Genomic DNA, 144,179 nt, shown 5'->3' on the forward strand with positions numbered 1-144,179 from the left:
GACAGGAACGACGGGTGGGAACGACACACGAGAAGAAACGACACTTATCGTCTCGGGAATGCCGATGAATCCCCACACCGCCCTGTGACCCGTCTCTTTATAGAACCCCTGTTGGCGGCAGGAGGACGCACCTGAAGCGATGTTTCGTCACCCGGATGGCCGGGCGCTCTGGTTGGGCCCCCAGCCAGCACACGGGCCCACCACCGTGACCGGGAAGCGGGTTCCACTTCACGTCCAGCTCGATGGTTCCATGCGGAATCGTCTCGGCTGCAGAGCACCGTGCCGTGCCCCCGGCGATCCGCGGACGGGCGCGTCAATGTGCCTGCTCCCGCGGTGCGCCACCAGGCCCGAGCGATCCGCCATCACACAGCACGCCTCCCGAGCAGCGTTGCTTGGCATCGAGGCGGAGGTGGGCAGGACCTCTGCTGCCACCGTGGGAGACATTTGTTGCAGCCGTGGTGAGCGAAGACCGACGGTAAAATGTTATTGTAACCCCACATGCGCAGACCGGACTTTTTATAGATGTGTCCATATTGTTTCCCCTGCTCTGGACGATGATAAAGTATCACGGCCATGCGGAGTCCGATCTGATATATTATAGCACCAACGCGGGTCCGCCATGAAGTAGGTGGCCATGCGCGGTAGCCACCATTAATCACGCCCAGTGCGCGGGTCCGCCATGAAGTAGGAAGGCCATGCAGGGTTGTCCGCCATTAATGCACGTCACCAGCGCTGGGATGTCCGCCCCGCCATCGACCAGTGTCGTGGTTCCTTTCGATTATCAAAGGCGGTTGGCTGCCCGGTCCAGGTCTGGGTGTTCGAGTCAGGGAATTGAGGGAAAAGTTTGGATATAATTATGTATGTCGGGTTGTGTGTTGAAGAAGATAGATATAATTATTAAATGGAGCAAACGGGTGGAAAAGTGTGCATCGAGTGCGAACTGAAAGTTGACAGCATTTCGGGTTGCCATTTGTTCCATCTCTCCGTACGTGTTGGGTGCTTTCTGTGCAGTGGGTGGAAAATGAACCGCTGCATGTGAGTTTAGCTGTGATTTCTGCAGTATATGGGCGTATATATAGCTATATTCGCTGAGGACCCATCTCACAGCGAAGGGCGCACGTGCCTGGGCATTTACCCTCAGGAATAAGAGCAGAAAAATAGAATAGAAATGAGTGCAGAAATTTATATATATATATATATATGTATATGTATATGTATATGTATATATGTATATGTATATATGTATATCTATATATCTATATGTATATGTATATGTATATATATATATATATATATATATATATATATATATATATATATATATATATATATATATATATATATATATATATATATATATATATATATATATATATATATATATATATACTGTATACGAGGTGTGTTCAAAAAGTATCCAACCTTAATTTTTCGTGCGTAAACAAATGAAGCTTGGGAGGCATGGTTTGGTGCATGTATGTAGGCGATCCTAATCCGTATGCGTGAATATTCTCCTGCCTACAGAAGCTGTCAGTCGCCGACAGACCGCCGATGAGTGAGGAAGTGTAAGTGAGCGCCATCGGATTTTCGTTTTTGACAAAATGACGGAAAAATTTGAACAACGCTACTGCATCAAATTTTGTGTAAAGCTTGGCGATTCCCAAGTGGAAACGATCCGCAAGATTCAACAGGCCTTCGGGAACGAAGCAATGGGCACCACACAGATAAAAGAGTGGTACAACCGCTTCAAAGATGGTCGCACATCAGTGGAAAGTGAAGCACGTTCTGGTAGGCCCTGAACATCCCGAAATGAGATTGTCATTGACCAAGTGAGGACCCTGCTGATGCAGGATTGTCCAATTACGATCAGAGAACTTGCAGACGAGGCGGGCGTCAGCATTGGATCCGTTCATTCCATTGTGACTGAGGATTTGGGCTTAAGGAGAATCTCAGCGAAGTTCGTACCAAAGCTGCTAACGATCGAGCAGAAGCAACTCCGTTTGGAGATCGCACAGGACATGCTGGAGACTGTGAACAGTGATCCCAACTTCTTCAACACAGTGATCACTGGCGATGAGACCACAGTGATCCGTCATTTCGTCAAAAACGAAAATCCGACGGCGCTCACTTCCACTTCCTCACTCATCGGCGGTCTGTCGGTGACTGACAGCTTCTGCAGGCAGGAAAATATTCACGCATACGGATTAGGATCGCCTACATACGTGCTCCAAACCACACCTCCCTAGCTTCATTTGTTTACGTACGAAAAATTAAGGTTGGATACTTTTTGAAAACAGCTCGTATATATATGTATATATATATATATATATATATATATATATATATATATATATATATATATATATATATGTATATATATATATATATATACATACAATTTGGTGTGTGTGTGATGTTAAAACATTTTCATTGTCGGGACTCGGGGGGGGGGGGGTGTGGTGGGGCAGTTGTCGATGTAAATGTGTACCGTATAGTGCCACCCGGTCGTGGTGGGAGAGGATATCAAGTCAGTTGCAAAGAAGACTTGCAATCTTGCACTGGACGTGGCATAGTGCATGTGTTCTATTTACCCCCACCACTGGGAGGGGGTATTACATTTCTGTGGGGAGTGTGTGTTTCTCGTAATACTAATGTCTGCTTGCGATAACTCACCTTGGCAGCTCTGAGCAGGATCTCGCGTTCCTGCTCGTCTCGCCGTTGTTTTTCCAGCCTCTCAAGCTGCTCAAAGAACTTCAGTTGTCCCCTTACGTCGGTGAACCTCTCCATGCGCTCGTCTTCCTGCCGGGAAGAGCCAGCTCCATTTGTTTGGCGTCCTCATCATCCGAGTGCAAAATGCTTTGCAGCCATCAATATGTCCGCTCCTTCATTTGTATAAGAAAGTAAAACTGCATGCAAATTACTATTCAAAGATATAAAAGGAATCGTGTAGTTAGAGGCCACTTGGGTCATCATTGCTGTGCTTTATCCACAACCCAGTACTCCAACCTACTGCTTAATTATACATCTATACCAATAAATCCCAAGTGGGAAATTTGGGCAGCCACACTGGCTTATTCCATTTCAAAGGATATCCTGGGATCTTTAACACCCACAACTTAAATGCAGACAGGACAGCTGGCTTTTCATCCCCACATGATGTGCTGAAATACGTGCTCCAGGATGTAGCACCTCCTGCAAGCACTGCATCTGAACGATAGTTTTCCATCAAGCAACACACTATCAGGGATCGAACGCAGACTACACAGCTCAATGTCAAAAAAAAACAAACAGAACAACCAAATTATCCTGTATTTCCAAGACACCTCATATTTTTGGGGCCACGTGATGAGCAGGGGAGAGGTTTGAGCCGGTGTGCACTGGGTGGAGGGGATTGCGCATGTACGAATCACAACCGTCAATCTATGTATTCGGACATAATGTGTGGAATAGTATTATCCATCAATTGTTAAAATGGAGATTTCAAGGAAATTGCAATCCTTGTATTTACGAAACTGTCATGGTGGTGTCAAGGCCGAACCCATAAACCAGACCTATCGGTTTATCTATGTTCTACATACAAATTCCATTTTTTTTTTCTTATAATGAGCACAATCAAACATACATGACATGGCCAAATGTGGACACCTGCTCATGAAACATCTCATTCCAAAATCATGGGCATTAATAGAGTTGGTCCCCCCCCTTTATGCTACAACAGCCTCCACTCCTCTAAGCTTTCAATGAGATATTGAAACATTGCTGTGGGGATTTGCTTCCATTCTGCCACACAAGCATTAGTGAGGTCGGCCATTGATGTTGGGCGATGAGGTCTGGCTCACAGGCGGCGTTCCAATTCATCCCAAAGGTATTTGATGAGGTCGAGGTCAGGGCTCTGTGCAGGCCAGTCAAGTTCTGCCACACCGATCTGGACAAACCATTTCTGTAGGGACCTCACTTTGTGCATGGGGGCATTGTCATGCTGAAACAGGAAAGGGCCTTCCCCAAACTGTTTCCACAAAGTTGAAAGCACAGAATCATCTAGAATGTCATTGTATGCTACAGCATTAATATTTCAGGTCAGGTATGGGAACATGCACCGGAAGAGTGCGTCGCTGCGTCCACTTTCTGCCGGTACTCCAGGGGCCTCCGTCTGGCCATCCCCCAGGCAGATGCCTGGCCCATTCCCATCTCATTGAGATGCCGATCAACATGCTGCAATGAGGCACGTGTTTGGCCCATTGGCCTCCTCCACTCACGAGGCTCCTGAGCTGAGAGAATCTGGTGAGCAGAATCAGCGTCAGGAAAACGAGCCATATGTCCATACAATCGCAGCTGATGCTCACGGACTATGCAAGTAACCAATCTCATTTGAGTCTCTCTCAGCAACCGCTCATTGGACACAAAGTCCGACTCGCGATAGCCAAGAATTATCCGAAGAGACCTGGTACCAAAGGAATTAAGTCTCCCTCTCAAATCCCTGGTTAGCCAGCAGTGACGTGAATATGACTGCCAAGGAAAGTGAATCTCTCCGTGACCTCAACATCGTCACCACAAACTGATACTGACACGAGAGCAGCATCCAAGATGTCATTGAAAGCCTGGATCTCAATTTTGACCCAGGAAACCCGTAATCCCAGCGGCTCCGACTCCTCATACAACACCTTGAGGGCCCCCAGAAGGATATCTTGAGTCTCTGCAAAGATGACTGCATCACCTGTGAAATCAAGGTCAGAGATCTTGACATTCCCAAACGGTGCACCGCAACTTGATCTCTCCGACATCCTCCCCAGAATCCAGTCCAGACAAGTGCTGAGAAGTGTGGGAGACAGTACACACCCCTGGAGAACTCCAGCAACAACTGGAAATACGTCGGAGATGGTACCACCACATCTCACAGCACTCTCAGTACCAGAGTACAATTCAGAGATCAGATTGATCAGGTTTGGTGGCAACCCACAAAGACCAATAATCCCACAGAGGGTATCCTGATTCACCGAATCGAATGCTTTACAGAGATCAACATAGGCTGCAAGCAGCCCCTGCAGAAACTCTCATCTGCGCTCGGTGAGGACCCGAAGGGCAAGGATACGGTCAATCGTTCACCTCTTTGGTGTAGAGCCCGACTGCTCTGGGCGCTGGTGCTCACTCAAGCAAATGGTGGCGAACCCGATCAAGAATTATCCGAGGAAAGACCTTGCCCGACACTGAGAGCAGCGTCACCCCTCGGTTGTTGTTGCAGTCCAAGCAATCACCCTTCTCTTTCCAGAGAGGGACAACAAGGCCCCTCTTCCAGCCAGTTGGGATGATGCCTGTGTTCCAGGCAGAGCAGAGAACTGCATGCAATGACATGAGTGCAGTATTTCCACCAACCTTGAGAAGTTCAGCATGGATGCCACAGATCCCTGGAGCTTTACCCCATTTCAACTGGTTCACCGCAGCCTGTTTCTACAAACTAAGGTGGATCACAGTTGATTGGAAGGTCAGCAATAGGGATAGTAACACCCCTGACAATCAAACGCCACAGCTGGTGGATCAGCCTGGTACAACCGCTCAAAGTAACCGGCCCAGTGGGCCTTCACTTCAGACTCGTCTCTCAAGAGCCCACCACCCACTGCTCTAACTGCAGCACCCCTCGGGACGGGATTGGAGGAACACAATGCGTGAATTCCGCTTTAAGCAGGACAAGAATCAGTGGACCACAGGTGATGCTCTACCCCCCTCAGATTCCACATACATCGGCCTCCTTGTCCACCCTAGCGCAAGTACAGTTTTACGCCACAAATCCCTGAACATCTCAGCTCTGCCATTGAGCCTGGCCCTGCGACCCTGGTCAAATGGTATCCAGTGTCCCTTGAGAGACAAAATTCTTCTTCGCCATCCACCTGCAACATCAGGATGGTTGTCTCCACAGCTTTTCAGGATTCCCCAAATACCCAGACCCCCCCAAATCCCCACTCAGCCTGTTCACAAACTCCTCACCTCCCCTCTAATCCTTGAGCTTGCCAACATCCAGCCGAGGCTGGGATGGAACCATTCTCCAGGATTTGAGCTGCAACTTCAGAGTTACTACCACAAGCCTGTAGTCGGTATTGAGGAAATGAGCACTCCGGTAGACCCAGCAGTTCTGGATCATCCTCCAGCAACCATCAACGAGCACATGGTCAATCTCCTTTGCCACACCACGAGCATTGGAATACCAAGTCCAGCAACGAGCCTGTGGGCACTGAAACTATGAACCAGCCACCCTAAGTCCATGACTTCTGGCAAAGTCAAGGAACTTTGTGCTATTGTTATGTGTGTGGAGAACTTTGTGTGTGGAGATTGCATGGCTGTGTGCTTGATTTTATACACCTGTCAGCAATGGGTATGGCTGAAAGAACTGAATCCACTCATTAGAAGGGGTGTCCGCATACTTTTGGCCATGTCGTGCATCTCCCTTTGAAAGCAGCTCAAGTATTTTGCAGACAAGCAATGGCTGGCACACCTTTCCATCTCCCCTCCATCCACCGTTCACAACCACACATCAAAAGTGTCAATTCCTGATTGTTCTGCATGAGAATCACTCTTGGCAGGAGAAGATGGAGGATTCAAGGGTCAAGTCCACATCGACGAGGCGTGTGCCTGGATCAAGTGTGAAAGTTCAAAAATGAACTTTCAATAAAACGGGTGTTCTAAATGTGCACTTCAGTTTGAACCTTCACCTCATGAATACAAGTAATTGCTCGACGCACTCGAAGCACCTCCCTCAACGGTCGCCCAACACACTCGGAACCCCTCTCGCAACGTCCGACGCACTCGGAACCCCTCTCGCAACGTCCGACGCACTCGGAACCCCTCTCGCAACGTCCGACGCACTCGGAACCCCTCTCGCAACGTCCGACGCACTCGGAACCCCTCTCGCAACGTCCTACATGTTCAGACTGTTGATAACCACAATTTTTTTTTTTGCTTTGCCTGTTGTCCTCCTTTTACCCCCGACAGTCGTGGCCAAACATATTGTCACCCTTGCACTTTTTACAAATAAATCACAATTTTCTCCAAAAATAAGTTGACATTAACAAAAATATTTTGTCTCCACAATTCTTTATTTAACTGTTAATACCACAGAATGTTTGTTTTTGATTCAGAACTTAATATATCCTTTGAAATCATAAAATAAAAATAAATGGCATTGAAAAAAATTATTGACACCCTTGACTTAATATTTGGTATCACAGCCTTTGGACAAAATAACTACAGTCAAGCGCTTCCTATTGCCATGAATGAGCTTCCTCCACCTCTCTACTGGTGGTTTGGCCCACTCTTCTTGTGTAAACTGCTCCAGTTCTCCCAGATTTAAAGGGTGCCTTCTCCCAACTGCTGTTTTCAGATCTCCCCACAGGTGTTCAATGGGATTTAGATCTTGACTCATTGCTGGCCACTTCAGAACAGTCCAATGTTTCGTGTTGAACCATTCCTGGGTGCTGTTTGAAGTGTGTTTGGGGTCATTGTCCTGCTGCGAGACCCATGACTTTCAATGGAGACCCAGCTTTCTGATACTGGGTTGAACATTGCTTTCCTTAATACCTTGGAAATCTCCTCATTTCATGATGCCATGCACACATTCAAGGCACCCAGTGCCAGGGGCAGCACAGCAACCCCAAAACATCACTGAACCTCCTCCATGTTTGACTGTTGGGAAGGTGCTATTTTCGTTGAAGGCTTAATTTTGTTTTCTGTAAACATCGAGATGATGTGCTTTACCAAAAAGCTCTAATTTGGTCTCATCTGTCCACAGGACATTCTCCCAGAAGGATTTCGTCTTGTTAATGTGTGTTTTGGAAAACTCAAGTCGGGCTTTCATATATATCTGCAGTGGGGTCTTCCTGGGTCTCCAACCATAGAACTCCCTTTCATTGAGTTGGTGACGGATGGTGCGAGTTGAAACTGTCGTACCTTGTGTATGAAGGTCAGCTTGAATCTGTTTCGCAGTTGATCGAGGTGCTTTCTCCACCATTCAAACAATCCTTCGCTGCAATCTTCGATCAATTTTTCTCTTGTGGTCACTTCCAGGGAGGTTGGCTGGAGTTCCATGGGTCTTAAACTTCCTGACAACATTGCGTACGGTGGACACAGGGACATCAAGGTCTCTGGAGATGGATTTGTAGCCTTGAGATTGTCCATGCTTGGCTACAATCTTGTGTCTGAACTCCAGACAATGTATTTTTTTATTTTCTCCATGCTCATTGCAGTACACACAGTGACACAAAACAGCATAATGACTCCTTTTCTCTGTTCAAACTGGTTGAATGAGTGATTTCTATATTGCAGACACCTGAAACTCACCACGGGTGAGTTCAATTCCAAAGTAAAGGAGATTAATTGAAATTGATTAGGAAATTGATAGTTCTTGTCCCCGGCAGGATCTGCCAAGCTCTCCCGGAGGTCCGAATCGCGCCGCACCCAAATTCACCCTGTCTCCAGAGGGGGGGGACGCCTCCGCCATCCCTCACTAGACGGTTTTGACACGCAGAATCGCTCGTCGCCCTGTCATTGGCCAAAACGAGCGGCAAGTCCGTCGATTGGCCCGGGGGCGTGGTGACGTCACGCAGACCCCTTTCTCCCTGTCACGGGATCTGATTGGCTGAGCGGCGATCACCCCACCTGTAGCACGCTGATTGGTCGAGGGCCGCCGCGAGGCTCCTCCTTGAACTCCGCCCACCAAACAGCCAGAGGAACATTATTCTGTGTGGGCTCTGCCCACCAAACAGCCAGAGGAACATTATCCTGCGTGGGCTCCGCCCACATACGTGCTGAAACGCACGTAGGCAATGGCGTCGGTGTGAGGAAGCGAGGTGAAGGCGTGTTGTTGTAGTTGATGGTGGTGTAAAAAGAAAAGAAAACCCTATCAAAACAACGCACAGCGCATGTACATTTATTCAACCATTAAATGAGGGATGGGGACCCAAACTAAAAACGCATACTTACCGATATAACTGTTCTATAGGACCTGTATGTTGCGAATCTGGAAGCCTTGAGCACTCAAGAGTATTTCTTTGGTTTGCAGTGGAACAATACAAAACAAAAAAAAACTGAAAAAAATTACTAAATCTTAGCTTATTCCACCAGACATCCTAACATGGCCCGGACAATATTATTGGCACCTTTTAGAAGTTGTTAAAAATAATTCAATTTCAAGCAGGAGATTAATTGAAAGTTTCATACGGGAAACCGCGCAGTCTCGGTGCGCGGGTGACGTCATCGGCGGGGATCTCGTGGCACGAATGCCGGGGAAACAGCGCACGTCCCGTGTGGGGAATTCCCCGAAAGCGAGCGCTCGGTGCGATTGGCAGGGTGACGTCATGGCTGCATGGATCGGCCATCGGTGGGGACGTTGGTATCACCCAAAGGGACGAACGGGTAAGCCGTAAACCGCCACCGTGGCGGTGCAGAAAAAAAATCCTCGCTCCAAGTACACAGCCCTGATTTGGGCAGAGGAGCACTAGTTAGTGGGATGGGTTAGCGCTAGTTAGACCGGCTTCATGGAGGCATGAGCAATTCCTCCATGGAGCCCGTGGAATGGGTTAGTTAGAGGGATTTAGGTTAGATTTAGAATGGATGTTGAGATTTCCTTGGAAAATGGACAGACATGGAATGTGTAGTGGGGACGTAGCTTAGCTACGTAGATTAAATGGAACGTGCATTAGTTTAAGGGACGACGAGGGAGCACGAGTTAGTTAGGGGAATTTAGCCAGCAAAGTGTGAGTGTTGGAATGAATTGGAAGAGTGAAAAATCTACAATGAGTGAATATGGGTCAGCGGGCCCAAGTGTGTGAATGGAGTGAATGTGGAATGCATGGTGCGAATGAATGAGTGGGGGAAGGAGTGATTCCCACGCAAGTGATGCCAAAGTGACGCGCCAGTCTAGTAAGTAATAGTAACGGTCAGTTTAATGTTAGTTAGGGGGTTAGTCAAATTTACCAAAAGGAGGTCGTTTTGTTGTTGGTGTTGAGTGAAGGCATGATACCCATTTGGAGGGGTGCAGGAGTAAAATTGACCAGCTGGGAGCGTGGCTTGGGAAGGCAAGTACCGAGTTGTGGGCACCCCGGTCACCAGACTTGTCGGCCAGAGTCAGCCAAGGGTCCAAGGGACCAGGATAATGTACTGGGCACGGGCGACCTGCGGAATGGGACCCGGAGCACCAAAGATGCTACGTGGGCACTGGGCATGGAAGGGGGGGGGGCAATGCCAGGAAGGGCAACCCCCCGCGTTCATAGGGAGCAGGTAGGCTCGGAGGCAGCCTCAGGGCCTGGGGGTGCCATGGTTCGAGTTTGGCAGAGAGGGAATCCCTGCCAAGTGAGCCATGCTGCCCAGCCATGAAATTGTGCAAGGGCATGAATGAAAATTCGAGGGCTAGGCCCAAATTTATAAGGGACACCAACACAGGCGATGGGAATCATGCTTTCTAGAACCTATAGTTTAAAGAGACAGGTGTTTTGAAAAGCCCCAGGGTAGTTTAAAGTGAATAAAAAGTAGGATAGTTAGGAAATGTACCCATTCGCACCATCCATCGCTTCGCTCTCTGTAGGCCGCTGGATCCACCTTGGTAGATTGCTGAAATCTGAAGGAGGCCTTTCTGAGGCTTTGTTGGGCCTCGAGACAGGACGCTAGCCTCTCCCTTATTCCCCTCCAGAAAGGATTTTAGCGGTTGGGAGTAGGCTTGGTGGACAGGATAGGTTAGCCGGACAAGGACAATAGGAGGGTTAAGCCGCTGTCACACCTTGACGTTTTAGCCAGCATATGGCAACATATCAAAATGTATGTAAAACGCTGGCGTACGCTGAACTATTGATGTTTTTTTTTAATTTTTGGGCGTATAATAACGAGTTGGACGTATGCATAATGTATTAGTAACGTACACAGAATGTTTTAATCACATATAGAAAACTTATACCAATGAATGCTGAGCGTATTGTCGGCGTTCACAACCTATGCCTAACGATAGTGTAACTTATGCATAGCGCGGCAGTGTATCGCCGACGATCATGTGGCGTAGGCTATTAATAGGCTGCGGCTCGACGATTCAAATCATAACCGCACTAGACATCGAAGTGTGAAGCCGCTGTCACACCTTGACGTTTTAGCCAGCGTATGCCGACATATGAAAAATTTGCCCAACCAAGTTGGCACACGTCGAATACGTCATGGGTAAGTTTTGTATACGTTAAGAGCACGCTGGCATAAGTCATAGTACGCTGGCATACGTCATTGTATACCGAGTACGTCGAGAAATTTTTTAGCATGTTGAAAATTTCTCGACGTATGACACATTCCGCATACGCTGGCATAAGTTGTAGGCACGCTACGCGATCGTTGACACACGTCGACATACGTTACTTGTACGTTACTTTTAAGTCGAAACATGTCAAGGTAATGGTTAGCATCAGTGTTCCAGACTCCCTGGTTTTTTTTTTTTTTCTTCGGTATGAGCGTTCCGTACGAGCGCCGTCGAGGGTGTGAATACTCGGTAAACTCGGCACGTGGAGCTCTAGGTATTTTAAAGATGGGCAAATAATCCTGTACCACGTGGTGAAATTATTGACGATTCACGGTCCGGTAAGGGACCCGTACTTGTCGAAGTTTTCCGAAAGGTACGATATAAATTCCGGGTGTTCGGTGGAGTTGACTCTGCAGCTCCATCTTGCGGTCGTGCTCGCAGCCGATACCCGGCCCGCAACAATACATTTGTGGACACCAAAATCTTTTTTGTAATTTAAACAATTTTCTGGAACAAATGGTGCATTATTTGAAAAAAAAAGTGCAAGGGTGCCAATATTTTTAGCCACGACAGTCGTTGTCATGCAATCCGTTAAATCCCAGATTAGCATTTGTGCCAAATTTGTATCCACTTGGGCATCATTGATCCAACTAGCCGGAACTTCCGCCCTCCGGGCAGGAGTACCCTTCTCGGCCTGCCTTGTGTAGGCAATGTTCTGCGGCAGTCTTGGAAATGCACTTTTATAATTTGTCACTTTTGAAAGAAATTTTCATAATGATAACCTTTCATGACAGAGGATGATTTGTAATACCGGCTACCACTAAAGGTGGTGCTGTTTCCGCCACGTGACAATTTTGGAGTTTCAGTGACATCCACGTTTACTTCGTTTTAGTAAGATTTGTACTCGGACCTTTTAGACACGACTTCTCAACCTCATCCCTGCATCTTGAGCATGATAAATCTGCAACTAACACTCTCCCTGATGAAGCCACACTCGGCCTTCCGTCAGAATGGGAGAACAAATGCTCTTCGCCATCTTTGGGGAATTGGTGTCACATCATGTTGCTGCATCTTGCTGAAGCCAACAACACGCTTTGGTGCATTCAGCAATGTTTTCGAACCAGTTACTGCGTATCCAGCACGCACTCAGCTTTATGAAGAATTTCAATTATATCAAGCTACGCTTCATAAGTTTGAGAGAACATTTGTAACTATGTCGTTTTACGGATCCCTTTGGTCGTAGCTCACAAAAATACAAGTAAAATAAGTGCAGGAAAAGGCAGTTGTGCCTGTTCATTCCAGGCAGTAGCTCTAACTCAACCATCCCAACACAACGGTGTTACCAACAAAGGAGGCAAAATACGGTAAATGGAATGTAACAGTGAAAATGCACGAAGAAAGCCTGGCTGGCCAGTTGAACCTCACCCGAAAGCTCTCTGTGCGATGTTGTGCGATAAGGCCGAGCCGCTCCACGACCCCTCGAAGGCGCTCCTCGGCTGCGTGAGATACCAGACTCACCACCTCCGCTGGGATCTCCGTCACCCCAAACCGCCGTCCTGCAGATGGCAAATGTGAAAGGTAGTTTTTTTTTTTAATTGTTTTAACCAACATTGACAGTACTGAAGCTTGTGTGTACCACCTGACATCTCCATCCCTCCCCTTTCATGAACCTTGACCTGTATTTTAAATAAATTTAAGTTGAAGTACAATATCTTTCACCATTGGCAAATATTCATTTTGTTTAAGGGCTTTCCTCTGCCACTGCCAGTTGTACGTTTATATCGGGTATGACATCACCGACGACATGACACCTCGGGTTATGCAAATGAGGCATATGCTCAAAATACCCATCAGGTGAACAGGCCAAGCCATATTTATATAGGCTGTCCATCCTAGGCCGACGGTATAGGTACACCTGTACAAAGCAGTTCATGTACATGTCTCCACCTTTGAAGACAACTATTTTTGTCGACATATTAACCAAAAAACCAAACATATTACTGTCTCCTCTCCAGCCTCGTCCCCCCCACCCCCCGCTCTCTCTACGATTTGTCCCCACCACATTTCCACAGGGCGCTTAAGGTCCGCCAACAACCCCCTTCTGATAAAACTACCAAAATCACGAATCACTGCTCACCTTCACTCTTTCATTCCTCCTTTTTCCCGCCGTTGGAATAAACTCCCTCACTCTATTCAATCCCATTCTTCCCTCCAGGCCTTCAAAACAGCTGTTCACCACCACCTCTTATCGTCCCCCATCCAAATCCTCGATCTTTTTTACCCCCGATAATCCACCACCAACCCACCTCCTTCAAATTCCTTGCTTTCCTTCCAGAAAGTCCCTGTGGTGTCCATCATGTATGCCCCATGTTCCCCACCCCATCCCTCTCCCTTCCACAGATCTAATGTCTTTGTTCCCCACTGTTTTGTCCTTCCCACTCCCACCCGTCTTGTCTCATGCCGCCCTTGCTGTGTGTGCGTTGTGTGTTCGCTCTCACACAAGCCTCGACAAGGTATACAAAAAATAAAAATCCCGTTTTATCGTCGTGTAACCATAATTCAATGAAATACTACAAAGTAGCATGTTGTATCATTTCCCATGATTATTGTAATATCAGGTTGAATATTAATTATCCCGTTCCCCGGGGAAAGGGGATATGTTCTATTAGGAAGCAGCTTCCATACAGCTCGCCAAGTGGCTTGCTCGATTCGAAGTACTCCAAGGGATCACACTCAGGGCTTTGCAATCCATCCAGGGTGTGAGTTTTTTTTTGTTTTTTTTTGAACCATCAAATGTTCAGCAAAGCCTTATGATGAGAATATGGTTTATTATGAGAGGTGAAGGCCTCATGAGAATATAGTAATTAATAAATTTAACAAATCTTTTATTTGTTTGTTTGTTAACCTCCGCCATCGAAGATCGGAGGTTCCTGTTTTCACCCCTTTCTGTTTGTTTGTTTGTTTGTTTGTTTGTTTGTTTGTTTGTTTGTTAACCTCCGCCATCGAAGATCGGAGGTTCCTGTTTTCACCCCTTTCTGTTTGTTTGTTTGTGAACAGTATTACGGAAAAACTCCTCGACGGATTTCGACGAAACTTGGTGGGGGGGTAGGTATGGTCCAAGGATCATGCCATTAGATTTTGGACTTGGTCCCCCCCCAAAAAAAAACAATTGTTAGAGAAATTTTTTTTTTGCATTTCTACATGTTTAAGTGATTTCCAACCCCCCCCCCCAAAAAAAAATTAGAGAAAAAAAATTTTTGCAACTTTTTTCAACAAAATTTCGATTTCTTTTTTTTGCATTTCTACATGTTTTAAGTGATTTCCAACCCCCTCCCCCCAAAAAAAATTGTTAGAGAATTTTTTTTTGCATTTCTACATGTTTTAAGTGATTTCCACCCCCCCCAAAAAAAAAATTGTAAGAGAAAAATATATATTTTTTTGCATTTCTACATGTTTTAAGTGATTTCCAACCCTCCCCCCCCCCCCCAAAAAAAATGTTGGAGAAAAGAACTATAACTGTCAGCACTGTTGACATCATATTTAATGAATAAGATATAAGGTTCACTTGAGTGACCCAGCAGTATTGGCGGCTGAGGTTTTGCACTCTCCCGAGTGCTCCCCCTCTAGTTTTAGTTGTTTTCATCAAGTTTAGTTTGAGTACAAAGCAGACACAGAGGATTGGCATGAAGTTTGGTTTGAGTACTGTCGTGTCCATCTTACATTGGCAAACAAAATGAAATGTGCTGGAACAATGAGTTTAGCAGAAGATTGCCCCCGCCCCCCACCCCCAATGAGAAAGTCCACAACTGTGACCAAATGAAAATGAACACTTGACGACAACTAATGAACCTAAAGGTATGCCGATTACTGCACAGGCCTTAAATATAATCGGTCCCGTGGGGAGCGGGTGTTTCTAGTACTGTTGAATTATCATCAATTTACAATCACTTTTGTTAAAAATGTCATTATAGTATCATACAGACATATCACTCGGAACCGGGCGTAGTGGCGTGCGCCTGTAATCCGGCTACTCGGAGGCTTGGGTTGGAGGATCGCTTGAGGACAGGAGCTCTGCACTGGGCCACGCTATGAGAGGGTGTAGGGCAGCCCGGAATCATGGCGAAACCCAATCCATATCCCTGTGTCGTAAGAGGTGACCAGGGTTGCGTCAGGAAGGGCATCCGGCGTAAAACCTGTGCCAAATCAGTATGCGGATCATAACGGATGATCCGCTGTGGCGACCACTAACGGGAGCAGCCGAAAGACGAACAACAACACAACAGACATATCACTTAGGTGTGGTGTGTGGGTGTGCGCCGTGTGGGTTTGACGTGTATGCACCGCTGGACAGGAGTTGAAATTTGGTGGGTTGTACTCGGAGCGTGCCTGGGAGCATTTCAGGTGTTAAAAATCAGTTGTGCGGATTCGGGAGCGGTCGACACGCAAATTATTTGTGTGAACGTGTATGTATTGTGTGGCACCGCTCCCGGTGGGAGAGGGGATGACGATTCCGGGCGGTTTATGATATTACTCATGTAAAAGCCCGTCAAAAATTGATTGGTTGGAATTATTTTATTATTCGAAATATTCAAGGAGACGGGAAGAAGTGATGTTTCGTAACAAGAAGCATAATTTTAAAACACTACAATGGACAAATGTGATCATGCTTCCTTTGTCTTCTGGGACGTTTCATTTCGACGGCACAGCCTTGTGAGTGCGCCAAAGTCTGAATCCTCAGCCGAGCGTCAAGAGTGCTAATATCTTCTTTATTACACATCCTCCAGACCTAAATGAACACTTGTTTTACTCTGTGTGCATTGTACATCACGTGCATCGAATTTCACCTCCCTGCACCTTGTATTTATTTATTTATTTGTTTTAAGTTTTTGTACACCGCCCATGAGGCCCGGTTGCAAGTCACCACCTACATTTCCAATAGAAGAGATGTAATTATTATGAAAAATATTTTTCGAGTTTTTTTTTTAACCCCTCCCCCCCCCTTTAAAATACACCGTAGTGAACGCAGTCGTGCTCAAAGATTGGCCTTTAAAATGACCCGACTTAAATCGTCCTTATGAAGGGGGACAGACGAATACACAAAAAGCACTGTGTTTTATATAGATAGATAACAGTATCCCTGTATGAAAACCTTGTATGAGAGAATCAAAAACGACTTGGATAAGTTAAATACACACTCTATTTTATCCACTCCTAACTCACTGGCAAAGTAATTTGTAATGTGGCTGTACTCAGCGTGTGTATATATAGGAATGTTCTCAGCTGGGATGGTCACCTCCAACTTAATAAACAAACAAACCCTCCCACTGAACTGAAAAGCCTGGTGTTGGCTTAGTGGTTAGGGTGGCGGCTTGGGATCCTCGGGTCCTGAGTTCAAGCCCCGTTGGCCGCTGAATTAATATACACCAGGAGGTTGACTCAGCCTGTCATCCTTCCGAGGTCGGCAAAATGAGCACCAGTGTACTGGTAAGGGGGACACTGCATCAGCGGCATAGCCGCGTCCCAACCAATGATGCAACCAGCAGCCACAGGCTGCACTCGATAGAGGGACTGAACTGAAAATACTCCATCTTGCGGTCGTTCCCCACCCCTGAACCCAGCACTACAACAATAGAACTAACTTTATCATGTACAGTATGCCCAAATCATTGGCAGAATGAGTGGCCGAGAGATGTACATGTCTGCTGCAGGCATGGGGTGATTAATCAATGTGTGCGTCGTCCCTCGAATGGACGTTAAACTGGACATCCCGTCACACGACTCTTTGCTGTCTAGCCTGAGTTCGAATCCCGACCCAGCTATAAACTGTCCGCCCAGTGTTTCACACGCAGGGTGATTAATAAATGTGTGTGCCATCACTCGGATGGACGTTGAACTGGATGTTCTGTCGCACACTCATCTCTTAGCTGTTTAGCCATCACCGGCACCAGCCGGTTCGTGAAAGACTTGGGTCAAACTTCCCTTGGCCGACCCAATGAGAAGATGGGATTAATGGTGGCCGTTAACATAAACACAGACGTCTTTCCACAACCCTCCTACAACAATTGGAGCAGTTTATTGCCGCACAAAATGGTATTTTAACATTTATTTGGCTTTTTCAACTGGGATGCGTTCAAAACGAGCCGGATCTGCGACGAGGGGCAGCCAAGTAGAGCTAACCAAGATGGCGCCGGTCACGTGACCTCGAGCTCACGGCAGCTACACTTTTCACGGGTTATGAGCATTCTCTTTTCAGTTCAGTGACCCCTCCCCACAGATGTTTCTCGGCAGTTTAACTTTTGATCAAACTAGTACTTCTCCATTAAAGTGTCAATTACATCGTCACATGTAGTTGTACTCATCCAGCAGAAGTACTTGTATCACTTCAAAACAAACAAACAAACAAACAACAAAAAAAACTTTAATATCAACGCGTCTTTGTTGTACTGCCACCAGAGCCAATCTTTTTACTCGAATACATCAATTGTCACAGTAAAAATGTTAAGGTTTTTACAAATTTATTATCTCTGCCACAGAAAGTGTCCTTTTTCAACCATCAAGGTTAAGGTTATAGTTATAGTTAACCGTTTGCTATTATTTTCGTGCCCTCAGAAGCACAAAAACCGAACATGCATCAGAATTGTTCGACAATTTATGACCAGGGCCACCTGTTTATGATGTACAAAAATATGGCGGAATGTTTCACTTCAACCTCCCACCCCCACAACCCCCAATATTTTCCATACATGCCCCTGACTCAGATCTACTCCAAAAACACCTTTCTCTTCTCTCCCTACTCATCCCACGCTTCACACAGTCTTTCCTCTACCATCATCTTCCCTGATGTTGATTCTTTTTTTTTTTTCTTTCTTTCAAATTATTCTCTACACCCCCTGCTTCCTGGTGTATCTGCAACTACAACGGCACTTGGTAGAGCACATACATATCTCTTCCAGGCTGAACAGTTTATGTTTTGTATGCATCTGGACCTCAACCAAAATCGAATTGCCTTGTTCTCATCACCTGCGTAATCCGTCCACAACTTTTTGAGATATCGTACCATATATCGGGTTTATGGAATATCACTCGTGGTGAAGAATCTCCTTAGAAATGATACTATCCGGACCCTGATCCGGATCTGATCCTCACCAAAATCTAATCAATTCCTTCTTGTCACACCCAATCTGTCCACAAAATTTCGTACAAATCCGTCCATAACTTGAGATAGGGTCATTCCGTGCCAACTCACCTAAGGGTCCCCAGGTCACATCCTCAGATTTTGCTGGAAAAATTCTTAAATGTAGATCTCTATGGCTCTACCCACCATGCAAAAGATTAGCTTTCAATTCCTCATAGTTTAAAAAATATCTATCTCTTTTATCTATCTCGAGACTATCTATCTTTCTATTATCTATCTATCTATCTAAAAAATATCTTGAGACCTTTGAAATTTGGCCCTAAAAATGCCAAATGTGAAAAACGCTTTTTTTCCCCAACTTCAGTGGCTTACAATTTTATAACGGACTCCTCTAGAAAGCTAATATTGCAAATATTTACTAATTGGCATCCAAATTTTTCAATTATGGCATCAGACAGCTTCTGGGATGCATATTTCTCACTCTATAGGAAGCTAAAAATGGCTTTTTGGCCAAAATGAGCTAAAATAAGGTGAAACTATAGGAGCCCTCCTGAAAATATGGAACAACTTAGAATTTTTTCCTCATAACACAGTGATTATAGGGTCATTATCTATCCATAGATACATTTTTGCTGGGATAATACAGTTAGGTGATGAATTATAAAAGTTTAAACATAAGCCCTTTCCTCTGAGGGCTCAAAAATGGACCAATTTTGTCCCCTGGTTTGACCATGTGACTAGGGGTTTAGGATCTTTTTTTTTCTTCTAAAGATTGCCTCATATAAAATGTGTCTCCTGACCGAATAATTTTATCTTACGCCCATGGCTTCATAGTAAAATAAATTTTTATTTACATGCACGTTTTAAAATAATTATTCACTTTTTTCATATTCAGAAGTTTATAAATCTTAAATGGAACTATCCAGGAAAGAGTTACTGCAGAATTTTATAAACTGGTACACAAAATTTCTGATTGTGGCATCAGAATGTCTCTAGAAAGCACATACTCCTTGTTTTAGGAAGCCAAATATGGAAATTTGGCCCACTTGGTACAAAACAAGGTGAACTTGCAGGGGTGCGCATGAGGCTAAATTATGCTTCTTATCAGACATTAGTGATAAGGATGTTATTTATTCATAAATACATGCTCATGATTACTTTCGTAAGTGATTGCAAATTATAAATTAGAACAAATTTGATTAGTTGAGTGGCAGCTTTTTTATTTACAGATATACAGAGACAATGAATATTAGTAATTTTTATGTCTTAGAAAACTCTTTAATGACCTTTCATCTTTTATGACATTCATGATCATGATTATCTAGCACTCAGAGGCACAGAATTTTACATCTTAGAAAACAGGTCTTGAACATGCTAAAAGTCATGCTGTGACAGTTGGTACTGACATCCACCAGATTTTATGTCAGGGGCCTCAACCACACAAAGAATGTCGAGTAATGGCACCCAGCATTTATCTTTCTTTTTTTCTGGAGGCCATGATAATGTGTTACCCCTTCCTTGCTTCATGAAGTTCACAAACACATCATTTTCATCATCAATTATTGTGACTTCTTCTCCAAAGCCGCAACTTCTTTTAGCCCAACCTTCCTTTTACAATAGGTCTTGTGACACTCCTGGTCTAATTTGGTTCCAACAGTGCATCTACTTGTCAAACTTGTGCCACTGGGCCCAGGTTTTTCTGCATCCCTTTCCTTTGTTTCCTCCTCTCCTTTGTTCTCCAAACAGACAAACAGACAGACAGGTTGACTGTGCTGCCCCTGGTGTTGGGACAGACCATTACTCCATCCAGTGGTGTATGTCATAACCAATGACTTCAAATAGAGAACTGCAGGACATGTTTTTTAAATTAAAACCAAAGCATATGTTTGGATTATCATTACAAGAATTTATTTTTGAATAAAAAATGTACTTATAATTATTAATTTATGAGAAGAATAATCTAAGTTGTTACATAACCTCAGTTAATGCCCCCTGCATATTCACCATTTTTGGTCAAAGTGGCATTTTCAACTTCCTACAGATAGAAACATATGCATTTATCAGGCATTCTGATAACAGATCCTTAAATTTCATATGCCAGTTTATAAATATCTGCAGTATCACTTTGCTAGATTGTTCAGTTTCAGATTTATAAGCTCATGAATATGAAAAAAAGTGAATAATTATAAAAAATGTGCATGTAAATAAAAATTTATTTTAATATGAAGCCATGGGCATTAGATAAAATTATTCGGTCAGTAGACATCTTATATGAGGCAATCTTTAGAAAAAAAATTAAGATCCTAAACCCCTAGCCACATGGTCAAACCAGGGGACAAAATTGGTCCATTTTAGAGCCCTCGGAGGCAAGGGCTTATGTTAAAACTTTTATAATTCATCACCTAACTGTATTATCCCAGCAAAAATGTATCTATGGATAGATAATGACCCTATAATCACTGTGTTATGAGGAAAAAATTACAAGTTCCAAATTTTCAGGAGGGCTCCTATAGTTTCACCTTATTTTAGCTCGTTTTGGCCCAAAAGCCATTTTTAGCTTCCAAGAGTGAGAAATATGCATCCCAGAGGTGATCTGATGCCATAATTGAAAAATTTGGATGCCAATTAGTAAATATTTGCAATATTAACTTTCTCGAGGAGTCCATTATAAAATTACAAGCCCCTGAAGTTGAAAAAAAATGCGTATTTCACATTTGGCATTTTTAGTGCCAAATTTCAAAAGTCTCTAGAGATAGATATTTTTTAAACTCTGAGGAATTGAAAGCTAATCTTTTGCATGGTGGGTAGAGCCATATAGATCTACATTTAATAATTTTTCCAGCAAAATCTGAGGAGGTGACCTGGGGAGGTTTTTGAAATTTAGGTGAGTTGGCACGGGATGACCCGATATCCTGCTCACAGACAGACAGACAGACAGACAGAAAGACGAACAGGGGTGAAAACATAAACTCCGTACACCTTCAGTGGTGGAGGTAATGAACAGATGGTCCTCTCAGATATTCGTGACAAATAGGCCTCGGAATGTGCACAATGACTGTTTTCACGCCGATTTAAGGGAAATACTGCCCGAGGTTTGGTTATGCCAACCCAGATTGACTGAATGCCGTCCGACACGACAAGGACAACTGTCATGATCGAAAATTAAATAAAACCACTTCCTCTACAGAACCCTTTTCATCGTTCACATCCCATTTCAGTCAATCATTAAGTCACCTGCTGGACAAAATTACTGTGATGTGTACGAGGTGTTGGTTAATGCATGATGGGAACAGCAAGCGGTTTTCCTACCGATATCCAACATGTGCCTGTGCAAAGTAGCGGCCGGGATAAACGCCTCATCCTTGCACGAGCGTATCTGCGTGCCAACGAGGCCAGACGTACTGGCCAGGATTCTCGCACTTTCTTCACTGATGCTCACCCCCGCCATAGAGGCCACATCGTTAATATCGTCATCATCCCTGGGGATTGGGTTCATTGGGTAAGATAATTAAACCTTCCAGGATCTTCCAGTGACAAAAGCAACAGAAGGGCTATCCCGATAATATGTAGACAAAAAAGTATAAAAGACCCGCAATGTAGATTTACTCCTCCATCTTCCCCAAAAGTATATCCCTTCCCTCCTATATTTTTGCTTATATCCTGTCCTACCTCATATACAAGCAACCCCCTCCCCCCCAACCCCCAAACCCACTGTTGTGCACATATCGACATCACAACATAATGTAAACTAAATCGGAAATAAAAACACCACAAGAGATGGAATTTAAACCAAATGTGTCAAAAAGAAATGATGTGCGTATCATTTGTTCACCACGGCCAAAGTTAAACATCAACCCTTCCTTGATCATTCGTGAATAAACAGCTGGGATGCCCTGTTTGAGGTCCAGTAATTCACAGGGCTCTTTCTTTTTTTATTTTCCATTCACAAACCCTTCTGCCTGTTTGAAAGTGAGAAATGCATTTGTTGACAAACAAAAAAGTATGTCCTGAAAACCTGCTCTTGCACATCTTTGTTCTGCCCTGTTCACCATAGCATTTTCCCCCTCGGCCATCTTCCATCTTACTGGAAATCCGCCAACATCACCGCATTGCATAAACAAGGTGTAAAAACTGATCCCCTCAACTACAGACCGATCAGCAAGGTCATAAAACCCTTCCTTTTCTCTCACAGCCACATCTCAGACCACCAATTTGGTTTCAGACCAGGTCAATCCACCTTGGACATGCTGCTTTTACTCACTCAACAATGGATGGAGGCCCATAATGTCAGACGTGAGATCAGGGCCATCTCTCTGGACATATTGCATGGTTTTGATGCAGTCTGGCATCCTACCTGACTCTCCAAACTCTCTTCCTTTGGCATCCAAGGTCAACTCTACACATGCCTTACTGACTTCCTCTCCTCTCGTAGCCAACGTGTGGCTCTCGACGGAATCCTATCATCTCTCCCTGTCAAGGCTGCAGTGCCCCAAGGCAGTGTTCTAGGCAACATGCAATTCTTAATCTTCATTAACGATCTTTCTGACTCTGGAAAATTCTCTATTTACTGATGACTCTACCCTCTGCCATAACATTCCTCATCCTAAGCAGACAGGCTGCAGCCTCTTCCCTCCCTTCAGACTTTTATAAAATTACAAGACGGTCAAACACTTGGACTATGTCTTTCAATTCTGACAAATCTCACACTCTCATTGTCTCTCTCTGGAAATGATTGTCTGGCAACCCCCCCCCCCCCCACCTCCATCTACTTCCTCTTGAAGTTTGTTACTCATACTCCTGGGTCTCACCATCAGACATGATCTTTCTTGGGCAAACTACATTCCAAAGTTAGCCTCCAAAGCCAGTCACTGATTGGGCATCCTTCAGCATACCAATGTCCTTTCTTGGCACACCTGAACTTCTGTCTACATGACATGTCTACATGTCTGTCTACACCTGACAAAGCTTTCACCCACACCTTGATGGAGCACTGCTCTCTCCTCTGGGCTCGTGCCCCTGCCTTGTACGGTACTCAGCTTGATGCCATGGAAACGAAAGCCTTCAAGGTCATTGGAATCTCCCATAATGAAGCCGAGTCTATGGGCCTATCACTTTCAGATTCCAGACAGGTCAGAGGTCACCATGTTTTCTACAGCCTTCTTTCTGGTTTTTCACCCTCTGCTCTTTTTGTGCATTGCTCTTTGTTGGTTGGTTTGTTCCTCTTCTGTTCAATTTCCACTTTCCTCCTCTTCTTGCTACGTTTCATTCAGCTTGTATACAGCTTGTTCACCCCCACGTGTCCTCCCCCCCCCCCCCGTTGATCTTGCTCTCACTGTTACTCTGCTGTTGGTTTTTCTCCCTTTCCATTCCGTTCCCTTTCATTCTGCTCGAGCTCTTCCATGAGCCTCGATCATGTGGAAAACCTTTCTGTTTTCACCAACAGACGATGTCCGCCCGATTTACTAAAACCTGAGGTCGGCAGAGCAACTTGTGGACATTTTCATGAACCTCCAAATAAGACCTTGTCAACTGAGGATGGCTATTGCTCTTAGGTCTGGTGCTTTACCCACCTGAAGGAGCCACCAGCTCCGTCACTGACTTTGTTTTTCTGCCCTGGGACGTGATGTACAGGCCCAGCCACCCGCACCGAGCAAGGCAGCACCCCCGGCTTACTGAATGCACCTGATATCAAAGAAAAATTGATGAAAGGGTAAAGGTGGGGGAAGCAGAACTTAAAACAGAGGATATAGCAAAGGTGAAGAACGGCAATCAAACTTAATCCCATCCCACCCCTCCCCAACAGAGTAGGTGACGTTAAATAAATGACAAACAGGGTTGATGTAATGGTTGAAATGAGGGTCTATATTCGATCGTGATGTTGATTGGAAAGTAAGATTACACATTAATGTAAGTTTCATGAGAAACACACTGCATTTACCTGCTTCCTGATCAACCTTCATACACTCTTTGAGTGAATCACAACACAGAAGCTAAGTGAAGGAAGGATAAGCTTTGAGTGTATAAAATGGTAAATCAGAACAACTACATTGATGAATGGTGTGAAATCTCAGTTTGCCGATCGATCATCGCCATAAACTCAAAATGGTGAACGTTTGAGCTTCCACGAAGAAACGTGATCATAAAAACAAACACCACATCCGATCGTTGTCATGAAAACCAAGAAGTTCCATCAATGGCATCACGGTTTCATTCTACCTGCATCTGATCACACACTCGTATCGAATCATTGTTCTCCATACCTGGCTGGGGAGGGCGGGTGATCATTGGGGTGGTGGTGGGCCGGGGTTGCCCAGGTGATTGCAATACAATTTGCTTAACTCCACCGGGATGCATTAGAGTTTGGGCAGATAACACCTGGAGGAGAGGTGGATGGAACAAGAAGAACCAATTTTAAATCCAACATGGCACAGGATTCATCAACAGAATTGTGGTTTGTTTTGCGAGGAACAAATAAAAGAAAAAAAATACACAGAGCAATAGTGGTTGTGAGAAGTTACCGAGTGTAACGTGAACTGGGAGTTTGTGGTTGTCAGGAAGGGTGGACTGAGCGATGGTGCTCGAGACGAGTGACCGAGCGGTGGTGGTGCTCGTGAGGAGTGTGATGTAACCAAGTTTGAATGTAAAATGAATGTTCATGGATATTTATTCTCCACCCATGTGTGGCATCATCTCCACTGCAGAGGGAGAGCAGACTCTTCCCTGGTCTGGTGGAAGATAATTATGGCGAGCATGGCTGCAGGAGGAAAAACCTCCGTCATAGAGTTTTTGCCCTTTTCTAGCAGCTTGTTAGCTTTGTTGTGTTTGTTCTGCACGCTTTATTTCCCTCCCGCCCAAATCTCTTCTGTTTGTTTACCTTACACTTTTTGTCCTGTTAGTCTTGTGTTTTCGTTTGGCTTTCCTTTCCTGCTTTTCCCCGACCTTCCTCCTGTCTGTTAAGCCTCATCCACCAGGCAGGAAGGTAGCCTCATGCGAAACGCCACAACCTCCCTCCCTCTCCCCTCTTTCCTAGTGTTGTCCCTGCCCTCCCCAGGACTCCGGCATGGTGAGCAGGCACCATAACTCATTCCGGTTCAAGTTTGAGATGGCGGGACCCATTTCACCAAGTGAGGTATTTGGGTGGATGGTATTTTTGGGCATGCTGGAGTTGAAAGCTGAGAATTTTTTATTGCCTCATCTCCTTGGCCCAGGGAGTTGATGTGTCCTTTCAGTCTGCTGGAAGGCTTGCCGAGTTTTGGGTGAGGTGGACTACTGCTCGATCAGCTGGGTCGCTGGTTGACTGGGCGGTCGAGGTCCTCTGACCACAAGAGGGCTATGATGGTGTGCCTCTACAAGTGTTACTGATTATGATGTGCAGTGTTGGTTGTCTGGATATGTTGATGTAAAGACCCCACTAGGGTATATCCGTGAGTGAAGAAGAGGGTTCCCCCAGCTATCCCTCCCCTCTTCCTTCAGGAGAAGCTCCCCATCACTCACCGTTTTCCCCCCTCCGAGTGTTATGGAAGCAATGGGGATAGAGGGTGTGGCAATAATTTAGCTTATTATTATTTGGCCTTGATTTTTGCTTATTTGGTTTTCTTGCTTTTGATTTCTTCTTTTTTGATTCCTTCCGATTTGATTTCTTCTTATTCTTCCATTTATTCCCCGTCTTCTTTTTCTTTGATTTCTTTTCGTTTGGTTTATTTGATTTCTTGCTTGATTTTTATGTTTTGGGTACTTGTTGAGTTATTTATTATTTTTTTTGGCAGTAAAAAAGGCATGGCCTTAAACCGGTGTGGTTTTGTGGAAAAGGAACTTTTTTTTTCAGATGCTGTTGGAGTGATTTAAATAAAGAAAAAGCGATTTGAAACTCTGCAAGTGTTGGTTAAACTGCTTGGAGCATACTTTATCAAGAAACTGGACAGGTAGGCCGTTCCAGAATAAGGACTGACCGAGCGGTGGTACTCGTGAGGAATTACCGACCGGAGATGGTCGTGAAGAGTGACCGGGCGATGGTGTTCGTGAAGAGTGACCGGGCGGTGGTGTTCGTGAAGAGTGACCGAGCGGTGGTGTTCGTGAAGAGTGACCGAGCGGTGGTGTTCGTGAAGTGACCGGGCGGTGGAGTTCGTGAAGAGTGACCGGGCGGTGGAGTTCGTGAAGAGTGACCGGGCGGTGGTGTTCGTGAAGAGTGACCGGGCGGTGGTGTTCGTGAAGAGTGACCGGGCGGTGGTGTTCGTGAAGAGTGACCGAGCAGTGGTGTTCGTGAAGAGTGACTGAGCCGTGGTGGTCGTGAAGAGCGACTGAGTGGTGATGGTCGTGAAGAGCGACCGAGCGGTGGTGGTCGTGAAGAGTGACTGAGCGGTGGTGGTCATGAAGAGTGACCGAGTGGTGGTGGTTGTGAAGAGTGACCGAGTGGTGGTGGTTGTGAAGAGTGACTGTGCCATGGTGGGCGTGAAGAGTGACTGAGCGGTGGTGGTCGTGAAGAGTGACCGAGCGGTGGTGGTCGTGAAGAGTGACCGAGCGGTGGTGGTCGTGAAGAGTGACCGAGCGGTGGTGGTCGTGAAGAGTTACCGAATATATTTGTTCCCTTTGCTCTCCCACATCCTGCATGCAGCTTTCTTCTATTGTTGTATTAGAATAATTAGATCTTCTATTGTTGATTCCGTTTCTGAATTTGTTAATAACATGTAAAAAGTTTAGGTTATCTACAAGTGATTTTAGTACATGGTATGGTAGTGGAAATTTTGGACATCAGGATTAAGTTTTTGGTCGTTGAGGCTTGTTTTCCCAGGATAGGTCAAGACCATTGTTGAGTAAGCTGAAAGTTCGTAAGGATATTTAAGATATGCATGAGAAGCATGTTACAGCTCCGGCAGATAAAGCAGCGAATAATTTTGTGGTAGTTTGTAAAAAGTTTCACATTGAGGTTTTATAAAGGGAGTCAGGTATAATGATGGTTACTTTCACAAGTATCGGAAATAGCACATACAGTTGTTGTTGTTGTTCGTCCTTCGGGTTCGAAGAGGACCATGACTTCACTTTCAGTTGGAAGATCGGTGACTGTGGGTCCGGAAGTGACTGGTGAGGCCAATCCGGGCCCAGAAGGCACGCCCACACATAGGACATAAATGGATGGGTGCTGCAGTGGAAGTGAAGGTGGCCCGGGCCTTGCGCGCGGTGCGTTTCTTCTGGGCCTCTGCAGTACATGTGATCTCTGCTGCACGGGCTCCTGCGGTGAGCTTACAACGCCAGGTTGGAAGGTCCAGAGCAAGAGTTTCCCAAGTGCTGAGGTTGATGTCCAAGTCTTTGAGGGACACTTTGAGACAGTCCTGAAACCGTTTCTTCTGTCCCCCTACTGAGCACTTACCCTGACACAGTTCTCCATAAAGAAGCTGTTTTGGCAGTCGATTGTTGGGCATTCGAACGACATGACCCTCCCATCTGGCTTGAGCTTTCCGTAGAAGGGTGTGGACGCTGGGGATTCCGGCCCGCTCCAAGACCTCTGTGTCGAGAATTTTGTCCTGCCACCTGATGAAAAGGAGTCTGCATAAGCAGCTCAGGTGAAAGTGGTTGAGCTATTTGGCATGTCTGCTGGAGACAGTCCATGTCTCACTGGCATAGAGAAGAGTGGTGAGTACCAATGCACGATAGACCTTCAACTTGGTGGTAAGGCTGAGTCCTCTCCGCTCCCAAACATTCTCACGGAGTCGCCCAAAGGAAACGCTGGCCTTGGCAATCCTGTTATTGACCTCAGCGTCAATGTTCACCACTCGCGAGAGTGCACTGCCCAGATAGGTAAAGCTGTCGACAGCCTGTAGATTCTGCCCCTTCATCGTGATGTGTGGTTCCTGGTCGGGCTTTCCAGGCACGGGCGAGTACATAACTTCAGTCTTTTTGGTGCTAATGGAGAGACCAAAGTTGTCACAGGCCTGTAAGAAGCAGTCCATTTCATCCTGCATCTTCTGCTCTGTGCAGGCGTTGAGGTGCAGTCATCAGCAAACAAGAGAACTCCGATGATGGTCTCCTTCACTTTTGTAACAGCTTGCAAGCGCCTGAGGTTGAATAGCCTGCTGTCAGTCCTGTACCTGATGTGTATTCCATCCTGGCAGTCATGGAAGGCATCAGTCAGCATGGCAGAGAAGACCATGCTAAAGAGTGTGGCGGCAAGAACACAACCTTGCTTCACGCCGTTTGTCACTGGAAAGGCTTCCGACTCGTTTCCATCATCTAGCACTTTCACCATCATGCCGTCATGGAACTGACGGACAATCGTGAGGAACTTGCTTGGGGTCTCTGCTGGCTGTGAGTCAGAGGTCAATAGACATCTGAGTCGGGCCTGGGGAGTCATGAATTCACTGGATAATGGGGTGTGGCGCTGCCGGTACCTGTGCGGGAGGATGAAAGTCCGAGTCTTCAGGTCCTTGGTGCTTCCAGTCTTGCTCTATGAATGTGAGACTTGGACTCTGATCAGGGATCTGAGACGGAGACTTAATTCATTTGGTACCAGGTCTCTTCGGAGAATCCTTGGCTATCGCTGGTCTGACTTTGTGTCCAACGAGCGGTTGCTGAGAGAGACTCAAAGGAGATTTGTTACCTGCATAGTCCGTGAGCATCAGCTGCAGCTGTATAGCCATGTGGCTCATTTTCCTGACGCTGATCCTGCTCACCAGATTCTCTCAGTGAGGGAGTCTCGTGAGTGGAGGAGGCCAATGGGCCGACCGCGTGCCTCGTGGTTGCAGCAGGTTGATCGGCATCTCAAGGAGATGAGGATGGGTCAAGCATCTGCCTGGCGGATGGCCAGACGGAGGCCCCTGGAGTACCAGCGGAAAGTGGACGCAGTGACATGCTGCTCGGGTGCATGCTCCCATACCTGACCTGACCTGTATTTGGTCAGTTATTTGATTGCATCCTGTGTTCTCAGATCTCTGTATTAATGACAGATTCAAGAGCCTTGGACACTGAGCGCTATACGCACGCCCTTCTTTAGTCCAAGTACTCATCTCACAGTGCGGGAGCGTTATTGTACCGGCTACCCCATCATAGGTAGTTGACTGCATGGAATTGGTTCATAGCAACCTCTGCCCAGCATGTTGTTCGATCTATCCCACTAAATCTTCCCCCATTACAACACCACTCAGATTAGTTTGGTTGTTTGATTTCCACAATTCTTACCTCAGTACAACGATAAATGGACGAGGAATGCAAACTGTGGCATATGTGAGCCACAATTATCATTAAGCTACCGTGTATTCCAAGCCTCGGACAAAGACAATTTTTGGTTTGATGTGTGTTCAGCGCGCGCGCGCACACACACACACACACACACACACACACACACACACACACACACACACACACACACACACACACACACACACACACACACACACACAATTCGGAGAATAGCTCTTCTCAAATGCGTACTTCACAATCCCAGACTGCAAGGAGTCCTCTCGGCACAAGACATCCCCATGTTCCTTGAACCATAACTGGAGTGTTCTGCCCATTTCCTCCACATATTTCTTTGGAAAATGGTTTCATAGAATGGCATACACAACTCCGCTGCACCACAAACGTAGCACAATTCCCGTGACTTTACTTGGCAGGCTTCAGAGCATTCCCATGGGATGGAACACCATTTGCATCACTGACGGTCTGCGAGATCCTCCCCGACTCACTCGACCAGGCCGTTCTCCAGTTGACTGAAGATGACTCCTTACACTGTGGACCTTTGTCTCCAGGTAACCATGAGCATAGAGTGTCCTTACTCATTTAGTGTGTCCTTTTGACAGGTTGGTATTCTCCATACCCTCTGCAAGAGACTGTGCACCACAGATGGATTTTGAGCAAGTGGATTCCAGGATGTAAGACATAAAAGCCGGCTTTTTACAACAGGTGTTGGTGAGTTTTGTGTGTTCCGGTGATCCTCAGTGTACCCTCCAGTGCACTCATTACCAAAGTGTTGGTAATGGGGATTACCAACACTGTCTTTTGTCTTCTCCATTGTGAATAATAAAGTGGGAACACTCAATTGATGGCGTTTTATGGTGTTGCCACCTCACTTCATTACAAAAGGTATCGTCGACATCGACCTACCAACATTGTTGTGGCTGTTCAAGGAAACTCAACCAAATCACAACGTCTTCCTTATCGAGATTTGCCACAACAGCAGAAAATGGAGATCCCATTGCTGTTCCCAAAACCTGTCGATAATGCCCTCCTCTGAAAAGGAAGTGTGGATTCCAGGAAGAACCAAAATAAATTTGAGGAAGCATCCAAACAAGGTGCATGCACAGTGCCTGGAATGTTTGGAATGTCTGGCCAGCCGGTTGAACCTCACCCGAATATTCAGTTGCCAATATAGAGCTCCGAAGATGGAGGGTGATGGAACAGGATTCAATTCCAATCGCCAATCTCTTTGGTCCAGAGGAGTTAGCAACTGTAAAGTAGACCGAGCAATGCGCTTGAAGGAGTTGCTGTGTGATCAGGGGTTGAGCGATTGTTGCTGATAGAAGTTACCAATTGTAAAGGGGAATGAGTGACGGTGTGTTTTTTGTTTGTTTTTTGCTCTACAAGAGTGAGGGTCATGGAAGAGTGAGGTTGAATTGACATTGGGGTAGCGGGCCAAACAATTTGGCACAGACCGGAGAAGTGATGAATAAAGGAATCGAGGTGTGCAGTCAGCATGGATTTTTGAATTTTAACTAGGAGGGGGTTACTGGAAGAATGCATGCATCCTGGATGACCGGAGGACAGAGAACAGAGGGAGCAATGTTGGAGAATCGAGAGTAGGAAAAAAAAAAAAAGAGACCAAAGACATGCCTGTGGTGTGCAGCAACAGACCTTGTGGTTCACCCTCATCACGGGAGATTTCAATCTCGAGAGCTTTTGATTCCAGAGAATACAACAGAGACGGAAGTAATGCTGGAGCGCCAGCCCATAGGGGAGGAGAACAGTACTCCATTGACTTACGGACAAAAGCCTTGTAGACTGTGAAGAGCTGATTCTGTAAGGAAAAAACTTGGATCATCGGAGAATGCCCAGACTCCGGCTGGCTTTGGAGGTCAACTTTGTTATGTGGTTGGGCCTGGTGAGGCCGAGAGGTTCATGAGACCGAACCTCTTCCAGTGGATGACCAAGGAAATAAATATGTGGGTATATTTGACAATTCATCACTGGAGCACTAGGATGAGTGTGAGATTTTTCAGGATTGAAGGATATGTTACATTTACCAGATCAGCATCTAATCAATTTCAAATCAGCAGTCACGCAGCTGCTCTCGACCTGTGGAGGGACGGAGGTATTGCACGAGTTACTAATTATAAAGGGGACAGAGCGATCGCAGATGAGAGAAATTACCTTGTGTATTGAGGACTGAGCGATGGTGGTGGCGGCAATGAGTTTCCAGTCGACTGAGCAATGGTAGTTGAGAAATATTACTGTGTGTATCGGGGATTCAACGATTGCAGTCGATAAGCATTACTGTGTGTACAGCGGACTGAGTGAAGGTAGTGGTGACGAGTTACCATGTGTATCAGACATTTGAGTGATGGTAGTGGAGAGACATTACCGTGTGTATGGGCGACTGAGCGATGGTTCCACTGGCTGGCGTTGCTGTGATGGAGCCTGCTTGCGATATTCCAGTGGAGGGCACTGCATTTCCAGACACCTAAAACAATGTAAACATGAGAATTATAAAGCAAATAGCCACATTGCTATTAACAGAAAGCATCAATCAACACATGCTGGTGATGTTAGTCACAGCAAATCTGAGTCTCTGAGTTTGTGGGATACAGTAAACCCTCCAATAATCACGGATTGTACGATTGCAGGTTAATACCAATTGCAGGCAACCTATTGTGTTCCGATTCTGTTCTTGCGGGATTTCATTACCTCCCATTACGAGCCTGGTGGTGTTTCTCACATGCCATTTTTTTATGAGCCCAAATGTAAAGCGATGGACAACGGTAGTTGTACCAAAAGGTGGAGGAAGGTTATGACGTTGGGTGAAAATAGAGTTGTTACATCGGTTGGCTCGAGCAAAAAAATGAGGCATTTGTACGGTCCGCCATTACGGGGTCAATGATTGCAGGTAGAATCTTCCCCACTGTACTCTTCCTCATTCGTAAACCTTCATTTTCATTCAAGCCGCTATCCTTCAAACCTAATTCCCAAACGTTCATTTTCCAACTCCGTATTCGAACCTTATTGCCAAAACACTTAAATTTCCAATATCCGGATTCGAAGCCCCATTTTCAAACACAAATTCTCACGCGCAGCTCATGAAACAAATCGAGGCGAAGGGATTTATTACAGAACAGGTTTTTAACACTGACGAGACAGGATTATACTGGAAGACGATGTCAGCTGGTACCTTGGTACCCAAGCACGGAAGACCGTAGTTCAAGGTCAGGTGATTTAAGGATCGTGTTACTCCTTCTCCATTGTGGGTTGTGAAAATGTTTCACACATTTTTTGTGAAAATGTTCGATGAATCACTTTCCCGCTCACCCTTCCCCTGCTCCGCTCCACTCTACCCTCCCCCCTCTAACAGCATCATGCCGAGCTAATTGTTGTGTTTTCTATTTATGGCGGCAGAGTACAGTGTGAGTACATAATATGTTTACCATCACCCACCTCGCTGTTTTGTAATAGATTTAAAAGATAAAAGTTGTGTGTCATGGTTAAATTTACACCGTATTTCTTGTATTTGCATGTTTATTTCAATGTCATCATGATATACATATATATATATATATATATATATATATATATATATATATATATATATATATATATATATATATATGATTTTTTATATTTTTTTACATGTTTATTTCTGGCTACCTTCGATCTTCCTCGATATATTCTCGAAGCCCAGGAACCAAACCCCCCTCTTCCCATTGGCCCTTGGTTTCCACGATCGCGGTTTCAACTATCATGGCATTTTCTAGGAACCTAACCCCTACGATATTGGAGGGTTTCCTGTATTTAATGGCCATAACCTTATCTGAAATGGAAGATGTCGTGTTATCAAAGACACAAGCAGATGTAAATACAGCAGTTCATTGAGAAAGTGAATCGTCAAGAAAGGTTTTTGTTGATCATTTGTTTGTTTCATGGTGCAACTTCAAGGGATAACAAGCAAGCATGACTATTCCTCCTCCTTCCCCATGTCCCAATAAAAATAGGATAGTTAGCAATGGAGGGAGCTCTGGATTGTATTTCCCTGTGAGGCAAATCAGTGCAGGGGTTCAGAGTGTATAATGTCATGAGAGCGTCGATGAGCGTACCTGGATGGTTTGACTGGACGCGTGGGGATGCTGTGCAAGGTACCGCACAGCAGGTAGGCTCTTCTGCAGGAGTAGGTGTCAAAATGTGGAGAACGGAGTGAGCAAAGCATGACTCAAGGTCGAACAAGCTTGCATAATCCAGGTTATTAACCCTTAAAAGAATAACAGACCTGTCCGAGGTTTTTGTTGCCCAGCGGCTCACCTGGTCCAGTACAGTAACCAGAAATATTGCGACGACATTGATTAGGCTACTCGTGCTCGACTGAACATGCATCTGGTACCCAGTGTTGAAAGTTCTGGGCAGTCTAGATGTTGAGCGAATGCCAGGGGCACGAAAAAGGTGTGGCTTTATAGTTTTACTCACCTCAAGCACATCTGTGTTGTTAATTTACCTCATTTTTTCTCGAATGTATTTTTACGTATTCTACCTACTCGACAATGCAATTAAAAACAAAGTTCTTTATCAATGATGGGGCTGCTGCTTGACAAAGGGCATGACAATGAGCCACTAATCGACTTGGCAAGTGACCACGAGGTATTGTTTGACCCTCATTGAGAGCGATAAAGATGCACAATTGACCAAGAGAAAACTTATGGACTTCAATCGATGGCAATCAGCTTAATGACGGTGCAATATTTTCACATTTTATAACCTAAATGAGAGGTCAGATTGTGAGTTCATTAACGTGTAAGCAGCAACTTTTATCGAACCAAGAAGAGGATCCAGAATTAAAAAAAAATAAAACAGAAAATGGTGTGTCGGCATCATATTAACCGTCCAAGAATGTGACCAGAATCATAATTGTGCAATGACAATTAAAACTCTCTGGTGTACCTGGGAGAAATATTTCTATGCCTCCGCCGGCGAAGTCGCCGGAAGCATTATGTTTTTGGGTTGTCCGTCCAGCTGTGCGTCCTTCCATCCGTCTGTCTGTCCGTGATAAGTTATTGCGGTAATGCAAACCTAAGAACGGCTGAAGGGATCAAAGTCATCAAACTTGGTACAAGTATGATGTACAGTTTGCATAAACTGATTAGATTATGGGTTCCAGAGGTCCCATTAGGTACAAATTATGTTCCCGTGGTAACTTGTAAACCAGTGATTTCGAATAGAAGCGATCTTATAAACGGTCCATTTATAGAAAAATGGCAACTGAGGACGAATCGAGTCTCGGAGTTGTAAACTCGAGCGTCAAATTTATCATTTTTCCACCTCTTACCGTGCTTCTGTTTTGGGACCTACCCTGAGATACCCGTCTTGAGACCTATAAAGACAACCACGCATTCGCTTTGAGACTATCCTGTGAAATAATCATGCTTGTTCGATGAAAGAACCAAGCAGAAAGGAGCCTCAAGCCCGAGCGGAACGCCCTCCTCTTCCAACGTTGAATTTGAACAGTTCGTCTGTCGAGCACTCGCTGAGATCCATGCTGGGCAGGATGGACTTACATCATCGGATTGCTAAGTTGAAAACCAACATTAACGAATCGATTGAATTTCAGGGTAAACCGATTGCTGCACTTGAGTCAAATGTGGAAGAACTGGCTGGGGTTACAACATGGATGACCAAGATGGAGAAAATTATGGCTGATCATGCTGAGCTACTTAATAAACTTGATTGCGATTGTCACAGTAATCCCCGCATTATCGGTCTCCCCCAGCAGAAAGGTGAATATTGCTTGGCTCTGGCGAATAATCGCTTAGCTGAAAATTCAATATGGGGGACGTTAAGCTGGAATGTGTTCATCGTGATTGACCAAAACTGGATGGCAAGCCAAAAACACCTCCTTATAAAGCTTAATTACTACCAGTATGAAATCAAGATCTTTCAACAGCAGCATCAGGCTCTCTCTCATGACCACTACTTTTGTGTCGAGGACCCGACCAAAAATCGATCTCCAAGAGAAAAGGAAGTGATTCTCTCAAGTATCCACAGCAGACAAGGAGGGAAGGAAGTAACGATTTGTTGGTGGCAAATGGAGGGGTTCTGTTGGCACATTGGCTCATTTCTACCATCAAGCTCAACTTACTCACTTTCATTTATTTGCTTTTCCTGCTGCATTGCACTCAATCAATTCTCCTTCTGGGACTCCTCCCACAAGGTGGTGAATGAAGATGACAAATACAGTACTGGAGCAGGAAACTCATCATTTTTCCAGCTCTTACAGCGTTTCTGCTTTGGGACCGACTCAGAGAGACCCGCGTTTTGAGACGTATAAAGACAACTGTGCATTTGCTTTGAGACTATCCTGCGAAGTAATCATGCCTGTTGGACAATAGAGCCAAGTACAACCTCAAGCCTCAAACCCATGTGCAACGCCCTCCTCTTCCAACATTGAATTTGAATGGTTTGTCCGTTGGGAGTCGCTACGACTTGTGCTGGGCAGATGGACTTACAGGTCGGATTGACGGGTTGGAGACTAATATCGGTGATTCTGTCGAGTATGGGGAAAGTGAAGTAAATACAATGTATTTACTTAATCTATCAGAGTGAACACTGCATTTTATCATTTTTGCAGAGCCTATTAGTTTACATATTGCTTAACTTTTGAGCAGTTTTTTTAAACTTTTTTTTTATTGCTTTTTTGTTTATCTTGCAATTATTTGATATGTATGTATGTATGTATGTATGTATGTATGTACAGTGCCTTCAGAAAGTATTCACACCCCTTGACATTTGTAACATTTTGTTGTGTTACAGCCTTAATTTAAAATGGATGAAATTAACGTTTTTGTCATTGATCTACACAAATACCCCGCAGTAACAAAGTGAAAACATGTTTTTAGATTTTTTTTTTTTTTTTTTACAAAGTAATTGAAAATGAAAAGCTAAAATGTCTTGCATCAATAAGTATTCAACCCCTTTCCTATGACGCTCCAAATTAAGCTCAGGTGCATCCGATTTCCTTTGATCATCCTTGAAATGCCTCTATAACTTCTGGTGAAACTGCCAAAATCAAGAATCACTGTTCACCTTCACTCTTTCATTCCTCGTTTTTCCTGCCTCTGGAACAAACTCCCACACTCTCTTCAATCCCACTCCTCCCTCCACATCTTCAAAACAGCTGTTCTCCACCATCTCACATCCTCCCCCATCAAAAATCTTGATCTTTACTACCCCTGTTAATTCACCTCCAAATTCCCTGTTTTCCTTCCTGAAAGTCCTTGTACTACCATCTTATTTACCCCCATGTACCCTACCCCATCCCTCTCACTTCCAAAGATATATTATCTTTGTTCCCCACTATTTGTGCTTCCCTCTCCCATCCCTCTTGTCTTCTGCCTTGTTATATGTTTCTGTGTATTAGCTCTTTCACATACTTCGACTTGGTAGGCAAAAAAATAACGAAATGTATATCCTGTGTGTGTATATATATATATATATATATATATATATATATATATATATATATATATATATAAATATATGTATATATATGTATATATATATATATATATATATATATATATATATATATATATGTATATATATGTATATATATATATATATATATATATATATATATATATATATATATATATATATATATATATATATATATATATATATATATATATATATATATATATATATAAATATATATTGTTGTGGTTGACGAAATTCGCAAACCCCCATTCAGGTCCCTTAGGTGAGATATCTCTGTAAGTATATGTGTAGTTAGGCCCAAACCCGTTGTTTAGAGGGAATAAATGTCATTCATTCGGGCTGCGACCCCTCAGGATAGCCGTTTTTCTTTTACTATCTTTATTTTGGACCAGCCGCCATTACTACCACCACCAACCACGTCTCAACAGCCATCACACAACAACCACCAACCGCAACGCCGCTTCACAACAACAACAACGCCAACAGCCACGACCCTTACCGTCACAACTCGCCCTCGCAACCATCGCATCACCACCATTCCCGCGCCACTTGTGGGCACCGATACTGGACTCGTGCAGGGCGCGCACCGAGCAGCGTGTGCAGAAACATCACAGCCTTTCCGAAGAAAACGGATCAAAAACGACTCACGCCCACTTCTGTTCCGTCCTATCGGCGAGCGTGGGGCGATTTGGCCCCGCCTCCAGGGGCGTTGGAGTGTGGTCGCTATATGCAAATTCATGGATCAAAAAGCATTCACGCCCACTTTTCCTCGGTCCAATGGGGAGCCAGTTAGAGGTGAAGGGTCGGAGGTAAAGGGTCGAAGGTGAAGGAGCGAGGCCACGGGGCATATAAGGGGCCGCGCTCGCCAAACAGTTCAGTTCGGAGGGGAGAGAGTTAAGAGTTCGGAGGCAGTAAAAGAGTTCGGAGTCAGTGAAGAGTTGGGACGAGTCAAGAGAGGAGTCGGAGAAGGCGGTTGGACGGAGCTGTGGAGAGGTGGCGGCGGCGAAGGCGGTCGAGGGGGTGCTCGTATCGGAGTCGGGGAGCTGCGGAGGGAGAGGCCGGCGGCGCGACCGAGGTCGTGGTGGAGACGCTCGTCGCGGGACCCGAGACAGGGAGATATCCTCCTTCCCCCGAGCATCAACAACCCCCTCCTGTTTCCCCCCGCGCTGAGATAGTGCGAGAAGGGGGCCCCGTTCCCACCCCCTACCAGACACTGTCCGCGAGGCCCGCGGAGTCGGGGCGCCACCGCCATTTTGCGGCTCATCAGACGGGTAGGCCCGACGCGGTCTCGGCCCCAGGCCCGTCCGCCCCCATCATCCTTGAGGGTGGTCCTTTTCTTTTGCTTTGAGTATATGTGTTGTCGGCGCCGTCTGTGAAGTAAAACTGTATAAGTGTTGCCGTGTGCTCGGTAGTCGGTTAGCTCTGCATTGTCTTTTGCTTTTACATTTGCTTTTTGTGCATTATTGTGTGTTTCTTCTTCTTCTTTTACATTTGCTTTTGGTGTAATTGTATATGTGTGCTTTCCGTTCATCGCGAAATAAATGTGCTTTATGTTGAACTGTTTTCCCGTTTCGCTTCGTCTTTTCCTTTATTGAATCTCCATCTTACTTCACGTAAAGGGTTGGTCGTGGGCTAAAACGCCCGATAATTAATCGTACCGTCGAGGCCGACGATAACACCGCTCGGTTATCCCGATAGTACGGAACGGGTCGCTTAAAGTGGCCCGTGTCCGAAGTCGACCTGCGGCGAGGTGCGATCGCCCGGTCTACCCTCCGTGTGGGTACTTAGGTAGGTCGAATTTGGCGAGCAACCCTATCCCACGCGGGGGCCGATTGGCACGATCGTGGTGAGGCCGAAAGGTCCACCCGTGACTAGTTCCCGGCGTTAGTCCGAGAGGGTCACGAGGGGATTGTCCGTCCGGTGGGCGACGTGCCGCGATTCGAGTTACGTGGCCGTTCGCACGCCGGCGGGCGCGAATCCGCAACAATATATATATATATATATATATATATATATATATATATATATATATATATATATATATATATATATATATATATATATATATATATATATATATATATATATATATATATATATATATATATACACACGCGAGGTGTGTTCAAAAAGTATCCAACCTTAATTCTCCGTGCGTAAACAAATTAAGCTAGGGAGGTGTGGTTTGGTGCACGTATGGAGGCGATCCTAATTCGTATGCGTGAATATTTTCCCGCCTGCAGAAGCTGTCAGTCGCCGACAGACCGCCGATGAGTGAGGAAGTGTAAGTGAGCGCCGTCGGATTTTCGTTTTTGACGAAATGACGGATCACTGTGGTCTCATCGCCAGTGATCACTGTGTTGAAGAAGTTGGGATCGCTGTTCACAGTCTCCAGCATGTCCTGTGCGATCTCCAAACGGAGTTGCTTCTGCTCGATCGTTAGCAGCTTTGGCACGAACTTTGCTGAGATTCTCCTTAAGCCCAAATCCTCAGTCACAATGGAATGAATGGATCCAATGCTGACGCCCGCTTCGTCTGCAAGTTCTCTGATCGTGATTCGACGATCCTGCATCAGCAGGGTCCTCACTTGGTCAATGACGATCTCATTTCGGGATGTTCAGGGCCTCCCAGAACGTGCTTCACTTTCCACTGATGTGCGACCATCTTTTTGAAGTGGTTGTTCCACTCTTTTATCTGTGTGGTGCCCATTGCTTCGTTCCCGAAGGCCTGTTGAATCTTGCGGATCGTTTCCACTTGGGAATCGCCAAGCTTTACACAATATTTGATGCAGTAGCGTTGTTCAAGTTTTTCCGTCATTTTGTCAAAAACGAAAATCCGACGGCGCTCACTTACACTTCCTCACTCATCGGCGGTCTGTCGGCAACTGACACCTTCTGCAGGCGGGAAAATATTCACGCATAAGGATTAGGATCACCTACATACGTGCACCAAACCACACCTCCCTGGCTTCATTTGTTTACGCACGAAAAATTAAGGTTGGATATTTTTTGAACACACCATATATATATATATATATATATATATATATATATATATATATATATATATATATATATATATATATATATTAATTGCAGTCCACCTGTGGCCAATTAAATTGATTGGACATGATTTAGAAAGAAACACACCTTTCCAGATAAGGTCCCACAGTTGGCAGTGCATGTCAGAGTAGAAACTACCATGTGGTCCAAGGAACTGTCCGTAGAATTCCGAAATAGAATTGCAAGGAGGCATAAACCAGGGGAAGGGTATAAAACGATGTATGGAGTATTGAAAGTTCCCAAGAACACAGTGAGCTCCATCATTAGGAAATGGAAAGAATGTGGAACTACCAGACTCTTCCTCGAGCTGGCCGTCTGACCAAACTGAGCAACCGGGCAAGAAGGACCTTGGTCAGGGAGGTAACCAAGAACCCAATGACCACTCTGACAGAAATACACAGTTCCTTGGCTGAGATGGGAGAACCTGCCGGAAGGACACCGATCTTTGCAGCACTTCACAAATCCAGGCTTTACAGGAGAGTGGCCAAACGGAAGCCACTCCTGTGAAAAAAAAACACATGATGGCATGCCTCGAGTTTGCAAAAAGTCATGTGAAAGAGTCTGAGAACATGAGGTAAAATATTCTGTGGTCTGAGGAGATGACAATTGAACACTTTGGCCTTAATGCAAAGCGCTACATCTGGCAGAAACCGAGCACAGCTAATCACCCATCTAACACCATCCTATCATGAAGCATAGTGGTGGCAGCATCATGCTATGGGGATGCTTTTCTGCGGCAGCAACTGGGAAACATGTAAGGACAGAGGGAACAATGAATGGAGCCAAATACAGGCAAACCTTGATGAGAACCTGCTTCAGAGTGCAAAGGACCTCGGACTGCGGCGAAGATTTATGTTCTCACAGGACAATGACTCCAAGCATCCAGCTAAAGAAACACTGGAATGGCTTCAGAAGAAGAATGCGAAAGTCCTTGAGTGGCCCAGCCAAAGCCCAGACCTGAATTCCATTGAGAATCTGTGGAAAGACTTGAAGATTGCTGTTCACCGACACTCTCCATCCAACTTGACAGAGTTTGAGCAAACCTGCAAAGAAGAATGGGAGAAAATCCCCAAATCCAGATGTGCAAAGCTGATACAGATGTACACAAGAAGACTTGAAGCTGTAATCGCTGCCAAAGGCTCTTCTACAAAGTATCGACTTCGGGGATTGAATACTTATTGATGCAAGACTTTTAAGCTTTTCATTTTTAATCATTTTGTAAAAAAAAATTCTAAAAAAACATGTTTTCACTTTGTCATTATGGGGTATTTTGTGTGGATCAGTGACAAAAAATTTAAATTTAGTTCATTTTAAATTTACTTTGTGACACAAGTTGAGGGGTGTGAATCCTTTCTGAAGGGTGTGTGTGTGTGTGTGTGTGTGTGTGTGTGTGTGTGTGTGTGTGTGTGTGTGTGTGTGTGTGTGTGTGTGTGTGTGTGTGTGTGTGTGTTCTCTATCTTTATGTATCATACTCATTCATATTAATTTTTCCCATTCCTATCATGAATTATGCCTGGCGTTGGCCTTATAGTTTGAGTGGTGGGCTTGTGATCCGAGGGTCATGATTTCAAGTCCCGCTAGGCTCTTGAATTAATACCAGGTGGGGCTGACTCAGCCTGTCATCCTTCTGAGGCCGGCAAAATTAGTACCACCTTGCTGGGATGATTGAGCCATTCGAGTTTCCTGCATCGGAGTGACGACCAATCAAGGATTGTGCCCAACAGCCCAGAACACTGCTTTGGCAGCACCGACGCTCTGTACAGAGTATGGTCCCACTGGATGGATGGATTAGCTTGTTCTTATCAAAATTCCAGGAGCCTTTGTCGATATTTCAATAATATTCAAGAGTTTTTGTCCACCTTCAATCATTCCTTTTCTGTTTAGGGATTTACTGAAACTTCATTCAGAGAATCTCCTCTTCCATATATGGCAATGCTTAATTACAACCTTGTTCACTCTTCACGCTCTGATAAAATTGGAGGTGGAGTTGTTATGTTTATTAGTTTGTTTGAAATTTCATATCCACGTGATGACCTTACGCCGTCTTCTGATAGCTACGAAAGCATTTACATTGAAATTGAACACGAGTTTTCCTGCAATTTGATTGTAGGTAACGTTTATGGGGCTCCTGGTTCTCATCCTGAAATTTTTCAACGATGTCTTGATGTTTTTGCTTGAGAAAGGAAACGGTATTATTCAATGGGAGATTTTAATTTCAACTTACTCAATTGTTCGAATCATCAACCCACTGATGACTTTGTTAATACATTTTACTCATATGGATTCCATCCTCTGATTGACCAGCCAACTCACATTATCCCTCAAAAGCACTTCCCTTCTTGATACTACACTGACCAATAACAATGATGATATCCACTCAGGTATCCTCAATACTGACATTTATGATCATTTACCTAGATTCCAGATTACTCCATACTTTCTCAATTACACTTCTGTTCAAAAGAGTTCGGCTGTATTATACTTGTCACTTGGGATATCAACTATAACACCTTGTGTTGTTCTCCTGCAGATATCAAATTCATGGATTGGGGTGGGGGGGGGGGAATGTATAAATCCCATCAAGCTAACTCTGCTTACCATACTTTTCTTTCTCTTCTCACTAACTCTTGCAATCACTATTTCCAACTTATTACGAAAAGGAGTGGAAGAGGAAAGACCAATTATCCATGGCTCACCAAATCTATCATCAACTCCTGTAATTACAAAATTAGGCTTTATCGACACTTCTCGCATAATCTAAGCTGTTAGAGCCAATAAATCCAATCATAGAGATATATTTCTAATTCCTTCAATTCTTATTTAACCAACATCACTAGCTAATAAAATCTCACCAACTAACAATCACTTCAGGGACTATTTGCACAACTCCAATATATCATCTCTTTTTTTTTTCCTTGTACCAACAAATAATTTTGAAATAACTGAGATCGGCAGGAAGCTCAATCGTGTCACGAGAAGTTGTGGCTTTGATGAAATTCGTTCTTCTGTTTTAAAGTCTGTCATGTCATTTATTTCTCACCCCTTAGCCCACATATTATATCGATCTTTCCTTACTGGTTCTGTTCCTCTGAATCTGAAGGTTACTAAAGTTACTCCCGTTTTCTAAAGTTGCGATCGTCAGTCCATTCACAATTACAGACCTATATCTGTTCTTCTGTGTTTTTCTAAAATTTTGGAGAGACTTGTTTATATTACTGGTGAACCAAATTTCTCTCGAAATTTAACATCATTTTCGATGAGCAGTTTGGCTTTCGTAGCAAGCACTCCACAGATATGTCTCTTATTCATATGACATATTTAATTTCAAATGTGCACGCACACTCTCTGACAGATTGTATATCGTTGGTGTTTTCATTCACTTATCCAAAGGCTTCGATATGATTGATCATCATATTCTTCTCTCCAAACTTGATTTTTTTATGGTGTTAGATGTTGTGCTCTTCAATGGTTTAAAGACTATCTTACTACTAGGCAGCAATTTAGTCGTTAAAAGCTCTAATTCTTAATGGAGAGCTATCAGCTAAGGAGTTCCCCAATGATCTATACTTGGGCCTCTTCTTTTCCTAATATATATATATATATATATATATATATATATATATATATATATATATATATATATATATATATATATATATATATATATATATCCTCTCTCTTCTTCTTTCTGCTGCTCCCGTTAGGGGTCGCCACAGCGGATCATCCGAATGATCCGCATAGTGATTTGGCACATGTTTTACGCCGGATGCCCTTCCTGACGCAACCCTGGTCTCCTCTTACAACACATGGATATGGTACACCTATTCTAACTGGGGTATACACCGGCCCAGTACACTGGTACTCACTTTGCCGACCTCGGAAGGATGACAGGCTGAGTCAAGCCCCTGGTGTATTAATTCAGTGGCCCAACGGGGCTTGAACTCGGGACCTTTTGGATCCCAAGACGCTGCCCTAACCACTGCGCCAACACCAGGCTCATATATATATATATATATATATATATATATATATATATATATATATATATATATATATATATATATATATATATATATATATATATATATATATATATATATATGTATGTATGTATGTATGTATGTTAAGCCACATACTTCTTCTTTATTATCTTTTTTTTCTTCTGCTGATGATATGACTGTCGTCTCTTCCAATCCCAGTTACAACTCTTTGATCAATACTCTGAACAGTGAGCTCATCAACGTTTCATCCTGGTTTAAAATCGAACAAACTTTCCATAAATCCCAATAAAACCAAGTGTATGTTCTTTAACAAATCCACCAACCTCTATCTGACATCATCTAGTCTATCTATATTGACACTGAACCTATTGTTTGTGTTCATTGGAGAAATTTTTAGGTGTTACCTTGGATGACAAACTTAGCTGGACAAATCATATTTCATCGACGGCTAAGATTGTTTCTCAAAACACGGGCGTACTGTCTAAACTTCATACGTACCTTCCTTCCTCCTTACATTTTCTTCTCCCTGTACAATACCTTAAATCTCCCTCACCTGAACTATTGTAACATTGTCTGGGCATGCTCCAGTCAACAATCAGCTACACTCAGTCTCAGTTATTCAAAATCACGCCATAAGGATCTGTACCCTTTCTCATCCACGGGACCACACCGCATCTCTTTTCACCAAACTCAACACATTGACACTTTTTTAAATTAATAAATTACATACAGGGATAGTTATATACAAGCATATCAACAATGTTCTTCCACAAATCTTTTTATTTTACTATCAGCAGTCCATGACATCCACACTCATTTCACGAGATCACAAGATAACTTATTTCTACCTTTTACTCGTACATCATATTCTATTGATGCACTACATTATTACTGGCCACGTCTTTGGGATAGTGTTAATGGAGTAGTGAAGGCCCAGTCGTCTGTGGGTCGGTTTAAGTCTTCTTCGAAAACCAAATTTGATCTCGTATTATTGAAAGTTTCCTTTCTTACACGTCGATTTGTTATTCACTCTTGCAAGTCTTCACCTCATTGTTTTTTTCATTTTTGTATCTGTTTATTCTTTGGATTGTTATTCACGGTATTCTTGACCATTTTTCCTTAATTATTTGCCATTCGGTAATTTTGGTTTAATTTACAGTTAGTCCATATGCATATCAACACAAGCCTTGTCTCCTGAAAATGCCTCCGTATGTGTTACTTTGATTGTATCCTCCTGAGTTCAAGTTCCAGAAATATTACCTTCATATATTTTTGTTTCACTGTAATTATAATGGCAATTAGAGAAAGAAATAAATGTTTTTTCATAAATACAGATTATGATGCAAAGATGAACCGGTTAGATTTTGGCATCAAGAGGTCAAAGGTCATAGGTCACGTCAGGTAAAAATGTGATACTTGAGAACGGCTGAAGGGATTTAAATGAAACTTGGTTCAAGTACGTGTAATGATGGAATAATGTGGGCAGAGGCACATCGGTCAACATCACGTCGTCGAAGAGTGCCGTTCTAGTTATTAGTATTTTTAATTATTGGAATTGTTAAATAAAAGGCAATGGTATAATAATGGACCGCCAAATCTGATGAGTCCACCAAATGAAGTTCATTAGCTTTTTTTTTGACGAAAAGGTTCATTTTTCTTCCGTCAGTGTCACTCCTCCAGTTGACAAGTTTCAGATGGCATTAGACTATTTCCATGAAGGTATTTCACTTCAAATCGAATAACAATGCAGGTACATAAAGTTTATTTCTTAATGGAAAAGGTTCCGGGCAAGCCGCTGGGCACTCAGGAACCAGACAAGTGTATTCTTCGCTTTATTCAGGAAAATCAAACATTACATCAATATTTGTACAATCCAATAAGGTCTCCCTGTTGAAACAAAATATTTACAAGGATTACGAGGAAATTTTTTGCACAGGAGGCCATTCGGCCCATAATGCCTGGACCACACCAATACCTGATTTTATGAATCCGTTGATACCCCTTCCCTTCGTGTGCAGCCTTTTGGCTGCTACACTGGCACTCATTTCGCCGACCTCAGAAGGATGACAGGCTGAGTCAACCCCCTGGTGTTAATTCAGCGGAAAACGGGGTTTGAACTCAGGACCCAAGGATCCCAAGCCACTACCCTAACCACTAAGCCAACACCAGGTTTTAACAAATAAATGATATTACATTTGAATGAATGCTCACGACAGACCTCTTCTACTCATGACTCTGCGTGTGTGTGTATATATATATATTGTTGCAGTATTCGCGCCCGCCGGCATGCTGACGGTCACGTAACTCGAATCGCGGCACGTCGCCCACCGGACGGACAATCCAGTCGTGACCCTCTCGGACTAACGCCGGGAACCAGTCACGGGTGGACCTTTCGGTCTCACCGCGATCGAGCCAATCAGCCCCCGCGTGGGATAGGGTTCCTCGCCAAATTCGACCTACCTAAGTACCCACGCGGAGGGTAGACCGGGCGATCGCACCTCGCCGCAGGTCGACTTCGGACACGGGCCACTTAAGCGACCCGTTCCGTACTATCGGGATAACCGAGCGGTGTTATCGTCGACCTCGACGGTTCGATTAATTATCGGGCGTATTCAGCCCACTACCAACCCTTTACGTGAAGCAAGATGAGGATTCAATGAAGGAAATGACGAAGCGAAGCGGGAAACAGTTCAACACAAAGCACATTTATTCGCGCCGAACGGAAAGCACACATATTCAATTCCACCAAAAGCACACAGAAAAGAAAAACACAATATTACACAAAAAGCAAATATAAAAGAGAAACACAATGCAGAGCTATCCGACTACCGAGCACACGGCAACACTTATACAATTTTACTTCACAGACGGCGCCGACAACACATACCCAAAACCAAGGAAAAGAATACCCTCAAGGATGAGGCGGGCCTGAGGCCGAGACCGGGTCGGGCCTACCCGTCTGGTGATGAGACGCGGAGCGGCGATGGTGCCTCAACTCCGCGGGCCTTGCGGGCAGTGTCTGGTAGGGGGTGGGAAAGGGGCCCCCTTGGTCGCACTATCTCAGCGCGGGGGAAACAGGAGGGGGTTGCTGATGCTCGGGGTATAGAGGATTTTTATTGCCCCGCAACGAGCGTCTCCACCTCGGCCAGGTCGCGCTGTCGGCCTCCCTGGGGTGCAGCTCCCTGCACGACGCGAGCACCCCCTCGTCTGCCCTCGCCGCCTCTCCACAGCTCCGTCCCCTCCGTTCCGACTCCAACGCACACGACGACCAGCTCCTTCTTGCCAACTCCACCGCCCGCGAAGTCTTGCCTCTCTGTTCCCTCTCGACTCTCCTACTCTACTACTCTCTGGACTGACGAACACGGTCGCTTTTATCAGCCCCGTAGCTTTGCCCTCTCCTCTTTGACCCCCTCCCTTCGACCTTTCACCTCGCTCCCCATTGGCCCGAGAAAAAGTGGGCGTGAATGCTTTTTGATCCATAAATTTGCATATAACGATAGCCCTCCAACGCCCTGGAGGCGGGGCCAAATCGCCCCTCGCTCACCGATTGGACGGTAAAAAGTGGGCGTGTGTCGTTTTTGATCCGTTTTTGAAGCACAAAATCCATGATTTTGTACACGCTGTTCGGCGCGCGCCCTGCACGAGTCCAACACCGGTACCCACAGGCGGCGCAAGAACGGGGGCGATGCGACGGTTGCGAGGTGTGACGTGAAGGTCGTGGCGGTTGTGGTGAAGCGGTGGTTGGTGGTGGTAATCATGGCGGTTGGTCCAAAATAAAGATAGCAAAAGAAAAACGGCTATCCTGAAGAGTCGCAGCACGCATAAATGACATGTATTCCCACTAGACAACGGGTTTGGGCCTAACTACACATGTACTTACTGAGATACCTCACCTAAGGGACCTGAATGGTGGTTTGCGAATTTGGTAACCACAACAATATATATATATATATATATATATATATATATATATATATATATACATATATATATATACATATACATATACATATACATATACATATACAGTCATGCACCGCATTACGACGTTTCGGTCAACGACGGACCGCATATATGACTGTGGTCCCATAAGATGATAATGGAGCTGAAAAATTCCAATCGCCTCGTGATGTCGTCACCATCGTGGCGCTGCCAGTCGTTTAAAAGTACAGTATGGCACATACAATTATGTACAGTACATAATACTTGATAATGATAATAGACAACTTCAGTGTGGCCCCTTTATAACGCGATCGTTGAGGTCCATAAAATGTCATCGCGAAAAAAGCGGGGTCGCGCTAAATCGGCATTCAAGAAAACCAGCGTTTAAACTGACCCAATGTTGACCTAACATCCGAAAACACCCCGATTTTCACCCTATTTGACCCGTTTTTTGCACGTTTACCTTCCAGCAAGTAAATTACCTTTGAGTTAAAGAATTCAGCGAATAAATCGTTGTTGTTACAGTAGAAATTAAAACGTAAATTAATTTTTAGTAAAGCTTTTTATGTGGTTAAAACATTCGCACAGTTCCGAAAATATATCACACAACTGACAGGTGCTCGTTTCTTTATTTGTAAATTATAACATCGATGCAATGATGACGTATTTATACCAGAGAGTTAGTGTCAAAGCCACCCAATGCTCGCCTGTTTATACATTTATCGTATTTAAAAGACTAGTCTAATAATATTTTTTATAAAGCATTGCAGTGAAGTCTGATCCAAATAATTTTAAAGCAATATATGTATTTCTCTATTGTAATCAGTAAAAAATAGTGTGGTAGATAAAAACATTAGAAAGGAAAAAACTTTAACATTGATGTGCTACAAAAAAGTTAAGTTCAAAACAGGTCAAAATTTTTTTAAAATTGAAATTATTTTTAAATTTCAACTTCACTACATCAATAATATACCCCAAAGGAACCTCCATGCCAAATATCAGCATCCAAGTACACATATTAAATGAATGGCAAGCTTCAAAATAACTTGCACCAAAAACTTTAACATTTTCACGCTCACGCTGACACTCATGCTCACGCCGGGGGTATCACTATAGCTCTCTGTTCTTCGAACAGGCGAGCTAAAAATTCAAACGCTATTTATTCACCTTTCTATAATTGATGCGAGAGGAGATTGTAAGCAGCCCCTAACAACACACATGGCCATCATGAACAGCACAAAGGTAAAACTAACACATCTTCCGTTTATCTTGGATGTGGGACAAGATGTGGAGGTGGAAGACATTGATATTGATGATCCTGACCCTGTCTAGGCTGAGGCTAATGTGTGTGTTTGTGTGTTAGTTTCAACAAAAAAGTTTTAAAAGTTAAAAAAAACAAAAACATTTGTACAGCTGTGCAATGTGTTTGTTAAGGGTTAGGGTTATTACAAAAGAGTCAAAAAGTTTAAATTAATTAAAAAGTTTATAAAGTAAAAAAGTTACAGTGAGCTAAGGTTAATTTATTATTGAAGAAAGAACAATTTTTATTTATAAATTTATTGTCGCCGAAGTGTAGTGTTTATAAAATCGACAGTCGTGTACAGTAATGTCCGAGGCCTTCACATTCACTCACCACTCACCCACTGACTCACCCAGAGCAACTTCCAGTCCTGCAAGCTCCATTCATTGTAAGTGCCCTTCACAGGTGTACCATTTTTTTTTTCATCTTTTATACTGTATTTTTACTGCACCTTTTCTTTGTTTAGATACACAAATACTTTCCATTGTGTTATAATTGCCTCCAGTATTCAGTACAGTAACATGCTCTGCAGGTTTGAAGCCTAGGAGCAATAGGCTATACCATCGAGGCTTGTGTAAGTACACTCTATGATGTTCGCACAATGATGAAATCGCTTAACGATGCATTTCTCAGAATGTATCCCCGTCGTTAAGTGGCGCATGACTGTATATTCATCTTTCAATGACTTTGATGTCTCGCTCACCCGCACATGTCCACATTTACCATGACTGTCAGCTTTTCCTGTCTGTTAACTCATCCACTTATCCCCTTTGTTCCCTTGACTTTTTCCTTTGGCCTATATGCATTGTTGCCTGCCCATTCATTCCTTGACAAATTGTCTCCCCCCTCCCCTCCTCCGTTGTCTCTTCTGTTCCAATGCTTATGTGTCAGGCTCTCACCTCTGTGATGTCAGCTCTTCCATGAGCCTCGATCTCCGTTTGAAAAAAAAATTCAAATTTTTATGTCTAGACAATAAGCCAAACTGAGTTCAAACCTCAACTGTGGATTTAAAATTATTTTTTCTTCAATGTAAACTGTATACAGTATTTTGATGTGTATTAAATGTTACACACAAAGCTATCCATTAGCCAGAAAGAAACGCCCAGCCAATTTCATCACAGTCTGCACTCACCCCGATCTCACCTTAAGAAAGGGCACAAGGTGAGGCTGGGGTGAGGATTTCAACTCCTTCTGCAACCTGGCCGTAAACTCCTCGGGTTCAACCTTGGCATCCTGAGAGAATGGGCAGGAGAACCATCATTTACGGATCACGTGACAGCTATGGCACATCTGCAAGGATTCTCGACAATCCGTCTGTCGCCAGAAAGAAAAAAAAAAAAATATATATATATATATATATATATATATATATATATATATATATATATATATATATATATATATATATATATATATATATATATATATATATATATATATATACACACACATACATGTATGTAAAAAAAATAAAAACAAAACATTTTTAATTCCAAGAAGCACGAAGAACAACGAATGTAACGTGTTAAATAATGTGGTGTGAAAGACGCTGAATCAACGGTTGTAAACTTCCTAAAAATTATTTTTTCCTCTAAAATCTTTCTTTTAATTTTCAATTGAATCTCTTCAATTGTTCAATACTTTGGTTCTTGAGGAGGAGGTTGGTTCAATACCTCAATACTTGAGGAGGAGAAAAGTTCAATACTTGAACACTTTCAAAAAAAACCTTCCTCGCAGTATTTTGGAAAAAAAATATTCAGACCGTCTCACGTCCTGAGGGTGGAGTAACTGAGAATCGGCATTCACGCCGTCTCAAGCCCTGAGGGTGTAGTAGCTGTCTCAGATTCTGCATTCAGACAGATATGGCGGTGCCTCGCGCTTTGTTTAGTGCATCCTTTTCTCAAAGATTGTTCCAAAATCGTCATTTTCTCCAAGTTGGCAGAAGGCTTGCAATTGCGCAAATGCATGGATAAACCTCTGGATGACAAAAAGCCTGCCAAAAGGTTATCAATGTCCAGGCAGTAACGGTTGACACAACTGAATGATCCTTTTTCTCTCAACAGCGTTGAAAAGCGCAACGAGTGCACGTGCCGGGAGGTTGAAACGATTCATCGTTCTCCCTTTGGACATTTTCAAAGGACGTGGCAACGAATAGTCTGTGGGTCTGCTTGGCAAAATTCCTTTGGGGAACATTTCACAATGGCCACCCCCCTATTCGGGGGTTTGTCGTCAGCATTTTGCAAACAAAGGACCGATTCAACATCCGTTTCAAACTTCTGATGACTCCAATACAGTGTTTGGTCTTCCGGTTTATGAAGTCATCCTTCAGGATTTTGAGTCGATTCGAAGAACGAGCAGAGCACTCACCCTGCAGCGATCTTGCTCCGAGCGTGCAACACGTTCTTCCGACACGCCACTCTATTTGGGCGGTGTATAGGCAACAGACTGCTGCCTCGATTGCTCCCGAAAATAAAAATAACCCGGATTGCGTACAAAAAGCAAAACCATGCGTTCTGCTTATACAACACATTGTGGTGATATAACGAGGATAACTGTGCACTCTCCTCATGCTCAAGCACAACTTCAGTGTGCCCTCGTTAATGTCTGAAAGTTTCAGCTTCCTCGGTCAAATCCTCTCGGAGGAGTATATGATACGTGCATACACATGTGCTGTAGTTCCATTATCGTAGGATAAGCAGATTCAGTAAGCCTGGTGTTGGCTTTACGGTTAAGGTGGCTGGCTTATGATGTCAGGGTTTTGAGTTCAAGCCGTTGCTGTGCTGTTGAAATACCACCAAGTGGTGCAACTCAGCCTGTCATCCTTCAGAGGTTGGAAAAATGAGTTCCAGCTTATTGGTAACGGGGAATTGCATCAGCGGCACAGCTATGCCTCAATAAAATGATACAGCCAAGCAGCCACACGCTACATAGGAATAAATAAATAAAATTTAAAAAGCACAGAATCAGTGGCATAACGATTGCAGGATCCGCTCAGAGTCTGGAAGGTCGCTGGTTCCACTTCGACTGGTGCCGAGTCACACCAAAGACGCAAGAACGGTTTGTTCTCCTTCCTTGCTCGACACTCGGCCTTTGATGGAAAGAGCACAGTTAAACACCACAGGTTGGCATCCCAATGAGGGAGAGGAAATTGCTCCCTAAATTTCCCCCCTGCTGAGTGTGGGGAGAAAAGAAGGGTCATAAAGATGACGTTGCCGGTACCCAGAATGTCTCAGGAAGGTATGTCACTTCCCTCAAACTCAACGGCCGTGTTTGTCTGAACATGAATCCGGTGTCGTCTCGAGCATTTCTCTGCACGAGTGTGCTCGATTTGTGGCGCAGCTTCACCTTGGGCCTCAGACCCTGCAGAAATCCCGATGTAGTTTGTCGGACTACATAGATCATTATCGAATGTGTATTCCTTTGTAACCAAGTTCCGTTAACAACAATCATTGTTTGCTGTGTGCAAATATAAAAGCAAGAACTTCCTCACGATGGTTTTCACAGGATTCCAAAAACCTTCAGTCCACCAATTTACGTTTGTGTCGTGCATTCTCAAAACCACTCGGAGTTTTCGTGCACGCACACCTTTTTCGACGCCGTCTTCAAATTGCGCAACAGCACGCACGATGAACAGGTCTAACGTTATACCCCTTACTGGACCATTACGAGTGAGTTGCAAGTTGTTTACGAAGATACGTTCCACCGTCCATCATGTGCTGGGATGGCGTTCACAAGAACCCAATCTTCCGCATCAACTGAAAGTGCCTCCTTCTGTAAATCGGTCAATTCTGTTCGACGGAACGACAAGCTGCAAGTCAGGAAAAAGGACTTTCCTCACGACTCGTCACAAGGTTAGAAAAGGGATGCGACGACTGACTACGCCACCCATAAACGCGTGCATTAGAAAAGAAGAATTAAATAACTAACCTTCAAAGCTGCATTTTAAACCCAAATTCGAATCATTGTTCGGCTGGCAGTATGGCCGAGAGATGCGCGCATGATAGCTCGTGTGCGCATCTCTAAGAGTAGGCGAGCTATCGCCGGGACCCTGAATAAATTCCTACTCGAACGAGCACAGGGCCTTGTGCTGCACACGGGAGGAGGAGGATGATGAGGAGGAGGAGGAGGAGGAGGAGGAGAAGGAGAAGGAGAAGGAGAAGGAGGAGAAGGAGAAGGAGAAGGAGAAGGAGAAGGAGAAGGAGAAGAAGAAGAAAATCAGTTTTGATTTTTCTTTCTCCATAATGTCTACATTTCCAAGTCATGAGTTTTAAACATCTGTAGAATACACAGGATGATCTTCCACATCATTCACACTTTGCAACTCCGCTCCACCTAGGATGAAGACCACCACTCGAATAACCAGCTGAGAGTCGACATCCCTCGAGCTCAAGGCTAATGTACCTGGCTGTAACCATCACATTGTGAAGAAACAGTTGAGTGCTCAGAAGATTAAACCTACCAGGAGGCTCTGGACAAGCTCCTTCACATTCCGCGTGGTCTCAGGCAACTGCTGTCCAGACGATGCCAACTTGATGAGCGTGGAGAGAAAGTTCTTACACTTTTTTACATTCTCCATCACTTCCTGTAATTTTGGCAGCCAAAGGGAAGGTCAGGAGTGGGAGAAAAAAACAAAACAAAAGGTGCTTCCTTCGTAAAAAGTCTCAACGCGTGTGAGCACTTATCCCACCCATCAGACCTTCATCGCATCACACAATGTCTCTCCAACTTTATCCCATACACTTAGGGTAGCTGCCCAACACAAGAAGATTACTTTTCTTGTTAGGTGGTGGTGGGGAAGGAACAACGACTCGGTTCATTACACAAGACACGTCACCAAGAAGCTGAAGTCGCGCAGTTTTTTGTTTTTTTTTTCAGTCCAGGCAAAAATGCGACTCGTATTTATCAGAAATGGCCAAGAACGATACATAGCACGATATCTCAAAAAGTTGTGGACGGATTCGCATGAAACGTGGTGGACAAGTTGGATATGTGACGAGGACAAATCGGTTCGATTTTGATGGAGATCTGAGTCCGGATCCGGATCCGAGAGTTTTTTTTTTAATAAGTGGTTCTTCACCACTTATGAGATAGCACGATATCTCAAAATTGTGGATGAGTCATGACAAAACAAGGTTAACAAGTTTGCTATTTGACAAGAATAAGGCGGATTTGATTTTGGTTCAGGTCCAGATTCAGATCCGGCCTATCGGTGGGATACAATACGTAAACTGTTCAGCCTGGCGGAGGTACGCACTCCACTCAGTGCTGTTTTATTCAGTTCATTCTGTTTCGTCAAATGGAGCTCTACGAATTATTTCTAGCTTGTCTGTTTGTCACGAGATTTTTGTCCACAGCTTTGAACCAATCGTTCTGAAGTTTTTTTTTTTTTGTGTCTGGAGGTGATGGCCAAGGATAGCAGCGCACATTTTTGGATGTGGATCCAGATCATGGAATTTTTCAAGTGATTCTTTACCATCGAGAGATAGGACCAAAAATGATATATAGCACGATATCGAAAAAACAGTTGTCGATAGATGTGGAAAAAAAAAAACTTTGTGGACACGTTGGGTGTGTGACAAAGAAGAATCGATTCAATTTCGGTGAAGATCTGAGATTTTTTAAAGTGATTCTTCACCATTGAGTGATGGGGCTAAAAAATATATATAGCACGATATCTCAAAAAAATATTGGAGGATTCGGCTGAAACTTGGTGGGCAGGCTAGTTGGCTGCCAAGGACAAAATCGATTCGATTTTGATGAAGATCCGAATCCAGATAAGATAATTCCCCTCCCAAAGCACTTCTTCACCATTGAAAGATCAGGCCAAAAACGATATAGAGCATGATATTTCAAAAAGTTGGCTCTGACAAAACTTGGTGGATGAGTTGGGAAGGCGACAAGAGCAAGCTGATTAAATTTTGGTTCAGATCCGGATCCGGCTTATCGGTGCAATACAAAACGTAAACTGTTCAGCCAAGTGGAGGTATGTTCTCTATCTACCGAGTGCCGTTCTAGTCATCGACGTTTTTGGAAGGGATTTGTGAAGGTTGAAAAAAAATTGAAATCTTTTCTTGAAGATTATTCGCGTGTTGCGTCTCAAATTCTCCACGACGGACTGAGAGGCAACACATTGATTCGCTGCGATGTTAACGCTCGTGTTCACTTACGACTCAACAAGGAACGAATCGTTTATTACTCGTAATACCTGCTCCCTCCAGGAGCGGAATATGATGTCAATATGACCCACCCTCTGGCAGGGGGGCAGTGGTTAAACCACTTGCACTGTTACATGTGTCCAGGTTATTTGCGCATTGTTACACATATACTTTCCCCCCTTCATGGGAGGGGGTAAGGGTGTTCAGGAATTATTTTGTGCCCAAGACCTGGCACTGGGTGCTGCCTTAAGCACATCCAAAATCTCACGAAGATCAGCCAAGTCGTTTGATTCAACAACATTCACACATACATATCCACCCACATACTGTACGTATACAAGGAGAATTGCCGAATTTTTGTACAATATACGAAATATGACCGTGTAATGTTTGCCAAGGTGAGATGTTTATTCTAAAAATTGATCTCATGGTTGATTAGAGTAAAAAGGTGACAAGTTACAATGTTTTAGTTGGATGCTGCATGAAAAGATCGGGAGAGTTCAGTGAATTTCTGCTTCCTCCCCGTGAACCATTCTCTGTCCAAGTAAATATAAATGGGAAAACATAGCGAAATGAGGGAAGGGAAGAATAAAAGTCAGTCATCAGTTGCTTTGTTCTGTACAAGGCTGCACAGGTGTGTTCGTGTAATCGCTCATGCTCTAGCTGCAAGTTTGGACCTTACTTGCCTGCCGGTTGGATATTGACCGATTTAAAGAACCTTCGGGATTTGTGACAAACATATCATCTTCGACGCTTGATTATTAAAGTTTGACATTTCTGAGAACGCTGCTCATTTTTCACCAGACCCAGTCATCCACTCTATGCCTGCGAGGTCAGCGGTTCAAACCACGACCAAGTCATACTAAGGACGTACAAACAAGGGGTACATGCCGCTTCCTACTTCTTTTCTGCACATTTGGGAAATGTGGATACCTCAGAAATATATTTTTGTACATTTCAATTCATTTCATTGTGGCAAGTCCCATAACCTTTGTCTACTTTGCCTATCTCTTCACAAGCATGTCCTATCAAAGTAAACTTTCTTAACTCACCCAATGATGGCCACCCAGCAAAGAGAAGATGTATTTTACTTGTATACTCATGAGCAAAATAAAATGTGCCTCGCACAATGCCATCGATAACTGTCCAAGATCAGGACAGATGTCCACAACTTTATCTTGATTTATCAACCACCCGGTCATTGAAGATTTCATACCGGGGTGAACACGATCGTTTGTTGTCCCGCAACAGCCGGTACCGCCGCCGGAGGAGGAGTTGGCACCGTCACCGAGGGCTTGCAGGGTGTCGGCAAGCCTGGTGACATGACCGCAACCTGTCGAAGGAGTAGGACATTCCGAGACAAATAAACAAATGGAAGGTGATGATGAATATGAACTTGTACATTCTCAATCAGTCTCTGACAAGTCATCAGACCGCTGGACCCCCACCATAAGGTCATAAGCTTACGTCAGCCGTTTTTAGCTTACAATTTGTTTTGTTTTTTAATCTCTTGGACTGGTTCAACTTTGCTCCGTGTCCCACAATTTGCATAATCCACGTGCATTACAAGCATGGGTCAGCCTGAAGGGTCTCGAGTACAAAGTAAAAATGTGAAAAGACTGACAGGTGAAGGGTATGCCAGTTGCCCTCCAGCCTTCAACATCAAGATGGGACCAATTTGGATATCTTAACCTTTTGAACCCTGAGCTCCTTGGACTTTCGGTTCCCCCACCCTGGGCTCCCTGGAGAAAAATCCGGCCGCTCCGGGGATATGGAGGTTTCAATAGCGGCCAGTAAATGGCCGCCATAAGTCCAGCGGAAATGTGAAAAAGCATGTTGTGGCGTCATTATGAAGTTTTTTTTGGGGTTGATTCATCATCTCTGAGCTATCCTGGATCAGAATCAGCCGGGTGCCAGACTCGCACCCTTGAGGAATTTCTTTTTAGGCGAAAAACAAAATGGCCGCCACCCACTTCCGATAAATTCTGTTTTGGGTGAAATCTTCACTTCTAATGCACTTAAACACAATTTTGGTGTCTACCACTATGTTTTCATGGTCAAGGAATCCGATAATGATAAAATTGAAGGTGTATATATATATATATATATATATATATATATATATATATATATATATATATATATATATATATATATATATATAAGACCTGCCTCATATTTTCAAGATGGCCACCATTTTCAGATGAAAAATGCCTATTTTGCAGTTCCACTGATCACTTCGAGTAAGAAATTGAATTTGATGAACCCTCAAATATTAATACTACGTACAATAGTAGTCAATGACGGCTGAAGTAACTTACTTGCAATGATCGATGAATTGATGATTATATTGGAATACGATTTTTACACAAATATATCCGGATACATGTGGATAGTTGACTATGACTTTGGGTTATGTCTTAAAGTGAGTATGTACATGTATATGATTTTGAAATTACCTTTTATTTTTAGGCAAACAAATATTAACGTTGTTAAGGATGCAATGTTCTACATGATGTTCAATCTTCGTCATGGTCGTCGTGATTAGCAGCTACTGGCCTTGTCTGTTCATTACAACAGTCTGATCCAGCATTACAACAGCAAAACATCGAACATGACATCTGTGCTGCCACACAACCACACCTCCCGGTGGAACATGGCCGGCTGGTGGAGCATCCACACTGGATCAGCTGCAGAATGGTGACTGGTGCAGCAGACACATCAGGTGGAAGTGTGGTTGGACACAACGTCGCACCATCCTCACCTTCTTGCCATCCATACTTGATGGGATCCAAGTTCGGAGGGTCTGACCGAGTGGCCGATTTCCATATAATGACTTGATGATGAGCGCGATGTACATGTTGAACAAAGGCATCATGCGGTGGGGGCAACAACTTCAATTTCGGAGCAGAGGTAATCTTGGAGTTGGCCATCTTCGACTTCCACAACTGATACCGGTGTGTGGACATGTTGTGGGGCCGGGTCTCGGTGGCGAGCACGTCCGCGAGAGGGAGCAGGAGAGTCGGCTCCACCGAACACCCGGAATTTATAGGTAGTCACCCCGGATAACTCCGGAGTTGACGGGTCACTTAAAGGACCATGATCGCCAATACTTCGACGACGTGGGGTAGGGTTAATTGCCCAATTTCAATATACCTAAATACCCACGCAGTCTAATTAACGGGGAACCACACCCTCGGCCGACTCTGTCCGATCCGAGTCTCAGGTAACGACTCGGATCCAGCGTAACCGAACGGAGTTACCAGAGCCGCGCCGGTCCAAATGTACAACTCCGGCACTGGCCTTCCTAATTCCCAATACACACCGTGGCAAACCAATGGCAGAAATGACAAAGAACGAGCTGGTACATTCAACAAGAGGGGAATTTATTAACAATAATAATTGGGGAGGGGAACACAGAGCAGAGTTATCACGAATAAGAAATGTAATGTACAATGAGCAAAAGAAAGCACTTAATCAATCCTACTTGAAGACGGGCCCACACACAGACACACACCCAAAGAAATGGACCCCATCGGGTCTTCATTGAAGGCTTCCAGCTTGAGGAAAGGTGAGCTGGAGACCAGAGCCTGTGCTTGGACCTGTCCACCAAGTGTGGTCTTCGACAATCCGGCTCGGCAGGACTCGAACCCGTAACACGATGCCACTCCAAGCACCAGGTACCGCGCTCTCCAACCGGCCACGCACCAATCAACCAAGACCAAGGAGAAGATCAGTGACGATGATGACCCAGGGCCAGACAAACCAGCCAGCACCAAGACCTGCGATCCCCAAAACGACCAACCTCCCCAGCCTGGCATTCCTTTATATCTTTCTTGTCTGGGGTGAGAAAAAAAAAAAATCGCCATCTGAGGCGGTCTCCACCCTCATTGGCCGGGGTGTCGTGGGAAGGTCGCCCTCTGTGCGTGATCTCCAACCTCATTGGCTGGGGTGTCGTGGGAAAGTCGCCCTCTGTGGCCATCTCCACCCTCATTGGCCGGGGTGTCGTGGGAAGGTCGCCCTCTGTGCGTGATCTCCACCCTCATTGGCCGGGGTGTCGTGGGAAGGTCGCCCTCTGTGCGTGATCTCCAACCCCATTGGCCGGGGTGTCGTGGGAAAGTCGCCCTCTGTGGCATCTCAACCCCATTGGCCGGGGTGTCGTGGGAAAGTCGCCCACTGTGGCAATCTCAACCCCATTGGCCGGGGTGTCGTGGGAAAGTCGCCCACTGTGGCAATCTCAACCCGATTGGCCAGGGTGTCGAGGGAAAGTCGCTCTCTGTGGCGTGATTGGACAAGGGGCACACCCCTGCCTTCCTGGGCGGAGTCTCGATCTGAGGCGATGGAAATCTATGCCCACGTATGTGGTCGAACACACGTGGGCAATGGCATCGGTGTGCGAAGTGAAGTGAAGGAGATTTGTTGTAAAATAAACTCCGCAGTGCACACATGTAATTCCCGTGAGACACAGGAAGGGGGCCCTAACTATAAACACATACTTTTCGAGATAACTAAACTTGGGGACTGCTGTCTGTCTGTGTGCACAAGGCTTCCAGATTCGTAACAATATCACCTTCGACTTTGGAACCATAACATGCAGCAATGAAGGTAGTTGCCTCAGATATCAACTTTTCCTCGTCTGCTTCCAGCGACCAAGTAAGGTGGGATGACCGCCCATTAGTACCTTCAGCGCTGTGGCCTTTCAAATGCCAAACAAATATGACACAGTATCACATTCGGTCAGAGCATGTACATCAGGCAGATATTTGGCGATGCTTTTGTGTTTCAGTTCTGTTTGGCGAATGTCTACGTTCGCCCTCCCAGCACACGGACTCTCCATGCTGACATCCACAGTCATCTTTTCCTCGAAGTAGAAATGAATCAACAGGACAAAGACATCTATATCGTCGCAGACCACTTTGATATGTGAGTCACCACTGACACCTGACACAATTCTAAGTGATGGATGAAGATGACATCTGCTTCTTCATGGTGTGTTTTCAGATCCTGTATCTGGAGAGTGGAATTGTTCCATACTTGTACTGGTGTGGGATCTTTTCCGGTGATCACCGGTTTGGTCTGGTTGTCCATAACGTGGGTCATCAGATATTGACAGATCAAATCGATCAGTTGTACTTTGTTGGCGGCTACATTTAGGACCACTTTTTGAGCTGGAAGTGTTGTGTGTAAGTCGAGTTGATGTTTTCGACTTGAATCGTGACCTGCGCGACTGGATCTCGTCATTTGTTTCGTGCTGATTTTGATGTACCTGTCGAAAATCAGGTATACGTCACAACACTCCAGGTGGTATTTGATGGTTCCCATGAAGTTGATCACATAATCCTCAACTGTACCATTTGTGGGCCAATGTACAGTCCATAACATGGCGCATCCATCGATGATGACAGCATCCGGAACACCTTGGATTCGACTCGATTGCTCAACTTGGAGTTTCGTCCTCAGGATTGCTTTCGACTGAGCCCGCATCGCACCGCTCTCATCAAACAAGGAGGCTGGGACAGGGGACGGTTCGTAAGAGAGGACATCCTCGATATCAATATCCCTGTATTGTTGGAGACATACGACTCGGGTGTAGATCAATTCGGTATCATACACTGGCCTTCCATCCAGCTTGATGCTCTTTTTGGTCGAAGTCATCAGGGTCAGTTTCCTGGTTAGTGTCTTGTTGGCCATCCAGATTCAAATTCCGCCATCTGTTGTCGTCCAATCTTGAGAGAATCATCAACGTTTACCTTGTCTGCCGCATGAAACATAGCAGTAGACACCAAAATTGTGTGTGTAAGTGCATTAGAAGTGAAGATACAGCCCTAAACAGAATTTATCAAAAGTCGGTGGCGAACATTTTGTTTTTCGCCTCTAAAAAAAAAATTCCTCAAGGGTGCGAGTCTGGCACCCGGCTGATTCTGATTCAGGATAGCTCAGAGATGATGAATCGACCCCAAAAAAAACTTCATAATGACGCTAAAGCACGCTTTGCCCTGAAATGGCTGTTTGGCATCGAGACTACCAGGGGTCAAAGGGTTCAGAGCATAAACTGTGTCCAATAATTATTATTATTTTTTACACCGTCTTTGCACACTTAAGACAAGCTTTTGCAAGAAGGGCATCACAAGTATTGAAAAGCAATGGGTAGAATAAGAACAGGCATAATCTATAGATACAGGTGCTAACAACAACACCATGGCACTCATTCAAATTTCAGTTCGACTTGGTGGACAAGAAACGATGGTTCAACACAAACTGAAGATATTATTCGTTCATAATCATCATCATCCGTGTCCCATAAGCTATGGTTAACAGGTCGTACGTTAACACACGAAGATGCAAAGGAGCTTTATCGAATCTGCCACGAAGCACAAACAAACAAAGAAATAAATAACATCTTTCATTGTTGCATCACAACTGCACATAATGACACCTTTACTTTTCCTTAGCAAACATCAAGATGAACGTGCTTTTTTTCAAATCAGTACACAACTTCAACACCATCCAGGTGAAAAGGCAAAGCCGAACGATTATTACTTCGGAAAAAAGTGAATCAATGTGGTTTTACTTTCGTCATGAGAGTGAGAATGTTACCGTGTTAATGGAGACCGTGGGTGTCGGTTGCCTGATCTGGCTGGAGGCCAGAGGTCGTGGTAGGGTGGTCGTCAGGCAGGAAGGAGAGGAACCTGCCGTCACAGTCTGGATAGAATGAGGGGAAGTGGCGAGGAGCAAAAGCAGAATAGAAGATTAAATATATCTGATCCGATCTGTTGAAGGCTTTCCATTCATGGAGTCATTGTAGCAGGGTGAAGGAATGCACATGATGGGGGGGGGGGGGGTCAGCTTGATGATGATGATGATGATGATGATGATGAGTCATCAATGTGAAAAAGCAATCCTGTTATAAAACTCAACATAGGGCGAGGGTCTCGCTCCGACACCCTCGAAACATGATAAATATACTGGCACCTCAAGTCTTAGGCTACCGTTCCACTAGAAGGTCATGCCCGGAAGTCATTTGTTTTGCGAGTGCAGGTGGACGACGACGGCCTTCTCCGCTTGGACCACAGCATACAGGTTGGCAGTCTTCGGTCCTCGATCACATTTCGTCCAGTCTTTCCCCACCTGCCCTGACTCCCCCTCCTCCCCCCTCTCCCAATTCCTCAAATTTGCATGCATTCATCCAGCAACTCATTCGATGCCAACTCACTCCCGAGTCCAAGCTTTCTGCTGAAGTTCGCTCATTCGTCCTCCCTTTAATCCCATCTGTGGATTCGTTTATCCTGTCAATGCTCTTTCAACCAGTCCATTGAGGAAACTCATCGTTACCTCCATTAATAACCCATGAGATTTTTTGTTCAAAAATTCCGTATCATTCGTCTACCTGCAGCTTTCTGGACAGACACGCCGTTGTGACTTTGCATTTCCCTCAACAGGCTGCTCCTCTCTTCCTCCTCAGTTCGTGTGACCTGCCATCCTCACAAGCCCAAATGTTCTACAACTAAAGAGGCTTGTACTGAAAAAAAAAAAAACATCTTAATACGCAGTTTGAAAATAATAAAATAAAATAAATAAAGAGTTCAAACTCCCTTTTCGACGCCATTGGAGACGATAGCACCACAAACCTCTCCCGATGGACAAACAAATGGAAGGCATTGGAATTCAGAAGCATTTGAAGGACCGCGATCCTCCGGCTACATCCGAACCGAACGGTCCCCACAGCAAGACGATGGATCGGTGCACACCGCGGAGGTACATGCGCCTCTCGTTCGACGGACGGAACTATTCCTCAATCTGCTCACCAGATAGATCTCTGTGGGTCTTTTTTTTTTACCCATTTTCAATAAGACAGACCTTGATCGAAATGGAGTTGTGAGTAATGCGATTCGACATCCATGGGGAGGTGGAAATTCCTCCTCGATTGCCCTGCGCACAGAAAAGGTGCCGTGACGAAGACGACGTCGCTGGTAACCCAGAGCGCTCTGGGCTCCCCCCAATCTCAGCGGCTGTGTTTGTGTGAAAGTCAAGTCTGGTGTCGTCGCGTGTCTGTGTTGCAACTCCACGAGCCTCAGAGCCTGTAAATAAATAAATAAATAAACAAACAAACGATGCAGGTCCAGGACATCGATGCTTCGTTGAATCATTGGATTATTAGGATCCCAAGTGCACCCATTCAGAAGGAGAGTGCTTTAAAGGGTTAAGTATCTATTTACATACATGTGACATGTATCGCTTGCTCTCATGTTATAAAAGTGATTTCAAAAAACCAATTGAGGGATTAAGGAGGATGGTGGTGGGGGGGGGTAGATGAGGGGTTTTGAAAGATGGATACAAGGCTCAGGGTAGAGACGATCTCAGACATTCATGTGGATTACACGGACATCAACGGACAATACACAGTCTAGGTGTATGGGATTTGAACCTACAGGTAAGGTTCCCAGAAACGAATCATTAGTGATCTGGCATTTGATAAAATCTCAGGTCGTGGAAGTGCGAGATCACCGTGCATGCACAAGCTGCCATCTATTTATTACATATGCAACTGTGGCTACATTTTTAGCCCACCCTTGCCCTCCAACCCTCCCGACCCCACTGCATGTGTAATAAACAAACAGTCTCCAAACTGTTTTATACGTGTAGACAGCCCTCGGCACGATATATCAGCATTCGGTACGTTACCGGCAGTGTAGTAAAGCGAAGGGACTGGGCAGCGGGAGAGCCAGGGTGATGGGCAGTGCCAGCTTGAGCCAACATCGGCTGCTGCTGGATCAGGAAGAGCTGTCCCTGCTCACCTGCTCGCACCATCACTGTACCTGAGAGATGGAGAAACAACTTGTCGTCCGCGTGGAGAGGAATCTCGTTTAAAGCGACAATATTCAAAGGCAAAGATGCTGAACGTAGACACAGACGGAGAAAGAAGAGAGAAACGTGGTGTTCGTGGACGTACCTGGAGGAAGAGCAAAGCCTGGAGGAAGTTGGATGGTCTGCTGCTGGAGGGGTCGGGGTGCAATGATCTGGGGAGACAGGAGCCGTTGCTGCAACGCCAACCCTGGCCGGGCCACTCCGGCTGCAGTCGGAAGGCTCACCCGGACTACCCCTGGTAGGGTTAATCCGGCGCCCGGTGCGAGCATGGGGGAATTTGTGGGGCGAGGAACCTGCGCTTGCGCTGGGACGGGAGTCGGGCAGTGGAGACCGTCAGCGTTCGGCGTCCCCAACGCCGGCGAGGGTGGATGAACCGATATGATGTTAGGTGTTATTACCGGAGTGACAGGCGTGGGAGTTGGTGCAATGACAGGTGCAGGAGACGGCGTGGAGGATGGTATGGGAATGGGAGTGGGGGGTGGCACAGGGGCAGGTGCAAGGACAGGTGTGGAAGCAGGCACGGGGGCTGATGAAGGGGTCGGTGCAGAGACGGGCGTGGAAGTCGGAACGGGGGAAGGCGACGGAGCGGGTGAAGGAGCCGGCGAAGAGCCTGGTGCTGAAACCAACACAGGGGTGGAAGCATGACCCAGAGCTTGGTTTGCCGCCACGGTGGACACCGGCGTCTGGGGAGGAACCGGGTTCACCGCGGGCACCGAGACCAACGCTGGGACCGGTGAGGTCCTGGTGCCTGCGGGTAAGGTGGTTGAGCCAGTGGCTCCATTGAGAGGTGGTCGCTGCAGAGCAATTGTCGGAATTAGGGCAGGACGAAGCACAGGACCACCCAACAGCACGTCGTCGGTCTTGCACCCTGGCCCCAAAACCCCATTGTTACTGCTGCTGTTCTTGACGAGCGTCCTGTTAATAAAGGCGGCGTTGCCCCCTCCGTTTGCAGGGCGGACCACGGGTACCGGTGCCGCGTGCTGCTGAAGACCCAAAGCCGAACGTTCGGGGATCTTCTTTGCAGCCCAGCGCTCATCAATGTCACCGTCCTGCTGCGCATCCACCGGGCTGACACCTTCGCCGTGACTCTGCAAGCCGTCTGCGCGCACCGCTCCAGGGCTTCCCGGGTTACCTCGACTCCCTGAGCTGCCCTCACTCACGGGGTTCCCCTGGTCCCCGGGGCTTCCCTCACTCCCGGGATTCCCCTGACTGCCGGTGTTTCCGTGACTCCCGGGGTTTCCGTGACTCCCGGGGTTTCCGTGACTCCCGGGGTTCCCCGTTTGCACACCACCTCGGCCGGGGCTACCTGCTCTCGCCGTTCCCGGGCTGCAGGGATTCTCCTGTCCTTGCCCGGCCCAACCGCCCGAGTTCGCACCGTGCCTGTTCGCCGCACTTGTTCTGCCCACGGCGCGAACGGGCTGCGCAGCGGCGCCGGCGTGACCGAGGCGAGACTCCAGAGAGCCGACGAGAGCACTGACCGCCCGCTCGTCCAGCTCTTCGGACAGTAGATCCAGCAACGGATCGCCCGCGTTCGCCATCTTGCGCGGGCCGCGCCGCGCGCATGCGCGACTGAGAGCGTGACGTCATGCGCCATTCGTTGAAACCCCAACTTGACTCCGCCCACTATTAACCTGAGCATTCCTCGTCCGATTTCACCGCCGATGCGCCGTTCGCCGTTTGCACCGCACCGGTCATTCGCTTCTCCGGCATCGACTTCCGTCAGATATTTCAGGCAATAAATCCCATCGCCGTGATTCATTATTTAAATGTTTTTTTTATTTCTACTGTTTTAAAATTCAGCATATTTTTGCTTTGCATGCTCAAGATGGAGGAATTATTATTATTACTCGGTGCTGGAGAATTTTTTGCCGTTTGTGAAAATTTGTTCCTTCAATTCAGCCTCTGATTTGAGTCCAAGTTTCAATGATTACACCAAAGATTGAGACAAACGCACCAGTTAGGGAGTGAACACCAACACCTTCAGTTGGTTTCCCATTCTGCTGCATTTTCAAACTTCATTTAGCTTTCTTAAAACCTTTCGCCATTATTCTGTTCGTATATTCTCGTTATCCACCAAATACAAGACATGACGGTGTAGTTAGCGACGGTTGCTCTGAGGTTGTATCGCTGGAGTTTCACCTCAGCTTGGCTGGCTTCCGAGTCCGAACTTTTAGCCCCTGCCAGCATCATTTCGGAATTAAATTGCGACGTGATAAACGTGCAAGCGTCACGTGTTTATCATGAAACCCTGGTGGTTTTTAAACGGGAGTAAAAGTTCGACGGTGACGGTTGGTCGGGAAACGGAAAATTGTGCTTTCGGTTTCATTCAGCGTCTGAAGAATCGCGTGTTCGTCCGAGGGACCCGTGAAATTGGCGACTGAAGGACGAATCGTGTGACGGTAAATTCATCGTAGTTGTGTCCACGTGACGCGACACGTGACGCGGGGGTTTAATGAGGTGAAATGTGCGGCGGTTTTACTGGCTGTTTCCGGTGGATGATAAGCTTTAAATGTTTTTTTTTTTCTCTCTCTCAGAGCGTTTACCGTGAGGTAAGAGGAACGTTAACTGATGATTACCTCAGATATATTTGCGTGCTGAAGGTGTGCGCCGTTTTTCCGGAACAATATGTGTCTCGTGTTTCGATCGGCGTTGCTGGGACGTTACCTTGGAAACCATAAATACAAGTCGACCGGGCCCGAAAATTGTGTTGTCAGGATGGCCGAGAGGCACGCACGCACGCACGCACGCACGCCGCCTCCTCGAAGCTCTCCAGCCTGGGTTTGAATCCCGATTCAATCCAAATTCCTGCTCGAACCTCCAGAGGGCACTGCATCAGCGGCACTGCCGCGCCCCCAGCAAATGATGTTGCCCGCAAAAGTGTGTGTGTGTGTGTGTGTGTGTGTGTGTGTGTGTGTGTGTGTGTGTGTGTGTGTGTGTGTGTGTGTGTGTGTGTGTGTGTGTGTGTGTGTGTGTGTGAGAGAAAAAGAGAGAGAGAGAGAGAGAGAGAAAAAGAGAGAGAGAAAAGAGAGAGAAAAAGAGAGAGAAAAAGAGAGAGAAAAAGAGAGAGAAAAAGAGAGAGAAAAAGAGAGAGAGAGAGAGAACGTGGAATACCTGGAAGTAAGGGAAGGTTCGTGTATTTTTGCCTACGTAATAAATAGAAGGCACTTGCTGTCATCGTACGTGATGCAACATCCGCAAATCGAAAGGACGAACAAATGAGAAATAAAACACACGGATTAAAAAAGTTATTTTATTACATCTTCACAACGTCCTCATTCAAGTTAAAATGTTGTAATTACATCCAATCATAACTGGGAATAACATGAACTTATCATCCCGTGTGGTGATTACATACAAACTTCCATGATGAACTATTGCTTCTGTGATTTAGTCATTTCCCTCCAATGTGGACAGGTGCATTGATGTGCACCACCCACTCTACACATTAACGCCCCTCCATACCCTCATTAACACTCCGTATCATAGACTCCTAGAGAGAAGGACTGGAACCTCCCATGCTCGGGGTTTGTAACTTCAGTCTGAAGGATTAACTTGAGTCCGAGGCTAAAATGACTTCTAGAAAGGCTAGAGACACGATCTCGGGACCCATATAGGGGTCATTCCATGTCAAATCATCAAAGAATCTGCCGTCATCTCTCAGATTTTTGTAAAACTTTGGGAACCAATTGGGACCCATGAAAAACGGCAAGAACTCAAATATTTTTGCTTACAGCCTCTTAATTAGTGAGATACAGACTAACGAACTTTGGACTAATTAGCACGACGTCGCAAATTCAAATGGCCATATCTCTAAAAGTATACCACCTCGAGAGCTGGTTTTGGTGTCATTTTAAAGGTATTTTCATGCCCTATGGATTTGTCTGGGCAACATTTTCCTACCTCCAACCACAAAAAAGTTATCACAAAATATAAACTTCAATCGTGAATCCCCAAAAAATGTATCCTTCAAATTTCCTCAAATTCATCCCAGAGGTACCTTATGATCTCAAGAAGCGTCCACATAAATTTTGTGATGGGCACTCCAATAGTTTCTGAGATATGAGCAATAATGTACATGTACGTATGGCATATAGGTTCGAAAATCAGCATTTGTAATGTATTATACAATCATTCTAACCGAGCCATGACAGGGAACACAGGGAACGACCATCAATTGCTTTGAAGTAACATATACTTTCATTTTCAACTGGGCTTGAGGGGAAGAAACAAGTGCTGCTGTTGCTGCATTGAAGAGGAAATTGAAAGCCTAAGTCAGGTTAGTGAACACTGTGTACTTGAACTCACTTATTGATTGTATAATACATTACAAATGCTGATTTTCGAACCTATATGCCATACGTACATGTACATTATTGCTCATATCTCAGAAACTATTGGAGTGCCCATCACAAAATTTATGTGGACGCTTCTTGACATCATAAGGTACCTCTGGGATGAATTTGAGGAAATTTGAAGGATACATTTTTTGGGGATTCACGATTGAAGTTTATATTTTGTGATAACTTTTTTGTGGTTGGAGGTAGGAAAATGTTGCCCAGACAAATCCATAGGGCATGAAAATACCTTTAAAATGACACCAAAACCAGCTCTCGAGGTGTTATACTTTTAGAGATATGGCCATTTGAATTCGCGACGTCGTGCTAATTAGTCCAAAGTTCGTTAGTCTGTATCTCACTAATTAAGAGGCTGTTAGCAAAAATATTTGAGTTCTTGCCGTTTTTCATGGGTCCCAATTGGTTCCCAAAGTTTTACAAAAATCTGAGAGATGATGGTAGATTCTTTGATGATTTGACATGGAATGACCCATTGGGGGTTTTTGAGGACGGCGAGTTCAATAGTGTCATTTTCAACACCACCTGAGGTCATCTTCAAGGTCAAAAGGTCATATTTCAAGGTCAAACGACTGAATTTTGGTATTTTTTGCCCGTTTTTGTGTCTAACTCATAAACGGTGAGAGATGGCTGATTGTAATAAGATGCAAGTGTGTAGAGCTGTCAAACTTTGATATTTATTGTCATATATCGTATTACATAAACATTATATGCATGTCACAACACTATGCCTATTACAGCTATGTCTATGTCAATCACTAGTTGGAGAGCTTTTCTTGCCTCCTGAGGCATCCCAAAGCTTTTTCTTTGTCACTTACATTGAGGACATGAGCTTTCAATAGAATGTCAGCTAAAGTAGTACATACAACATTACTACTAGTTAAAGGTGCATCTACAGAGGATAACAGCTCAGCAAAATGAAATCGGCAACACATTTTAGTCTTATCATACAAATTATAGGCATTATGTACAAAAAAGACGGTTGCCATAGTCGGCACACTAAATCCACCTCAATTCAAATTATCTAGAAACTCAGATGACACCTCGTTACCATCTTCATCATCAATGATCTTCTCCATACTAGTGCTATCGCCATATTTATGAACAAGGTGTCCGGCCAAATAAACTACTTTAAGCTTAAGGGCATCATCAGACCCCAAGAGATCCTGAGTGTCTTGAGGAGTAATCTCGTCAATGAGTTCACTTCGCTCATCTGGATTTATGGAAGTTGTACAGTTCTTGTCGCAATCGATCACACGAGAACTAGATTCGGGCATAATGTCATGCTTCATGAGTGTTTGCAAATTTACAATTTTAGCTGCAGCCATAATGTCAACTACATCAATGTAGAAGTTTCCACCGCTTCTTTGCCTGGCTTGGCCGAAAAACTTTTCCAAGGCTTCATCTGCAAATATAGCAGGAAGAACGTAGTCAAAGTCTTTCTCTGCCAGAAGCAATTTGGCAGCATCCACATTATTACGTGTGGACACGGTGAAGGCTTCAGCAGTTTGCTGAGTTAGCTTCAGCTTACGATCACCACCTCCTTGCCATGCGCAGGTAAATATAATTTGGCAGGCCTGCTCCAGCCTAGTGAAACTTGTACAGTCTGCTGTCCAAGGCTGTCTGGATTCGTCGCGCAGATGGATAGCTGAGAAACGGTCTTTCACGTTCATCATCTTGAACCACTCACTCATTATCTGGGTGAGGATGATTGTGCCTTCGCTGATGCCCAGTGAATCATTGAAGGTCTTTAAAGCAGTGACAGTCTTGTCATTGAACACTTGGCATACCAATGGTACGCTCTGGCATTGAAGGGGCTTGGGGAAAACAGTCGTGTGCATTAGCTTGGTTAAGCGAATAGGAGTAGCCCGGTCGATCTCATAAACCTTCTGAATATCACTCCAGTAAGCTTTGTACTCATTACCATCTACAACAAATGAGAGTGTCTTGCCATCAACAGTAATCCAGTTGTTGCGAACATTTTGAAGATGTGCACGTAGTGGTACACTAAGAACATAGATTGCTCTTGAATTGACAGCACTTGGCAACTTCCTGGTCCTCCAAGTTTTGAAGAAACACTGCGGTTGGTATTGCAATTGTCACATATCAAAGAAATCACAGTACCGCCAGCACCAACTACAACTGATGCAGCTTCGACAAGGAGTTCCGATTTTTTGGAAAGCAAAATGCGTAGAATATAGCGTGGACCACCGCAATGGCAGGCAACTTCAACAACCATAGTATGTGAAGCAAGCATTTCGTGTTCACCACCCGCTGCTGCATTTTGAGCATATCCTACCACATGCCCTCCAGAAAATCGCAATGCCTCGACCAGCTTTACCTCGTCGAACATTAAATTGACCAAATGCTGCTGTTGTTTAAGCTGGTCGAACAAGGTTTTGAGGTTGGAGTCCTGCTGACTACTAGCAAGCATCTGTTTTACCTTTTTTTTGATGGTAGAATGATTAATCCGGATCGACGAATCATTTTGTATGCACTGGGTGATATGTTGTGAAGCTGCATTGCGAAAATCATAGTATCAGTATCAAATCGGCGACGATCAAGAGGTTTGAACATAAGATGCAGCTGCGACAGAAGGAAGGTGAAATGAGGAAGCTCGTGTGCCTCAGTGATCCAACAGAGCTGGCTTATTAAAGCTGAAGAATTTCCTTGCTTGTGCATTCATAGATGTTTACCTGGTCAGTTATGGATCTAATCTGGGACCATTTTGAGAGCAGGCTGTTCTTCTGCAAAGGAAAAAAGTTGTTTGGGCACCTCAATGCCATCTTTCTCAACTCAATTCAGGTCAGCTATGGGAGCATGTGCCAGAACAGCACGTCGCTGCGTCCACTTTCCACCGGTACTCCAGGGGCCTCCGTCTGGCCATCCCCCAGGCAGATGCCAGGCCCATCCCCATCTCCTTGAGATGATGGTCAACCTGTTGCAACCATGAGGCACGTGGTCGACCCACTGGCCTCCTCCACTCATGAGACTCCCTCGCTGAGAGAATCTGGTGAGCAGGATCGGCGTCAGGGAAATGAGCCACATGTCCATACAGCCGCAACTGACGCTCACGGACTATGCAGGTAACAAATCTCATCCGAGTCTCTCTCAGCAACCGCTCGTTGGACACAAAATCCGACCAGCGATAGCCAAGGATTCTCCGAAGAGACCTGGTACCAAAGGAATTAAGTCTCCGTCTCAGATCCTTGGTCAGAGTCCAAGTCTCGCACCCATAGAGCAAGACTGGAAGTACCAAGGACCTGAAGACTCGGACTTTCGTCCTCCCACACAGGTACCGGCAGCGCCACACCCCATGATCCAGTGAATCCATGACTCCCCAGGCCCGACCCAGACGTCTATTGACCTCTGACTCGCAGCCAGCAGAGACATGAATATCACTGCCAAGGTAAGTGAATCTCTCCACGACCTCAACATCCTCACCACAAACACACAGACAGGACAGCAGCATCCAAGATGTCACCGAAAGCCTGGATCTTAGTTTTGACCCAAGAAACCCATAATCCCAACGGCTCCGACTCCTCATTCAGCACCTCGAGGGCCCCCAAGAGGATGTCTAAAGTCTCCGCAAAGATGACTGCATCATCTGCAAAGTCAAGGTCCGAGATCTTGACATTCCCAAATGACGCACCGCAACTTGATCTCTCCGACATCCTCCCTAAAATCCAGTCCATACAAGTGCTGAAAAGTGTGGGGGCAAGTACACATCCCTGATGAACTCCAGTAACAACTGGAAATAAGTCAGAGATGGTACCACCACACTTCACAGCACTCTCAGTACCAGAGTAGAGTTCAGACATCAGATCGATCAGTTTTGGTGGCACCCCACGAAGACCAAGAATCCTCCAGAGGACATCCCGATTCACTGAATCGAACGCTTTACAGAGATCAACATAGGCTGCAAGCAGCCCCTGCCGAAACTCTCGTCTGCGTTCGGTGAGGACACGAAGGGCAAGGATACGGTCAATCGTTGACCTCTTTGGTGTAAAGCCTGACTGCTCTGGACGCTGGTGCTCAAGCAGATGGTGGCGAACCCTATCGAGAATTATCCGAGCAAAGACCTTGCCCGGCACTGAGAGCAGCGTCACCCCTCGGTAGTTGTTGCAGTCTTGGCGATCACCCTTCCCTTTCCAGAGAGGGACAACAAGGCCCCTCTTCCAGTCAGTTGGGATGATGCCTGTGTTCCAGGCAGAGCACAAAACTGCATGCAACGGCACGAGTGCAACATTTCCACCAGCCTTGAGAAGTTCGGCATGGATGCCACAGATCCCTGGAGCTTTGCCCCGTTTCAACTGGTTCACCGCAGCCCGTGTTTCCACAAGCGTAGGTGGACCACAGTTGATTCGAGGGTCAGCAACAGGGATTGTAACACCCTTGACGTCCAACTCGACAGTTGGGGGATCAGCCTGGTACAACCGCTCAAAGTAACCGGCCCAGCGGGCCTTCACTTCAGACTCCTCTGTCAAGAGCCTACCACTCTCTGCTCGAACTGTAGTGCTCCGAGGGATGGGCTTGGATGAACGTAATGCGCGAATTCCCCTGTAAGCGGGACGAGAATCACCTGTCCACAGGTGATGCTCTACCCCCTCACAGATTCCTCGCACATAGGCCTCCTTGTCCACCCTCAGTCCACGTACAGTTTTACGCCTCAGCTCCCTGAACAGCTCAGCTCTGCCATTCAGCCTGGCCCTGCGACTCTGGTCAATGGTATCCAGTGTCCCTTGAGAGACAAAATTCTTCTTTGCCCTGCGGTGAGCTCCAAGGCATTCACCGGCAACATCAAGGACGGTGGTCTTGAAGGCGCTCCACAACTCTTCAGGACCCCCCAAAGTACCCAGACACCCCAAATGTCCACTCAGCCTGTTCGCAAACTCCTCAGCTACTCTCTCATCCCTGAGCTTGGCAACATCCAGCCTCGGCTGGGATGGTACCATTCTCCAGGATTTAAGGTGCAGCTTTAGAGTTGCTACAACAAGCCTGTGGTCAGTATTGAGGAACTGAGCACTCCGGTAGACCCTGCAGTTCTGGATCATCCGCCAACGACCGTCAATGAGGACATGGTCAATCTCCTTTGCCACACCGCCAGCGTTGGAATACCAAGTCCAGCGATGAGCTTGTGGGTGCTGAAACCATGAACCAGCCACCCTAAGTCCATGACTTCTTGCAACGTCAAGGAACTTAGTGCCATTCTGGTTCATAGTTCCTGACCCATGGGGACCAACACACACCTCATAACCATCCCTCTCAGTTCCAGTCGATGCATTGAAATCCCCCAAGACTAGAAGTGTATCTCGTCTGGGGCACTGATCAACCACAGACTCGAGTGTGGCGTAGAATGCATCCTTCACGGTGAGATCACTCGCCTCAGTCGGAGCATAAACAGAGACCAGGGAAATGACACCTAAGGAGTGACGAATCCTTAATCTCATAATACGCTCGTTGACCGGTGTTATCTCAATTATCATTGGGGTCAGCTTATTGGACACAGCTACAGCAACTCCTTGGGTATGGTAACCATCAGAGCGACCAGACCAATAGTAGGTGTAACCACCCACCATTATCTCGCCGCAATCCGGTCTCCGAACCTCAGAGAGAGCTGCAATCCCGATGTCCAAACGCTTGAGCTCAGATGATAACAGAGACAGGTGATCATCCTCTCTTAGGGATAGGACATTCCAGGCACCCACCCGAAGGGACCGCCTCAGGTTAACCCAAGGAGACCGCCGTCTGGTGGACGACACCTCAGCACCACTCCGACACACTCTCCCGCAATCTGACCCAGGGATGTTACCCCGTGGTTTCCTTCCTATCAAAGATTGGGGGTCCCGAAGGCTTTGCCCCAATCCCGTCATCCGGTGAGCTGCCCTGCGAAGGGAAGCTGCACAGGAGGTACTCCCACGGAGTGGGTTTTCAGATATTTTTTGCGTTTTTGCATTTTGCGGAATGAAGGGTTTTACGGTGGCCGGAGTGCAAATCCTGCCACCAACCTCCTAATAAGAAGTGACCCAACTGCAGGAGGACGTCCGCAGACACAGTTGGGCACTAGATATGGATGGCCGTTGGCTCACAAGGAGCTCCTCCGCCCTTTGACAGGTTTTGTTTTTAATCCTGCTGGGTGTCCATATCCAAACACCCTCCTCACCAGAAAACCTGGTGGGGGAGACGGTTTAGTCGCCGACAACCCGACCATGGAACAGGTTAGTACAGGTTTACATGGTACCTGTAGCAGGTCACAGATCGAACCTGACCTGACAAAAGTTTCAATTCAAGAATAGAAATCCAAAAGGTGAGTGAACTTGTTGGAAATGAAAACTGCTTGAGAGTTTCTCCAGTAGCATCAGTTCTTGATAGGTAAAGGTTTTCCTGGTCTTTTATGACGTAAAAGCCAGGAAAATAGGAGCTGATTTTAGCACAGAAGTGGTCGAAATCTTGGATATTGTCTGCAGCCTCATCAGCAGCCTGCATCTTCTTAGCTCTTGATTCTGACGAAGAAGATGATGTTGGGCGTGGGGCTGAGGTCACCTGCTTCAAAGCTGATTTCGGTACTCCAGGAAATATTGATGGGGGTTCTTTGGGTCGTTTGCCACCACGAACTGACACCCAATCACAATTGAAATGTGTCTCACAAATATATATATATATATATATATATAGTTGCGGTTTTCGCGCCCGCCGGCGTGCGACGGCCACGTAACTCGAATCGCGGCACGTCGCCCACCGGACGGACAATCCAGTCGTGACCCTCTCGGACTAACGCCGGGAACCAGTCACGGGTGGACCTTTCGGTCTCACCGCGATCGAGCCAATCAGCCCCCGCGTGGGATAGGGTTGCTCGCCAAATTCGAACTACCTAAGTACCCACGCGGAGGGTAGACCGGGCGATCGCACCTCGCCGCAGGTCGACTTCGGACACGGGCCACTTAAGCGACCCGTTCCGTACTATCAGAATAACCGAGCGGTGTTATCGTCGACCTCGACGGTTCGATTAATTATCGGGCGTATTCAGCCCACTACCAACCCTTTAAGTGAAGCAAGATGGGGATTCAATGGAGGAAAAGACGAAGCGAAGCGGGAGAACAGTTCAACAATAAAGCACATTTATTCGCGACGAACGGAAAGCACACAAATACAATTCCACCAAATGCACACAAAAAAAGAAAACACAATTCCATTTACACAAAAAGCAAACATAAAAGTGAAAACACAGTGCAGAGCTAATACCGACTACCGAGCACACGGCAACACTTATACAATTCTACTTCACAGACGGCGCCGACAACACATACCCAAAACCAAGGAAAAGAAATCCCCCAAGAATGGGGCAGGCCTGAGGCCGAGACCGGGTCGGGCCTACCCGTCTGGTGATGAGACGCGGAGCGGCGATGGCCCCGCAACCCGCGGGCCTCGTGGACAGTGCCTGGCAGGGGGTGGGAACGGGGCCCCCTTGGTCGCACTATCTCAGCGCGGGGGGAAACAGGAGGGGGTTGCTGATGCTCGGGGTATAGAGGATCTTCATTATCCCTGGTGTGCGTCTCCACCTCGGCCAGGTCGCGCTGCCGGCCTCCCTCGGGCGTGCAGCTCCTGGCACCGACGCGAGCACCCCCTCGTCCGACTCTCCTCAGCCTCTCCAGCCACCGCAGGCTTCGGGCTCCAGACTTCCCCCGCCCTCGTTCTCGTTCGTTCCGACTCCTTCTCGTTCTCGCCTGCGACTCTCTCGTTCCGACTCCTCGTTCTCGTTCTGCTGACTCTCTTCTGACTCCTTTGCGACTCTCTTCTGACTGACGAACACCGTCCTTTTATCCCCCCGTAACTTCGCCTTTGACCCCCTCCCTTTGACCTTTCAACTCGCTCCCCATTGGCCCGATAAAAAGTGGGTGTGAAGGCTTTTTGATCCACAAATTTGCATATATCGATCGCCCTGGGGGCGGGCCAATTCGCCCCTCGCTCACCGATTGGACGGCAAAAAGTGGGCGTGTGTCGTTTTTGATCCGTTTTTGAAGCAGAAAATCCGTGGTTTTGTACACGCTGTTCAACGTGCGCCCTACACGAGTCCAGCATCGGTGCCCATGAGTGGCGCGAGATGACGGTGATGCGATGGTGGCGAGTTGTGACGGTAAAGGTCGTGGCGGTTGTGGTGAAGCGGTGGTTGTGGTCGGTGGTTGATGTTGTGGTTGTGATCATGGCGGTTGGTCCAAAATAAAGATAGTGAAAGAAAAACGGCTATCCTGAAGAGTCGCAGCACGTATAAATGACATGTATTCCCACTAGACAACGGGTTTGGGCCTAACTACACATGCACTTACCGAGATACCTCACCTAAGGGACCTGAATGGTGGTTTGCGAATCTGGTAACCACAACACTACCCCCTTCCCTTTTTACAGACTCGTCCCGAGTCGTCAAATTTTCGTGTGCCATCATGTGTAGTTTTCCCCTAGTACATTTTACCTACGGATCCCTGAGTGCGACATTCATGGTATTCGTGTCCCCAAAATAAATAACCTGAGAGCTGCGTAACTACCTAAACAAACTCACTCACACGGACGACTTAAATAAAATTGCCGGCGCAAAGACATACATGCCGGGGGCGCACTCATATTTACAGTACATCTTAACCTTAACTTACAAATCTTACACTAAACCATGGCCCAGGATCATTGACTCTGCAAAAAGAAAGCAGTTAGCAGGGAGCCAGGCTGCCCGCATGCAGTCTCTGGCTCAAACAATGCAGGTGACAGGGAACGTGGCTGGCTGCTCACACGCAGTCCAAGGCCTTCCCTTTTGAACTGAACGCAGTGAACCACAACGGTGCATGGGCCGCACAACGCAGTCTCCGTGCCAGCTCAAGTGGCACACGCAATGAGCACAACGAATGGATGCATGAACACAAACACGGTGCACGGGCCGCCACTGCAGGCCCGTGTTGTAGCTGCCAACAGGGCAGTTCTTGCAGCTTGCAAACTGTTGCTTTCAGATCCTGGCGCACATGGAAATGAACAGGGGGGGGGCAAAGCAAAAATTGAACGGGGCTGGTGAACATGGGCAGTGGGCATGGCATGGCAAAGGTGAGCAGGCAAACACAGCCCGCAGAAGAAGGCCGCTGCAGGCAAACACAGCCGGCAGACGAACTGGCCGGCACAGGCCTTGAAGAAAAAACAGCCAGCCGGCAGATGAAGTGGGCCGGCACAGGCCCTGCAGCACAGCAGCTGCAGACGATCCAGCCGGCACAGACCTTGCAGCAAAACAACAGCTGCCGATGAAGTTGGCCGGCACAGGCCTTGCAGCACACAGCCAGCAGATGAAGCTGGCCAGCTTTTGCCGTTCAGTGGAGGTTGGTGGAGGGAGTGCGGTGGTGCTGGCCACTTGGAAGGTGGGCTCGGACCTACCTACCTGTCTCCCTCCCACCTATCGCCTTTGCCTGTCACTGTACATACCCACTCCCTTAATTTGTCAAACCCCAATTTAGCCCCAACTTATTTTTTTGTTGTTTTTATTTTTACTTCCCCACTATAAATCGTCCCCTAACCCCCTTTACTGTCCTTGTTCGGCTAACCTATCCTGTCACCTAGCCTACTCCCAACCCCTACGTTCCCTTCCCGGAGGGGAACAAGGGAGAGCTAACGTCCTGTGCCGAGGCCCAACGAAGCCTCAGAATGGCCTCCCCAGAGTTCGGCGATCTTAACACCAAGTGGGTCCAGCGGCCCACAACGACAGCGAGGGGATGGATGGTGCGGAGGGGTACATCTCCTAATCTACCCTAACCATTTAACTGTTAAACTACCCCGGGGCTTTCAACAAGCGCCTCTCGCTTAAACTATTGGTTCTAACAACCCAGATTCCCGTCGCCTGTGTTGGTGTCCTCACAATTTCGGGCCTCGCCCCCAATTTTCTCTCCGTGCCCTCACACGGTCTCCTGGCTGGGACACGTGGCTCCCTTTGGCAGGCACGACCCTCTGCCGATTCTCCCGCTATGGCACCCCGGGCACTACACTGCCTCCGAGCCTACCAGCTCCCTAACACCGGGGAGTGCCCCCATGGCACCTCCCCTGAAACGCACACGTGGCAGGCCGGCCTCCCGGGCCCCTTTCCGAGGGTCACCCGTGCCCACAACACTGCCCACGCGGCTAATGGCGCCCCGGGCCCCCGCACCAAGCAGGCGCACCCGTGCCCACTACTCTATCCCGGCCCCCCATGGGCCCATGGCCTACCGCGGCCGACTAGCCTGGTGCCCGGGGTACCCACTCAGCGATACTCACCTTTCGCAGCCACGCTCCCAAGCCCGTCAACAGGGCTCCTGCACCCCTCCAAATGGGTCTCGAGCCTACTTTCCCACCAACAACAAAACGACCTCAGTTTTGTAAATTTGACTAACCCCCTAACTCACTCTACACTGACCCCGGGGTCCCTTGGGCGGGAGTCACTCCTCCCCCCAATCACTCATCGCACCATGCATTCCCCATTCACTCCATACACACAGACCCGCTGGCCTCACTCACTCACCAAGTACTCACCTCACAACTCTCCAACTCTTCAACACACACACCGCTGAACTCTGCCATACTCCTAACTACATCCCCTAACTAACTCGTGCTCCCACGTCGTCCCTTAAACTATGGCACGTTCCTTTTAACCTACGTAGCTAAGCTACGTCCCCACTACACATTTACTGTCTGTCACTGTCTCCAAATCATCAAAAATCATTTCCCATTTTCCCATCCTAAATCTGGCTACAATCCCTCTAACTAATCCATTCCACGGACTCCATGAGGACTTACCCCTGCCCCATGAAGTCGGTCTAACTAAGCTAACCCTTCCCCCTAACTAGTTTCCATCCTGTGCCCAGGTAAGGGGGTCTTTCACCCCTTGCCCAGGAATCCTGTACACCCGAAAGTGAGGCTTGCTCCTTTTTTTTTCCCATGCGCAGCACCTGCGCGGCAACTCAGAGCTCGCGCACTTTGCACCTAGCCGTGACGTCATGCAGCTGCACGTGTTCCTCGTCCCTCCTTGGACGGGACCATCCGGCAGAGATACCCCTCCTGCCGAATTCCAACCCCACGTGCAGCCATGGCGTCACCGTGCGCATAAAAAAAAACACAAGCCACACGTCTCGAGGGGTTCCCCACGCGAACACATGTGCCTTGCCCGTTGGAGCTTAACACACACGATCGCGTGGAGAACCCGTCCGGTCCAAATCCATTTACCTGCCTAAACTTTGTCCGTCCGCGGGATCGGCAAATCCACCACGTGCGTTTCCGGACCGGGACTTCACTCTCGCAAGCGAGCACGTGGCGGTCTCGTGCGTTGCACAGCACGAACCGCGTGCTCACTGCTGGGCGAACCCGGCACGGTCCTCGAAACAGCTACAGCCGCTACTCGGCTTTCTCTCCTCTGTCGCCGTCTCCGTGTCCATTCCACACACGCATACCTGCGTGTTACGACGCACACAGTCCACTCCATCACATTCACACCGGGAGACGCGGCTGCGTGCTCCCGCATGCCAACCGACATCTCCCTTTCATACCGCTCTCTCACACACACGGTCTCCCTGGCACACAGCGACCTTGCACACGGCCGTTCACTCACGCGTGCGGGGGCACTCACCCGCGGTTCCTCACTCGCACTCCGTGCCTCATCCACACACGCGGGGGCACTCACCCGCGGTACCTCACTCATACACACGGCGACTCTCACACACGCGGTCTCTTCCACACACCGTGCCCCACTCATACACGCGGGGGCACTCAACCGCGGTGCCTCATCCACACACGGTGCCTCACCCACACACGCGGGGGCACTAACCCGCGGTGCCTCACTCATACACACGGCGACACTCACACACGCGGTCTCTTCCACACACCGTGCCCCACTCATACACGCGGGGGCACTCAACCGCGGTGCCTCATCCACACACGGTGCCTCACCCACACACGCGGGGGCACTAACCCGCGGTGCCTCACTCACACACGCGAGGGCACTCACCCGCGGTGCCTCATTCACACACACGGCGACACTCACACACGGTGCCTCATCCACGCACGGCGTGCTGGGAAGCACGTACTCTGGCTCCATCGCCACCACACCACTCACACACGGGGTCGCTTCCACACACGGGGACGCACTCACACCTTGCACCACACACACACAGGGACAACCACACTGGGGATTTGTGTCCCCACAAGGGTCTCCGGGGCCTCTATACCCCCAAGCTCGCCGTGCACCCGTCCACAGCACCCGTCCTCCTCTCAACCTCGCAAAGCACGACCGAACTCACCTGGTCGTGACTCGCCTCAAGGGGGCATACTCCCTCCCCTCGTTCCTGGAGGAGGCCATCCAGGTGCTCGCACTGGGTCTCTACCCAGTCCGCCAGCTCACCCCCATTATCCTCCACTACCTCTGTGTGTGTGTGTGTGCGTCACTTACCCCGTCTTCCTCGTGTAGTCTTTCCTCTATTTTTTCTATCTCCCGTGTCTCTGCCAACTCTTCCCCCTTTACCTCCCTTGTCTCAACTATTATTTCCTTTGTCACGGCCTTCATGCCCGCCTGCAGGCATCGGCCCATGTTCTGCGTCTCACCCCGGAACTTTTTCATTTCTTCCTTCATGTTTGCTTCCATTCCGTTTATTTGCTGTGTATTCGCATCCATCGTCGTTTTCACTTCATTCATTTGCTTGTTCATTTCGTTTTTCATTTCATTTGAATTTGTATCCATCTTTTTGTTCATTTGTTGTGTATTCGCATCCATCTTTTCGATCATTTTCGCATTCATCTTTTCGTTCATTGCCGCCAGCATGGCGCATAGCTGGGCCATGTTGGATGCACTCAGCTGAGCCGTTTCGGCAAGGGTTGGGGAAGGGTTTTGGTGGAGAGGGGGGGGGGAGGTGTCATACACCGCGGCCGCTGCCGCACCCACCTCGGGCCCTGGGTTCAGTTGGGCGAGTCCGTGTTCCTGCGCAATCAACATTTCCTGCTCGGGGATTCCATCCTGAGCCATGGATTCTACACATTCTACATCCATTTCTAATACCCCCGGCTCCCGCTCGCCTTGAGACGCCATCTTGCTTCTCGTGAAGGGTTAATTTGCTCGCTCGTAATTTGGAGGGAATCGGGGGTCGCTTCCCTCACCCCTGGACCGATTCCCGTGAATTCAGCCGGAGACAGGAGAGCCTGTTTTCCTGTTCTCCGATACCAGTGCCGCGAGGAGGGCGATGAATTTGTATCCCACTCCTGACACCAGTGTTGCGGATTTCGCGCCCGCCGGCGTGCGACGGCCACGTAACTCGAATCGCGGCACGTCGCCCACCGGACGGACAATCCAGTCGTGACCCTCTCGGACTAACGCCGGGAACCAGTCACGGGTGGACCTTTCGGTCTCACCGCGATCGAGCCAATCAGCCCCCGCGTGGGATAGGGTTGCTCGCCAAATTCGAGCTACCTGTGTACCCACGCGGAGGGTAGACCGGGCGATCGCACCTCGCCGCAGGTCGACTTCGGACACGGGCCACTTAAGCGACCCGTTCCGTACTATCAGAATAACCGAGCGGTGTTATCGTCGACCTCGACGGTTCGATTATCGGGCGTATTCAGCCCACTACCAACCCTTTACGTGAAGCAAGATGGGGATTCAATGGAGGAAAAGACGAAGCGAAGCGGGAGAACAGTTCAACAATAAAGCACATTTATTCGCGACGAACGGAAAGCACACAAATACAATTCCACCAAATGCACACAAAAAAGAAAACACAATTCCATTTACACAAAAAGCAAACATAAAAGTGAAAACACAGTGCAGAGCTAATACCGACTACCGAGCACACGGCAACACTTATACAATTCTACTTCACAGACGGCGCCGACAACACATACCCAAAACCAAGGAAAAGAAATCCCCCAAGAATGGGGCAGGCCTGAGGCCGAGACCGGGTCGGGCCTACCCGTCTGGTGATGAGACGCGGAGCGGCGATGGCCCCGCAACCCGCGGGCCTCGTGGACAGTGCCTGGCAGGGGGTGGGAACGGGCCCCCTTGGTCGCACTATCTCAGCGCGGGGGGAAACAGGAGGGGGTTGCTGATGCTCGGGGTATAGAGGATCTTCATTATCCCTGGTGTGCGTCTCCACCTCGGCCAGGTCGCGCTGCCGGCCTCCCTCGGGCGTGCAGCTCCTGGCACCGACGCGAGCACCCCCTCGTCCGACTCTCCTCAGCCTCTCCAGCCACCGCAGGCTTCGGGCTCCAGACTTCCCCCGCCCTCGTTCTCGTTCGTTCCGACTCCTTCTCGTTCTCGCCTGCGACTCTCTCGTTCCGACTCCTCGTTCTCGTTCTGCTGACTCTCTTCTGACTCCTTTGCGACTCTCTTCTGACTGACGAACACCGTCCTTTTATCCCCCCGTAACTTCGCCTTTGACCCCCTCCCTTTGACCTTTCAACTCGCTCCCCATTGGCCCGATAAAAAGTGGGCGTGAAGGCTTTTTGATCCACAAATTTGCATATATCGATCGCCCTGGGGGCGGGGCCAATTCGCCCCTCGCTCACCGATTGGACGGCAAAAAGTGGGCGTGTGTCGTTTTTGATCCGTTTTTGAAGCAGAAAATCCGTGGTTTTGTACACGCTGTTCAACGTGCGCCCTACACGAGTCCAGCATCGGTGCCCATGAGTGGCGCGAGATGACGGTGATGCGATGGTGGCGAGTTGTGACGGTAAAGGTCGTGGCGGTTGTGGTGAAGCGGTGGTTGTGGTCGGTGGTTGATGTTGTGGTTGTGATCATGGCGGTTGGTCCAAAATAAAGATAGTGAAAGAAAAACGGCTATCCTGAAGAGTCGCAGCACGTATAAATGACATGTATTCCCACGAGACAACGGGTTTGGGCCTAACTACACATGCACTTACCGAGATACCTCACCTAAGGGACCTGAATGGTGGTTTGCGAATCTGGTAACCACAACAATATATTTATATATATATATATATATATATATATATATATATATATATATATATATATATATTTATATATATATTGTTGTGGTTACCAAATTCGCAAACCACCATTCAGGTCCCTTAGGTGAGATATCTCGGTAAGTATATGTGTAGTTAGGCCCAAACCCGTTGTCTAGTGGGAATAAATGTTATTCATGCGTGCTGCGACTCTTCAGGATAGCCGTTTTTCTTTACTATCTTTATTTTGGACCAACCGCCATTGTTACAACCACAACATCAACCACCCACCGCGGCGCCGCTTCACGTCACACCTCGCAACCGTCGCATCGCCACCGTTCTTGCGCCGCTTGTGGGTACCGGTGTTGGACTCGTGCAGGGCACGCGCCGAACAGCGTGTACAAAACCACGGATTTTCCACTTCAAAAACGGATCAAAAACGACACACGCCCACTTTTGTTCCGTCCAATCGGTGAGCGAGGGGCGATTTGGCCCCGCCCCCAGGGCGTTGGAGGGCGATCGATACATGCAAATTTATGGATCAAAAAGCATTCACGCCCACTTTTTCTCGGGCCAATGGGGAGCGAGGTGAAAGGTCGAAGGGAGGGGGTCAAAGATGAGAGAGCGAAGCCACGGGGCTGATATAAGCGACCGCGTTCGTCAGTCAAGAGGACAGAGAGTTAAGACTTCGCGGGCGGTGGAGTTGGGAAGAAGGAGCAAGAAGGAGCTGGTCGTCGTCGTGTGCGTTGGAGTCGGAGCGGAGGGGACGGAGCTGTGGAGAGGCGGCGAGGGCAGACGAGGGGGTGCTCGCGTCGTGCAGGGAGCTGCACACCAGGGAGGCCGACGGCGCGACCTGCTCGAGGTGGAGACGCTCGTCGCGGGACTCGAGGCAGAGTGGAAATCCTCTATACCCATCAGCAACCCCCTCCTGTTTCCCCCCGTGCTGAGATAGTGCGACCAAGGGGGCCCTTTTCCCACCCCCTACCAGACACTGTCCGCGAGGCCCGCGGAGTTGAGGCACCATCGCCGCTCCGCGTCTCATCACCAGACGGGTAGGCCCGACCCGGTCTCGGCCTCAGGCCCGCCTCATCTTTGAGGGTGTTCTTTTTCTTGGTTTTGGGTATGTGTTGTCGGCGCCGTCTGTGAAGTAAAATTGTATAAGTGTTGCCGTGTGCTCGCGTAATCGGTATTAGATCTGCATTGTCGCATTTGCTTTTTGTGTAAAATTGCATTGTGTTTCTTCTTCTTTTCTGTGTGCTTTTGGTGGAATTGAATATGTGTGCTTTCCGTTCGTCGCGAATAAATGTGCTTTGTGTTGAACTGTTTCCCGCTTCGCTTCGTCATTTCCTTCATTGAGTCCTCATCTTGCTTCACGTAAAGGGTTGGTAGTGGGCTGAATACGCCCGATAATTAATCGAACCGTCGAGGCCGACGATAACACCGCTCGGTTATCCCGATAGTACGGAACGGGTCGCTTAAGTGGCCCATGTCCGAAGTCGACCTGCGGCGAGGTGCGATCGCCCGGTCTACCCTCCGTGTCGGTGTGGGTACTTAGGTAGGTCGAATTTGGCGAGCAACCCTATCCCACGCGGGGGCTGATTGGCTCGATCGCGGTGAGACCGAAAGGTCCACCCGTGACTGGTTCCCGGCGTTAGTCCGAGAGGGTCACGACTGGATTGTCCGTCCGGTGGGCGACGTGCCGAGATTCGAGTTACGTGGCCGTCAGCACGCCGGCGGGCGCGAATCCGCAACACTGGTGTCAGGTCGTGCGATACAAATCCATCGCCCTCCTCGCGGCACTGGTATCGGAGAACAGGAAAACGGGCTCTCCTGTCTCCAGCTAAATTCACGGGAATCGGTCCAGGGGTGAGAGAAGCGACCCCCGATTCCCTCCAAATTACGAGCGAGCTAAATTAACCCTTTAAGAGAAGCAAGATGGCGTCTCAAGGCGAGCGGGAGCCGGGGGTATTAGAAATGTATATGTGTAGTAATGTAGAATCCATGGTCCAGGATGGAATCCCCGAGCAGGAAATGTTGATTGTGCAGGAACACGGACTCGCCCAACTGAACCCAGAGCCCGAAATGGGTGCGGCAGCGGCCGCGGTGTATGACACCTCCTCCCCCCCTCTCCACCAAAACCCCCCCCCGACCCTTGCCGAAACGGCTCACCCAAGCGCACCCGACATGGCCCAGCTATGCGCCATGCTGGCGGCAATGACAGCAAGGATGGATGCAAATACAAACGAAATGAAAGGCATGAACGAAAAGATGAATGCGAACATGAACAAGCAAATGAATGAAGTGAAAACGACGATGGTTGCGAATACACAACAAATGAACGGAATGGAAACAAACATGAAGGAAGAAATGAAAAAGCTCCGGGGGGAGACGCAGAACATGGGCCGATGCCTGCAGGCGGGCATGAAGGCCGTGACCAGGGAGCTGGGAATGGCGACTCCACGTATGGGACCAAACGAGCTGGAAGGGGGCGCAGCGGCTGACAGGCCCGCGGTGGAGGCGGGTAAGGAAAAAGTAATTCGGGAGACAAGAGACGAGGTGAAAGTAATTGCGAGGGAGAGAAAAGAACAATTAATACGGAGAGCAAGGATGAGGTACGCGGAGATCGTGAAAGAGCAAGGAGTGAAAAACAGGGAAGGACGGGAGCGACTTAAGGAGAAAGCAAGGTTGACCTGCATAAAGATAAGGGAAAGACGCCAGAAAGAAGCGGAGACGAAGAGACAGGAGGGGACAACAGAAACTTATAAATGTATAGAGACACGGGAGACAAAAAAAATAGAGAGACTGCACGATGAAGACGGGGTAAGTGACGCACACACACACGGAGGTAGTGGAGGATAGTGAGGTTGAGCTCGCGGAGCGTGTTGGGACCCAGTGCGAGCACCTGGATGGCCTCCTCCAGGAACGAGGGGAGGGAGGAGTATGCCCCCTTGAGGCGAGTCACGACCAGGTGAGTTCGGTCGTGCTTTGCGAGGTTGAGGGGACGGGTGCTGTGAACGGGTGCACGGAAAGCTTGGGGGGTATAGAGGCCCCGGAGACCCTTGTGGGGACACAAATCCCCAGTGTGGTTGTCCCTGTGTGTGTGGTGCAAGGTGTGAGTGCGTCCCCGTGTGTGGAAGCGACCCCGTGTGTGAGTGGTGTGGTGGCGATGGTGCCAGAGTGCGTGCTTCCCAGCACGCCGGGTGAGGATGGGGCACCGTGTGTGAGTGAGGCCGTATGTGTGGATGAAACGGCCAGTGTGAGTGAGGCACCGCGGGTTAGTGCTCCCGCGTGTGTGGGTGAGGCACCGTGTGTGGATGAGGCACCGCGGTTGAGTTCCCCCGCGTGTATGAGTGAGGCACGGTGTGTGGATGAGGCACAGCGGTTGAGTTCCCCCGCGTGTGTGAGTAGTATGGTTTGTGTGAGTAGTGAGGCACGCGTGGGTGAACGGCCGTATGCAAGGGAGACCGTGTGTGTGAGAGAGCGGTATGTGAGGGAGATGTCGGTTGGCATGCGGGAGCACGCAGCCGCGTCTCCCGGGGTGAATGTGATGGAGTGGACTGTGTGCGTCGTAACACGCAGGGGTGCGTGTGTTGAATGGCGACGACGAAGGCGACAGAAGAAAGAAAGCCGAGTAGCGGCTGTAGTTGTTTCGGGGACCGTGCCGGGTTCACCCAGCAGTGAGCACGCGGTCCGTGCTGTGCAACGCACGAGGCCACCACGTGCTCGCTTGCGAGAGTGAAGTCCCGGTCCGGAAACGCACGCGGTGGATTTGCCGATCCCGCGGACGGACAAAGTTTAGGCAGGTAAATGGATTTGGACCGGACGGGTTCTCCACGCGATCGTGTGTGTTAAGCTCCAACGGGCAAAGCACATGTGTTCGCGTGGGGAACCCCTCGAAACGTGGGGCTTGTGTTTTTTTTTTGCGCACGGTGACGTCATGGCTGCACGTGTGGTTGGAATCCGGCAGGAGGGGTATCTCTGCCGGATGGTACCGTCCAAGGAGGGACGAGGAACACGTGCAGCTGCATGACGTCACGGGCAGGTGTAAAGTGCGCGAGCTCTGAGTTGCCGCGCAGGTGCTGCGCATGAAAAAAAAAAACAAAAAAAAAAACAAGCCTCACTTTCGGGTGCACAGGATTCCTGGGCAAAGGGTGGAAGACCCCCTTGATCCTGGGCACAGGATGGAAACTAGTTAGGGGGAAGGGTTAGCTTAGTTAGACCGACTTCATGGGGCAGGGGTAAGTCCTCATGGAGTCCGTGGAATGGATTAGGTAGAGGGATTTAGTGAGCTTTGGGTTGGGAAATAAAATGATTTAGTTGGAGACCGTGACAGACTTGTGAATGTGTAGAGGGGACGTAGCTCAGCTACGTAGTGTTAAAAGGAACGTGCTATAGTGTAAGGGACGACGTGGGAGCACGAGTTAGTTAGGGGATGTAGATAGAAGGATGGCAGAGTTCAGCGGTGTGTGTGTTGAAGAGTTGTGAGGTGAGTACATGATGAGTGAGTGAGGCCAGCGGGTCTGTGTGAGTGGAGTGAATGGGGAATGCATGGTGCGATGAGTGATTGGGGGGAGGAGTGACTCCCGCCCAAGGGACCCCGGGGTCAGTATAAAGTGAGTTAGGGGGTTAGTCAAATTGAAAAATGGAGGTCGTTTTGCTGTTGGTGGGAGTGTAGGCTCGAAACCCGTTTGGAGGGGTGCAGGAGCCCTGTTGACGGGCTTGGGAGCGTGGCTGCGAAAGGTGAGTATCGCTGAGTGGGTACCCCGGGCACCAGGCTAGTCGGCCGCGGTAGGCCATGGGCCCATGGGGGGCCGGGATAGAGTAGTGGGCACGTGTGCGCCTGCTTGGTGCGGGGGCCCGGGGCGCCATTAGCCGCGTGGGCAGTGTTGTGGGCACGGGTGACCCTCGGAAAGGGGCCCGGGAGGCCGGCCTGCCACGTGTGCGTTTCAGGGGAGGTGCCATGGGGGGCACTCCCCGGTGTTAGGGAGCTGGTAGGCTCGGAGGCAGTGTAGTGCCCGGGGGTGCCATAGCGGGAGAATCGGCAGAGGGTCGTGCCTGCCAAAGGGAGCCACGTGTCCCAGCCAGGAGACCGTGTGAGGGCACGGAGAGAAAATTGGGGGGCGAGGCCCGAAATTGTGAGGACACCAACACAGGCGACGGGAATCTGGGTTGTTAGAACCAATAGTTTAAGCGAGAAGCGCTTGTTGAAAGCCCCGGGGTAGTTTAACAGTTAAATGGTTAGGGTAGATTAGGAGATGTACCCCTCCGCACCATCCATCCCCTCGCTGTCGTTGTGGGCCGCTGGACCCACTTGGTGTTATGATCGCCGAACTCTGGGGAGGCCATTCTGAGGCTTCGTTGGGCCTCGACACAGGACGTTAGCTCTCCCTTATTCCCCTCCGGGAAGGGAACGTAGGGGTTGGGAGTAGGCTAGGTGACAGGATAGGTTAGCCGAACAAGGACGATAAAGGGGGTTAGGGGACGATTTATAGTGGGGAAGTAAAAATAAAAACAACAAAAAAATAAGTTGGGGCTAAATTGGGGTTTGACAAATTAAGGGAGTGGGTATGTACAGTGACAGGCAAAGGCGATAGGTTGGGAGGGAGACAGGTAGGTAGGTCCGAGCCCACCTTCCAAGTGGCCAGCACCACCGCACTCCCTCCACCAACCTCCACTGAACGGCAAAGACTGGCCAGCTTCATCGGCTGGCTGTTTTTCTTCAAGGCCTGTGCCGGCCAACTTCATCGGCAGCTGTTGTTTTGCTGCGAGGCCTGTGCCGGCTGGATCGTCTGCAGCTGCTGTGCTGCAAGGCCTGTGCCGGCCCACTTCATCTGCCGGCTGCCTGTTTTTTTTCTTCAAGGCCTGTGCCGGCCAGTTCATCTGCCGGCTGTGTTTGCCTGCAGCGGCCTTCTTCTGCGGGCTGTGTTTGCCTGCTCACCTTTGCCATGCCATGCCCACTGCCCATGTTCACCAGCCCCGTTCAATTTTTGCTTTGCCCCCCCCCCTGTTCATTTCCATGTGCGCCAGGATCCGCAAGGCAACAGTTTGCAAGCTGCGAGAACTGCCCTGTTGGCAGCTACAACACGGGCCTGCAGTGGCAGCCCGTGCACCGTGTTTGTGTTCATCCATCCATTCGTTGTGTTCATTGCGTGTGCCACTTGAGCTGGCACGGAGACTATGTTGTGCAGCCCATGCACCGTTGTGGTTCACTGCGTTCAGTTCAAAAAGGGAAGGCCTTGGACTGCGTGTGAGCAGCCAGCCACGTTCCCTGTCACCTGCATTGTTTTGAGCCAGAGACTGCATGTGGGCAGCCTGGCTCCCTGCTAACTGCTTTTCTTTTGCAGAGTTCAGTGATCCTGGGCCATGGTTTAGTGTAAAATTTGTAAGTTAAGGTTAAGATGTACTGTAAATATGAGTGCGCCCCCGGCATGTATGTCTTAGCGCCGGCAATTTTATTTAAGTCGTCCGTGTGAGTGAGTTTGTTTAGGTAGTTACGCAGCCCTCAGGTTATTTATTTTGGGGACACGAATACCATGAATGTCGCACTCAGGGATCCGTAGGTAAAATGTACTCGGGGAAAACTACACATGATGGCACACGAAAATTTGACGACTCGGGACGAGTCTGTAAAAAGGGGAGGGGGTAGTGTTGTGGTTACCAAATTCGCAAACCACCATTCAGGTCCCTTAGGTGAGGTATCTCGGTAAGTACATGTGTAGTTAGGCCCAAACCCGTTGTCTCGTGGGAATACATGTCATTTATGTGTGCTGCGACTCTTCAGGATAGCCGTTTTTCTTTTACTATCTTTAATTTGGACCAACCGCCATTGTTACAACCACAACATCAACCACCCACCGCGGCGCCGCTTCACGTCACACCTCACAACCGTCGCATCGCCACCGTTCTTGCGCCGCTTGTGGGTACCGGTGTTGGACTCGTGCAGGGCGCGCGCCGAACAGTGTGTACAAAACCACGGATTTTCCACTTCAAAAACAGATCAAAAACGACACACGCCCACTTTTTGCCGTCCAATCGGTGAGCGAGGGGCGATTTGGCCCCGCCTCCAGGGCGTTGGAGGGCGATCGATATATGCAAATTTATGGATCAAAAAGCATTCACGCCCACTTTTTCTCGGGCCAATGGGGAGCGAGGTGAAAGGTCGAAGGGAGGGGGTCAAAGATGAGAGAGCGAAGCCACGGGGCTTATATAAGCGACCGTGTTCGTCAGTCAAGAAAACAGAGAGTTAAGACTTCGCGGGCGGTGGAGTTGGGAAGAAGGAGCAAAAAGGAGCTGGTCGTCGTCGTGTGCGTTGGAGTCGGAGCGGAGGGACGGAGCTGTGGAGAGGCGGCGAGGGCGGACGAGGGGGTGCTCGCGTCGTGCAGGGAGCTGCACCCCAGGGAGGCCGACAGCGCGACCTGGCCGAGGTGGAGACGCTCGTCGCGGGACTCGAGGCAGAGTAGGAATCCTCTATACCCCGAGCATCAGCAACCCCCTCCTGTTTTCCCCCGCGCTGAGATAGTGCGACCAAGGGGGCCCCTTTCCCACCCCCTACCAGACACTGCCCGCGAGGCCCGCGGAGTTGAGGCACCATCGCCGCTCCGCGTCTCATCACCAGACGGGTAGGCCCGACCCGGTCTCGGCCTCAGGCCCGCCTCATCTTTGAGGGTGTTCTTTTCCTTGGTTTTGGGTATGTGTTGTCGGCGCCGTCTGTGAAGTAAAATTGTATAAGTGTTGCCGTGTGCTCGCGTACTCGGTATTAGATCTGCATTGTCGCATTTGCTTTTTGTGTAAATTGCATTGTGTTTTTCTTTTCTGTGTGCTTTTGGTGGAATTGAATGTGTGTGCTTTCCGTTCAGCGCGAATAAATGTGCTTTGTGTTGAACTGTTTCCCGCTTCGCTTCGTCATTTCTTTCATCGAATCCTCATCTTGCTTCACGTAAAGGGTTGGTAGTGGGCTGAATACGCCCGATAATTAATCGAACCGTCGAGGTCGACGAATAACACCGCTCGGTTATCCCGATAGTACGGAACGGGTCGCTTAAGTGGCCCGTGTCCGAAGTCGACCTGCGGCGAGGTGCGATCGCCCGGTCTACCCTCCGCGTGGGTACTTAGGTAGGTCGAATTTGGCGAGCAACCCTATCCCACGCGGGGGCTGATTGGCTCGATCGCGGTGAGACCGAAAGGTCCACCCGTGACTGGTTCCCGGCGTTAGTCCGAGAGGGTCACGACTGGATTGTCCGTCCGGTGGGCGACGTGCCGCGATTCGAGTTACGTGGCCTTCGCACGCCGGCGGGCGCGAATCCGCAACAATATATATATATATATATATATATATATATATATATATATATATATATATATATATATATATATATATATATATTATATATTATTTATATATATATTATATATTATTTATATATATATTATTTATATATATATATATATATATATATATATATATATATATATATATATATATATATATGTATATATATATATATATATATATATATATATATATCTCCTTTAAGCACCTCAAGCTGTCTTTATCATTTGGCATTGCCAATATCCATCTCTCCCTCTCCTCAGGATCTTTTGGGAAGGATATGACCTTTACATAAGGCGTCCCATCATAGTTTCCTCTACAACCAAAGTAGCTGCAACGATGTGGCATATTGTCACCAAAGCAGGAAACAACACAAAGATCCTGTAAGATCACCAGCTGGACAGTTTCTGAAAGAAAAACAAACAAAACATACATGAGTTAACGATGATAAAAATCAGCAAGTAGGTGCAGTAGGTGCACAATGTCATGTTTTGTCATAGACTTTGCAAGTTTTCCTCTATGAGTTAGACACAAAAACGGGCAAAAAATACCAAAATTCAGTAATTTGACTTTGAAATATGACCTTTTGACCTTGAAAATGACACTGTTGAACGCGCCGTCCTCAAAAACCCCGATCTGGATCCCGAGATAATGTCTCGAGCCCTTCAAGAAGTCATTTTAGCCCCAGACTCAAGTTAATCCTTCAGAGTCAAGTTACAAACCCCGAGATCGTGACGTTCCAGTCCTTCTCTACAGGAGTCTATGCTCCGTATCATCATTAACGCTCCTCTTTACCCTCATTAACGACCCTCCGTACCCTCATTAACTCCCCTCCATACCCTCATTCACGCACTCCGTACCCTCATTAACGCCCTTCCGTACCCTCCTTAACACTCCTCCATACCCTCAATAACGCTCCTCCATACCCTCAATAACGCCCCTCCTTATCCTCATTAACACCCCTCTGTACCCTCATTAACGCTCCTCTGTACCCTCATTAACACACTCCATACCCTCATTAACACCCTCCATACCCTCATTAACGCCCCTCCGTACCCTCATTGACGCTCCTCCATACCCTCATTAACGCCCCTCCGTACCCTCATTAACGCTCCTCTGTAACCTCATTAACGCTCCTCCATACCGTCATTAATGCCCCTCCGTACCCTCATTAACGCTCTTCCGTATCCTCATTAATTCCCCTCCGTATCCTCATTAATTCCCCTCCGTATCCTCATTAATGCCCCTCCATCCCTTCATTAACGCCCCTCCATACCCTCATTAACGCTCCTCCGTACCCTCATTCACGATCCTCCGTACCCTCACTAACACTCCTCCATACCCTCATTAACGTTCCTCCGTACCCTCATTAAAGCCCCTCCGTACCCTCATTAACGACCCTCTGTACCCTCATTAACACACCTCCATACCCTCATTAACGCCCCTCCGTACCCTCCTTAACATTCCTCCGTACCCTCATTAAAGCCCCTCCGTACCCTCATCAACGCTCCTCCGTACCCTCATCAACGCTCCTCCGTACCCTCATCAACGCTCCTCCGTACCCTCATTAACGCGCTCCGTACCCTCATTAACTCTCCTCCATACCCTTATTAACGCTCCTCCATACCCTCATTTATGCTCCTCCATACCCTCATTAATGCCTCTCCATACCCTCATTAACGCTCCTCCATACCTTCATTAATGTCCCTCCTTTTCCTCATTAACGCCCCTCCGTATCCTCATTAACTTTCCTCCATACCCTCATTAACGCTCCTCCGTACCCTCATTAACGCCCCTCCGTACCCTCATTAACCTCCTCCATCTCCTCATTAATGCTCCGTATCCTCATTAACGCTCCTCTTTACCCTCATTAATGCCCCTCTGTATCCTCATGAACAACCCTCCATATCCTCATTAACTCTCCTCCATACCCTCATTAACGCTCCTCTGTACACTCATTAATGCCCCTCCGTACCCTCATTAACTCTCCTCCATACCCTCATTAATGCTCCTCCGTACCCTCATTAACGCTAGTCCGTAACCTCATTAACGATCCTCCGTACCCTCACTAACGCTCCTCCGTACCCTCACTAACACTCCTCCATACCCTCATTAACGCTCCTCCATACCCTCATTAACGCTCCTCCATACCCTCATTAGCGCTCCTCCATACCCTCATTAGCGCTCCTCCGTACCCTCATTAACGCTCCTCCGTACCCTCATTAACGCTCCTCCATACCCTCATAAACGCTCCTCCGTACCCTCATTAACGCTCCTCCGTACCCTCATTAACGCCCCTCCATACCCTAATTAACGCCCCTCCATATCCTCATTAACGCCCCTCCTTCTCTCATTAATGCCCCACCGCATCCTCGTTAACGCCCATCCGTACCCTCATTAACGCCCCTCCATACCCTCATTAATGCCTCTCCATACCCTCATTAACACCCCCTCCATACCCTCATTAACGCCCCTCCATCCCCTCATTAACGCTCATCTTTACCCTCATTAACGCCCCTCCGCATCCTCATTAACGCTCCTCCATACACTCATTAATGCCCCTCCGTATCCTCATTAACGCTCATCCGTATCCTCATTTACACTCCTCCATACCCTCATTAACGCCCCTCCATACCATCATCAACACTCCTCCATACCCTCATTAACGCTCCTACATTTTCTTATTAACGCACCTCCATAACCTCATTCACGCTCCTCCATACCCTCATTAACGCTCTTCCGTATCCTCATTAATTCCCCTCCGTATCCTCATTAATGCCCCTCCATCCCTTCATTAACGCCCCTCCATACCCTCATTAACGCTCCTCCATACCCTCATTCACGATCCTCCGTACCCTCATTAACGCTCCTCTGTAACCTCATTAATGCCCCTCCATCCCTTCATTAACGCCCCTCCATACCCTCATTCATGCTCCTCTGTATCCTCATTAACGGCCCTCCGTACCCTCATTAACTCTCCTCCATACCCTCATTAACGCTCCTATGTTGATTCATTAACGCCCTCCCTATCCTCATGAATCCTCCGTACCCTCATTAACGTCCTCCATCCCCTCATTAATGCTTCGTACCCTCATTAACGCTCCTCTTTATACTCATTAATGCCCCTCCGTACCCTCATTAACAACCCTCCGTAACCTCATTAACTCCCCTCCGTACCCTCATTAACGCTCCTCCATACACTCATTAACGCCCCTCCGTACCCTCATTAACGACCCTCCGTATCCTCATTAACACTCCTCCATACCCTCATTATCGCCCCTCCATACCCTCATTAATGCTCCTCCATACCCACATTAAGGCCCCTCCATGTCCTCATTAATGCTCCTCCATACCCTCATTAACGTTCTCCGTACCCTCTTTAACGTTCTCCGTACCCTCTTTAACACTCCTCCGTACCCTCATTAACGCCCCTCCGTACCCTCATTAACGCTCCTCCATACACTCATTAACGCCCCTCCGTACCCTCATTAACGACCCTCCGTATCCTCATTAACACTCCTCCATATCCTCATTATCGCTCCTGCATACCCTCATTAATGCTCCTCCATACCCACATTAAGGCCCCTCCATGTCCTCATTAATGCTCCTCCATACCCTCATTAACGTTCTCCGTATCCTCTTTAACACTCCTCCGTACCCTCATTAACGCCCCTCCGTACCCTCATTAACGCCCCATCCATACCCTCATTAGCGCTCCTCCATACCTTCATTCACGCTCCTCCATATCCTCATTAACCTTTCTCCATATCCTCATTCACGCTCCTCCTATCCTCATTAACAACCCTCCATATCCTCATTAATGCTCCTCCATACCCTCATTAACGCCCCTACGTATCCTCATTAACGCCCATCCATTCCCACATTAATTCCCCTCCATATCCTCATTAACTCCCCTCCATACCCTCATTAACGCTCCTCCATACCCTCATTAACGCTCCGTATCCTCATTAACGCTCCTCCGTACCCTCATTCATGCTCCTCTGTATCCTCATTAACGGCCCTCCGTACCCTCATTAACTCTCCTCCATACCCTCATTAACGCTCCTCTGTTGATTCATTAACGCCCTCCCTATCCTCATGAATGCTCCTCCGTACCCTCATTAACGCCCCTCCATACCCTCATTAATTCCCCGCCGTACCCTTCTTTACGCCCCTCCGTACCCTCATTAACGCCACTCCGCACTTCCCTCGACGCCTCTGTGCAACATCCTTTCCACCCCTCAGCACTCTCCTTTCACCCCTTAGCACTCTCCTTGACGCGCTCCGCACTCTCCTGACCATTTTACACTCTCATTTCACCACTCTGCACTTTTCTTACCTTACCACACAATATACTTTCCTTGCCCCACTCCACACTTTTATCCCTGGGATGTGAATGTTAGATTTATATCAGCCCTTGTTAATACAATGTGTGTTTTATTAAAACATCCAATTACAAGGTAATATCAATGAGGCCACAATCGTGTTTAAATTACACACCATCCTCAACAAAAGAAAAAACGCCGGTTTTTTTTTTTGTTTGTTTGTTTGTTTTTCACCCCAAGTTGCTCTTGGTTTTGATTTCTGTCGAGTTTGTCTCAAGTTGTACCTGGTCCATATCACGGACCCATTTTGTTCCCACAGGTCAGGGGTTTAAACATCATCCACTCAGCCTCCAAAACCAGATACAGTGTCTAATCAATAAACACTGACAACGGACCTCCTCTCGAGCCTGCTTTTTAAAGGACCATTTCCACAATGAAGTGCGCGTAAACCACTCGCACATCTGTATCGGCCTCGCCAGGTGCTCGTATCCCGCGGCCCCAGCGAGCTGTGCTGAGCTGAGCCCACGTGCGTCCAAGAGCTCCGGTCGTGCTCCAGAATCCAACAGCAGCTTGACCAGGTGTGCGTGTCCTTGTTCCGCAACGGCGTTCAGAGGTGTTACGGTGCCAGGAAATCGTGCACACACCAACGCACCTGGACAGTGATCATAACATGAAGAATACAGGTCTGGAAAAAAAAATAAGAGACCACTCCAAAAAAAAATTAAATCAGCAACTCTACATGTATGGCAGCCATTCCATTCCAGTGTCTGTTGAATTCCAACACAGGCACACCTCATTCTACTTGGTGAGGTACTGATTCGGTGATCACCTGAACCGAATCTTATTTAACAAGGAAAAGTATAAAAACCACTGCTGTGGTCATCACTATCCTCTTGCAATAGGACCAGCTGGATGGTAAAAATAGTGATCGTAGTAATTCAAAAGTAATTGGAATCAAAAAAATAACTATTGACCAAGCCAAAAGTGTTGAAAAGAAAAGTTTTGTGTGAGGAAAAGAAGGATTCAATTCTGGCTTTACTGGCAGACGGATACAGTGAGCGTCACGTTGCTTCCATCCTTAAAATTTCAAAGACGGCGGTTCATAAGAACAAGGTCAAGCAGCAGACATTGGGGACAACAAAGTTACAGACTGGCAGAGGGCGAAAACGGCTTTCCACTGACCGGGATGACCGCCAACTCATTCGAATGTCACTCAACAACCGTAGGATGACATCAAGTGACCTACAAAAAGAATGGCAAACGGCAGCTGGGGTGAAGTGCACGGCGAGGACGGTTCGAAACAGGCTCGGAGGGACAGGGCTGAAGTCATGCAAAGCTGGAAAAAAAGCCCTTCATCAATGAGAAGCAAAGAAGAGCCAGGCTGGGGTTTGCAAAAGACCATAAGGATTGGACCGTAGAGGACTGGAATAAGGTCATCTTCTCTGATGAGTCCAATTTTCAGCTTTGCCCAACACCTTGTCATCTAATGGTTAGACGGAGACCTGGAGAGGCCTACAAGCCACAGTGTCTCGCACCTACTGTGAAATTTGGTGGAGGATCGGTGATGATCTGGGGGTGCTTCAGCAAGGCTGGAATCGGGCAGATTTGTCTTTGTGAAGGACTCATGAATCAAGCCACGTACAAGGTTGTCCTGGAAGAACACTTGCTCCCTTCTGCTCTGACAATGTTCCCCAACTCTGAGGATTGGTTTTTCCAGCAGGACAATGCTCCATGCCACACAGCCAGGTCAATCAAGGTGTGGATGGAGGACCATCAGATCAAGACCCTGTCATGGCCAGCCCAATCTCCAGACCTGAACCCCATTGAAAACCTCTGGAATGTGATCAAGAGGAAGATGGATGGTCACAAGCCATCAAACAAAGCCGAGTTGCTTGAATTTTTGCGCCAAGAGTGGCATAAAGTCACCCAACAGCAATGTGAAAGACTGGTGGAGAGCATGCCAAGACGCATGAAAGCTGTGATTGAAAATCATGGTTATTCCACAAAATATTGATTTCTGAACTCTTCCTAAGTTAAAACACGAGTGTTGTGTTGTTTAAAAATGAATATGAACTTGTTTTGTTTGTATTATTTGAGGTCTGAAAACACTGAATGTTGTTGTTCTCCTTTCGGCTGCTCCCGTTAGGGGTCGCCACAGCGGATCATGCATTATGATCCGCATACTGATTTGGCACAGGTTTTACGCCGGATGCCCTTCCTGACGCAACCCTGGTCGCCTCTTACGACACAGGGATAAGGAATGGGTTTCGCAACGATTCCGGGCTGCCCTACACAATCTCATAGCGCGGCCCAGCGCAGAGCACCCATCCTCAAGCGATCCTCCAACCCAAGCCTCCTAGTAGCTGGATTACAGGCGCACGCCACTACGCCCGGTTCTGAAAACACTGAATCTTTGTTGTTATTTTGACCAGTTGTCATTTTCTGTAAATAAATGACAATATTTTGATTCGGAATTTGGGAGAAATGTTGTCAGTAGTTTATAGAATAAAACAAAAATGTTCATTTTACTCAAACACATACCTATAAATAGTAAAACCAGAAAAACCGATAATTTTGCAGTGGTCTCTTAATTTTTTCCAGAGCTGTATATCTGTGATCGTTCATCATATGGTTATAATAGTAGGTGATTGGAAAGCAAAACTGTTATTTTTTATTTCGTTTGGACTGATTGGCTTTTTCAAATGGGATCATTGGGTTTTCAGCACAAGGAGCACTTCACACATTGGGCACATACATACGCACGGATGATTATGATGTAACCAGGTGTTCACATTCACCACGACTGATGATCGATTGTAGTTTATTTCTTATAATTACCGTGTCTCAGCATGGTGGAAGCAAGATGCTGGTGCCCACGATACACCGCCACACAGAGCACCACGTTGGCACACCGCTGCACCCATCGTCCAAGGTCGTGCCCCTTTACCCTCTTTGTTTGCGGAGTCACATGATTGTTGTAACTTGGGTCCATGGTAACTCCCATGTGGAGCACCTCAAGAGTATGGTGGGGAGACCCAAGGGTCTTAAGTTACTGACAGACAGATACGGTGCTGCACAGCAAAGTGAAACTGGTGGTCACTTGGACAAGTCAACGTTTTGTGAGGTCAAATGTCCCTGATAATGATTGCGCAATTATCATCATCATCAATCTTTTTTTGGATGTCTTATTAACCTAAATATTGATGATCGTTCTGTCCATTAACCATGTAAAATCATCCTGTCTGTGTACATTAAACGTGTACGTGCAGATATCTCACATATTTAGGCGTTTTTGCCACAAGCTGGTCCTCGTGGGTCATCTATTTATCATGTATGCAATAATCACTGTCTCTTTTAACCTCCCCTCCTTCCCCTCTCCGTCCTTGTGCATACCACTCTGAACTTATTACCTCTCCCCTTGTGCATACATAATAAATAATAGCTCCTTAATTGCAATATCGAGCTAGTCGCTGCCACCAGCAGGATCATGGCTTTGTGGATTAGCCGGGGGGAGGGAAGTGGTCATAACCGGGTTAAAACACCACTGGGGAAGGAGGATTCGAAACTTGCAGTAAAATTAACGTTCACGTCACAGAAAACCTTTAATGTGGCCATCTCGGCCCTCTGGCCCTCGTTCGAACTCATGCTGCGCTAATTAAAGCACGACAACTGATTAAACTGAATTATCCATGAATGATGATACTTTTTCACATCCAGATAATGTGCAAAGCTCACCGAAGTCACACGCAATGATTTTTGTTCATCATATGATATGATGATTAACTGCCATCGTCAATCACTTTGTTATCTCCACTGAGCGAGCAAGCGAATCAAACGAGATCTCAAACCATCAATGAAATTAAATAGCTGCAGTCGATGAGTCCAATCGTTTGAAAGAAATTAATTTTTATTCCGTTTTTACAAATTAATGCTTTGAGTTTCCCCATTCATGTCTCCATGATATGTTGGTTACTTTAAATTTGGATTTTGTCGAACCATCGATTCCTTGTACTTTATATATTTGTTTGTTCCAACAACTTCTTTGCCCATAATTGTGTCGTTTGTCTGTTAAGCTCCTTTTATAGATTACCAGAGCTTCTCGCACATCAAGTTTCCTTACCAGGCTCAGACAAGATTACCTTTTACTTTTGACCTTGATTTGATCATGATCTAAATGAGGACTCGATGTACATCAATCTTATTCTCTGGTTTTGGGTTCTTGTGTTTAAAAACTAAATCCTTCCTTTGAAATCCCTTCCTTCTTCATTGCTCTCACACATGACTTCCCTTTTGAATTTTATTTTTTTCATTTGGTTTAGGTACTTTAAAAAAAACGTTTTATCATCAGTGACAAAAACTGAAATGTTGGATGGGAGGGTCTTTTTCAGCATGAGGTGATGATGGGCAGCGATCTCGGAGGACTGGAGAGAGGTAGATGAGACCACGGATTCCAGCTGCTTCTGAACGACCGCTTGTTGGATACAAAGTCTGACCAGAAATAGCCAAGGATTTTCTGAAGAGACCTGGCACAGAAGGAGTTAAGTCCCCATCTCAGATCCTTGGTCAGAGTCCAAGTCTCACATCTGAAGAGCAAGACTGGAAGCACCAAGGACCTGAAGACTCGGACTTTCGTCGTCCTGCACAGGTACCGACAATATCACACCCCATGATCAATTGAATCCTTGACTCCCCAGGTCTGAAACAGTCCTCTGTTGACCTCTGGCTCACAATATGCGGAAACATGAATATCACTGCCAAGGTAAGTGAATCTCTCCGTGACCTCAACATCCTCACCACAAACATGTGCAGACAATTTGCAGCATACAAGATGTCAGTGAAAGCCTGGGTCTTAGTTTTGACCCAGGAAACCCATAATCCCAGCGGCTCTGACTCCTGATGCAGTGCCCCGAGGGCCCCCAAAAGGATATCCAGCGTCTCTGCAAAGATGACCGAAACATCTGCGAAATCAAGGTCAGAGATCTTGACATTCCCAAATGATGCACCACAGCTTGATCTCTCTGACATCCTCCCCAGAATCCAGTCCATACAAATGCTGAAAAGTGTGGGGGCCAGTACACACCCCTGACGAACTCCAGTAACAACTGGAAATAAGTCTGAGATGGTATCACTACATTTCACAGCACTTTCAGTACTAGAGTATAGTTCAGACATCAGATTGATCAGTTTTGGTAGCACCCCACGAAGACCAAGAATCTTCCAGAGGGCATCCCGATTCACTGAATCAAATGCTTTACAGAGATCAACATAGGATGCAAGCAGCCCCTGCCAAAACTCTCGTCTGCATTCGGTGAGGACACGAAGAGCAAGGACACGGTCAATTGTTGACCGCTTTGTTGTGAAGCCCTATTGCTCTGTGCACTCATGCTCATGCAGATGGTGGTGAACCCTATCAAGAATTATCCGAGTAAAGATCTTGCCCCACACTGGTGAAGGTACAATATGGTCTCTATTTTGTTCCATTCCCTGAATCTTCTATACACAGACAGTTAGAAGACATTCCAGGATTTTCGTCATGAACACATTGTTGGTGCTCCTCCTTCCCATTTCAAGAAAGCGAAGTTATAACCGTAATGAATGATAATGATGTTCGGTTGATCAAAATATAATGTTGTTAGGTTTGACAAAAGTTGATCAAATGCACTCATCTGACTGATAATTGTGATCTTTTGAAAGAGAATTGCATTCTCGACTGGAGTGCAATCGACAAATGGAGAAATAATGAACCTGTTATTCAAATGGAATTCAAGGCATTTTGTGGTTCCTGGAACACATCTTAGGGCCCATCTTTTTATGACGTACGCAAATATGGCGGAACTTGTGGACCATTTTCCTTCAAATGCTGCACTCACGCCCTACAAATGCTGCACTTTCCTTCCCTCATCTTAGTCCATCTCCTTTGGTACCTTCAAACTCTGGCACTTCCAACTTTTAAGCCTTCCGCCACTGCTAAAAACCGTTCACCCTGCGGAATGATGACAAATCAGGGCGGTTGATATGCCGTAAATACTTCCCAATCACATCACAGACGGTTGATATGCCGGCCCCAAAGAGGTGACTTCAGGTCAAATGTTCCGCATTTGTTGACAGCCTCAAAAAGTAAGGGCTACACCACGAGCTACTGGGATTGCCCGGTGGATTGTCTTTCTATACATGGAGCCAAAAGACCATGAAATAATTCGTCTCTTTTGAAAAGCGCAAATTCACCCAGATATCTCGAGCAGATACCCAGATATCACCCAGATACCTACAAACAGGCAGACAGTAATTTACTAAATTACAATGAAACGACATTCTAATGTTTTCGATTCAGTGTGAAGCTCATCTTTTGTGATGGATCTTGTTGCTGTGCTTCCATTTTATTACTAAGCATCTGATCAAACTTCGTGAGAAAAGGCGAACGAAGAGGAAGCTATTCTACCTCTTCCGAATTTGAGGGGTCAGTTGAATGTTCTCGTTTTGCCTATGTTTTTCATCCTAAGCAAATTCCGTGGAAAAAAAATACATTCACGATTGACCCTTCATGCCTGCATTGTGCATAATTTGCAAGAAGGTGGAACATTATAATGAGAGTGTCTCACAAAACAACAAAAGACACCTGAATGTGAGCTGAGACATTGACAGTAGGTTAGTAAATTCGCCAGTCAATCTTCCAAGAGTGTGAAGTTGGTTGGACTTTGTGTCCAACGAGCGGTTGCTGAGAGAGACTCAAATGATATTTATTACCTGTATAGTCCGTGAGCATCAGCTGCAGCTGTATGGACATGTGGCTCATTTGCCTGACACAGATCCTGCTCACCAGATTCTCTCAGTGAGGGAGCCTCGTGAGTGGAGGAGGCCAACGGAATGACCATGTGCCTCGTGGTTGCAGCATGTTGATCGGCATCTCAAGGAGATGGGGATGCACCAGGCATCTGCCTGGGGGATGGTTAGACGGAGGCCCCTGGAGTACTGAAGGAAAGTGGACGCAGTGACACGCTGCTCCGGTGCATGCTCCCATACCTAACCTAACCTTCAAAATCGGTTTGCCTGGAGTACACAAGAAGCTCCACGATTGTCCAGAATACTAAGCCCCAAGTACATTTAATAGGGAAAATATTACACCAAAAAGTTGCCATCAGGGCTGAAAATGGCACTTTTTCACTCATCATGCCCTCCTTTTACCTCCTCATATGAAATAACTGGCAGGATTTCAGAGTTAAACTTTTTACACGAGGACAGGCATGTTGTCGGCTATCGAAAACCGTATAGAAATCGTATAATTGAGAGATGGGAGCGAAATCCATTGTATGAGCATGCAGTGCCTACAGAAAGTCTACACCCCCTTTTAAAATTTTCACCTTTTGTTGCGTTATAGCCTAGAATTAAATTGCATTAAATCAGAATTTTTCCACTTTTATTGACACATCGTAACCTACAACTTCTGAGTGGAAAAGGAAAATTAATTAAAAATGAAAACTAGAATATCTTGTGGGATAATTGTCCACCCCCCTTAAAATAACAATTATAAATTAGCTCAGGTGGAAATAATCACTTTCAAAATCACACACCAAGTTAATTGGCCTTCATTTGTGTTAAGTTGAAGTAATTCTGATTATTTCAGGATAAAAATCAGCTGTTCCTGTAGGTTTTCCTCTGCTGAGTAGTGCATTTCACAGCAAAGTCTCAACCATGAGCACCAAGGATTTTTTCAAAAGACCTCCAGGATAAAGTTCTGAAAATACACAAATCAGGGCATGGGTATAAAAAATATTTGAAAGGCCTTCAATATCCCTTGGAGCACAGTCAAGACAATCATTATGAAGTGGAAGGCATATAGTACCACCAAGACCCTGCCTAGATCAGAGTCCCTCGAAAATGGATGAGCAAGCAAGGAGGAAGACTGTTCAGAGAGGCCACCAAGAGGCCAATGGCAACTTTGAAAGAGCTACATGCCTTTATGGCTAAGACTGGTCACTGTGTGCATGTGACAACAATATCCCAAGCATTCAACAAGCCTGGCCAGTATGGCCGGGTGGCAGGAAGGAAGCCATGACTCAAAAAAGCCCAACATGAGTCCCCTTTGAGCTGTGCAAAAAAACACTCCAGAGATTCTGAAGCCATTTGGCAAAACGTTTTGTTGTCTCATGAAGCCAAGATGAACTTTTTGGCCGAGATGCAAAATGTTACGTTTGGCACAAACCCAACACAGCACATCACCCAAAAAACACCATCCCGACTATGAAGCATGGTGGTGGCAACATCATGTTATGGGGATGTTTCTCATCAGCAGGGACTGGGGTACTTGTCAGGATAGAATGGAAAATGGATGGAGCAAAATACAGAAAAATCCTGCAGGAAAGCTGAAATTGGGAAGGAAGTTCACCTTTCAGCATGACAATGACCCGAAGCATACAACCAAAGCTACACTGGAGTGGCTAAGGAACAAAAATATTAATATCCTTGAGTGGCCCAGTCAAAGTCCCAACCTAAATCCAATCGAAAATCTGTGGCATGACTTGAAAATAGCTGTTCATCAACTCTCCCCACGCAACTTGACCGAGCTTGAACAGTTTTGTATAGAGGAATGGGTAAATATTGACCAATCAAGGTGTGCAAAGTTGGTAGAGACCTATCACAACAGATTCACAGCTGTAATTGTTCTCAAAGGTGCTTCCACCAAGTATGAACTAAAGTGGGTGGACACTTATCCAACCAAGATATTCTCGTTTTGTATTTTTAATTAATTTTCTTTTTCCACTCAGAAGTTGTGGGTTCCGATGTGTAAATAAAGGTGGAAAAAGTCTGATATAATGCAATTCAATTCCAGGTTATAAGGCAACAAAAGGTGAAAATTTTGAAAGGGGGGGGCGTAGACTTTCTGCATGTACTATAATTTGTCATCTCAGGTTGCAGCCTATGGGGCTAAAAACAATACACTGTATAGCATGATAGTTCAAAAAGTAATGGACGGGTTATGAAAAAAATTGGTGGATGAGTTCGTTAGATGACAAGAACAAGCCGATTATATTCCATTCAGAGTAAGTATCCAGATCCGGCCTATCGGTGGAAAACCAAACATAAACTGTTCAGCCTGGTGGTGATCTAGTTTCTTTGTGTGTTGTGCAGTGGTGCTATAGTAAACACATACTCCAAGTTCTGCTTCTTCTTCCTCCTTTCCATAAGGGTGGGCTCTGTCTGCTGGTAATAATTAAAATAAAAACATATAAAGGAGAACAGGAGAGAAGAGGAAAAGTGAAGTGAAGAGGACAAGAGAAATGGAGGAGACATAATTGATAAAATAAAATCAAGTAAAATAAAAGGGGAAAACCAGGGAGAGGGAAAGGATTGAAATGATGGAAGAGTCAGGAGATCCAAGTGTTCGTTGATCCCTTGGGAAAGCAACGTGTCAATCCTTTTTGTTGTTACATTCATTTCTTTACTTGGCTGGTGTGTCCATGTGCTGCAGCACTAAGGATGGACGTCCAACTGTCCTGTCGCCAAAAGCGGAGAGACATTGTGGAACCTGGCACTACACTGACCTCCCATAGTCTCCAGTCCTCGTCCAGCTCTCCTGGAATGGGTCATTGACGAGAAGGTATGTTGTCAGAGTGATGCAAGCAAGTTGAAAAATAATAATGTGCAAACATAAGAATGATAGAAACGACAAATCGAATGCAAACGTGAATACAGATGTAATATCAATGTCGTTGTATCATTATTATTATTATTATTAACAAGTGCGGGCCCGTAGGTGCGTGCCAGTATGTGCAGCTTCGTTCCTTCGCTCTCGTAAACGACGACTGGATTGGGGCATTGTTTCAATTCGATCGGACCAACCGTATCATAAATGGCCATAACTTGGGAAACACCTGGGAAACATACTCAGGTCCCCAGCGTCAATTGTGACGTCATATCAAACAAAGAAGAAGAATTGTGACGCCCCCTCTCTCTCGCCCCCTCTCTCTCCCCCCTCTTTTGCTCCCCCTCTCTCCCCCCTAGTCTCACCCGTCCTCTCTCGCCCCCATTCTCACCCCCTTTCCGTCCCCTTCTCTCTCCCCTCCTCTCTCCCCCTCTCTTGAATTGTGACGCCCTCTCTCTCTCACCCCCTCTCTCCCTCCCCTCTCTCGCTCCCCTCTCTTGCCCCCCTCTCTCCCCCCTCCTCTCTCGCCCCTCTCTCTGTAAATGTATTCACAAATGTCGACCAAGCACAACAATTAATTCAAACCTTGGGAAAAAACAGCTTTCAAACTCTTAGGAAACATCTCTTTCCCTTGGGAAAATTCAAACCTTGGGATTAATGAATAATTTGAACAATTAATTCAAACCTTGGGAAAAAAAACAGCTTTCAAACCTTGGGAAACAGCTGAAATGGATGAAGAACGATATCAAACCTTGAAAAGGCACATACTCAGGTCCCCAGCGTCGATTGTGACGTCATACCAAACGAAGAAGAATAAGAATTGTGACGTCAATCGTGCAAATTTTTTTTTATTAATTGTGACGTCATTCGTGACGTCATATCACCGTGTCTTGTCATTGGTTGACAGATAAATGGCCGTAACTTGGGAACCGCAAGTCCAATTAATATCACATCTTGAAAAGGCACATACTCAGGTCCCCAGCGTCGATTGTGATGTCACACCAAATGAAGAAGTAGAAGAATTGTGATGTCAATCATGCATAAATAAAATAAACATTAATTGTGACGTCATTCATGACGTCATAGCACCGTGTCCTGTCATTAGTTGACAGATAAATGGCCGTAATTTTGGAACCGGTCATCCGATTGATATCAAACCTTGAAAAGGCACATCCGCGGGGCCCCAGCAATATTCCTGGCAAGTTTCAATCCGATTGGCCCAGTGGTTGTCGAGAAACGGCGGTCACAGACAGACAGACACACATACAGACACACACACACAGATTGCTGGAATTATAGATTGATAGTAATGATATTTAATTGGCACATACATCCTCTCCCTCCAACAATCCTGTCTATACCCTCTCTTCTATCCTCCCTCTCCCTTGCTTTTCTCAAATGTTGAGCCTCCAATCAATGTACCAACACATCCCGCAGACTAAACATGACTGAACAAATCGTGCATGGACTCATCACTCGTGTTGACACTTTTTGAGGTGCTAGGGTAGCTGCTTGCTGCACCACATAGTATCATGTCATGCATGCTGTACTGGTTGGTGAAAGCCTTGTGTGCAGCTGCTCTTCCATTAGTTTGCAGGATTTGATGAGCCGTACTGCTCAGTTTGCATGCCATCCTAATGATTCGTCAAATCTTTGGTCACATCTTGGAGATTTGAACACAAGGCTCTCGTTGTAATGCCATTAACTCCTTCCTCGGTGACATGATGCTTTCAAGGTCCGCAGAATCAGAAATTCATGTTTGGTTTAATGAATAGATATGACCTCACTGAACACTTAATCGTTTTTTTTCTTCAATAAATATCTTGAAATGAAGATTTCAGTTTGTTTTTTGTTTTTTTGGTGTCTTTCTACTCTCAATTATCCTGCCCCCAAAAATTGCGATGAGATTATGTCATACATCATGTGACCCGCTATGACATTTGCTTCCAGACTTGTGTTTACTTTATATGCATAAACTACATATGCTTACATATGCTTTATGTGCATAAACACCATAATTATGTCATCGACTAACAAAATTTGAAGCCGTTGAAAGCTGACGTGATCCCCACGAAGATTACAGATAATCTTAATGTAATGGAAAAGAAGAAAATGAACAGAAAGGTGCCAGAAACTGAGGGTAAGTAGCGTACCGTTGCCCCAGCGGTTGTACAGTTATGTTCAATCAATGTAACTTAAGGTGTTGTACATCACTCACTCGCTCACTACATGTACATTGTGAGGATAGTCCCATCCAGTATGGTAATAAGCCATGCCGCTACTTTCGACAATTATATACCCTTTTGCTTTAAAATGAGCGCATTTCTCATTACTACAAGAATACAGAGAAGTGTTGCATCAAAATACCACTAAACTCTACATTTACCACATTCTAGCTCGAAGATTTATCGCTTATCAGTTGTTATTGCTTAATCTTTCTTCGACGTTGTCCTGATTGTTGTGAATGCCAGGTATTTCATGAATGACATCATTCCCAATTTCCACCTCAGGTTCATACATGTACGGTGTGACAGCACCTTCTACATCATGATTTTGACTATCGTCGTTAATCTGAGGATTCTTGATCAGAAACTTCTTCGTAAAATTCACTTTGTGACGAGTTTGCAGCAAGTTGTGCAGCCATTAATCTTTGTGTGCTGAGACAATCGTTCTGGTGATGATGTCACAGATTACGCAATGACAACCGCAGCTTTTCTGAAATTATTAGGGGCGGTACCAGCCAGGTTGGCTTTTTGACTTAAACACTTCAATTTTTTTTTTTACAATTAAAAGCATGTTCAGTTCTTTATTACTAACAAATCAATATCATCACTTCAAAAACTAGAAGGGCACTCGGTGGAGCGCATACCTCCGCCACGTAATGCCTGATCCATGAGAACATATCAGGCCCATTACATTTTTTAAATATCATGCTTTACAGTACTAAATCATTTTTAGCCCAATCTCTCGATGGTAAAGAATCACTTTTAAAATTCTAGTAGTCAGATCCAGATCCGGATCTTCACCAAAATCGAATCAATTCATCTTTGTAACACACCCAACCTGTCCACCAAGTTTCATTGAATCTGTCCACAACTCTTTGAGATATCGTGCCATATATCAGTTTCGCCCAATCTCTCAATGATAAGTCATCACTTAAAAAATTGTAGCAGTCGGATCCAGATCCGGATCTTCACCAAAATCTAATTGGTTACGAATGTTGGATTTGTCCTTATAGTAGGCCGCAGCTAGAATTCGTCCTTATCACAAGGACCTCTCATAATAAGAACCATAACCTGTCCACAAAATTTCATCCGGATCCATTCACAACTTTTTGAGATATCTTGTACACAAACAAACAGACAGACAAACAGCAGAAAGGGGTGAAAACATAACCTCCTTCACCTTTGGTGGCGGAGGTTAAAAAAAGAAGTAATTTCTGATTTTGTGGACCTTTAATGCTGAGCAATGTGACTGCTTCCTGACCATATGTGCAGTGCCTGTTTATGATCTTCACTCGTACTCAGCACAAGGATTCTAGTTGCATCATTGTTAGAGAGTGATAATGTGTTGCTGGATGCAATGCCTCTTGTAGATTTTGGTTAGCATTTTTGGAATTTGAACATCGTAGGATTTTTTTTTAATGTCTGTCAGCTAATGGTAGTGGACAGGACACCCAGCTCAACGTCCTCCCAAGGGATGGCTCCATGTTTGCGAAGCACCAATCCAACAGTTTATAATCGGGTTGGCAATCGAACCTGTACTGGACAAAGGTAATTTCACTGCCTCCGCACCATCAGGTCGAGACCCTGTTGAAGATATTCATAGCAAGGCAAAGCGAATGCACACTTGGGCCATTCTCACAACTCCAAAGAGGTGTTTCATAACTTTTGGTACAACGGCGAATGTAATTTCCTTTAAACTTTTACCAATTCCCTTCCTATTCCCGACAACTCAAGAATTACTATTTGGTGATTCTTACTCATTAGCCGAGCTGACAGGATGGCCGAGAGGTATGCACACTCGCCTCTAAGCTGTCGAGCCTGGGTTTGAAGCCTGATTCAACTATAAATTGTCATCTTGGTGTTTCACAGGCAAGGTGATTCATCAATGTATGTGCCGTCTCTCGGATGGACGTGAAACTGGACGTCCCGTCTGCTGGCATTCATTGGTGGCCGTTAACGATCCCATGGTATCCTTCATGTGGAGTAGGCTAGCGATCACCGACACCTTGAACAAATTACAAATCCCTGCCCTAACCAGCAGAGGGAATTGTATTTGCGGCACAGCCGCACCGTCAGCCAATGATGCTACATCCATACGAATGATTGCGCTCCATACTTCATCAAAGATTGCGCTCCATACGAATGAAGAAGACTCGTTAGCCCTTTCCTGTACATCCCACCTTCATCTCGGTTGATTTTCATATTCATTTGTCACATGCTAACTTTGTCCCAGTGTGTCTGGTGAAAGCCGCCCATCACCTGCATTTTTACACCTCCGTGAGCCTCCAGTTTGTTTTCAAAAATGTTAATACAGTAATAATAATAAAAAATGAGGCGATGCAAACCATCGTCCAGATAAGTGAGGCTCTGGAGATCCATTAAGAAGCCTGTAAGGAGCTGGGTTATTGTCTTGAGATCCTGCACCATGTCTGTGTGCTTCCACCACTCCAATGAGAAGATCTCCTCGGTGTCCAACACTCGCAACATTCTGGACATCGAACAACAAAAGTTGCAAAATCATTTGAACGATACGTTAATGCTGATTAGCAGTTGGTTGCATGATTCAATTTGATAGTAAATGCTTGTTTGTCATTTACGTGCAGATCCTAAAACTTCCTGACTCACCATACTCCTGCTTGGCCCTCCTGTTTGGATGACAAGTTTGCAGAGCACTTTGTTGATGAGTTAATCGTTTGGCTCCATTCACGTAAGACTTGTACTGAAGGTACTTAGACTTTGTCACGACCACCACACTACCACTACGACACCTTACTGGGCTCAATTAATCCCATTATTTTGTGGAGTCAACTGTACAAGTTTTCCCTCTCTACATCCCTCTATCTTCAATAGCCTCTCTCTCGTGTGTTGTGCACATACCCAAACCTATGCAGATGTGTCTCACGTGCCTATTCATTTAATGTCCTTTAATCTTGCCAGCTTCTTCATATCCTTCTTCCTCTTCTTTCACCCAAACTTGGTGGTGGCTTAACAATCAAGGCAGTTGGCTTAGGATCTTAAAGTCCTGAGAGTTCAAGCCACAGCCTTGCCAAAAGTAACACCAGGTTGGTTGACTTAGCCTGTCATCCTTCTGATGTCAGCAAAATGAGAACTGTACTCGCTTGCTGGGAGTGAAAAGTTGAGTATCCTGTGTCTGAAGCAAGCGTTCGATGAAGCCTGGTGTTGGAGAATAATGATACTGAGAAAGACCTCAACATGGGATGGAATCAGCAAAATGAACCAATGTTATGGGCTTGATTTTTATTTTTTTGTTGTAATGTCGTGAACAAACTTTAATACATTACGGGTGATGAAGGTGGTGGTCAAGTTTCATCGGAATTGTGTGTAGTTTCTAAGAAAGCAAATGCATATTTTTGGGGGGCAACCCCCCCCCCACCCCCACCCCGGTACACCCCCTTATTTCCTGATTTTTCTAATGTCATAAACAAACTTTGGTACAAACTAGGTGATGGAGGCTGTCGTCAAGTTTCATCGGAATTGTATGTCGTTTCTGAGAAGAAAGCAAATATGAGAAGAAAGAAATCAAATCAACCGAGCACCACAGAGCCTTTACTCCTCCTCATCCTGCCCTCTCCCCAAGCCCTTCCGCAATCCCCCACACCCTTTCAACAACTCTCCTTACCTCTCCCCGTCCTCCCTTGTCCTACCCTCTCCCTCCCCTCCCTTCCCCTGCACCGAAAGCTTTCTCCCCTCCCTCTTCATTAACAGTGTGGACCTCAAATATCTGGGGCCTTCGCTCAAACCTGACACATCTTCCCATACAGGTTGCTTCTGACAAACCAGACAGAATCTGCCTAACAGAAACTTTCCTCCCCCAAGACGTGTCTGACTCCCAAGTAACTCTCCCTGGTTACTCCCTCCTCCAGTATGACAGACCTGAGCCTCATCCTGGCAGCGGAGTTGCTCTCTTCATCAAAGATTCTATTCCTCACTCTCCATGCACTGCCCTCAATCTCCCACACTCCCAGGAATCCCTCTGGCTATGGCTTCCCCTCCACTCCCACCTCATGTTTATATGTGTGTTGTACCATCCACCAAACAGTGATGATTCCATTTACACCTCACTGTCCAAAAGCATGGACCAACTTCTGTCCTCTCGTCCCAAGTCTTTCTTCCTCATATGTGGTGGCTTCAATTGTCATCCTGCTAGTTGGCTGCATGTGGGTACCTCTGTCACCTGCCATGGTACGTCAACAAAATACTTCTGCGACTCATTGGGACTGACTCAATCGGTCAACTTCCCGACCCGGATCTCAACCAATGGTACTCCATCTCTTCTGCATCTGATTTTGACAAATTTCCCTGACAATATCTGCTGCTCTTCCTTCGCTCCAATCGGTTCTTCTGACCACGTGCTTGTCAACGTAAACATCTCTCTGGCGGTTATTACAGATCCACGTCAGCGCCGTCGAGTCTGGCATTTCACTCAAGCCGACTGGCAGGGCCTCCAAGCAGCCATCAAACTTATAGACTGGTCTCCCATCGCTACTTTCTCCAACATCAACTCATCCTGGGAATTCTTTCAAAGAAACTTGATCTCTCTCTCTCTTTCTCATGCACAGATTTATCCCCTCTCATCTTCAGTTGTCCTTCCCTTCCTCCCGCCCATGGTTTACTGAAGCTTGTGGTGAAGCAGTTGTCCTGAACCAACTTGCCTTTGCCTCATGGAAAGCAAACCCAACTGAGGGCAATCTCAGTTCCTTCCATAAAGCTTGGAACAAGTGTGTATCTACCCTCAGGAGAGCCAGAAAACAACATCTTTCTAATCTCAAGTCTGAACTCTCAAACCTCTCTCCCTCCTTCAAATCCTGGCAGCATCAAATCAAATCTGTTTCTGGTGTATGTTCCCCCTCCTTCCCCTCCCTTACTTCAAATGGCCGCACTGCTGATACCACACGTGAAAAGGCTGAATGCCTAAACTCGGTGTCTTCATCTAAATATTGTGTCCGAAACCCATCGCTTTCTGTACCCACCTCACCCAGTCGCACCCAACTGTCCCTGGACTCTGTGTCCTTTTCTCCTAACAAGGTGGAGAGCTTGCTGTCAAACCTCAACTCAGATTCTGCAACCGGTCCAGACGGCATCAGCCCACATGTCCTAAAAACATGCTCCTCTGCTCTTGCTCACCCTCTCTCTGTTCTATTCACCCTCTCATTTGCCCAAGGTCATCTGCCATCTGCTTGGAAATCAGCAAACATCACTGCCCTGCATAAAAAAGGTGCAAAAACAGATCCCTGCAACTACAGACCAATCAGCCTTCTCCCAATCATCAGCAAGGTTATGGAATCCATCATCGCTTCAGACATGAAATCCTTCCTCTTTTCCAATGGCTTGATTTCCAATCATCAATTTGGTTTTAGACCAGGTCACTCTACCCTGGATATGCTGCTTCTGCTCTCCCAACAATGGATGGAGGTCCTCAATGCCAGACATGAAATCAGAGCCATCTCTCTCGAGCTGGACATATCGCATGCTTTCGATACGGTCAGGCACCCTGCCCTGCTCACCAAACTCTCTTGCTATGGTATCCAAGGCCATCTCCACTCATGGCTCATGGACTTCCTTTCCTGTCACAGCCAACATGTGGCCCTCATTGGAGTTCTTTCATCCCGTCTTCCTGTCCAGACTGGAGTTCCTCAAGGCAGCGTTCTGGGCCGACAAGAACAAACCAATTATATTTTGGTTCAGGTCCTAATCCGACCTATCAGTGGGATCCAAAACGAAAACTGCTCAACCTGGCGGAGGTATGTGCATTCGCTTTCGAGCCGTACAGTCTGGGTTCGATTCCTGACCCACCCATAAAATGTAATCCTCGCGTTTCATGCGCAGGGCTACATCAATGTCAAACCAGAGGGCCCATCTGACAGCATCGGTCATTGGTGGATGTTAAAGATCGTGCAATGTCTTTCCTGAAGAGTAGGCAAGTTACCGCTGGCATTTTGAACAAGTTATGTATTCCTGCCACTTTCAGTTGAACGCCAGGCTTGACCATGTGGTTCGTGAAAGACCCTAAAGAAACCTTCCCTTGGGGCCTTTTCAAAGAAGCTGGAAACCTCCTTTACCATTCATAGCCTCCAACTGCTTCAGAAGCACCATCTTCAGAAGCTCCATCTTCAGAAGCTCCATCTTCAGAAGCTCCATCTTCAGAAGCTCCATCTTCAGAAGCTCCATCTTCAGAAGCTCCATCTTCAGAAGCTCCATCTTCAGAAGCTCCATCTTCAGAAGCTCCATCTTCAGAAGCACCATCTTCAGAAGCTCCATCTTCAGAAGCTCCATCTTCAGAAGCACCATCTTCAGAAGCACCATCTTCAGAAGCTCCATCTTCAGAAGCTCCATCTTCAGAAGCTCCATCTTCAGAAGCTCCATCTTCAGAAGCTCCATCTTCAGAAGCTCCATCTTCAGAAGCTCCATCTTCAGAAGCTCCATCTTCAGAAGCTCCATCTTCAGAAGCTCCATCTTCAGAAGCTCCATCTTCAGAAGCTCCATCTTCAGAAGCTCCATCTTCAGAAGCTCCATCTTCAGAAGCACCATCTTCAGAAGCTCCATCTTCAGAAGCTCCATCTTCAGAAGCTCCATCTTCAGAAGCTCCATCTTCAGAAGCTCTTGTTTTTCTTCTTCCGTATGCAGGACGTGGCTGTGGATGGCATCATTCGCTGGGGGGATGAGGCAGTGCCGCTGATGCAGTGCCCTGGAGCATCGCAGATATCCTTGGACTCCTTCACCATCCCGGATCCCTTTCCTGAGCTGCTCGACATCCGCGGCCATTGACCGCTGCGGTATCTCGACTGGAAGAAGGAAAGGTAGGAACACCACCCAAGCTGGATCAAATAAATAAATAATAAAAACACGCAGGGTCCATCACGTGTGCAGAACGTTCTCGATTAAAAAAGGATATACGATCACACTGGAAATAAGGAAAATGGGCTCGTACACGCTTGACATGTACGGGGTGGGAGTTGTTGTCCATGTGCGCTTTTTACACCTCGGTAAAACCATGCTCGAAGAAACCGGGGCACGTGTCAGGGCCCTTAGCGACGCCTGGCGTCCTTAGCAACCGTAAAAAGCTTCCGTGATCGTCGTTGTTGTTGTTGTTGTTGTTGTTGTTGTTGTTGTTGTTGTTGTTTAAGGTATAATTATGATACAGTAATGCATGCATAAGCTTAGGCAATGAAAATATATTAAAGATTCCTTTTAACCGATTTGTAATCAGAACGTTTCACATGACGTCATGTACATCCCATGATCGATCGATCGAATTAATTAATATGCGTCGGTTTGTCCAATTTGTCTACGTCGTGTGTCTTTGCAATTATTGAGACGCGAGTAGGCCGACGCTGATTTGTTTTCCTTCTGTTGCACTGTACGGTTATTCATTTATAAAAGGTCAAATCGCAGCAAAGCCCGAATTACGTACACGTATTTTATCCGTCGAACGGAACCATGGCAGTATAGTGAGCGGTGGTGTTCTCAATCTTTGGAATTTAATTTTTTATTTTTTTTTTCATCGGGTTTCTCGCGACATCGAGCAAGGCGTATGACGTCAATGCTTCGTTGTGCGTGTTCGGAATACGGAGATTATTTATTATATTTAGTACGAAGAACGACGAATCATTTGCGGAAAGAGAATCGACGACAGAACTTCCGGTCGTGGTGATCACTTGACGGTGGGTTCTCGTAACCAGGCGACATGAGGCTGTTGGGGTCTCTGGCCCTCTTACTCCGACGCTGGCCCGTAAGTTTCACTTCACGGATGACGACGCTGTTATGGGAGGGGGTGTTTGGGTGTTTGTCGTTCACGATTTGTCACAACGAACCGTGACCTTGCCCTCTGAAATGAGAGCGAGAGATGAACCTTCAGAGTTTAGGCTTTATTCCATTTGATTGGAGCCGCTTCTGTGGACACACCGGGAAATACAGGTTCAGCTAGGAGTACATAAGCAGTAACGTATACATGTGCAGTTAACCATTGCAGACTAATCCGCGTAAGCACGGAGTTCGATATAATCTCCATTCTCACCAGTCAATGAGCACCTTCAGTTAACGAGCATCAAGTGGACAGCCGATGTCAATAGCAATGCCCCGGGGACAATCCACCCGTGCCGCAGAGACCTCCCCTTATACGCGAGACGCACAACATGTGATCCCGCGTCATGTCCCTTGATTCACGTTAATTCACCACATTCTCCTCACCTTTAAAATGTAACTAGGGGCCCATCTTACACACCATGATTGCTTTAGCACTATAGGAGTATACATTTCAAGCAACGCGGACTAATAGATCTACAGAAGCATACATGCCAAGCAGTGATTATTTTGAGTTGTAGGAGCATGGAAATGAGCATCGATATATGATATAATGAGCATATGGGAGCATGAGCAGCGAGAATGCCGATAATCCCCTTTACAGATTGAGTCGTCGAGGGGGCCTTATTCGTCGACCTCTCCGGGAGTAAACGGCAGTTTCACTTGAGGGAGACTCCCGATCCTCTTGGTGAGCCTCGACTTGTGCCGGGGATGACTCCTCGATCGCTCTCGGGGGGAACACGGCAGCCCCGTCGCCTGGCGGAGTTCCTGCGGGGGAAATGTCAGAAGGAGGAGAGCCAGGAGGTGGTGTACCGGCGGGAGGAGTACCGGCGGGAGCCAGATGGCGAACCGACACAGTGGTCTCCCTGCCATCCGGGAGCCTGACATGAGCATACTCTGGATTAGTGTCAATGAGTTCGACCCCCTCCACCAGCGGTTCATACTTGCTTTGTCGTACCGGGCGTTTCATGAACACTGTACCGGGGTGGGTCAGCCAGTTGGGCACCGTTTGACCGTCAACATAACGTCGTTGGTGAGTAAACATTCGTTCGTGAGGAGTTGCATTGGTGGACGTGCAGAGCAAAGAGCGTATGGAATTCATTGCGTCAGGAAGAACAACCTCCCATCGCTCGGGGCCCAGTCCTCTCGATTTCAGCGCCAGAGTTATGGCTTTCCAAATAACTCCATTATACCTTTCCACCTGCCCGTTTCCCTGTGGGTTGTAACCCGTCGTTCGACTAGTTGCTATGCCGTGCTCTAATAGGAATTGTTTTAGCCCGGCCGACATGAAACACGGCCCTCTGTCTGAATGTATGTACGAAGGTCTCCCAAACATAGCGAAGACGTCAGAGAGACATTTTACGACAGTGCCCGAGGTCATATCCGAGCACGGAAACGCGAAAGGGAACCTTGAATATTCATCAACAACGGTGAATATGTATCTGTTGTCTGTCTCGGTGGGCAGGGGCCCTTTGAAGTCGATGTTTAGTCTCTCGAAGGGGGAAGTAGCCTTGATCAGTCTGCCAGATGCCGCGCCAAAGAATCTGGGTTTTAGTTCAGCACAAACAGGGCATGAAGCATTCATTTGTTTAATATCTTCAACAGAATAGGGAAGATTTTGTCTGCGTACGAAATGTGCCATCCTGGTTACCCCTGGGTGGCACAGAGACACATGGAGGTCTTGCAAAGCCTGACTGATTGTTGCCGAACTGTAGACCCGGGAGAAGGTATCTGCAGCAGGGTTTTCCTTCCCGGGCCGGTAAACAATGTCGTACCTGTAGCAGGCTAGGTCTATCCGCCATCTCATAATTTTTTCATTCTTAATTTTCCCGTTATTTTTCCCATCAAACATGAAAGCCACGGATCGTTGGTCCGTAACGAGCGTGAAGTGGTTTCCCAGTAAATAATGTCTCCATTTACGCAGCGCTTCGACGATGGCGTACGCCTCCTTCTCTATTGCCGAGTGTCTCTGCTCGCTTCTAGAGAGAGTTTTCGAGAAGAAAGCGACCGGCCGCCCAGACTGATTAAGTGTTGCAGCTATGGCGTGATTTGAAGCGTCGGTCTCCACCACGAAGGGCACCGAGCTGTCGATCGATAAAACCACGGACTTACTGATATCATCCTTGAGATCGTGGAAAGCTTTCACGACAGCGGCATCTGGTGGAAAGTTTTTGCAATGCACTAGGGGATGTATTTTCTCGGAGTATTGCGAAATCCATCTTGCATAGTAAGCGAACATCCCGATCACCCGGCGCATTGTCTGCAAGTCCTGAGGTGGTGGAAGCTCACGGAGCGGGCGCAATCGCTCAGGATCAGGCTTAATTGTGCCGTTGGCTATCGTGTAGCCGAGAAGGTCAATTGACCTTGCCGAGAATACGCATTTCTCGTAGTTGAGAGTCAGATTATATTTTCCAGCAATGCTCAAGAATCTGTCCAGATTCCTATCATGTTCCCTCTGATCCCTACCGCACACTGTGACATTATCCACGTAAACAAAAGTGTCTTCGAGGTTTTCATCTGAGATGATGTCGTCCATAACCCGTTGGAAGCAAGCTACTCCATTCGTGACACCGAATGGTATCCTTCTGAACTGGTAGAGGCGCCGCCCTGCCTGGAATGCAGTGTACGGTTTGTCTTCCTCTCGGATGGGAATTTGATGATAGGCGCTTCGCAAGTCGATGGTACTGAATACCTTATAATTGGCCACGCGTTCGACCATCTCATCTATGCGCGGCAGGGGGTAGGCGTCGAGTTGGGTGAAGCGATTGACCGTTTGGGAATAATCGACAACCATCCGTCTCTTGTGGTTCTGACTGCTGGTCACTAACACCTGTGCGCGCCAAGGCGAATCGCTCGGTTCTATAATTCCCTCCTCCAGTAATCGCTTGGTTTCTGAAGTGATGAAATTCATGTCAGCAGTGGTATATCGCCGCGATTTGATCGCTATCGGTTTGCAGACCGGCGACAAGTTAGCGAACAGCTGGGGGGACGTCACCTCCGCGGTGGTCAGCGCATTTAAAATTAGACGAGGCTTGCTTCCTCCAAAGGGTATTTCGATGCTCGTGTGCTGCTTGAGGACATTATGACCCAGAATTACGTCTGCGCACAAATCACGAAGCACCAGCACCTTTACATCCCGATGCGTGTACCCTTTTACGTCCAATTAAACATTGCAGTACCCTCGTACGCGGGATTGTAGTGAGGTGGCGGCCATGCATACCGTATTGTCTGTCGGGTGGATTACCCATTTCCTGCCCTTCACTAGCGAGCTGTTGACGAAACTTTCAGAGCTACCGGTATCAATCAGTGCCTCAGCCATATGCCCGTTAATTCGCACGTTGATGATAGCCTTGGATAGATTCCCCGGGGAGGCTGCAGTCAATTTATTTTGCGAGTAGAGAGCCGCAGAAGTGGGTTTATTCCTCCTTAGAGTAGATTTACATACCCTGGCATAATGCCCTTTCTTGTCGCAATTCATGCATGTGGCATCTCTGGCTGGACATTTTTGACGAGGATGCCTTTTGTACCCACAAAAGAAGCATTTACCGACCGGAGCAGTTGCTGAGGAGTTTGACGAGGTCTGGGTATCCGGCTCCTCGGGTGTTTCTCCATCCCTCATGTCTGGCTGTGTCTGTGCCAGTGGGGTTCCTTGGGTTCCCATCGTAGCAGCGTTCATGAGCAGCATCGGTGTCCCAAATGACTCAGATTGCTGCTGAGCCGTATCCATCGCTCGAGCCTGATCGACTACCTTGTCAAGAGTGGGTTGCGCTTTCTCTAGTAAGCGTTGCCGTATGTGGGCTGATCTGAGTCCTTGGATGAATGCCTCCCGTGTCGCTTCCTTTCGGTGTTCCTCGGCGCTTACGGCCCGGAAGCTGCAGTCTTTTCCCAGCTGATTCAGAGCTTGCAGGAACTGATCGATTGTCTCCCCGGCTGCTTGCTTGCGTGTGTTGAGAAGATGTCGTATGTATACCTCGTTCTTGGGCTTCACGTAGAGCGCCTGCAGTACGTCAATCGCTGCTTCGTAAGTGTCGCACCCCGAGAAGAGCCTGTACACGCCGGGCGAGACATGATTCACGAGAGCGGCAAATTTGTCAGCTCCCTCCGCGATGATGGTCAGATAGTGTGAGAAGGAGCAGAACCAATGTGACCATTTCATTTCTGCGTCAGTCGTGTTTGGGTCTGCGTCGAACCTCTCTGGTTTGTAGATCTTGTCCATCTTTGGTTGAGAGAGCCGAGAAAATCAAATGGAATAAATTGAAATGAGAGCGAGAGATGAACCTTCAGAGTTTAGGCTTTATTCCATTTGATTGGAGCCGCTTCTGTGGACACACCAGGAAATACAGGTTCAGCTAGGAGTACATAAGCAGAAACGTATACATGTGCAGTTAACCATTGCAGACTAATCCGCGTAAGCACGGAGTTCGATATAATCTCCATTCTCACCAGTCAATGAGCACCTTCAGTTAACGAGCATCAAGTGGACAGCCGATGTCAATAGCAATGCCCCGGGGACAATCCACTCGTGCCGCAGAGACCTCCCCTTATACGCGAGACGCACAACATGTGATCCTGCGTCATGTCCCTTGATTCACGTTAATTCACCACACCCTCTTTCCGTCTCTTCGCCTTGCTTGTGCAACAGTGACATCAGGGGTATGTTCAGTAACCAAGTTTCTTGTACGTCGCTCGACCGAGCGGTTTAAGTACTCGAACAAGCTCTCCTTTTCGAAACCGTTAAGGAACGGCTGGCTTGGCAAGCGCTAGCTAGCTGCTTGGTAACTGAACACACGCATTTTCAAGCTTGCACCACGTGTCTCGCTGACAGTATGAGGGAAGTGTCAGGGTTCGAGAGAAGAGGCAGGTCTCGGTAATCCTGCTAACAGTGAGTTGCAGTCATCGAAACACAACATCTTGTCCCAAGGTGGCAGGCAGTGACGTTTAAAAATAAATAAATAAAATAGCCCATACTTGGTACTGTTGGTACTTGGTACTGTTGGTCAGTGCAAGCTGGCTCATACCCTTAAGAAAGCAATGTAGACAGTTAATAGTATATCGATGATGAGCAGTGTACGCTTCTCACTTCCAGACACGTCTGTGTGCACACATGAGCACAATTACCTGTTCCTGGACTTCCCATCAGCACTATATATCTGTTATATATATATATATATATATATATATATATATATATATATATATATATATATATATATATATATATATATATATATATATATGTAACATTTTTGTGTGACCTACAGGCAAAAATAGTGGAATTTCACTCAACAAATCGGCTTCGGGTTTACCAATAAATATCAGCAAAAACATTAATTACTTCAAAAATATTGGACTTGCAGTCATACTTGTGACATCAACATAATCCAAGTTTATTTACCCTTTGGAAAAGATATCTGATGATATAATTGTCACTGAAATCGTATGTCGCCCCACGAATGCTGACCGATAGAAATCCCGAAGCAGATGTGCAACATGAAGAATTGACTTGAGATTCTGACACAATTGTGAAAGTGACTTTTATAGACATCATGTTGATTTTAGCTATTTCATAAATGACGATAATGAATTCATAACATGCACTGTAACTTGTGTACATCTATTACATGAAGTAATACATGTAATACATTTAAAAGTTCAGTCACGTTCTTCATCAGTGCTGTCGTCAAAGACTACAGAATCATCAACAATTGTACAATCGTCTGCGCTACACGAGCAGAATTCAGTGCAGGTGTCCTGCAGAGATACAATGACATGTTCTGCTCTGCCTACAGTCATCGTCGATGCAGCGTAGGTTTTGAAGAACTTTGGTGATGTAAATATCCTCCGAGGGAGTTTGATCAACAGCCACAGACGTGAGGAAACGTCTCACCTCATCATAGGACACACGGTGTCCTAATTCATGAAGCATGTCAATGAGATGCTTGCTTCCCAATTCATGATGCACCTGCAAGGCTAAACCGAGCGTTATTATGGAGTACACTCGACGGCTCTGTGATTATTATATTGTGACAAATGGCGATAGTCCTCAGGTTGTTCTTCATAACACCTTCATCACTACAGCTGGTTACATTCGTGTGTGATTTCTCCACTAGTGCACCACTTAATAAAGTCGTAGAGTGTATTCGGAACAAATTCTGCACAGTGCTGAATATCTGCTTCCTCGACAGGTGCATACATATTTCCAACATGCTCGATATCAGCCATGTGCTTCCTCAGGATACCAGCTGCAGCATGCAAAGTATGCATTTCACTATCTGTGGCTGATGGTACATCAGACGGGATGTCTTCATTTTCTGGTTCATCAGTCTTGCTCTGCAGAATCGTGGCTTTTCTCAGGGCATCACGTAAGGTCACAGAAGAAGAGCATATGATGTCAGTGTGGTCATCAAATGTTACACAGACTATTTGGTCACCATAATATTTAGTTAATCGCTCCTTCAACTTCCAAGTTTTATACTGTTCTGCATTCGTGGTACCCAGTGAAACAAAATATCCAATGTATTCATCGTTCAGATGAACGAGGGTTGTCACTGTCTTAGTTTTGGAGAACAGAGTTTGTTCTAGATAACATTTCGGTTCATCAAAAGCTTCATCATGTAATGTGCCCATTGTTTCCTCTCCTGATTTACGAATTGCAGCAGTGATGTTCCTTTCTGAAATATAGTGTGAATAGTATAACCTGTGGTACTTGGTTGGCATCATAGGCGAACAAATCTGGAAAGGCAAGCATGCGCATGTGTATTCTATTGTCTTGTCTTTTGTCAGCTGCTGCCAGAACTTTTTCTCTGGTGGACTGTCCAGTTCCTGTAGATACCGGTGTAAGCTTGTTTCTGGAAGTGTTGGATTTTCCACAAATGAAGCAGTTGGTCCTGATGTCAAACCCAGCTGTTTCATTTCTGCTGATTCTTGTGTGTTCTGTTGCCGCAAACGTGCATGGTTGCTGGTCACTCTCACTGGGGTTGGATGTGGAGATATTTGACTTGCTGGGATACTTGGCCCGACATGATTTGTGGAATGATACTTTCTTTTTTTTCTTCTTTTTTTTTCTTTTATATACCTTGTCGAGGCTCGTATGAGAGCTAACACACAACTCACACCAAGGGGGCATGAGACAAGAGGGGCGGGAGTAGAAGGGACAAAACAGTGGGGAACAGACACATTAGGTGAACTGTGGAAGGGAGAGGGATGGGGATGGGACGGGGAACATGGCGAAGAGAAGATGGACATTACAGGGACTTTCAGGAAGGAAAGCAGGGGAATCGAAGGAAGTGGGCTTTGGTGGATTATCGGGGGTAGAAAAGATCGAGGATTTGGATGGGGGAAGATAAGAGGTGGTGGTGAACAGCTGTTTTGAAAGCCTCGAGGGAAGAATGGGAAAGAATAGAGTGAGGAAGTTTATTCCAAAGGCGGGAAAAAAGAGGAATGAAAGAGTGAAGATGAGCAGTGATTCGTGATTTTGGTAGTTTTACCAGAAGGGGGTTGTTGGCGGACCTTGAGCGCCCTGTGGAAATGTGGGGACAAATCGCAGAGAGAGCAGGGGGGGCAAGGCTGGAGAGGAGTCGGTAGAAGACAGAAAGACCACCGACCAACCTGCGGTGATTGAGTGAGAGGCCCAAAGACTCAGCTTCATTGCGGGAGATGCCGATGATCTTAAATGCCCTGGTTTCGACAGCGTGAAGCCGAGAAAGGTGGGAGGCAGGAGCACCAGCCCAGAGGGGAGAGCAGTACTCCATCAGGCTACGGACAAAAGCTTTGTAAGTGGTCAGGAGCTCTTTGTGTAACTTTCAAAACTTTCAAATCAAGACTCAATATGTCTTGTTGCAAAGGCCAGATACTTTCGTAAACATCATCTTTTCTGATTTGACTTGCTTTGAAGATTGCACTAAAACCATTAAATGTTGGGTTCTTTACAACTTCTTGCTTTTAGGGTTGAAGGGTTTAAAGCATATGATGCAGTGGTCAGTGTTAATTTTACGACGCTTCACAACAGGTGGTTCCAGATCCATAATTGCAGATCAATTGTCAGCACAAGCATCTGAAATGAAATAATTAAAGATAAGTATACATCAGTAGTTTTAGAAAAAGGCAATCAAGCTCAAAATTGATTTTCTGCAACTGGATTTAAAATCACTTTTGTTTGGTTAATGCATAAACATGTATTATAAATTAATCAATGTCGGTTACTTTTTGGGGAGGGTGACATATGGTTTTGGTAATAACTCTATTAATTCAACTGATTTATCTTTATGAGTTCTATTTCTAAAAAGGAGAATGATAGAGGGTTATTTTGATGTAATATGTAGTAATGCAACTCAAATACTTATGAAGAAATTAATTGTTTAGTTGATATTTATTGGTAAACCCGAAGCTGATTTGTTGAGTAAAATTCCACTATTTTTGCCTGTAGGTCACACAAAAGCCTTTGTTACATCACAAATGTTTTTTACAGATATATATATATATATATATATATATATATATATATATATATATATATATATATATATATATATATATATATATATATATGTCATCATTCCTCACATTTTGGTACCAAATTTGTGTTTGTAGCACCAGTATTAACAAATATGAGCCAAAATCTGTGGCGATTAAATCCATTTTTGCAGTCTGCAGTGGTACATATCATGTAAACGTGATTTTCAAAATGTTGTGCAATGATCTCAGGTTCACAACCATGATTTTCTAACTCCCCAAACATCCCTCTTCAAGAAAAAATAGTTTGTGACTTGTTCTACCTTGGGTAGGCGTATGCCACCCAAAACCTTATTTGGCCACTAGCCAACACGATCATCTCCTTTCACGCAACCTCCTGGAAATCCATAAGAAACGAGCTCAAATGAGCGAAGATCCTCGTCCTCTTAATGATGACGTCATAAAAACAAATATATGACGTCATTGTGATGTATCAGGTTTGCGATAAATTATCTGTGCTAATGCCCAGCTTGATTACCGCAAACAGAATTCAAACAGCTTGCCTCGTTTCAGAGATAATGGTATAGGCGATTAACATTAGCGGCGATATTCTGACATCAACTTTTTTTCTCGGAAGAATTTCCAAAATCGGAGATGGTTACTGCCTGCGCGTGGGCTTTCTGCATATACATGGCAAGTTTCACGAAGATCCGATGAAAACTCTGGGTTGTGAAACAAAAAATGTCAAAAAATAGGAATGAAGTCATAAAAATTGAGATGACGTCACAGTGATGTATCATATGTGCGGTAATTCATTTCATGCTAATGTCATGTTCGATTTCCCCCAAACAGAATTCAAAAAGCTTGCCTAGTTTCGGAGATAATTTTTTTAGGTGATTTCCATTCGCGGAGATATTTTGATGTCATAACCTTTTTTTTTTCTCGGAGGAATTTTCAAAATCGGAGATGGTTACTGTCTGCGCAGGGTATTTCTACATATTTATGCCAAGTTTCAGGAAGTTTCGATGAAAACTGTTGGCTGTGAAACAAAAAAGTCCACAACAAGAAGATGAAGAACAACAACGTGAGTAAGACTTAGAGATCCTCCACGAGGATCTAAAAAAAAATAAAATAAAGTCGACATTTGTCCTCGTAAAAAAGAAGTCATGCTTGTCAGAAGACCCGAGAATGTTTGGACAAACGATCCGTTTCCCGCCAAGTTGTTGGCCTAAAAACAAAAAACAAAAAATTGCTGCATTTTGTTGTAAACAAAGTCGAGGCTCATGGAAGAGCTGGAAGGTGGAATGGAATAGATAGAACATACAAACGACAAGAAAGACAGACCCTTCGTGGAACAACGACAAAATAAGGTGAAGGGAAGAGAGTGCAACAGGACACCGTTTTGAATTAAAAAAAAAGCTGGGTATAAGTAAGGGGCTGATGAATGTACAGAAGGGAAAACTGGGAATAAAGCAGAAATAGAACGAACTAGAATGGGCGCTTGGTAGAGTGCATACCTCCGCCACGTTACGCCTGATCCACGAGAACATATTTTTTTGGTAAATTTATGGATTTTTTTTTTCTACGACCATTAACATCTTTATTTTATTTCATTTGAATTATAGTCTTAAACTAGCCGGGAGGCGACGATGGTTCGCGGGCATTATTGAGCAATGCCACGATAGGTACAATTGAGTTAGTGGAAGCTTTAGAGTTTAGAGGAAGCCTTACCATAAAAACCTATCTCTTCCGTCAAAATCTATCTTCAAGTGGGCGTGGCTCCACCCACAAGGGGCGTGGGATGCCCCTCATACAAAAAAGACACTAGACCATGATATCTAGCTTGTGTCCAAGTTTCATCAAGATCGCATCAGACGTCACGGAGCTATGCTCTGGAGAGTCACAGACAAACAGACAGACAACAAAAACAGTAGTCACTGCTGGAGCCCGAGAACCAAAAACTGAAAGAATTTTGCTTTTTATCACATTAAAGGTATTTGAAATAAGATATACATGAAGGCACTTCCAACACAAATGCATGCTCTAAAAATCCATATTAATAATAATCGAAAAATAAAATTTAAAACTGTAATTTGCGACATTTTTTGTCTGCAAATTCATTAATAATATCCTGACTGTCAATTTTACGCAAATGCTCCGACTCGAGGTGCATCAATGAGAAGTAGTTCAGCTTTTCGTCTTTCATTGTTGACCTTCGGTAGTTCTTGATTCGTTTTAGAGCAGAAAATTATATCTCTCTCCACTGCAGTTGGATACCATCAGGCATAGGTACATTCAAAGGGAAATATATACATTTGGATATGCACTGCCCGAACCTTCCCACTGCCCGAATCTTCACCGCTCTCCCCTATTCCTGCAGCATGAATACTTACAGCGAGCAAGAAGAAACGAGCGCTTCGCAACAACCACACGCTTCGATGGCCGGTGTCCCACTGTCACTGTCACGCCGCTACTCACGTGAAATAATGTTCCCTGCCAAATTGTGTTCCTCTCGGGTAATTCCCTGCGTGCCAAAACAATATCTTACCCTCGTTGAACTTTTTTTAGTGAAAAATATACTTGTTTTGTGCGCTGGTATGCATGACTCCCCTCATTGAAAATTAAATTTTTATAGTATATTTATAAAAGGGCCTGGTCATTCATACCATGCCTAAGGCCCAGAAAATGTTAATCCGCCGCTGCGTTTAGCAGGACTTGGACAAAATATTATGGCATTTTACTTCATCACGACAAATCAAATTTGCTGCTCATAGACCCCGCCTGTGTGCTTGTTTTTCAAGACTGTGCGGGGTAAGGTGTTCTATGAACTTTCCAGTTCAAACTGTTTTAAGCTTTTTTTAATGATTATTTTTTTGCCGAGCTTTCACCAACATTAACATTTGAGATGTGAACACACCAAATGTTTGCATAACAGGTACGTGAGTTACACAAAGTGATTTTGAACTGTTTAGCCAGCTGTGCTTTCTCAGTCGGGCGAGTTGACACGTTTATTTGACACAACCATTTTTATGACACGAGATCCCAGCTGTTCCTTTTTTGATACAAGATGCCGATTATTTAAAGAATTGCTGATTGCTCATGTTTAACATGTTTCCCCATGGAAAGGACCCGATAATTGACAATATGTCCAATTGTTTTTTTTCCTGTCACAATCACTTGATAGGTCAAGAGGCTACAAGCTGATCCTTGCTCCACTTTGCACAGCTTATGACCTTAGGGAGGTCGGTCTCAGTGCTATTTAACCATTTGAAAACAGACTGGAGGGGTCTAAAATAGAATGCTTGTGCAGGTATCCCCCTAAGCTGATTGGCATTGGCAAGTTCTCAACTCTTGAAAATGAACAAAATCTTGGATAAACCACAAATAGTTTGCTACCTTTGATGATGATGATGGTTATATTTATGACATATTTCAATTAGGTTGGAGCTATGGACAATGTTATGAAGAATTTGATTGATTTCTTTTGTTACAAGTGGAGAGAGAAAGAGAACAGTAAGAGACGACCAAAGAAGACTGAACTGGATCCATTAAAGAGATTATTTCCTTGGACGTGCTGATTATTGACTGACGTGTACAACTCCATTAACGGCCCAAATCATTCCTCCCTTCCTGTGGGGTCAACCCGGGAATGTTTTTGGCCCATCTTTTTGCGAACTGGATAGCCAGGCCTGATGTTGGACGGACAGTGACAGGAATTTTAGCTATTTAGAGTGTTTAGCTCTTTCACCATTTGAAAACAGATTGGAACTTGCCTTGTGCCAGCAGAAACTCCCCATCTCTTTATGAAGGACACCATGCAATCATTTTTATAGTCCACAAACTAATGCTGACACACGGGATGCCCACTTTATCGTCCATCCGTGGGACGGTACCTGCATTGATTTCCTCACACTGCATGCGGAACATTATAGCTGAGTTCCATTTTTATAGCATTCCAGTTTATCGCTGCGTCGAGATTTGAACCCAGGCTCGGCGGCTCAGAGGCGAGTGCGCGTACCTCGAGGCTATCCTGCCAGCCCTTTCTTGACTGATGGGTAAGAAGTGATTAAAACGAGGCCATGTTACGTGGCAAGGAAGAAAGCGTTGGATCCACATCTTGTTTGCTAAGTGTACGACGAATATCGGTTCATGATATGTTATCTTGAAAGACAGCAGCGCATTTCTTGGTTCGTAATGGAGACGGAGTCGGTGGCCAAAGAGATTTAACCATAGACAGAAGTTTATCAAATGACAGAGAACAGAGGATTAGTATTGGATGAGTTGCTTTCAGTTACTGGAAACATAAGACTTCAGCTTTAAAAAGTGTTTGTGTGGAATGGACAGTAGCTGTTTTGAAAGACAGGTAGTTCGCAAGTGACTGCATTTTTTTTGTTTGTTTGTTTCTATATGATTTGCAAGTTATTTTGAGAGAATGCAAATCAAAGGTAAACCTGGGAGAAATTGCCAGTTTTTGGGAATTAAGTAAAAAGTGGAGCATATTGATTGAGGATATTTGAAAGTGTGGTTACAAAATGAGACCAAGCATCGAGGATCATCACGGAAGTGTGCAAACAATTGGATGATTTCAGAGTTGCCGTTACGGTATGTTCCAGTTTTCAACAAATTCTAAGGTTTCGTTCAAGGAAAGGTAAAAGTGATAAATGAACGGTCTGAACAAGGGAGTACGGTATTTGAAAATCGATATCGTGTGGGGGGAAAAAAAACAAACAAACGAGGTCCAGAGAACAGCCATGAACATCGGTGGGACGGAGAACGTTGCCGAAGATTGAAAATATCCACCAAATGGAGGAAATCATTTCAAAGTGGATCGTGGAGATCACCAACATGGAGGTTGAAATCCTCCGGAATTGGTATCTTTCGAGGATAGATGAGTTGACAAGAAATGTTGCACCTTGTTTCGGCACTCTGTAACTAATTGTCGTTTGAAATTCTACAGGTGGACCAACAGGTAGATATGAAGTGACAGTTAATGTGAGTTAAAAGGTTCCAGTTGGATGTGCACGTCGTCCCCTCCACCTTGGCCGCGTATTCCCTGGGTGGTGATGGAGGTTGTAACTGTGAGGAGGGGTTAAATCGGCATCCATCGTAGCACCAGGTGTAGTCACCTTTTCGGTTGGATCTATGTCCATTTTTAGTCAATTTCTTCACAAAGGTAAACCATGACGGCACACTGAGCATCTTGTAATTTTTACCTCCACCACCGAAGGTGAAGGAGGTTATGTTTTCACCCCTTTCTGTCTGTCTGTCTGTTTGTTTGTTTTTGTGTGTGCAGGATATCTCAAAAAGTTGTGGATGGATTCGGTCAAAACATGGTGGACTGGTTGGTATGGGTGTGTGACCACGACAAATTCATTCCATTTTGGTGAAAATCCGGATCCGGATCTGGATACGAGAATTTTTTTTTCAGTGATTGCTCACCATTGAGAGACAGGGCCAAAGACAATATCGTCCTGTATTGGATGATATTTCAAAAATGTATTTGGCCTGATATGTTCTCGTGGATCAGGCATTACGTGGTGGAGGTATGTGCTCCACCGAGTGCCCTTCTCGTTGGTATTGTTTCAAATCTAGTGGGGGGGGGGGTGTTAAAATGCAGAATATATTTAGAAAATCATAGTTATTTCATCGTACATGTCAGTGTAAGTGTGGTGTAATTGCTGTGAATGATAAAACATGTTTTGGAAGATCTCATCCTTCCACCCAAGTGTCTGTATCTATGCCCCACCTTTCACACCCCCCCACCCCCTACTACATTATTGAGCATTCCCCGTCATTTATCTGCCTTTGTATGGAATTTTTTTTTTTTTTTTTTTTTTTTTTTTTTTGTATACCTTGGTCGAGGCTCGTATGAGAGCTAACACACAACTCACAGCAAGGAGGCATGAGACAAGAGGGGCGGGAGTGGAAGGGACAAAACATTGGGGAACAGACACAGGTGAACTGTGGAAGGGAGAGGGATGGGGATGGGACGGGGAACATGGCGAGGGGAAGATGGACATTAAAGGGACTTTCAGGAAGGAAAGCAGGAGAATTGAAGGAAGTGGGCTTGGGTGGATTAGGGGGGGTAGAAAAGATCGAGGATTTGGATGGGGGAAGATAAGAGGTGGTGGTGAACAGCTGTTTTGAAAGCCTGAAGGGAAGAATGGGAAAGAATAGAGTGAGGAAGTTTATTCCAAAGGCGGGAAAAAAGAGGAATGAAAGAGTGAAGATGAGCAGTGATTCGTGATTTTGGTAGTTTTACCAGAAGGGGGTTGTTGGCGGACCTTGAGCGCCCTGTGGAAATGTGGTTGGGACAAATCGCAGAGAGAGCAGGGGGGGGCAAGGCTGGAGAGGAGTCGGTAGAAGACAGAAAGACCACCGACCAACCTGCGGTGATTGAGTGAGAGGCCCAAAGACTCAGCTTCATTGCGGGAGATGCCAATGATCTTAAAGCCCTGGTTTCAGCGGAGTGAAGTCGAGAAAGGTGGGAGGCAGGAGCACCAGCCCAGAGGGGAGAGCAGTACTCCATCAGGCTACGGACAAAAGCTTTGTAAGTGGTCAGGAGCTCAAGAGGGCCGAGGAAGGACTTTGCACGACGGAGGATTCCCAGTCGGCGACTGGCTTTTGAGGCAAGGTTGGAAATGTGACTTTCCCAGGAAAGGTCATGGCAGATAGTGAGACCCAGAAGCTTGAAAGAAAAGACTTCTTCCAGAGGATTGTTGAGAAAGTGGATGGGTGAGGTTTTGTAAACGGTCCTTTCGAAGAGACATAGTGAGAGTGTGAGATTTGTCTGGATTGAAAGACATGTTCCACGTGTTGGACCAGTTTGTGATTTTATCCAGATCTGCAGTGAGCGAAGAAGCTGCTGCTTGCCGGTCTGAGGGATGACAGATGGTACGGCAGAGGGTTGAGTCATCGGCAAAGAGAAATAGAGGATTTTCCAGAGAGTCCGAGAGATCATTGATGAAAACCAGAAAAAGAACAGGGCCCAGAACGCTACCTTGAGGAACTCCAGCCTGCACAGGAAGAGGGGATGAAAGAACTCCATTTAGGGCCACACGTTGACTGCGACAGGAGAGGAAGTCTGCGAGCCATGAGTGGAGATGGCCTTGAATACCATGGGAAGAGAGTTTGGTGAGTAGGGCAGGGTGCCAGACTGTGTCAAAAGCACGTGATATGTCCAGGGATATGGCTCGGATTTCCTGTCTGGCATTGAGGACCTCCATCCATTGATGGGAGAGCAGTAGCAGCATATCTAGGGTAGAGTGACCTGGTCTGAAACCAAATTGATGATTGGAAATCAAGCCATTGGAGAAGAGGAAGGATTTCATGTCTGGAAGCGATGATGGATTCCATAACCTTGCTGATGATTGGGAGAAGGCTGATTGGTCTATAGTTACAGGGATCTGTTTTTGCACCTTTTTTATGCAGGGCAGTGATGTTAGCAGATTTCCAAGCAGATGGCAGATGACCTTGGGAAAATGAGAGGGTGAATAGAACAGAGAGAGGGTGAGCAAGAGCAGAAGAGCAGGCTTTGAGGACACGTGGGCTGATGCCGTCTGGACCGGTTGCAGAATCTGACTCGAGGTTTGAAAGCAAGCTCTCCACCTTGTCAGGAGAAAAGGATACAGAGTCCAGGGACAGTTGGGTGCGACTGGGTAAAGTGGGTAGAGATAGTGATGGGTTTGGGACACAAGATTTAGCTGCAAACACCGAGTTTAGACATTCAGCTTTATCACGTGTGGAATCAGCAGTGCGGCCATTTGAGGTAAGGGAGGGATGGAGGGGGAACATACACCAGAAACAGATTTGATTAAACGCCACCAGGATTTTGAGGAGGGAGAGAGGTTTGAGAGTTCAGACTTGAGATGAGAAAGATGTTGTTTTCTGGCTCTCCTGAGGGTAGCTACACACTTGTTCCGAGCTTTGTGGAAAGAACTGAGATTGCCCTCAGTTGGGTTTGCTTTCTCCATGAGGCAAAGGCAAGTTGTTTCAGGACAACTGCCTCGCCACAAGCTTCAGTAAACCAAGGGCGGGAGGAAGGGTAAGACAACTGAACACGAGAGGGGATAAATCTGTGCATGAGGGAGAGCAAGTTTCTTTGAAAGAATTCCCAGGATGAGTTGATGTTTGAGAAAGTAGTGATAGGAGACCAGTCTGTAAGTTTGATGGCTGCTCGGAGACCCTGCCAGTCGGCTTGAGTGAAATGCCAGACTCGACGGCGGTGAGGTGGTTCTCTGATAACAGCCAGAGAGATGTCCACTTTAATAAGGACGTGGTCAGAAGAACCAATTGGAGCGAAGGAAGAGCAGCAGATATTGTCAGGGAAATTTGTCAAAATCAGATCCAGAAGAGATGGAGTACCATTGGTTGAGATCCGGGTCGGGAAGTTGACCGATTGAGTCAGTCCCAATGAGTCACAGAAAGCTTTTGCTGATGTCCCATGGCAGGTGAGAGAGGTACCCACACCTAGCCAACTGGCGTGATGACAATTGAAGTCGCCACATAAGAGGAAGAGAGAGTTTGGATGAGAAGATAGAAGATGGTCCATGTTTTCGGAGAGTGAGGTGTAGATGGAGTCATCACTGTTCGGTGGACGGTACAGTACACATATAAACATGAGGTGGGAGTGGAGGGGAAGCCGAAGCCAGAGGTATTCCTGGGGGTGTGGGGGAGTGAGAGCAGTGCATGGAGAGTGCATTCTTTGGTTGACGGCCAATCGGTGCACCCCATGAATGCAATTGCGCGGTAATTGCAAGGGTCAGACAGCATTATAAATGAACCGAAAGCAAGCATTTAAAACAGTTGTGCCTAAAATGTGGGGCAATTGAATGTATGGATGACGTGTTGTACTCTTGCATGATTAACCTTCTTTGCACAGCTTCGGTTCTTCTGAAAGATCCTAATGATCTTTTGTAGACACTGCATTGTTGAACAAATTCCACATTGTAGACAATCGACGTTCCCACATATGGGAATGTTGGGCTCAAGGCCATGGGTCAGGCTGGAAAACAAACCCATACATTGTCATCATTGTTGTGTGGAAGTTACCTCACTCGACAGCCAATGGGCATGCACTATCAATCGTCATCTGTCAGGCTGTGCCGGCCTATGGGTGCGTACCATGGATGCTGCGCTCAGGCCAGTGGGACGTAATTACAGCAGACACGCTGCGTGCGTGGTTGGTGGATGGTGCTACGTGGTTTGTGGTGGTTCTGTTCTGCTCCTTCTTCTTCTGTCCTGGGGCCCTGGTTGGTTGGTGGCTCGCTGCTGTTCCGTGTTGGAAAGTTCCTGGAGGTTCTGGTGTGGCGCAAGTCGTGGTTCGTGGAGGAGCTGGTGCGCCGGGAACGTGGTTGGTATCAGCATGCCAGGCACAGAGTGGACAAGACCCATAACAGTCCTTTGCGCATCCGAACAAGGTCGCACATCGTGTGCTCGAGCATTGCCACATGGAGCAGGCTTCCTTTTGTCTCATCTCCTTTTTCTGTCCCACATTCCCCGAGTGAATGAAAAAGGCATACATGTCAAAGCCATTATGGTTCCGGGGAGTGTTGGGTTCATTTATAATTAGTTACTGTCTGTGTGGCCAAGTTTTCTTTCCTCCCCTTTTTACCCTGAAACGATTCTTCGTTTTCGATTCAAAATTTGCGTGGTGATCAGAAGCAGGCTCCATGGCTCTTCCGGCAAGAATTGGTTTATTACCCCCGTTAGACGGGCAGATTGGGTCCGCACAGAATGCCGACAAACTTCGCTCAGCTATCCTGTTGGCTTCCTGCCGTGGTCGGTGTGTTCGCAGACAACTATTCATACCACATTAGCCCAGTGGATGTGGACATCTTTTCGTCCCCATACCCACTGGGTGGCATGACAGTCTTACAGGTCTTGATTGGCAGCCTCGGCACTCGCGGGCAGGATGTGGGGGATAAAGACGATGAAGAAGGGAAGCACTGCAACTCGTCACGTCACGATATGTGGGGAAAAAATGAAAAATAACAATAAAGACTATTGGATGAAACAAATAGTTCGATTAGGACAACAAAATTGACTTGATGAAAGGTCGATAAGAAAGAATGTAAGATGAAAAACAACGCGGTTATGTGTGACGTGTGGCACAATTGAATGTAGGGATGACCTCTTGTACTCGTGCATTTGGTCCCCCCCCCCCCCCCCCGCAAAAAAAATTGGTTGGGTTTCTGGTAATGTGCTCCTTAATGGGTGGGGTTGGTAGGTAGGTCGGGATTAAAAAAACAACAATTGACGTGTTTAAATGGAAGCAGATACAGTATTTCAGATTCTTCATCTTTCCAATTGGTATGTGTATGTTGATGGTTGAAAAGATATGGAATCATGAACTTTAACATATCCCTCGTGAGATACAAAATGAGGGGTAAAACATGACTGTGTACACAATTCAGAGGATTAAATGACACCGATTTAGTATCTCTGTAAGGTTTCCTTTAAACAGTGAAGCTGGTCTCAGCGGTGATAAAGACAGCATATCATGAACTTAGCTCAACAGGACATACGAAGGAATTGAAGAATACGAATCTCCCATTCATCATCCCTGAAAATCTTGTATATTCAAATGTTAGACCCTTTCCAGTTGGAAAAAATCCTCGATTGCACCCCTTGGGGGCATCCAGGAAGGGTATATACTCTTCAAAATAAGAAACTTTAACCCACCCCCACTCCCAACTAATGCACTTTAAATTTAATCTGCATAATCTGGCAACATAGCAATTGTTATACACCCCCCCCCCAGAAACCTCCCCCTTTCTCCCCTCCACACTCTCCCCCCCTTCCCTTCCCCTCCTCCCTCCCTCCCTTTTTCCCTCACCTCTTCGCTTCCCCCACTCCCACCCCTGCTCTCCTTCCATCCCCTCCTCCGCTGTAATTGTCAGCGAAGTGACAGGTGGTATTTGCTGGCATAAAATAAAATTGGTTTCCTGTTTGCAGGGTATAAAGAGAGATTCACTTACCTTGGCAGTGATATTCATGTCTTCTGCCGGCTGTGAGTCAGAGGTCAGCAGATGTCTGGGTCGGGCCTGGGGAGTCATGGATTCACTGGATAATGGGGTGTGGCGCTGCCAGTACCTGTGCGGGAGGACGAAAGTCCGAGTCTTCAGGTCCTTGGTGCTTCCAATCTTGCTCTACGGATGTGAGACTTGGACTCTGACCAGGGATCTGAGACGGAGACTTAATTCCTTTGGTACCAGGTCTCTTCGGAGAATCCTTGGCTATCGCTGGTCGGACTTTGTGTCCAACGAGCGATTGCAGAAAGAGACTCAAATGAGATTTGTTACCTGCATTGTCCGTGATCGTCAGCTATGGCTGTATGGACATGTGGCTCGTTTTCCTGACTGATCCTGCTCACCAAATTCTCTCAGCGAGGGAGTCTCGTGAGTGGAGGAGGCCAATGGGCTGACCACGTGCCTTGTGATTGCAGCAGGTTGACCAGTATCTCAAGGAGATGGGGTTGGGCCAGGCATGTGCCTGGGGGATGGCCAGATGGAGGCCCCTGGAGTCAAAGTGGACGCAATGACGCATTGCTCTGGCGCATGCTCCCATACCTGACCTGACCTGACCTGAGGGTATAAACAGGCCCCTCCCCCTCCCCCAACAATGTACAGTACCGTCTGTTAAAGGCACACACCAAACTTACATAATGATAACATCTTGCAATTTTTCTTACTTTGTTACAAAACTGGCTTAAAATATTTTTCAACAAATTCAGTTCTTTAGTTTAAAATATTCAGATCGAATATTTCCACTTCAATGTAGTTTTAAGACCAATGTTCACAATAAGTTTTTTTCTTCTTCATCATTCTTCATGGCACACCTTTTAGTTTTTTTTGGTTGTCACCAGTTTTTTTTTTTTTGCCAGACATAAGTATGTCAAATGCAGACCTCATGGGTCTGACATCTTGTGTGTCTTTGTGACCACATCGGCACTTTAAGTGGGGGAAAAAACAAAAACGAACACCAAATATCTGCACGGCAGTCCTGGCTTCTGTGAGTTGGGTCCATTTATCTATCCAGGGTCCATTTTCCAACTTTGAACAAGACACCATCGATGTATCCCAGGTGGCTTGTGCAATGTTTTTAAAATATCGATAAAACTTTCTGACCCCTTAAGGCTTAACTGACATAAACAGCCGCTGATGTTCTCTGTTGAGACCACAGCATTCAACAATGCAACAGAGTAATGCCATGTACAGCGGACATAAAATGGCTGTCCGGAAGTCGACCCTCACAAAAAACAAAAAACATTGGGGTCAGCAGGAATTATTGGGGTTGGTCGGGTTACTGGAAACGAAACTTATTTTTTTTTTTTTTAGGCCTTATAAACCTCCTTTGCACATCTTCAGTTCTTCTAAGAGATCCTTATGATCTCGTGTAGACACAGCAATTTTAAACTTATTTGATATTATACCATTTGATAAAACAATACTGTAATTTATATATATATATATATATATATATATATATATATATATATATATATATATATATATATATATATATATATATATATATATATATATATATGCTCGACTGGTCAAAAGTTTTAGAACACCCCCATTTTTCCAGCTTTTCCTGAAATTTAAGCAGTTCAAGTCCAGTGAATAACCTGAAATGGTACAAAGCTAAGCGGCAAACTGCCAGAGGTTAAAACAAAAAGTTTAGGTTACCAAAAACTGAAAAATAATGTAAATTTCAGAGTTGTTAAAAAAGGCCCTTTTCAGGGAACAAGTAATGGGTTAGCAACTGCAGCTATTCTGCAGCAATGGAAGTAAATTAAGCCTTGAAAGTTGATGCAAACAATTCCTACAGGTGTCCCAACTTTTCTTGAATAGTTCTAGACCCTCTGTCTGTATAAAAGCGGTGTTGGAACAGACTGTGTTGCTGCACCCTCTGAAGCATTATTTAGCCTGGTGTTGGCTCAGTGGTTAGGGTGGCGGCTTGGGATCCTAGGGTCCTGAGTTCAAGCCCCATCGGCCGCTGAATTAATTTACCAGGGGGTTGACTCAACCTGTCATCCTTCTGAGGTCAGTGAAATGAGTACCAGTTCCAGTGTGTGTACTGGTAGAGGGGCACTGCATCAGCAACACAGTCGCGCTTCAAGAAATGATAGCAACCCCGGCAGCTAAGCTGCCATACGGCCACCACCAAGCATTATTTGGACAATATTGCACTGCAGGAAGTAGTATATTGCTATCATAATGGCGAGAAAAAGACGATTGACAAAGGAAGACAGACAGACCATTATAACCCTTAAAAGTGTAGGTCTTTCCTTTCGAGAAATTGCAAAGTAAGCCAAGGTGTCAGTGAGTACAGTTTCCTACACCATCAAAAGGCACTTGGAAACTGGAGGAAACTCTGACAGGAAGAGGTCTGGCAGACCCAAAGCCACAACACAATCAGAAGACAAGTTTCTCACAGTCAACAGCTTGCGTGATAGGCAGCTCACAGGAAAGCAGCTTCAAGCACAGCTTAACACTGGTCGAAGGAAGGAAGTCTCAGTTTCAACTGTTAAGAGAAGACTTCGAGCTGGGGCACTACCGGTCGACAGGTCGATTGGCAGTAAAAAAGCCATTGCTAAGATGGCAAAATAAGATAGAGGCTCTCTTGACTCCTCTCCAGCCTTGCCCCCCCTGCTCTCTCTGCGATTTGTCCCCACCACATTTCCACAGGGCGCTCAAGGTCTGCCAACAACCCCCTTCTGGTAAAACTACCAAAATCACGAATCACTGCTCATCTTCCCTCTTTCATTCCTCTTTTTTTCCCGCCTTTGGAATAAACTTCCTCACTCTATTCTTTCCCATTCTTCCCTCCAGGCTTTCAAAACAGCTGTTCCCCACCACCTCTTATCTTCCCCCATCCAAATCCTCGATCTTTTCTACCCCCGATAATCCACCCAAGCCCACTTCCTTCAATTCCCCTGCTTTCCTTCCTGAAAGTCCCTGTAATGTCCATCTTCTCTTCGCCATGTTCCCCGTCCTATCCCCATCCCTCTCCCTTCCACAGTTCACCTAATGTGTCTGTTCCCCACTGTTTTGTCCCTTCCACTCCCGCCCCTCTTGTCTCATGCCTCCTTGCTGTGAGTTGTGTGTTGGCTCTCATACGAGCCTCGACCAAGGTATACAAAAAAAAAAAGGAGGCTTGCCTGGGCCATGAAGCACTCACTGCCAGTGGACTCCTGAAAACTGGAAGAAGGTCTTATGGACTGATGAATCAAAATTTGAAATCTTCGGTTCATCACACAGGATTTTTGTACACCGTCGAGTAGGTGAAAGGATGGTTCCTCAGTGTGTGACACCAACTGTCAAACGTGGAGGAGGAAGCGTGATGACCTGGGGCTCTTTTGCTGGATCTAGAGTCGGCAACTTGCACAGAGTGACTGGCACCCTGAACCAAAAGGGCTATGCCTAGTTGGTCAGGAGTTCATCCTACAGCAAGATAACGACCCAAAACATACCTCCAGGCTACGTCAGAACTACCTTAGAAGAAAAATAACAAGACTGTAGGCTTCTAATCATGGAATGGCCAGCACAGTCTCCAGACTTAAACTCCATCGAGCTGGTTTGGGATGAACTGGACAGAAGGGTGAAAGCAAAGCAACCTACAAGTGCAACACATTTGTGGGAACTTCTGCAACAGTGTTGGGAAGAACTTTCCGAACAATATTTGATTTCCATTGCAGAAAGAATGCCACGAGTATGTTCGGCTGTAATATCTGCAAAAGGAGGCTACTTTGACGAGTCAAAAATTTAGATTAAATTTTGTTCAACAAAACGATTCCATGATTTCTTTTTTATCTGCAATTGTTTATTTGTTCTTTGCTTTAATTTCAGTGTACATTGAAACATTAAACTGCTTAAATTTCAATAAAAACTGGAAAAATGGGGGTGTTCTTAAACTTTCAACCGGTTGTGTGTGTGTGTGTGTGTGTGTGTGTGTGTGTGTGTGTGTGTGTGTGTGTGTGTGTGTGTGTGTGTGTGTGTGTGTGTGTGTGTGTGTGTGTGTGTGTGTGTGTGTGTGTGTGTGTGTGTGTGTGTGTGTGTGTGTGTGTGTGTGTGTGTGTGTGTATATATATATATATATATATATATATATATATATATATATATATATATATATATATATATATATATATATATATATATATATATATATATATATATATATATATATATATATATATATATATATATATGTGTATGTGTGTATATATATATATATATATATATATATATATGTGTGTATGTGTATATATATATATATACAGTATATCGTTTGCTGTCCTTTACTGGTGTTCATTAAATACCCCACGGTGCCTTTTCAAAAGAGAAGGCCATTTGTATAGTGGTATCCTGGATAGATTCTGATTTTTTGGGGTGGGGGGGGGGGTGGTGGGGCTTTATCTGTGGTGCAACCGCTCCTCCTTAAATGATGCAAATTTGCATTCAGGTCTTGCATACGCCTGAATGAATGAAGTCTTACTACTTTGCTACATTTCTTTATCTTGTGGTGTTTCCACAGCACTGTGAAGTACACACGCGGATGATACATCACAGCAGTGCATTGCGTAGTAGTGGAGCATTGTTTGTGGTAAGTCACTTTCACGAGGTCTTCACCATCCATCCACCTTGGGATGAGATTCGGTTAACTTCACCATCCACCTTGGGATTAGGTTTGGTTAACTTCACCATCCACCTTGGGATTAGGTTTGGTTAACTTCCCCATCCACTTTGGGATTAGGTTCGGTTAACTTCACCATCCACCTTGGGATTAGGTTTGGTTAACTTCACCATCCACCTTGGGATTAGGTTTGGTTAACTTCACCATCCACCTTAGGATTAGCTTTGGTTAACTTCACCATCCACCTTGATTAGGTTTGGTTAACTTCACCATCCACTTTGGGATTAGGTTTGGTTAACTTCACTATCCACTTTGGGATTAGGTTGGGCTAACATCATAATTTGTAACGTTATTGTTACTCACCATAATTTGTATTTTCCAACCATATTGTGACGTACCCCCCTCACCTTTCATTGGTCATCTCACATGATCTAAACCTCTATCTCTACCAATCATGTACTCAAAGACCAGACGCTTGTTCCTCCATTAAAACTACCGGGAATTTCCGATTAAGTTGGATTCACTTCTTAACTGTGCACATTTGAAATAAAGGAAAAAGAATGATGTAATGATCTGATGTCATAATTCATTATGAATAATCTTTATTTCTGTTTGTTTCTTGTTAAAGCACAGAGACACGCCTGAAAACAATGCAGACACTGCATTCGATTTTACACTTGAGAATTACAAGGTGACTATACCCAAGAATGGTAACATCAGTAATGACAACCCGGCTCTGTATTTGATGTTTGGTTATCACAGTGCACAAAGCTTTGCCCTTGGATGTGCCATGCTGGCTATATTTTCCAACATTGATATTATCCACTAACTCGATATGCTTGCTCTGATTTCAGCGTATTGAGACCATAACCGGCAACTACCCAGAGGGTCACCGTGCTGCGGCTGTTATTCCGGTGCTTGATTTGGCTCAGAGACAGCATGGCTGGTTGCCTATATCTGCCATGAATAAGGTGGTGCTACCCCAAAAAACCTTTGCGAAAAACCTAAAATACCTCCAGCATTGCAGTATAGGTGATGTTTCTTATGCTCACCTGTTTACAGGTGGCAGATATTTTGGGTGTGCCGCGGATGAGGGTTTACGAAGTTGGGACATTTTATACCATGTTCCAACGCTCACCTGTAGGCAAGTATCACATGCTGGTTTGTTCTACAACGCCCTGCATGCTCTGCGGTTCTGACGACATCATTCAGACCATCCGAGACAAGCTCGGTATGTTGATTCCTCGACGTGCCTCACGTTTCCACAAGTCTAAACGTCTTTGCATCTTGACCTTGTCACTGACCCACTGTTGTACACTTGCTGTCGTTGTGTAGGTATTGGTGTGGGAGAGACGACCAGTGATGGGATGTTCAGCCTGGGCGAAGCTGAGTGCCTCGGTGCCTGTGTCAACGCCCCTATGATCCAGATCAACGATTGCTATTATGTAAGCCAAGCTCCGACGGTTTTGCGGCTTCCACGAATGCCCTGTTTAGAAGTTTATTCTTATTTTTGTCGTCTATGGTATCCACATCTGGAACCTGACCTTGTACGATAAAACCGGAGGTTATGGGGATAAAGGTGTACCTGCTTGGTTGCGTTATGGTGGTTTAAGTAATGCCCCGTGTTTCTTATCCTCATGTTTTTGTCTGGTCTATCAATTATTTATTTATGTGCAAGCTCTTCCTTGGATCTTAAGGCCCGGTCACACCTTGACGTTTTAGCCAACGTATGCCGATTTTTGAATTTTTTTTCTAAAACGCTGGCACACGTTGAATACGTTATGGGTAAGTTTTGATAACATTGAGAGCACGCTGAAAAACACTGCCATACGTCGTTGTACGTTGGCTTTAAACGTTGTACTTTTTGGTTGTCCTCAAATTTTTTCATGCTTGAAATTTCACGACGTATGCCGGCGTATGACTCGCACATTCCGCTACGCTGGCCACAAGTTGTATGCACGGTCTGCGATCGTTGACAGACGTCAACACATGCTACTTGTAAGTTAATCATAAGTTGAGACACGCCAAGGTAATGTTTAGCGTACCCGAAACTTATTTCTAACCTATCATTAACGTGTTGTTGGCACGTTACGTGATCGTTGCCACACATCGACAGACGTTACTTTTAAGTTACTCATAGGCTGAAAGACGTCGGTATAATGGATCGTCATTGCGTCAGCGTCCACAGCCACGGCCAGGACACTTATTTGCAGCATTCTTCAAACTTTTCTTCGGCATGACTAGGATGTTCACACTTCGATGTCGAGCTTGGCTATGATTCCAATTGTCCATCGGCAGCGTCTATTTAAAATAGTCGAGTTTGAGCGTTTTAACACGTTCAGAAGAAACGCTTCAAATTTCCAAACCCCAGCGTCAAAAAACAAAGGCGAGTGACAGCAATTTAAATCGTTCATTGTAAACAATGAAAATAGCTGAGTGGTACCGTTTAAAAGTCGTTGAGTGTAAAAAAAAAAATCCAATTGTTGAGCGCAAGCGTCGACTTTCAATAGTGGGGTTTGAGCGATTTAGCACGTTCAATAGAAACGATTAAAATTTCCGAGCGCCAGCGTCAAAAAACAAAGGCGAGTGACAGCAATTTAAATCGTTCATTGTAAACAATGAAAATAGCTGAGTGGTACCATTTAAAAGTCGTTGAGTGTAAAAAAATAAATAAATCAAATTGTTGAGCGCAAGCGTCTACTTTCAATAATGGAGATGCAGCCATTTAAATCGTTGAGTTTATCATTTAAATTGTTAAATCGTTAAACGCAAGGACTATCCATCACAACCCACACCCTCCCCCTCACACTTACCTACTACTGCCAACATGAACAAACTAATACTACTACTAATACTAATACTGATACTGATACTGTTACTGCTGACATGGACATCGACTCAAAAAGGACTTGAAAACACTGTTGGGTTCCCCTTTTATGAGCAGTATTTTTATATACCAATTCCCAAAACCGCTGGGAACACGTCTTTATATGGCAGTTGTAAGCTAGAAACACGTTAATTTTTTTTTTTTTGTCGACCGGAAGACGTCATGGAATACGTCTACATACGTCGATGTGTGTTGGGACTACGTAAAGAATTGGTTCAAAGCACGTCAAACATAAGTTAGAAATAAGTTTCGCGTAAAAAAGACATTACCGCGACGCGTTTCGACTTATGAGTAGCTTATAAGTAGCCTTTGTGGACGTGTGTAAGCGTCCACATATCGTGTGTAAAACTTATCCCCATCGCATGCGGAACGTGTGTCATACGCCGAGTACGTCGTAAAATTTTGAACATGTTTAAAATTTCTTGACGTACTCTACTTACTACGACGTATGATAGCGTACTTTAGCGTTGTACTCACGTATACCAAACTTACTCATACCGTATTTGACGTGCCCCCAACGTTTTAGACACAGTTTTCTTAGGTCGGCATACGCTGGCAAGATCGCCAAGGTGTGACCGCGATGTTGACACTTCCATTTCTACGGCAGTTATGATTCGAATCGTTGTGTGTCAGCCTTTTAATAGGCTACGTCACGACATCGTCGGCGATGCGTGCAACGCGCTATGCCTAAGTTAGACTATCGTTGGGCATCGGTTGTGTAGGCCGACAACAGGTTCAGCATTCGTTGGTACAAGTTATCTATAACACAACGAAACGTTCTGTGTCCGTTACCAATGCGTTATACATAAGACCAAGTCGCTATGAATACGTCCGAATCTTTAAAAAAAAACATCAAAAGTTCAACGTAAGCCAGCGTTTTACATACATTTTAAAACGTCAAGGTGTGACTGGGCCTTTAGACTTTGCAGAGAAATTTAATAATGATTATAAATTTTATTTTTATGGCACTTTTCAGATACCTGTACAAAGAAATCTCAAAACTTGTTGGTGGAAGTAGTTTTTTTTTTTGTGACGATATATATTTTGAGTACTTATCAATAAGGCTGGGGGAGGAGGGAAAAATGATGATATTGATGCGCAGTAATAGAGGTGGATTTCTAAAGAAAATCTATGTCATGTCTGAGACTACTTCCTGCTTCTATGAG

The 144,179-nt window shown here is 46.1% G+C and overlaps 3 protein-coding genes across 11 annotated transcripts in view; 1 reads left to right on the forward strand and 2 right to left on the reverse strand.

The window, feature by feature from the left end:
- Positions 1–2,486: 2,486 nt before the first annotated feature.
- LOC147023906 (transcription initiation factor TFIID subunit 4-like) lies at positions 2,487–65,980 on the reverse strand. Of its 9 annotated transcripts, none has more exons than XM_085889885.1 (13): positions 64,481–65,979; positions 64,213–64,346; positions 62,128–62,232; positions 56,747–56,863; positions 53,835–53,957; positions 50,519–50,608; positions 33,683–33,745; positions 31,960–32,058; positions 24,653–24,767; positions 23,963–24,074; positions 21,702–21,871; positions 12,683–12,813; positions 2,488–2,799 (listed from the first exon to the last, which is right to left on the reverse strand). In XM_085889885.1, the coding sequence occupies exons 1-13, from the start codon at positions 65,931–65,933 to the stop codon at positions 2,584–2,586; spliced, it is 2,928 nt and encodes a 975-aa protein (XP_085746011.1). In that variant the 5' UTR covers positions 65,934–65,979; the 3' UTR covers positions 2,488–2,583. The 9 variants fall into 9 exon arrangements, with proteins under 9 accessions (XP_085746012.1, XP_085746011.1, XP_085746019.1 ...); XM_085889890.1 differs by having other exon boundaries at positions 2,662–2,882; XM_085889889.1 differs by lacking the exon at positions 2,488–2,799 and adding an exon at positions 2,911–3,201.
- A 49,747-nt stretch (positions 65,981–115,727) lies between these two features.
- NDUFV2 (NADH:ubiquinone oxidoreductase core subunit V2) overlaps positions 115,728–144,179 on the forward strand; it is a 40,145-nt gene continuing 11,693 nt past the window's right edge. The window contains exons 1-6 of the mRNA XM_085889896.1: positions 115,728–115,962; positions 140,028–140,096; positions 140,755–140,817; positions 140,981–141,097; positions 141,189–141,357; positions 141,462–141,571. Of these exons, the coding sequence (XP_085746022.1) occupies positions 115,918–115,962; positions 140,028–140,096; positions 140,755–140,817; positions 140,981–141,097; positions 141,189–141,357; positions 141,462–141,571 (573 nt within the window). The 5' untranslated portion in view covers positions 115,728–115,917. The remainder of the gene's footprint in view (positions 115,963–140,027; positions 140,097–140,754; positions 140,818–140,980; positions 141,098–141,188; positions 141,358–141,461; positions 141,572–144,179) is intronic.
- LOC147023908 (uncharacterized) lies at positions 118,890–120,599 on the reverse strand. The gene is made up of 2 exons (XM_085889895.1): positions 120,477–120,599; positions 118,890–120,352 (listed from the first exon to the last, which is right to left on the reverse strand). Exon 2 carries the CDS (start codon positions 120,247–120,249, stop codon positions 119,197–119,199), a length of 1,053 nt encoding a protein of 350 aa, XP_085746021.1. The 5' UTR covers positions 120,250–120,352; positions 120,477–120,599; the 3' UTR covers positions 118,890–119,196.

This window comes from Eptatretus burgeri, chromosome 7 (assembly GCF_056783735.1).
Source record: "Eptatretus burgeri isolate ZD-2024b chromosome 7, Ebu_testis_v1, whole genome shotgun sequence".
NCBI lineage: Eukaryota > Metazoa > Chordata > Myxini > Myxiniformes > Myxinidae > Eptatretus > Eptatretus burgeri.

Bases quoted from the DNA above. Each gene is read 5' to 3' on its own strand.
- LOC147023906 (XM_085889885.1), bottom strand. From the start codon at position 65,933: ATGGCGAACGCGGGCGATCCGTTGCTGGATCTACTGTCCGAAGAGCTG. The intron at 64,347-64,480 runs GTACGTCCACGA...TCCATCTCTCAG, and splicing joins AGGCTTTGCTCTTCCTCCAG to GTACAGTGATGGTGCGAGCA. The intron at 56,864-62,127 runs GTAACATTCTCA...CTCCTTCGACAG, and splicing joins CCACGGTCTCCATTAACACG to GTTGCGGTCATGTCACCAGG.
- LOC147023908 (XM_085889895.1), bottom strand. From the start codon at position 120,249: ATGGACAAGATCTACAAACCAGAGAGGTTCGACGCAGACCCAAACACG.